Source organism: Peromyscus eremicus, chromosome 22 (assembly GCF_949786415.1).
Source record: "Peromyscus eremicus chromosome 22, PerEre_H2_v1, whole genome shotgun sequence".
Taxonomy (NCBI): Eukaryota; Metazoa; Chordata; class Mammalia; order Rodentia; family Cricetidae; genus Peromyscus; species Peromyscus eremicus.
In genome coordinates this window covers 10,807,196-10,944,793 of record NC_081437.1, presented here as the reverse complement: position 1 = coordinate 10,944,793, position 137,598 = coordinate 10,807,196, and the positions used below count along the sequence as shown (strand labels likewise).

Sequence of the window (137,598 nt, the reverse complement as noted above, 5' to 3'; positions counted from 1 at the left end):
TACTGCAGATGCAACGTGACTCGCTAGCCTAAGCCCCTGCAGTTGTGACCTCCTCTACCACGATGGACCAATGGACCATAACCTTGGGTGATGGTGAGCTGAAGTGAACCCTTGACCCATTAAGGCTCTTTTGTTAGGGCATTCTGTGACAGCGACAGAATAGAAACTAAGACAGTGGCAAATTATGAGAAAAATAAAAGTGGATCATTTCTCAATATGGGATTCAGAGATGGGCTCTAAGTGGGTTGAGAATTCAAATGTCGAGGGGCTGGAGAGACGGTTCAACCGCTAAGAGCAGGGGCTACACTTACAGAGGACCCAGGTTCGGTTCCCAGTACCCACATGGTGACTTATAACTTCAACTACAGTTTCAGAGGATCTGATCTCTTATGACCCCTGGAAGTACCAGGCAACATGTGGTGCACATGTACACTTACTTGCAGGCAAAATCCTCATATACATAAAATACAAAAAAAAATCTCAATTTTTATGAAAGAATTCAAGTGTGAAAAATAATGTGAATTTTTTGTCTGTGCATGTGCATAAGGTTACACAAGTGTGCAGGGGTGTGCCTGCTTATGTGGCATGTGCACATGGAGGCCAGAGGTCAGCCTCAGGCATCATTCCTCAGGTGCCACCCACCTTGATTTTTCAGACAAAGTCTCTCATTGGCCTGGAGCTTGTCAAGATCTGAACTGTCTGGGTAGAAAGCCCCAAGGATACGCCTGTCTCTACCCCCAGCCCAGTGCTGGTATTACAAGTGTGTACCACTGAGCACAGATCTCTTACACAATTCTAGGGATGGAAGTCAGGTCCTCATGCTTGTAAAGCAAGTACTTTACTGACTGACAGATCTCCTCATCCCTAAAAACTGCTTTGAAGCAGTCTGTTTTTTGACTTAATAACTAGAAACTCGTGAGAACTGAGAAGCATTGATATGTAAGTGTTAGGACAGCAGAAGCCGAAGAACAGCTGAATTAAGTAGATTCAAAAAATGCTGAAAATGGAAAGGAAGAATCTTAATACTTGGCCCCGAATTAAAGAGTTATCATATCCACATGAGCAGTAAGGGGAAGAGCTGCTGTGTTCTTAGAAATATAGGGCATGAGAAAACAACAGGATAAATTCTTTTTTTTTTTTTTTTTTTTTTTTGGTTTTTCGAGACAGGGTTTCTCTGTGTAGCTTTGCGCCTTTCCTGGAAATTCTTTTTTTTTTAAGATTTATTTATTATGTACAAAGAAGAGGGTGCCAGATCTCATTACAGATGGTTGTGAGCCACCATGTGGAAGCTGGGAATTGAACTCAGGACCTCTGGAAGAGCACTCGGTGCTCTTAACCTCTGAGCCATCTCTCCAGTCCAGGATAAATTCTTGAATGTGCTATAAGAAAGCAAGTGCCTACCTAAGTACAAACAGTGGAACTACTCAAAAATGTAAGATAGAGTGCAGAAATTTGTTAATAAACATAAGCATAGTACACCTACTGGGCTGGCCAGAACTTACAGAATGATGATGAATCTGAGTGTTTGGAATTTATCCAAAGAATGTGTGGAGGTTTAATGTGACAGAGACACATGCCCATCAGCGTTTCCTGCAGCACTATACATAATAACTGAGTTATGGAACCAACCTATGTGTGCAACAATGGAGGAATGGATGTTAAATGTGTGTGTATACACAATGGACTTTTTCTGTCACCAAGAACAAGGTTACATAGTTTTCTCAGAAAAGGGATGTTTTATAGGAACTCCTATAAAGCAGCTAAGCCAGCCTCAGAAAGACAACATCAAATGATTCTTTTCCTTTGTGGTTCCTAATTTCATAGAGTACATAACCTCACAGATGTAAATATGCCATGAAAGTAGAAATGACTGGAAGAGTTAAGGACACTGTGGGGAGACAGTGAAGGAGAGTGGGGAGGGAGGGGACTGTGCACAGAGTAACAGTACCAGATACAGTAGATACACACAGTGAAATGATGTTTAAATAATGCAGGACTATTTCAAAATAGCACAGTGGTCAATACACTACACCATACTAATAACACAAAGTGGGGGTTGCCATGGTCATGGCAATGGTGCAGAAAAACCAAACATGTACTCATATGTGTTTTTTTTTTTTTAAGACACTCAACAAAGTAGAAATACCTGGGAACTCCCCACAACATAAATTGGGTCCAATGTTATCCCCCAACTTGATATTTTAAATTCCTAACCTGCAAAGTAATGGTATTAGTAGATGGGGTGTTTGGGAGGTAGCTGTGTCATGAGATGGAAAAACTACAAAACAATGTTGTAGAGAGTAAATAGTAAATAAGACATCCTTTGTTCATGATTGGAAGGTTTGATGGTAAAATGACATTACCAACACAATCTATAGATTCTGCAGGGATGCTGTGTAATCCCTACCCAAACCCCAGTGACCTTTTTTGTATAAATGAAAACCCTGTCCTAATAATCCCTATGGAATTACAGAGATCCCTCAGGAGCCAAAACAACCTTGAAAAAGAAGTTAGGGCTGGAGGGATGGCTCAGCGGTTAAGAGCACTGGCTGCTCTTAGAGAGGTCCTGAGTTCTCAGCAACCACATGGTGGCAGGCAGGGATATATGCAGACAGTACATTGTATGTATGATAGATAGATAGATAGATAGATAGATAGATAGATAGATAGATAGATAGATAGATAGATGATAGATAGATAGATAGATAGATAAAAAATAAATAAAAAGAACAGTCAGAAGACCCATACTTTCTGATTTTAAAACTTTTAGAGAGCCAGGTGGTGGTGGTACACACCTTTAATCCCAGCACTCAAAGACTGGTGGATCTCTGTGAGTTTGAGATCAGCCTGGTCTACAGAGTGAGTTCCAGGACAGCCAGGGCTACACAGAGAAACCCTGTTTTGAAAAAACAAAAAGAAAAAGAAAAACGGTGTACAAAACTACAGTACTGTAGTTAGAGTTTTCCTGCCTGGCCCACGGTCAGGGCAAATCTCTCTCACCTGCCAGTCCCACAGACATTCAGACCCGATCAAGTAAACACAGAGACTTATATTAGTTACAAACTGTATGGCCGTGGCAGACTTCTTGCTAACTGTTCTTATATCTTAAATTAATCCATTTCCATTAATCTATACCTTGCCACATGGCTCGTGGCTTACCGGGACCTTCCCACGCGGCTTGTCATGGTGGCGGCTGGCAGTGTCTCTCTGACTCAGCCTTCCACTTCCCAGAATTCTTCTCCTTGTCCCGCCTATACTTCCTGCCTAGCCAATGGCCAATCAGTGATTTATTTACTCACCAATCAGCAACATACTTGACATACAGACCATCCCACAGCACTTCCCCTTTTCTTTTCTTAAAAAGGAAGGTTTTAACCTTTATACATCTCCAAAGTCAGCTTGGTATATTTGGGAATTTGGGCGTAGCTTCTCTTACTACTTCCTGCTGGAGGGGGGCGCTGTATCTTATGGGGACACAAAGAATATTTTAGGATTATGGAGTAGTCCATGAGGGTGTATCGTCTGAGCCAGTTGCCTTGAAACAGTTCTGGATGTTGAATCATCTGGGCCATGGTGTCATCGGAGACCTTTCAGGTGGTCTTGGCTGGTCAAACCTGATGTATCTTAATCTGGAACAAATCCATAGCCTCTGGCTTTCTGTGGAAACAAAAGCAGAGTCTCCTTTCCAAAGCAACATATCCTTACATCCAAATTTTGAAGTCAAGGTACTTTTAAAATATACATTTTGGCATAACTCAACAGCTTTTGTAATCAAATGTTTTTCTTCAGTTACGAATATCAAAGAGAACATAATCCAGATTCTCTGTGTGGTAGCCATCTTTACGTGGCTTATTTTTTTATATTAGCTTGAGCCTATTGCTTTAAACAGTAGCCTTCTAAGCCTGAAACGGCGCTGGCGCTGTGGCTGCTGGCTCCGCCCACCTCAGCTTCCCAACGTGGAGGTGGCACGTTTTCCGCCAGCTCTGGGAGCCATCAACTCTCAGAAATAGTGGGTGTATGCTTCTATCAAAGCAGCATGTAGCCCAGAAACCTCTTTTTTTGTTTTGTTTTGTTTTGTACTAGCAAAGGCTAAATCCACCACACAGCTTAATGTACCACTTGCAGAGGCCTCATTCCCGCCATACTGCAGGTCCAGTATGTACGCCAGGAACCCGCCATAGTAGCTCAAACCCGCAGGCTGCCGCTAGCTTGAAAGAGACAACTAGGAGCTGTTTTTACCTCCGTTTTAGAATCTTTTTACTCAGGTTTTAGGTGGAAACTCTTGCCCCACATTGGGCGCCATTTGTAGTTAGAGTTTTCCTGCCTGGCCCACGGTCAGGGCAAATCTCTCTCACCTGCCAGTCCCACAGACACTCAGACCCGATCAAGTAAACACAGAGACTTATATTAGTTACAAACTGTATGGCCGTGGCAGACTTCTTGCTAACTGTTCTTATATCTTAAATTAATCCATTTCCATTAATCTATACCTTGCCACATGGCTCGTGGCTTACCGGGACCTTCCCACGCGGCTTGTCATGGTGGCGGCTGGCAGTGTCTCTCTGACTCAGCCTTCCACTTCCCAGAATTCTTCTCCTTGTCCCGCCTATACTTCCTGCCTAGCCAATGGCCAATCAGTGATTTATTTACTGACCAATCAGCAACATACTTGACATACAGACCATCCCACAGCACAGTACTCAAAAATAGTTGTGGTACTGGTTTAAGAATAGACATCTAGAGTAGGGTGGTGGTGGTGCACGCCTTTAATCCCAGCACTTGGGAAGCAGAGGCAGGCGGATCTCTGTGAGTTTGAAGACAGCCTGGTCTACAAAGTGAGTTCCAGGACAGCCAGGACTGTTACATAGAGAAACCCTGTCTCTAAAAACAACCAAAAAATTTATTTAAAAAATAGACCTATAGGATCAAAGGAATCTAATATTAAAAGTCAGCTGATTCTCTACATAGGCACTATGACCATTCAATGCAAAAAGAATAAGCTTCAGCCAGTGGTGCTGAGACAACTGGATAACCACATGTAAAGGAATGAAGTTGGGCTTTTTACTTCATATCATATTTAAAAACAAACTGGAGATGGAGTGAAAACCTAAATGTAAGAACTATTTAAGTTATGAAACTCTTTCCAGATAAAAAAGAGGCAAAGAATTAGGCTTGGGGAGATGGTTCAGTGGTTAACAACAGCACATACTGCTCTTGCAGAGGTCCCAAGTTTGATTCCTAGCATCCATATCACACGGCTCACAATCCCCTGTAACTCCAGATCCAGGGGGATCCAGCACCTCTGGCTTCTGCTGGCACCTGTGCTCATGCTCACACTCACAATTACACAAACACACAATTTTATACACACACACACAACACACCTTTTTAAAAATAATAATAAATCTAAGCAAGAGAAAGGAGTGTAATGGTTAATTTATGCCGACTTGGCTAGGCTATGGAGCCCAGTTGTTTGGCCATATATTAGTCTAGAACATTTCTTTGACAGTAATTTTACATATGATTAACATTTAAAATCAGTACACTTTAAAGCAGATTGCCTTCCATACTGTGAGTGGGCATCACCCAATCAGCTGAAGGCTTTAAGAGCAGACAGAGGCCAGAACTCCCTGAAGAGGCAAGAATCCTTCCGCAAGACTCAAGCACACAAAAGTGTACCCATTTTTCTAGCCTGTCCTGTCCTGCAGAGTTTGGCCTTGGGACAATGACATTAACTCTTACCCAAGTTTGTCTATGAATTTCAGAGGAGCTATGAGAGCCTATTTCTTAACCTTAATATATCCTCCTTTGCTGTGTGTGTCTGTGTGTCTGTGTCTGTGTGTGTTTGTGTGTGGTGTGGGTATGTGTGTGCATGTGTTGTGTATGGTATGTATGTATGTGTGTGTGTGTGTGTGTGTGTGTGTGTGTGTGATAAAGAACAACCTGGTCTTTATTCCAGATTCTTAGTACAGAACTCCAAAAACCCTTGCAATTCCATGAATATTGAGGGAGTCTGTTATATTAATGAGATGGAAATTCGGATTTGCTTCTATTTTTAATTGAACAAGCTGGAACAATCATCATTCTAAAATCTAATTAAGACCTGACCAGTCAATATATTTATGCATAGATGCATAAATCTCAAACAAAATATCAGCAAACTGAATCTAATGAATCTAATTAAAGTATGGGGACTAACATTACAAATGTGTTATACATATCTTAGGAATTCACAGCTGGTTTATTATCTTACATTCTCATGCAACTCAGTACATTGATTGCACAAACAAGAAAAAATATATGACCATCTAAATAGAGGCAGGAAATATACTTAATATTTAGCACCCAGTATAAAGAGATTTAATTTAAAATTTTAGATTTTTTTTAAAATTAACACTAATTCTTGCTAAAACTTCCTTAATTTGGAAGAGAATATTTGAAAAACATACATAACTGGTGAATTATTGAAAAATGTCCTTGACTTAATAAAGAGACAGATGCCCACAACACATTGCTACTGAATATTGTACCTGAAGTCATAATCATAAATGAAGGCAAGAAGAACCAAGACATAAGGTTGGAAAAGAGGTAATAAAACTGTTGTTATTTACACATGACATGATTTAGAGTATATTCCTACAAGAGGATAAAGTCAAAGTGATACACTTAGCAGGGTTCTCTAAGCAGCTCAGTATGGAAAGATCTGTTGTATTCTCAGGTTTCAGCATCATTTGTATAAAATGGTATTTACAAGGGGTGGTGGTAGTGCACATCTTTAATTCCAGCACTTGGGAGGCAGAGGCAAGTGGATCTGTGTGAGTTCAAGGCCAGCCTTGTCTGCAAAGTGGATTCCAGGGAAGCCAGGGCTACACAGGAAAACCCTGTCTCAAAAAATAAAAAAGAAATTATAATATTATACCAGGCCTGTGGATGTAGTTCAGTGGTGGACTGCTTGCAGAGAGCACAAGGCTCTGGATTTGATCGTGCACCACGAACTCAAACAATTGTACTCCTTCTGGAAATAAAAATCCTACAACAAAGTGTCACTTGATTTTCTTTGTCTCGTCATATGATAATAAATCTTTCTTTATAAAACAAAGTCACTCTACCGTCTGTCTCCCATCCCGTGTGATGGACAATACCCACAGCACCCTTACCACATTCTTTTTCCCAAAGTTATGTCATATGAATGTGTCACTTCAGCTCGAGCTCCTAGACAGCACTTTCTCAGCATCTAGTACATTCTGCCTCGGTGTCTATTTGATAATAGATCCTAAAGCTACCGTTACTACTACTTCCTTCTTTTCTCCTTCTCCTCCTCCTCTTCCTCTTCCTTCTCCTCCTCCTATTCCTTTTCTCCTCCTCCTCCTCTTCCTCCTCCTCCTCCTTTCTTCTTCCTTCTTCCCTCTTCCTCCTCTTCTTGGTTTTCTGAGACAGACTCTCCCTGTGTAGTCCTGACTGTCCTGGAACACACTATGTAGACCAGGCTGACCTCGAACTCAGAGAGATACTCCTGCACCATGCCCATCCTAACGCTTCTTGAAGTGAATTAAGAGAAAGGCAAGCTGGGCAGTGGTGGCTCATGCCCTTTATCCCAGCACTTGGGAGGTAGAAACAGGCAGATCTCTGTGAGTTCAAGGCCAGCTTGGTGTACAGAGTGAGTCAGGAGAGCCAGGGATACACAGAGGAACCTCGTGTCAGAAAACCAAGACAAGAAACAAAAATAAAAGAGGAAGCCATCTATCAACGCTGTCTCAACCCCCCTCTCCCCTCCATCCAGTTCTTCCTAAGGCCCAGAGGATAGGCATTTAAACAAACCTATAGGGTTCCAGCATGGAGAGAAGTGAGTTTCGAGAGAAAGTGGCTGTCACGTACCTCTGTCTTGGCTGCCACCTTTGTCTGGCTCTGATACCAAGAAAACAACACCCATATTCCATAAACAAAGAAACCGAGTAGCGTAAGGCTGAGATGTGTCGGCAGGGGGAAAGCGAGCCCCCATATTAGGGACATTTCTCAAGCCTATGCCCCTCTCAACTACAGAGTGTCTGTCTCTAGACTGAGATTCCATGACATCACAATAGACAGTACCAGGTAAAGCCAGTGTACACTCAGGTCCCAGCTGATGCCCTTCCCTGTGGCTGACCTTGGCTCTGAGCTCTAAAAGCCAAAGCTCAGGGAAGAATCCATCTATGAATCTTCTAGGGTCCAGGCAGACAAACTCGTCACTAAGGAAGGAGTGGCGAGGTAAAGTTTCAAAGGTCTTCCAAAATGACTTGTTCTGACTCACATTTTCTTTGGAGCCGGTCACTGTCATAAACTGGGATTGGGTCTATGGCCATAAATTTCAAACTGCAGGTTAGAACACAGAGTCAAGTGGAATCTAAGAGAGCTGGGATAGTTGAAGTGGGAACTCTCAGGGACTTTGAGGCACCTGGTTTTCTAAGTTCACAGGTCTCCATATTGCCTAGTTGCTGTTGACCTGACAGACATCACACTAAGCAGTGGCCTTAGAGGATCTACAGTCTTACTGCCAAGTTTAGAGTAGTCATGGATCACCACACCATCTTATCAAGTCAACACAGTGCAAACAATACTGATGTGATCAATTCATGTGATCAAAATTATTCTTTTCATACAGGAACACTAATGAACCACTGACTGGTAGGCATCATTTCAGAAGACAAAGTCTTTTCCCCCCACAGTATATTCTGTCTATAGGGGCAATACAATTAATATTCTTGGGAAACCCACTAAAAAAAGAAATAGTTAAATAAATATAGTGTGTGTGCTTTATGAAGCACTATGCAATTTCTACAAGGATTTTAATTATAAAGAACTCTGACTTGTACATTGAGCACATGCTATGTGGCAGGTATATACCAGCTGTATACCAGCCTGGAGTCCTGGTGACATGCTATTATGATCAGGAATTCTGCTTTTGTTTTGTTTTCTCGAAACAAAGTTTCTCTGCACACCCTGGCCATCTTGGAACTCACTCTGTAGACCAGGCTGACTTTGAACTCAGTGATCCACCTGCCTCTGCATCCCAAGAGCTGGGATTAAAAGCATGCACCACCACTGCCTGGCAGGAATTCTATTTTTTTAATACACTTTTTATTTCGTAGTAATCACAAAAGCTGTAATAGTAGTAACTAAACCCCATTTACCCTTTTTCCTCTATCCTTAGCATCTTTTTTTAAATTTATTTTATGTGTATAGATATTTTGTCTGCATGAATGTCTGTGTACCACATGTGTGCCCAAGAGAGTCAGAAGAGGGCATCAGATCCCCTGGAACTGGAGTTACAGACAGTTATGAGCCACCATGTGGGTGCTGGTACTCAGCCCAGGTCCTCTGCAAGAGCAGCTAGTGATCTTAACCACTGAGCCATCTCCCCAACCCCACTCTTTTGCTTTATTTTTGTTAGTTTGCTTGTTTTGGTTTTTGTTGTAGTTGTTGTTTGAGACAGGGTTTCTTTGTGTAACAGCTCTGGCTGTTCTGGAACTCGATCTGTAGACCAGGCTGGCCTCAAACAGAGATCTGCCTGCCTCTGCATCCCAAGTGCTAGGATTAAAGGCAAGTGCCACCACTGTCCAACCCCAGCTCCACTCTAAACATAAAGTTATAAAACTTTAGTACACTTATCAAGACCATGAGCTAAACCTTGGAGGTGGAGGCAGGAGTATCCAGATTCCAAGGTCATCCTTGGCTACACTGAAAATTCAAAGCCAGCTTGAGCTACATAAACCCTATCTCAAAAAATAAAATAAAAGCATTGGCACATTTACTATTAACTAAACTTCAGCCTTCATTTGGATCTCACTCTTGATTTTGTTGTTGTTGTTTGTGATCGTGTCGTGTATTACACATTTGGCCAGGGGTTTGCAATAAACTCCAGGCTGGCCTCAAATACATAATCCTTTTGCCTTAGCTCCCCAAATTTGGGGATTACAGGGATATACCACCATGCCCAGCTCCAGCTCATTTTTGATTCTGGTTTTTTTCTTTTTTCCTCTTTTGCCACTGAGGATTGAACTTCAGACTTCTCACATTCTACCATTAAGCTGTATCCCTAACCCTTTTTTCTACTTTTCATTTTGAGGCAGGGTCTTACTAAGCTGTCCAGGGCGGCTTTGAATGTGTGATCCTCTTGCCTCAGCCTCCTGAGTAACTGGGACTGCATTCTTCTTTGCTGGCTGATGTGTTTCTCCTGTAGTAAAGTTAGCCTCGTGGTGCCCGTTCACATCCCTCCTGATGTGTTTCTCCTGTAGTAAAGTTAGCCTCGTGGTGCCCGTTCACATCCCTCCTGATGTGTTTCTCCTGTAGTAAAGTTAGCCTCGTGGTGCCCATTCACATCCCTCCTGATGTGTTTCTCCTGTAGTAAAGTTAGCCTCGTGGTGCCCATTCACATCCCTCCTGATGTGTTTCTCCTGTAGTAAAGTTAGCCTCGTGGTGCCCGTTCACATCCCTCCTGATGTGTTTCTCCTGTAGTAAAGTTAGCCTCGTGGTGCCCATTCACATCCCTCCTCTTCCTTTCCCCAGCACCACATGCACACACAAATGCATTATTCATAGGTGCACCAGCATTGTGGTTTGAAAAGAGGCACTTGGTATGACCTCTTTCAGGGCACACTCTCCAAGAGAATGTTTTGATGATGGGGAGATTCTGTGTCTCTTGTAGTCGGTATGGTAGCCACTTTTCATAGTTGGCTATTGAGTACTTGAAATATGGAAATTGTGACTGGAGACTGCATTTTAGATTTAAGTGAAATTAGATTTACATCTATGTTCACATTTTTTAAAAGACTATCTATTTTTATTTTATATGTATGGGTGTATTTCGCCTGTACCAGTGTTCCATGTGCATGCAGTGCATGTGGAGGCCAGAAGAGGGCAGCAGATCACCTGGAAATGAGTTACAGACAGTTGTTAGCAGCCATGTGGGTGCTGGGAATAAAACCTGGGTTCTCTGGAAGGGCAGCCAGTGCTGAGCCATCAATACAGCTCTAGATGAAATTCAATTTAAAAGCCACATGTGGCTAATGGATTTATTGGACATTGCGGATATAAACTGTACTATATTAGGATAGTTTCAACTATTACTTGATTTTTTTTTTCCTTTTTGTTTTTTGTTTTTCCAGACAGGATTTCTCTGTGTAGCTCTAGCTGTCCTTGAACTAACTCTGTAAACCAGGCTAGCCTTGAACTCGTAGGACCTGCCTGCCTCTGGCTCCTGAGGGCTGGGAATTAAAGGTGTGTGCCACCACCTCCTGGCTAAAGGAAAACATTCAGTTGGGGCTGGCTTACAGTTCAGAGGTTTAGTCCATTATTGCCATGGCAGGAATGGCAGCATGCAGGCAGACATGGTGCTGGAGAGGTAGCTGAGAGGTCTACATCCTGATCCATAGGCATCAGGAAGAGAGAGACACTGGGACTGGCTTGGGCTTCTGAAATGTCAAAGCCCCGCACCCAGTGACACACTTCTTCCAACAAGGCCACACCTACTCCATCAAGGCCACACTTCCTAATAGTGCCATTCCCTATGAGCCTAGGGGGGCCATAGAAAGAGAAGAAGCCAAAGTATGTATTTGCCAATTATAAGATCTTATATACAAAATCTCATAAAGATTACACAAAAGCTCTTAGAACTAATTTAATTCAGCAAAGTAACAGTACAAATCTGTCTTAGGGTTTCTATTGCTGTGACGAAATACCATGACCAAAAAGCAAGTTGGTAGGAAAAGGACTTATTAGGCTTTCACTTCAGCATTGCTATTGATCATTGAATGAAGTCAGGACAGGAATTCAAACATGGCAGGAGCCTGGAGGCAGGAGCTGATGCAGAGGCCATGGAGGGGTGCTGCTTACTGACTTGTTTCCCATGGTTTGCTCAACCTGCTTTCTTATAAAACCCAGGACCAGCAGCCCAGGGATGGCAGCACTCATCATGGGCTAGGCCCTCCCCCATTGATCACTAAAAACAAGAAAATAATAGAAATTATGTCTAGCTTTTAAAAATCAAATTCAAATTACACATTAAACTCAAGCTAGTGGCTGATGAATTTTAAGCATACTTTGGACATATCATGGCACTAAAAACTGAAGCCTTTGTGTGGAGTCTGTCCGACCTCTGGAAAGACTTCTTCCCCAAGGCTAGAAGAGAGCTGTCCACTCTCACTGCGGAGGAGAAGGTGGACTGTGAGCTCTGGGGACTGCTGGACTGTCCATCAGACTGCTTTCCTTCTCACGGGGCTGGGGGGAAAACACGGGAAGACAGGTACACTGAGATTCGAAACCAACCATAAGGAACTACAGGACAGCTCTACCAACCCTGACAGCCTGCCTTATCTATCTCATGGTAAGAGAAAAGTGACTCCCTCAAGTCAGCCCCAGACTTGCATGCAGCTCCTCCCCAGACCCCAATAAATCTAATAATTAAAAGAGAGTGCCAGGCGGTGGTGGCGCACGCCTTTAATCCCAGCACTCGGGAGGCAGAGCCAGGCGGATCTCTGTGAGTTCGAGGCCAGCCTGGGCTACCAAGTGAGTTCCGGAAAGGCGCAAAGCTACACAGAGAAACCCTGTCTCGAAAAACCAAAAAAAAAAAAAAAAAAGAGAGAGAGAGAGTAAAATAAAAACACCAAACCATGCCCCCTGGAAACCACAAGTCACAGTCTACAATGCATGGAAGTAAATCTAAGTCATACAGAAGGGAGAAGAAGAGAGTGAGCAGCAGTATTGAAAGGAAGGCAAAGCCGCCAGTGAACCAGAAAGAAGACTTGTTACAGGCAGAAGGGTGAAGTTTGGTCTCCAGCAACTTAGCTCCATGCTGGTGCCTCACCTCAGCCCGGAAAATTCTTCACTCTTCCCAATCCCCCTACTCCTTCCCAGCCCACAGATAGCTGCCACGAGGGAGAGATTTGTGTTGGAAGAAAAGGGATTCTTGGGAAATAGAAACGGTCATTAAAAGTCTCCCAACCGGGCTGGAGAGATGGCTCAGAGGTTAAGAGCACTGACTGCTCTTCCAGAGGTCCTGAGTTCAATTCCCAGCAATCACATGGTGGCTCACAACCATCTATAATGAGGTCTGGTGCCCTCTTCTGGTGTGCAGACATACATACATACAAACAGAACACTGTATACATAGATAAATAAATAAATCTTTGAAAAAAAAAAAACAAAAACAAAAACAAAAACAAAAAGTCTCCCAACCAAAAAAAGCCCAGGACCAGATGGTTTCAGTGCAGAATTCTATCAGATTTTCAAAGAAGAGCTAATTCCAATACTCTTCAAATTGTTCCACACAATAGAAACAGAAGGAACATTATCAAACTCTTTTTTATGAGGCTACAGTTACCCTGATACCCAAACCAAACAAAGATGCAACAAAGAAAGAGAATTACTGACCAATCTCCCTCATGAATATTGATACAAAAATATTTAACAAGCAAACCAAATCCAAGAAAACATCAAAAAAATAATCCACCATGACAAAGTAGGCTTAATCCCAAGGATGCAAGGTTGGTTCAACATACAAAAATCTGTCAATGTAATACACCATATAAACAAACTGAAAGAAAAAAACTACATGATCATCTCATTAGATGCTGAAAAAGCCTTTGACAAAATCCAACACCCCTTCATGATAAAGATTCTGGAGAGATCAGGAATATAAGGAACATATTTAATCATAATAAAGGCAATTTACAGCAAGCCAACAGCCAACATCAAATTAAATGGAGAGAAACCCAAAGCGATTCCACTAAAAACAGGAATAAGACAAGGCAGTCCACTCTCCCCATATTTATTCAATATAGTACTTGAAGTTCTATCTAGAGCAATAAGACAACAAAAGGAGATCAAAGGGATAGAAATTGGAAAGGAAGAAGAAAAACTTTCCCGATTTGCAGACGATATGATAGTATACATAAGTGACCCCAAATATTCTACTAGGAACTCCTACAGCTGATAAACACCTTCAGTAATGTGGCAGGATACAAGATAAAAAAAAAATCAATAGCCCTCCTATATAAAAATGATAAACAGGCTGAGAAAGAAATCAGAGAAATATCACCCCTTACAATAGCCACAAATGATATAAAATACCTTGGGGTAACTCTAACTATACAAGTGAAGGACCTGTATGACAAGAACTTTAAGTCTCTGAAGAAAGAAATTGAAGAAGATACCAGAAAATTGAAAGATCTCCCATGCTCATGGATAAGTAGGACTAACATAGTAAAAATGGCAATATTACCAAAAGCAATCTACAGATTCAATGCAATCCCCATCAAAATCCCAACACAGTTCTCCACAGACAAAAAACCCAGGATAGCTAAAAGAATCCTGTGCAATAAAGCAACCTTTGGAGGCATCACCATCCCTGACTTTAAGCTCTACTATAGAGCTATAGTAATAAAAACAGCTTGGTACTAGCATAAAAACCGACATACAGACCAACGGAATCAAATTGAAGACCCTGACATTAATCCACACACATAGGAACACCTGATTTTTGACAAAGAAGCCAAAATGATACAATGGGAAAACGAAAGTATCTCCTACAAATGGTGCTAGCATAACTGGATGTCAACATGTAGAAGATTGCAAATAGATCCATATCTATCACCATGCATAAAACTCAAGTCCAAAGGAATCAAAGACCTCAACATTAAATCCAGTTACACTGAACTTGATAGAAGAGAAAGTAGGAAGTACTTTTGAGCGCATTGGCACAGGAGGCCACTTCCTAAATATAACACCAGTAGCACAGACACTGAGAACAACAACTAATAAATGGGACCTCTTGAAACTGAGAAGCTTTTGTAGGGCAAAAGACACTGTCAATAAGACAAAAAGACAGCCTACAGAATGGGAAAAGACCTTCACCAACTCCACATCTGACAGAGGGCTGATCTCCAAAGTATATAAAGAACTCAAGAAACTAAACATCAAAATACTGAACAATCCAATTTAAAAAAGGGCTAAAGAGCTAAACAGAATTCTCAAAAGAAGAATCTCAAATGGCTGAAAGACATTTAAGGAATTGGTCAACACCCTTAGTCATCAGGGAAATGCAAAATCAAAACGACTCTGAGATAACCATCTTACACCTGTCAGAATGGCTATGATCAAAAACACGAATGACAGTCTATGTTAGAGAGGATGCAGAGCAAGGGGAACACTCCTCCACGGTAGGTGGGAGTGCAAAGCTGTACATACAGCCACTTTGGAAATCAGTATGGCTATGGCAGTTTTCTCAGAAAATTGGGAATCGATCTACCTCAAGACCCAGCTATACCACTCTTGGGCATATACCCAAGGAATGCTCAATCATATCACAAGGATACATGCTCAACTATGTTCATAGCATTACTCCTAACAGCCAGAATCTGGAAACAATCTTGATGCCTGCCAACTGAAGAATGGATTAAGAAAATGTGGTACATATACACAATGGAGTACTACTCAGCAGAGAAAAACAATGACAGCATAAAATTTGCAGGCAAATGGATAGAACTAGAAAATACCATCCTGAGTGAGGTAACCCAGACTCAGAAAGACAAACATGGTATGTACTCACTCATAAGTGGATGTAAAGCAAAGGACAATCAGACTGCAACCCACAGCTCCAGTGAGACTACCCAGCAGGGAGGACCCTACGAGGGACGCATGATCGCCCAGCGAAGGAGAAATAGATGAGATCTACATGAGCAAACTGGGGGCGAGAAGGGGTAATGGAGGGCAAGGGATGGGGGACGAGAACATAGGGGAACAGGAGGGTTGAACTGGAACAGAAACCAAGTGGGAGAATAAGGAAATAGAGATCATGACAAATGAAGACATCATAGGAATATGCAGAAACAAAGTGCTAGGGAAGTTCCCAGGAATCCACAAAGATGATCCCACCTTAGACTACCGACAATACTCTAGAGGGTGCCTGAACTGGCCTACTCTGGTGATTGCATGGATGAATACCCTAAATGTCATCATAGAGCCCTAATCTAGAGACTGATGAAAACAGATGCAGAGATCCACCACCGGGCACCAGGATAAGCTCCAGAAGCCCAATCGATGAAAGAGAGGAGAGATTCTATGAGCAAGGGGCATCGAGATGATAATGGGAAAATATACAGAGATGGCCAGCCAAACCAGTGGACACGCATAAACTGTGGACCGAAAGCTATAGAACCCCCATGGCACTGGATTAGGACAAAGGGACACATGAGACAGTTGTTTAGCTTGAACTCTTTAGGGGGTCCCCAGGCAATGGGATTGGGATCTGTCCCTGGTGCATGAGCTGGTTTTATGGAGTCCAGTGCCTATGGTGGAACACTTAATGCTGCCTTGATGCAGGGATGTGGGTCTTGGTCCTGACTCAACTGAATGTACCAGGCTCTGCTAACTCCCTATGAGAGACCTTGCCTTGGAAGAGGTGAGACTGGGGGGTAGGTTGGAGGAAAAGGCTGGGGTGTGGGAAGAGGGAGGAGAGGGAGATCTGTGGTTGGTATATAAAGTGAACAGAAAACCTTTTAAATAAATAAATTAAATTTAAAAAATATCAAACCATTATTCAAGTCAAACCATTATTCCATGGTAACTACAGAAGTTATAAATGAAGAAATGTAGGCTTCTTGAATACTTTGTAAAATAAAATCCCTTACATTTCCTCTTACATTATTATCTCCAATGGCAAATATTAAAAAGAATGAAAAGATTTGTAAGACTCAGACCTTTGACTTTGATGGCAGTCCCTAGAATCAGCTTATGGCATTCAATTGAACTATATAATACAAAACAAAGTCTGCGAGGCAGAACCAGGTGGATCTCTTTGAGTTCAAGGCCAGCCTGGGCTACAGAGTGAGTTCCAGGAAAGACGCAAAAGCTACACAGAGACCCTGTCTCAAAAAAAAAAAAAAAAGTCTGTGGCAAAATAAAATAAAAAACAAAGAAGTAACAACAAATACACAAAGTCCATGTAAACATATCCAATGTAAACTAAAGAGTATATATTTTTAGAAAGCCCCATACTTCATTTTTTGCTTTTTATTTTAAAATTTATTTTGTTTTTATGTGTACGAGCGTGTTGTCTACATGTATATTATTGCCCCAACTGTATGCCCATTGTCCACAGGTACCAGAAGATGGAATCCGGTCAGTACATGTTCTTCATGACTGAGCCATTTCTCCAGACCCATCTTCATTATTTTAAATGCCGGCATTGGGAAAGAGTTCACTTTAGGGCTGCATAATGGCTAAGTCCAAAAAGTACTTGTTCCCTAAGTTTGCATAAGGACCTATGTTTGATCCTCAGACACCACATAAAGAGCCAAAATAAGCACAGCACACTTGAAATGCCAGCGCCAAGAAGTGGAGACAGGAAGATTCTTGAGGTTTGCTGGTCAGCCAGTTTAGCCTAAACCACAAGTCCCAGGCCAGTGAGAGACCCTGTCCAAAATGACACAAAAAACAAGACCACCAGAAGATAGATGGTACAGGAAAATGACATGAGGCTATCCTCTGACCTCAACAAGCATGTACACACACGTACCTGCCTACATATACACACAGAGACAGAGTTCACCTTGACCTTGGAAACAACAGATTTATAAGGTTAGTGAATATAGGCTTCCAAATCTCACTCCTGCACTTTTAATCAAGTATACAATAATTTTATATGAAAATATTTCCTATTTATCTTAGAATTTTTGGGGTGTGTTTTTTGTTGTTGTTGTTTTGTTTTTTGAGACTGGGTTTCTCTGTGTAGCCTTGGCTATCCTAGAGCTAGTTCTGTAGACTAGGCTGGCCTTGAAGTCATAAATCTGCTTGCCTCTGCCTCTCAGTGCAGGGATTAAAGGCGTGTGCCACCACCATCCAGTCCTATCCTAAGATTTTTATCAGTTTTGTGGCAGCAGAAAGATTATGCTAGTAAAATAGTAATTTAAAAATAAACAATACAGTATAAAAATTGACAGCATCAAAAGCACAAATATGCTGGTAAAAAGACACTTCCACTGGGAGAGAAGACGAGTCAACTGCCTACCAGGTTTGGCAGGGAGAGGGTCCCCAGCTGCTTTGACAGTCTTGATAGAGAGGTGTTGATTGGAGATGGACATGCTTGGCCTGCATTGCTGCTGCTGCTGCTGCTGCTGCTGCTGCTGTTGTTGCTTCAGGGCCTATAAAGAAAAACTGGTAGTAAGAAACAAGCTGGTTTTCAGTGAGGGACATCTCTTATGGCGAGAACTACTCTGACATCTATTCAACACAAACAAAAGCCTAAATTTAACAAAACTGACACAAGCCTATAGGACCTATGGAATTTGGGTACTTTGGGAGGACAAGATTATTCCATTATATACAGCTGTAAGGAAAAATCATTAGATTTTCTTCAGAACTTAAAAATCAGCAGCAAGGCAAGGGATTTACAATCTTCTAATTGAGAATTACACACTTTTATCATTTCTGAAAACAGAATTCTAAGCATTGATTCTATGGAAAAGAGCAATTATCTGTATTATTTATGCTTCACAGGTGTTACAGTTTAATAAGTATTTGTATTACCTTGAGTAAGAGTGAAGAGACTTGCCCAAATGATAAAGTCTTAGCTACTTACAGCAATGAAATAAACAGAGAGCAAAGGACACAGCAGTGTAGGTTCTAACAACAGCAGTTAGTTCCTTCTGGCCATTTTAGCTCATTTTTATTTCTAAGAGGTTCTTAATTAACAGAGTTAACACGATATTATTTAGAGTGACCATTTAAAAAGAAAGAGGGTCTGGGAGATGGCTCAGTGGGTCAGAGGTGGATCCTTAGGACCCGTACCGTGGAAGAAGAGAAGTGACTCCCAAAAGTTGTTCTCTGACCCCCATGTGGATACATGTGTGTGCAAAGACACACACACACACACACAACACACACACACACACACGCACGCACGCACGCACGCACGCACGCACGCACGCACAGATAAAAAGGGCGGAGGAGATGATTCTTGCAGAGGATGCAGGTTCAGTTCCCAACACCAACATAGCAGCTCTGTGTGTGACACTATGCCTGTCCTACAAACAATTTTCAATAAAACAACTTTTAAATACTTTGAAATTCACATTTTTTAAAATGTTTGTGGACTCGGGGCCAGGAATGGTGGCCCACATCTTTAATCATAGTTTTCAGGAGGCGGAGGCAGAAACTCAAAATCTTTGAGTTTCAGGGCAGCCAACACGATACAATAACAGTCAATCTCAAAAAATTAAAATTATGAGTTCTAATCCTTCAGAAAAAACAAAAAATACATTTTTAAAAATTATTAATTTAAATTCAAAGCCAAATTCTTTTTTGACTATCACTTAAGTTTTAATGTGCAATCCAACTGCACTGGTCAATTTATTTTTACTTATTAAACTTCTTCATACACACTTCTACTAAATATAGCACTACTTTTGTGCATTTTGAGAACAGCACTATTATCTACATACTGTAGTAAAACTTCTCTAAGAATATGCACAGGGGCATGAGTGTAGCAGTCAGAGGCTAACTTGCTGGAGCTGGTGTTCTTCATCATGTGGGTCCAAAGGACAAAACTCAGGTCACTGGGCTTGGCAGTATCTCTATCCAGTGATTTATCTCATTGGCCCTTAGGATTTAAAAGTATTTTTTATCATGTATAGGCATTATACAACTAAGGATATTTTCATGTAAGTATGTACTGTAGATAAAGTGTATTTTACTTCATATCTTTTCTTAGCACCCTGGACAGTTTTGTGTCTGTTCACATGTTATATGTATAACCTTGGTATTATATGTCTATATACAGCCTAAGCACCAAAAAATGAGAGAAAAACTAGTATTTGCTTTTCATGGACTAGATTAATCCATTTATTTATCATCCATGTTTCTGCAAATGCTTTAAGTTTGTTCTTTGTATGGCCAAAAACAAATGACATTGTATATACACTGTTTATCCAGTTGGGACACCTGGGTGGATTCCACAACTTTATTATTGGGAATGCGGCTGCAATCAACACTGGATGCAGGTGTTCCCGCCAGAGTCCTCGGGATCTGTGACATTAACACCGTCAAGGTGACAGCATCTAGTCTCCTCTAGGAGACAAATGCGGGACAAGTCCGTGAGGATTTCTAGACTGGGTTCACTACTTTGAGAAGACCCTCCACAACGTAGGTGAGAGCAGCTGCCTCATGTCTTTGACATCAAGGCAGACCTCTCATGACAGGCATGTAAATGAAAACCAGAACAAACTGTTCCTCCCTTAAGCTGTTCACACAGCGCTTTTTTCCCCCTGGGGGAGAGAGTGTCACAGAACTGATACCAAGCTACTTAGCTGGGTTATAGGTTTATTTTTATTCTATGAGTATGGGTGTTTGGTCTGCATGTGTCTGTGTACTTGTGTCTGTGGAGGCCAGAGAGTGCATTAGATCCCTCTGGAACTGGACTGACAAGCAGTGGTTAGCCAGTTTGGGTTCAGGGGATCGAATCTCAGTCCTCTGCAAGAGTAGCCAGTATTCCTAACTGCTGAATCATCGTTCTAGCCTCCCAATTTAAATCTTTTGAGAAACCTCTACTGATTTCAGAAAGTCCTTGCATATGCCCTGGAACTGTTTCTCCTTGTTCTTCTAAATGTTTCAGGTTTTATATTAGGGTCTTTCCATCCATTGGGAGTTAGTATTTCTGAAAGGGATCTAATTTTGTTCTTCTACACATGGATAAGTAGTTTGCCCAGAATCATCTGTTAAGAGGTTGCCTCTTCTCCGCTGTGGATTTACATTGCATGTCCTCTATTCAGTTGCATTGATCTGTATGTATGTCAGTGTCATGGTTTTGTTACAATGGCTCTGTAGTACAACTTGAAATCGAGTACAGTAATGCTCCCAGCATTCTTATCGCCTAGGATTGCTTTGGCTCTTCATATTCAGGTATTACGTCTCCATATAAATTTTAAAGTTGTTTTCTAGTTCTGTAAGAAGGCACATGAAATTTTTGTGGAGACTGTACCGAACTTATACTGAACATATATATTTATTTCATCTGGTAGCACCATCATTCACAATAGATATCTATCCATTTTCTAGCATCTTCAATTCCTTTTTTAGATGTTGAAGTCTTAATTTTCTTTCTTTTTTTTTTTTTTTTCCCACGAGACAGTTTCTCTGTGTAGCTTTGGAGGCTATCCTGGAATTCACTTACAGAGATCCATCTGCCTCTGCCTCCCAGTGCTAGGATTAAAGGCAGGCACCACCAACGCCCAGCTCTTTCTTACATGTTTTAAGATGTTTACTGGTTTTAAGGTTTTTACAGATTTTACATTTTATTGCTGTTTTAAAAGAGAGTTTAAGTACTATACTAATTAAAGGTAGAGAGGGTAGACATACTTGTATCTGAGTTTAGTGGAAATATTTTGAATTTTTTCACACTTTGTATAATACTAGAGTATATTTATAGTATATAACCATTATTATGTGGAGGCACTTTCCTTCCATTCAGAGCCTCGTGAATTCAACACTATGGAACAAATGTCAAATTTTGTCAGAAGTCCTTTCTACATACATTGGGATGCTTAATTTCTACACTAGGGTGCATTTATGTGATGTATTAGACTTGTTAATTTGTGTATTATGAAGCAACCCTGTAGCTGATGTTTTACACAAATTTTCACGGTCACACAGTCTTATGTATAATAAGCTGGCTATAAGCCTGAGGGTGACTGAACTGCTTCTCCTACCTTCATGTCCTATGTGCGGGGATTACAGGTGTGTGCCACCGTCTTGCAGTTTTAAGTTTTACGAGATGCAATACCAGGCTTCATGTATATTAGGTAAGCACTCTGCCAAGTGAGTTACATCTACAACCCTTGCTATGTTCTTGAATATGGCCTGCGAGTATTTTATTGAAAATGTTTGTATGTATGTTCACCAGGAAGACTGTCTATATAACACCCCCACCAACCCACACATCCTTCTGCGTGTGCATGTATGTTTTTCTGTGTCTGTTTTCAGTATTGGAGTAATATTGATGGATTTACTCTTTCAGGCAAACTGATGTTTTTCCCTGCAGCTTTCAAGACACTTTCTTTGTTCTGTATATTTAATGTTTTGACAGTTAATGATATGGGCAGGTTCTCCTTTGTTTACTGTTCTAAATGCTGCCTGTATCTGAGTGGATATCTCTTTTCACAGATTATTTTCCATTATGATTTTCCTGGAGATATTTTTTATGCCTTTATCATGAATTTCTTCTATACACAGTTCATTGATTCTCTGCTTTCAGAGAGTTACAATCATCTTGAATGCTAGTTTCTTATTAACTTATCCTTGCCAGTGCCTGGATGTTCCAACCGCTTAACTGTATCCTTCAAGTCCTTATATTCTGCCCTCATCTTTGATATATTCTACTGGCTTTCAACAAAGATCAGCCAGTGCTTTGAACCCTTGAGCATCTCTCTAGACCCTAAAACATTTTAAGATTTAATTATTTAATTTTATATGTGTATCTTAAGTATATGCTATGTGTGTGCAGGTGTCTGTAGAGGCAAAAAGGAATCAGACCCCTGGAATTGGAGCTAAACTGTAAGTGATCTGATGTAGGTGTTGGAAACCTAGGTCTTCTGTGAGAAGAAAAAGCACTCTTAATCAATGAGCCATATCTTCAAACCCTTTATTTTTGTTTTTAGTTATAGGTAATGTATGCATTTGTGCACATGACTACAGCACCTATTAAGATCAGAAGAGAACTATGACTTCCCTGGAGCTAAAATGACAAGCAATTGTCAGCCAGTGCAGTTTCTGGGAACTAAAACTGGGTGTTCTGTGAGAGCAGTATATTTTTGGTTATTTCTTCATCTCTTAACTGCATAGCACAACCTTTTACAGCATAAGCTTCTAACCCTCTACAACTGTCCATCTTTCACAAATGTTTATACAGTCCCCGAAATGATTTATCTTAGACACATATGAGTAACAAATATATGCAATATATACAAATTATATGATAAAATTTATGTAAAAGTTAGGCCGTTTGCTATTTCTTACTATTAATAAATTGTTATGCTAATATTTTTCTGTGTATCTTTCTTAACATAAGCACTAAACTGTTTAATCACATGTTCATGAAGCATGAACATTTAAAATTTAATAGATATTATAAAATTTTCTCCAATAGAGCTATAGTGGCTGGGTATATAGCTCAGGGACAGAGTACTTGCCTAGCACGCACAAGGTCCTATATTCAATCATTTCTATTTAATGATTGTTTTTTACTACACTGCATCAGTATATGAGTAGCCATTGTCACCTTACTTGTCAATTCTCGATATAATACAATCTCTTAGTTCATAGCAAATTATGAAACTAAAATTATGTTATTTAATGTTTTCCTAATTACTTGTCAGTTTGTATTTATTGATTCTTCTTGGAAGAAGCTGCTATATAACCCAGGCTGCCTTGAAATTAGAACCCTCCTGTTTCAGCCTCCTGAGTACTGGGATTATGTGACTATGCTACCAGACAAAGCATTTCAAGAATGAAAAATAAAGAAAAAGAAGGGGGGGGGGACAGCCTGGAATACATATTGAGCCAATCCAAACAACACAGCAAGGTGTTATCTCGAAACAAAAACAATCCAAAGCCAGCTCTTTGAAAATTCCAATAAAACAGAAAATTCAACTGGCAATTAACACTGGGAACAAATAAATGAACAAGGACAAATGAAAAACAAAACATTATATATCTTTACAGCAGTACATGCAATAAATCAGGTAAAAACAATATTTACTTCTTTTTTAACATACATTTATGTATTTATTATATTATGGAGTTGGGGGGGACATGTATATGGAAGTAAGAAACAATGCCAAGGAGGTAGTTTTCTTTTCCATCATGTGAGTTCCAGGAATCAACTCAGGGTTTCAGGTTTGGGGGTAAGTGCTTTTACCGGCTGAGCAACTTTACTGGCACAGAAATGGACCATTTTCTAAGAAAAAATCCCCAAAATTGATGCAAAAGGAGACAAATCAATTGACTAATATAATAACAACAAAGAACAGTATAATTCAAGGAAAATGATTCTTACGTACTATTTATTCAACCTAGGGAGTAAAGATAATTTCTACAACTTTCTCCCCAAATCTAGAATAAAATAAACAACTCCACAGTTTATGTTATGCTGTATTTCAAAACTGCACTACAATAGAAGGATACTGCAAGACAGAGTCTTGCTACTTGTACAATCCGTGATGGTTTCAAGCTCTTCCCTCCCGACCTCAGCCTCCAATGTAACAGGATTACAGATGTGTGCTACAAAACACAGCTGACTAGAAACTCAGTTATTATTTATTTATGGTTTTTTCAGACAGGGTCTCTCTGTGTAACAGCCCTAGCTGTCCTGGAATTCACTTTGTAGTCCAGGCTGGCCTCAAATTCACAGAGATGTGCCTGCCCCTGGAGTGTTCTTAAAGGCATGTGCCACCACAGCCGGCTTAAAAACTAAAATTAAAAAAAAAAAATTTGCACAAGCTATGTAAAGAATAAACACATAGGTTCTATTCCATTCTTACAATTAGTGCAATATTAGGAAATCTAGCAATATGATTCTATATATTAGATTAAAAGTAAAAAATCTACCTGATCATTACAATAAGCTCCAAAGCAAACAAACCTGAGGATCGGGAATGTGGCTCAGTGTGAGAAGTATTTGCTCAATGAGTGATGAGTTTCATCCTCAGTACCCCCAAAACAACCAGACACACATAAGAAAATCTCTGAAAATGTAAACACCTATTCATGATTCAGAACACATACCTTAGCAAACTAGGAAAAAATCTGGGTCTTCAAAACCATTTTAAACCCTACATACAATGGGTGATACATACAGAGTACAAAAATTACTAACAGCAAATTAGCAGATTATGGACATTTACCCTGTAAAGACATGAATCTAAAAGCTTTCAATAAATTTTCAGTAATTAACAGAAGATTTGATGAAGTGTTTTATTGAAAAAGGACCTCGATACATCATTGTCTATTACACAACAGAACTAAAGGCGTGAAACACCATGTAGCTCTCATTATTATTATTATTATTATTATTATTATTATTAATTATTTGTTTTGGTTTTTTTTTCTAGACAGGTTTTCTGTGTAGCCCTGGCTGTCCTGGAACTCATTCTGTAGACCAGGCCGGTCTCAAACTCACAGAGATCCACCTGTCTGTCTCCTGAATGCTGAGATTACAGGCATGTGCCACCACAGCCCAGCTTTCCTAATTATTTTTAATTAGATTATTCTTCTGATAAACAGAGACTTAATGCTTACCTGCTTCAATGCCTTTTTGCTGTGCTTCTGTGATGGAGAAATGACTTTACTTGCTGGAATGGTAGGTGATGGGCAGCCTGACTGGGGAGAGGATGGCTGTGACAGTCTAGATGATACTAGGGAAAAATTGACAAGGAAACATTTGTTATCAGAGTTGTTATCAGGCACCACTCCTTCCCCAGATCATATGCTGCTACCTGTTAACAACTGTGACCAAACACTTTAGGAAAGGATCTTCTCTTTGGAGTTGTCCTGCAAACAGTCTCCCTTTTCAGTTTATTTCCTCAGAAAGTTCTAGTGCAGGATGATAGGACGGGGAAGGGGCGAGTATTAGTATAGATTACTTCTCATTGTTAAATATATGAGAAGTGATTAAAGAAGCCGGAAGTCATGTAAATCATGTTATCAAATTAGAACTGTAGTATCTGTGGTCCTACGGTAAACTTGAAAATGAATAACGACAACAACATGGTGGGAAGTTATGAAAAGTTTAAACTGAAGACAATAAGGCCATTTCTACTTGAAAATTCTTGCATTGTTTTCACCCTGTCATTCCTTCCCTCATGCCCCAAGTTTTAGGTTTATCTGTTCAAGAGGGGTTTTGAAGACTTCTCTACTGGAAACAACCACTTCCTATGCCATCCACATCTGCTTTGCATAGCTGGAAACTGACTACACTGAAGTCATGGCAGGCCCATGCTTATGCTCTATAAACTTTAACATTATGTGAGCACATTTAAAATTTTATTTTTTACATCCATGCAATGTCTACTGCCCACAGAGGCCAGAAGAGGGTGTGGCATCACCTGGAAAGAGGTTACAGATAGTTGTGAGGTGCCATGGGGGTGATAGATATTAAACCTGGGTCCTCTGGAAGAGCAGCCAGGACTCTATTGAGCCATCTCTCCAGCCCCATTTTAAAGTAAGGTGTGTGTGTGTGTGTGTGTGTGTGTATGTGTGTGTGTGTGTGTGTGTGTGTGTGTGCATACGCACGCACGCATGATCACAAACACATATGTACACATCTGAGGACATTGCCCATGGAAGCCAAAACAGAGCATCAGATCCTCTAGTGATGGAGTTATAGGCACTGTGAACAGCCCAATTGTGGATGCTGGGAACCAAACTCATGTCTTCTACAAGTTCAATGAATACATCTTATGTTAGTTAAGGAAAAAGACGAAAATTGTTGGTTCAGACATCTCATGTGAGAGCAAGGAAGTTCAATTTAAGAGAGGAAAGAACCTAGAGATGACTCTTGAAGGATACATTTTGCCTAATATTTTCTTTTTAAATACTTGACCTGAAAACATTTATAGCAAAATGGTATTGCATGGTTAAGACCATGAAGATTTAAGACACATTAAGTATGTGCTCCTAGATATCTGACACAAAAATAAGAAATACACATAGTGAAATAAGCAACGCCTAGAGTACAACATACCACTTTACTCTTAAATGTCCTAATAGTAAGACAATTTAACTTTGGTTCTGTATCCTTATCTTCATAAATATCATGTTTATATACATGGGAAGGAACTGATATAACAATCAGCTTTAAAAAAAGCACCTATAATCTACCACAAAAAAAAAAAAAGAGATTGAGCTAAATATAGAGATGGCTCAGAAGTTAAGAATGCTTACTGCTCTGTTTGCCAACACCCACATCAGGTGGCTCACAACTGCCTGTATGGAACCCCAGTTCCAGGTCATCTAATATTTCTTTCTGGCCTATGTAGTATATATATAAACAAATGTAAGCATGTACACATACACATAGAATATGTTTTAAGAAAAATGAGCTAGGTAAATCTTGAAATGACTGAGCAACAGAAGGAAAATGTATTCTCAATGTGTATTAGATGTTGACAAACTATAAAATAAAACATAAAAGTATTTAAGGTCATTTGCCTGTTTAAAGTGTACAATTCATATCTGCAAAACTATGCAACAATTACCACCATCAATTTTCACCATCCCATCCCAAAGAGCACATGTGTTGGCTGGCCACTGTTCTACTCCTCTACTTTGCCCCTAATCCTAGCCAATTACCTACCTACTATTTGTCTCTATGGATCTATCTAAGGTTCTATGTTTGATATGATGGAATAATAAAATGTTCTGTGAGTGAATTTTTTTTCAATAGTGCAATCTTTTGAAGATTCATTTACATTCTGACAGGAATACTCCATTTCATGGTTGAATAACTATCCATTCACATTTTGTTTATATTCATCAACTGTCAAATAAGAACAATATTGAGAACAACACTCTTTCTGTATATATACTTTCAGGTGGGGTTGCCCCTGTCTTTCTTTGTTGTGTTTTTTGAGACAGGGTTTCTCTGTGTAGTTTTGGTGCCTGTCCTGGATCTCGCTCTGTAGACCAGGCTGGCCTCGAACTCACAGAGATCCACCTGCCTCTGCCGCCCAAGTGCTGGGATTAAAGGTGTGTGCCACCACTGCCTGGCGCTCCTGCTTTCTTTGTTTTTTTTCCTTTTTGTTTTTGGTTTTTCGTTTGTTTGTTTTTTGAGAAACAGACCTACAACTATAGCTTAGCTCTCATTCTGTAGTCTAACTCCTGGTAATCTTCTGGGATTGTATGTGTGCACCAACCTGCTTGGTTCAGCTTCTTAAACATTCTTTCTTGCTCTCCCTCCTGCATGACTCCATGTTTTGTTTGTTTGTTTTGCGTGTGTGTGTGTGTGTGTGTGTGTGTGTGTGTGTGTGTGTGTGTTCTGTCTTATTGGGTTTGTTTGTTTGTCTGACCTTTGCTTTTTTTTTGTCTACTCTTGGGTTTTTTTGGGGGGTGGGTAGTGAACATGAAGTAGGGTGGGTAGGTGGGGCAGGAAGATCTAGGAAGAGTTGGGGGATTGGAAAGAATATGATCAAAATGTATGGTATGACAAAAAAAAATTAAAAATCAAACAAACAAAAGCCCTTGGATTTGGGGAACCTAAATTCGTGTTTGCACGCCTCATTATCCACAGCTCTCCAATTTCTTGAGTTCAATCCAAGAAGGAACTGCAGGGTCTTATGGTAACTCTGTGCTTAATTTTCTTGAGAAACTGCTGTGCTGTTCACGAAGTGATAACAATTCTAGCAGGAATGCAAGAGGGTTCCACTTTCTCTATATAACTGACAGCATGTGTTGTTATGTCTTTTTTATTTGGTCAATGATATGACAGAGAACATATGAAAATACAAGGTAAAACTATTAATAATCAACTGTGTTTTTTTTTTCCCAAAGCCTTGTAAAAATTTTGTAATATATATTTTCTTACCTCTAAAAATTGCCTAGTTACAAACAGCAAACATTCAGAACTACCCTACTAAAGAATCTAAGAATCATACTTCATTGTCTTAAAAAGACAATGAAGCTATCTGTAATAAGCAAGACATGCCGGGCGGTGGTGGCGCACGCCTTTATTCCCAGCACTTGGGAGGCAGAGGCAGGTGGATCTCTGTGAGTTCGAGGCCAGCCTGGGCTACAAAGTGAGTTCCAGGAAAGGTGCAAAACTACACAGAGAAACCCTGTCTCAAAAAACCAAAAAAAAAGCAAGACATGTTGACATGTTACTTGGAAGGTTCTTCCTTAAGGTAAATGTCTTTTCTAACAAACAAAAGCACAAAACTATCACTAAGTCAACTCAAATATATGGTGAAAATTATAGGACCCATCAATAAGGGCTTAAATTATGGTAAGTTCTAGTCTCATCATCTATGAAACTTAAAACACTCTTCTTTTCAAATGCTTCAAAGTGCAAACGAGACTTAAACACATGCTGAAAAACCTCTCTTAAAATTCCCTTCTACAATTTAGTAATAGCAAGCAAGTCTTTCTATGTGCGTAAAACTATATTAGGTTTATTTAACAAGATTTTGATCAACTCTTCTATCTTCTAACAAAAGTATAAGTTCTCTTTTCTATTCCAAGCTCCTGAAATTCTATTTCCAGAGATAACTAAATCTAAATAACTAGGTTTGCATCATTACATTCTTTTCTGTGCAAATAAAACAGTACAAAGATACACATTGGCTGCTATGTATGTTCTCATTACCTGTATTTACTTCTCAAAAAAACTGAATCAGCTTGAGAAAAGATACAAAGCTAGTATGGAGCAAAGGCAAGATTTAAATCTTATTTTCAGAACAATGAATAAGTACCTGGAGTAGCTCACAGTGGTGACCACTGAAAACATGTGCTAATGTCCGAATTCTCAGAGCCTGTGAACACTGCTTTATTGGTGAAAGGGCTAAATATCTTATGATTAGATTACCTAGATTATGCCAGTCAGTCTTAACGTATTTTTTACTTTTCAAGACAGGGTCTCAATTTACAGCCCTAGCTGGCCTTGAACTCTGAGAGATCCGCCTGCCTCTGCCTCCCAAGCATTAGTATTAAAGTTGTGTGTTATCACATCCCACACAACAAAGTATTTTTATAAGAGACACAGTGAAGACAGATTTAGAGAAGGTGAAGAAAAAGCCAGGTTAGAATAAAGTGGCCATAATGCAAGTTAGTTGGCCATCACAGGAAGCCAGAAAAGGCAAGGAACAGAAGAGTCTCTCTGAAATCCTCTGGAGGGATAGCATCCTTGCTGACTCTTGGGCTTACAAACTCGTGGCTTTCAGAACTGTGAGAGAACAAATTTGTGTTACTTAAGCCACACAGTTTGTGGTAATTTGCTGCTTCAGGAACAATATAGTAACTAAGTTTTGTTTTGTTTTGTTCTGTTTTTGAGACAGTGTTTCTCTGTGTAACCCTGACTGTAGCTAGAGTTTTCCTGCCTGGCCCACAGTCAGGACAAATCTCTCACCCACCAGCCCCACAGCCGCTCAGACCCGACCAAGTAAACACAGAGACTAATATTGGTTACAAACTGTATGGCCATGGCAGGCTTCTTGCTAACTGTTCTTACAGCTTAAATTAATCCATTTCTATAAATCTATACCTTGCCACATGGCTCGTGGCTTACCGGGATCTTCACATGCGGCTTGTCATTGTGGCGGCTGGCAGTGTCTCCCTCTCAGCCTTCCACTTCCCAGAATTCTTCTCCTTGTCCCGCCTATACTTCCTGCCTAGCCAATGGCCAATCAGTGATTTATTTACTGACCAATCAGCAACACACTTGACATACAGACCATCCCACAGCACCTGGCTGTCCTGGAACTTGCTTTGTAGACCATGCTGGTCTCAAACTCATGGATATCCACCTGCCTCTGCCTCCCAAGTGTTGGGATTAAAGGTGTGCACCATCATCACCACTACCACTGGCATAAGTTTTTAAAGTATTACTATCAACTTACGGACATTTGAAACATACATTTGAAATGTTTAAATAAAAATCAAGCCTGGCCTGGTGGCACAGGCCTTTAATTCTATCACTTGGGAGACAGAAGCTTTTTCCCTTGCTTCTGGTTATCCTTAAAGCCTCAGTCCTAATAGTACGGCCATCTTTAACACAGGCTGCGCCCAAACCTTCACCTCAGCCACTATCAACAAGAACATCTCCCAGAAGTCTTTCAACCTAAGTTAACTTTGTCACAAGTTTCGTTTCTAGGATGCATTTGAAAGAGAACCCAATCTTCCCCATTCACTAACTTAGCACATATAAAAAAAAAATGCCAGAGGGCTGGTGGATTTACCGTATTTTCTAACTCCAGTTAGTAAATTACTGATTTAAAAAAAAAAAAAAAAAGTCTTGAATATATGCTAACAGTCATGTGCTCTGGGAAACAGGGATCCCTTACAATGAAAAGGAGTATTTTACTAACTCATTTTTTTTCCCTTAAAAATAGCAAAAGCAAACCAAATCTCACAACTTTTCCTTATAACAAGATAAAAACTATAACCATGCAGCATCTTAAATCCCAGCACTTGGGAGGCAGAGGCAGGAGGATCTGTCAGTTCAAGGCTAGTCTGGTCTATATAAGTTCCAGGACAGCCACGGTTATATAAAGAGATCCTGTCTCCAAGGAAGAAAACAAAAGAAAACAAAACAATTATCCATGCAGCTGTTTCATATTATAGTATTTATAACATTTGGGGGAAAAACAGAAATTTCCCTTAGCTATGACCATAAAACAATAAGAGAGACAGTTGATTTTTTTGTTTGTTTGTTTTTTGAGACAGGGTTTCTCTGTGTAGCTTTGCGCCTTTCCTGGAACTCACTTGGTAGCCCAGGCAGGCCTCGAACTCACAGAGATCCGCCTGGCTCTGCCTCCCGAGTGCTGGGATTAAAGGCGTGCGCCGCCACCCTGAACGCGCCCGATCTCGTCTGATCTCGGGAGCTAAGCAGGGTCGGGCCTGGTTAGTACTTGGATGAGAAATAGTTGATTTTACTAGTAGTTTTTCTGACATTATTCCACCTTACCTTGACTTGAAATTCCATTAAGCTCTTCTCTGAACATGTTTCCTGTCTGAAAGCTAAAAACCAAAACTACAAACTAGTACTTTCCTCTACTTTACATATAAATCAATAAGCTAGATTCAATACTGGACTGAGTTTCTGAGTTCTAGTCTGTTCCTATTTGGCTGAAAGGTATACATATCAAGAGTTTCTATCAATTTTCAACTAAAAGTATCAGTTTTGCTGTCAGAGCTCTATATTTTTGCACATAAAAAGGAAGTGGGTTTTGATACTATCTCAATGTTCTTCCTGTCTTACAATGCATTTGAAATCATGATGTCAAACTCAGAGTCAAAGCCCCAAATAAGAAAAATGAACAGCCACAATTAGATCGCTGTATTGATAAGTAGGACTGTCTTTTCAATATTTTTATCTGTTTAAAATCTTTTCACAATGTGTCTCACTGCATGGTGCTGGCTGGCCTAGAAATCATACTATGGTCCAGGCTGACCTTGAACTCGCTGCAATCCTCCTGCTTCTGCCTGTCAAATGCTAGGAGCTTGAATGTGTGCTAACTCACTCATCCTAGAACTGCCTTTCTTTATGTGTGTGTAGAAGCATGTCTGTGGAAGTCAGAGGACAGCCTTAGGAAGTCAGTGCTCTCTTTCTACCATGGAGGTTCCAAGGTTCAAACTCAGGTTAGGAAGCTTAGCCACAAGTGTACCTGCTAGTCAATTCTCCAGTCCCTTCATTTTTATTTATTTCTTCCTCCTTGAGACAGAGTCATGTGTGGTAGCCCAGGAAGCATTCCATTTCCAAGTCCTCCTGCCTCAGCTAAGCTTAGAACTGCCTTGTTGAATGATGCAGCTATTCCTATCAGGCTATAGGTCTGCCGCATTCATTTCCACAGGAGTATAAAAACTCACAAATATGTAATACATACCTAACATTTTAAGGATATTATACTATGAATGATCCAAAAATAATAAATCTAGATCCTAAGAGAAACTGTTATTCTGTATTACTGGTAGCTCAGCATTTACCCATTTCTTAAGACTATCCGAGCTGCTCCAGTAAACCTGAGTTACGTGCACACTCCCACTTCCCGTTCAAAACCACTCTCCTCCCAGTTTATAGACTCTCTACAGTTAGGTGATAACTTCAGAGACTGTCTCATCAGAGTATAATTCAAGGAGAAACGGCCGATACTGTCCTCATTTCTAGAAGAGCGATGAATCAAAGGCAGATCAAAAACAATGCTGAATCTGCTATCATCTAGTTGTCAACCTCTGTTACTATGGAGACTGTAGAGTAAGGTCAGACTATTCACATTTACCTAGGGAGCTACTGACAATGGAATTTTATGATTACTATTTAAGATATTTCTGCATTATTTGAACTAACCTTAATTTTTTGGCATGGCCATTAACAGACAAAAGCACTGGCAAGAGCCATTGCTCAAAGGGTTTCTGCACCAGGGGTAGCTTTGTTCAAAAATGTATTTAAAAGAACAAAAAAACCCCATCTTCATTTTACATGAATGGGTGCTTTGCTTCCATGTACACCTGTGCACTGTGTGGTGCCTAGTACCTGCAGAGGCCAGGAAGGGGCATGGGGTCCCCTCATGAACTTACAGATGGTTGTGAGCTGCTATGTGAGTGCTGGGAAAGGAACCAGATCCTCTGCAAGAACAACAAGTGCTCTAACTGCTGAGCCAATCACCCCAGCCCTGCATGTGCGACTCTTAAAAGGTAGGAATGAGCCGGCATGTGGATATCTATTTAGCAAGTTCCAGGCCAGTCTCTACTTAACAAGTTCCAGGCCAGCCACAGCTACACAGTGAGACTTGTCTCAAAAACCAAAAAGTAAAAATAAAGCCAGATGGGGTAATCTGCTTGTCACTCCAGCTCTTGGGAGGTAGAGGCAAGAAAGCTAGGCGTTCACAGCCAGCTCTGGCTAAATAGTCAGTTCCAGACTAGCCTGGGCTATGTGAGGACATGCGAGCACTCCATCCCCAAATAAGGATGTTCCAATGCATGCCAAAGACAATGATTTTTGTTCACAGTTTAGACTGGCCACCTTTAATGTTGATCTTCTTGTTTATGATGCTACCTAGAAAATATGAATCTTGCTAGGTATTTCCCTTGCCTGATGTCTTGGCTTTGTTCTATAATTTTCAAACTTATAGAGAAAAGTCCAAGCTGGAGAGAAGTAGAGAAAAGACAAAGCACCTTTCACCTGTAGCATTAGCCTTCCCAAATCAGAATTCTCAAAAGAAGACTCTCAAATGGCTGAAAGACATTTAAAGAAATGGTCAACATCCTTAGTCATCAGAGAAATGCAAATCAAAACGACTCTGAGATACCACCTTACTCCTGTCAGAATGGCTATGATCAAAAACACGAATGACATTCTATGTTGGAGGGGATGCGGAGCAAAGGGAACACTCCTCCACTGCTGGTGGGAGTGCAAACTTGTACAACCACTGTGGAAATCAGTATGACGGTTTCTCAGAAAATTGGGAATCGATCTACCTCAAGACCCAGCTATACCACTCTTGGGAACATACCCAAGGAATGCTGATTCATACCACAAAGATACATGCTCAACTATGTTCATAGAAGCATTATTCACAATAGCCAGAACCTGGAAACAACCTAGATGCCTATCAACTGAAGAATGCATTAAGAAAATGTGGTACATATACACAATGGAGTTCTACTCAGCAGAGAAAAACAATGACAGCATGAAATTAAATTTGCAGGCAAATGGATGGAACTAGAAAAAATCATCCTGAGTGAGGTAATCCAAACCCAGAAGGACAAACATGGTATGTACTCACTCATAAGTGGATTCTAGATAGAAAGCAAAGAACAATCAGACTGCAACCCACAGAACCAGGGAAGCTACATAGCAGGGGGAACCCTAGGATGACTGTGGCTTATAATAAGTTTTGGTTTTACTCAATCACTGGGCAAGCTTCAGTGAAACATTTCACTATTAGGATAAGAATTTGTACTGTACCAAGCTGATAATAGAAAAAAAAAAAAGAAAAAGAACTGGATAATTTAGGGAGACTGTCTCAAAAACAACAAAATGGTTGGGAGTACAGCTGAGTGGTACAAAGCTTGTGCCAGGCTGCAGGTTTAATATCCAGTATCCAGGAGAGGCAGGGATTTTGAGGTTTATTCCTAGCCCCCTATACATTCATTCTGTATTGTTTACAACAAATACTGTCAGCCGGTGGTGGCACACATCTTTAATCCCACCACTTGGGAAGCAGAGGCAGGCGGATCTCTGTCAGTTCGAGGCTAGCCTGGTCTGCAGAGTGAGTTCCAGGACACCCAAAGTCACACGAAGAAACCACCTCAAAAAAGAAGCCAAACCAAAAATCAAAAACCAAAATCAGTCAACTAACCAACCAACCAAAAACCTTGAGGTAAATGCCATGTTCTGGATTTTTCAAGAGGGTATTACTGACATTATGAATAATGAATAGTCCTTGACCAGACATAGCTGAATCGTTCAACAAATATTTATCGGATGCCTGATACATACAGGCACCGTGCCATGGGCTGAATTCACTGAGGTAAATGACATTTCTTTGATGAGACTAATCACATGTAAAAATGTAACTGTGGCTTCTAGTGGCCTGAAAAAGTCACCCAAGTTTGAGAGGCAAGTCTTGTGAGCTAACAATCTGGTTTTTGGTTTCTCCACATCCTACACGCGAGAGTTTGGTACATCAATCTAACCTATCTCATCTATTGAGATTAATTATAGACGAGAACTGCTTGCTGTACATCTTTAAAAAGCCAAGCTTTGTAAAAACGAACTCAAGGGCACAGTGGTGCATGCCTGTAATTACCAATAATGGGAAAACAGGATCTGGAGTTTAAGATCGGCCTTCCCTCCATGAGCCTGTACCACAATAAAATACAACATGAAGTTTATCGGAACGGTACTTGGCAAGACCCCTTAGGCGAGCGTCGGGCTCTTTAAGTCTCCAGAGTTCCCCCTGGCATACAGGCGGTCAGCAACCGCTCAATCAGCCTTACCCCAGAAGGAGCCAATTCCCTTTCTGCCCGCAGATCTTCGTGGTGGGTGTGGCCGCCCAAACATCCGACCTGCCCCAGACTCTGGAGGGCCCGCCCTCCATCTCAAGCATGCGCCGGAGGCGGGCCCGAGACAGGAAGTGCAGGGGCGTGGCGAAGCCGCTCCAGACAGCCGGACGCTGAGGCGGGGAAGTTGGGAGGGGGGAACTGGGGACGGGGGACCGGAACGCGGAAGTGCGCACTGGTTCGCGCAGCCGGGCTCAGCGGCTGCCGGTACAGTAACGGCTGCCGGTACAGTAACGGCTGCCGGTACAGTAAGAAGCCAATGTGGCCGGGCGGTGGTGGCGCACGCCTTTAATCCCAGCACTCGGGAGGCAGAGGCAGGCGGATCTCTGTGAGTTCGAGGCCAGCCTGGACTACAGAGTGAGTTCCAGGAAAGGCGCAAAGCTACACAGAGAAACCCTGTCTCGAAAAACCAAAAAAAAAAAAAAAAAAAAGACCCCAATATGGCAGCGGCGTTAGCAGTGGCAACAGCAGCAGGACCGGCCGCCCCGTAGACAGCCCTCCACCCCCGCCACTGCGCGCCTCCGCTGAGTTGCTTCTCCGGTCCGACTTCCCCTTTTCTCCCACCTTTCCCCGCCCCGCGGGAAAAGCCGTGCAGGGCGCAGCAGGCAAGGGAAGGCAGCCGGAGCCGGGGCACGGAAGCCTCCCAGTCAGTTCAGGACCCGACATGAGGGAAAAGGGCCGGAGGAAGAAGGGCAGGACCTGGGCGGAGGCCGCCAAGACGGTAAGGAGCGGGGCGCGGAGGGGAAGGCCGGCAGGAGTTGGTTTCCTCGCCGGCTGCCGGTCTCCGTGGAAGGGAGGTCAGTTGGCCCCGCGACCGGGCTGAGGGGCTCGAAAGCGCGCGCAGAGGGCGGCGGTTAGGGTGCCGTTGGCGAGCCCCGAGGAGAGCGGGGCGCCGGCGCGAGGGGGTTGGTGGCGCGGCTGGCTGCCGGTTCTCCCGGGGGCTGCGACCGGACCCTTCGGTGTTCCGAGGTTGCCCTGTCGGGGGTCATGACGCCGTCGCCCCCGCACTGCTAGCCCTTGTTTCGGCACCGTGTGTTGTACTTGCCCAGTAACCGGTTCTTCTCCCTTGTGCGCCTTGGAGAGCCCCGATTGGATGCAGACAGGAGGAGGCTTGTGCGTGCATCCAGCCCGGGAAAGGAGAGGGGAGCGCTGGAGCTCGGCGGCGTTTCCCCGCCGAGGCGGTGGTGCCACCAGACCCGGGGGCCCCTGCTTATCTGGCTCTGGGAGCCAAGGGCAGGTCCCGAGGCTTTTGTGTTTGCCGTCGGAGCTGAAAGTGCAGGAGGTGTTTAGAAACAAAGTAACAGGTGGGACTTGGAGAATGGGTTTTTTTTGTTTGTTTGTTTGTTTTCTGTTTCCGTAGAGACCTACTCTGAATAAGGCAGCAATGCATGGTGGGACGTGTAGTTTACCGGGCCTCCACTTTTCTTTAGCCAAAGGTGGACCAACGAAATTGTGTTTAGTGGGCACACACACACACACACACACCCCCCCCCCGCCCACAATTTTGTTATACGGAATTTAGAAGTCATTTCAGAATGAGTATTAGTGAGGTCTTGTTTTGAAAAAAAAAAGTTTAAAAACGTGTATTTATGAAGAAACGTTACTTTAAGGAGAAATTGAAATTCCATCATTGCATGTGTAACAGAAAAATAACAGGACATTAAACAGAAAAATAACAGGACATTAAACATTAGTAGCATTTCAACCTCTTTTATAAATGGACAACACGTTGGGTCTTAGTAAGTGAACCCTTACAGGTTATAAGGTGTATTTTCTCCTTTAAAAAAGTGTGTGTGGGGGCTGGAGAGATGGCTCAGAGGTTAAGAGCACTGCCTGCTCTTCCAGAGGTCCTGAGTTCAATTCCCAGCAACCACATGGTGGCTCACAACCATCTGTAATGAGATCTGGTGCCTTCTTCTGACATGCAGGCAGAACACTGTATACATAATAAAAAAAAAAAGTGTGTGTGTGTGTGTGTGTGTGTGTGTGTGTGTGTGTTTCTGTGTCTGTCTTAGGGGCGGGGCGTGTGCAGATGGCCATGGAGCACATGCAGAAGTGAGAGTTGATGCAGGTTCTCAGTCTTGCTGGCCAGCACTTTTACTCACTGAGTAACTTTGCTGGTCTTGGTTTATTTGTTAATTTATTTTCTGGTTTCTAGAGACAGGGTTTCTCTGTCTAGTCCCTGCAGACCTTGAACCCACCGTATAACACTGTAGATCACTGTAGATAACTGTTTCCTTTAGAAGATGGACCAGGCTGGCCTCGAACTCAGAGATTCCTCCTGAGTCTGCCTCCCAAGTGCTGGGATTGCACCACACTGCCCGGATCCTGGTTTCTGCTTTTAAATGAGACTTTCAGAATTCAAAAGTAATGTTCATCATGGAGAAAATTGGAAAGTATGAAAAAGAAAAAAACACTCTGTTCACTCCTTTACTACTGCCTAGTCTTGTTTCCCCAAATCTGTGTTATATTGTTTATTCAATCTGCATTTTTTTTTGTTGAATGTTTCCCCATATACATTTATTAACTTATTTTTTGGGGTAGAATCTCACATAGATGATTGTCTCAAGTTCGCAGCAGTCCTCTTGCCTTTGCTCCTTGAGTGCTGGGATTATAGGCAGGCACCACCTTGCCCACTTTTATGGGATGCTCAGGATAGAACCCTGGGCATCATGCATACTAGGCAGATGCTCTTCCAGCCCACTTAGAATTTGTCTTTGTGACAGTATTGGTAGTTTCCCCTAACAAACATCTCTAGAAATAATATTTTGGTGGTGAGGAGTTTCTCTTCCACAGAAGTTTTACTTTCTACTTTAGGGGCACCTCATTGACTGCTTCCTGTTAATAAAAGAGAAGATGCTATTTTAGTTAAAAGTATGCAAATCCCAAAATTAATTAGGTGAATTAATTTTACTTACTTATTAGGCTTTAGTTTTTTGAGACCAGGTTTCACTTTGTAGCCCAGGCAGGCCTTAGCATTGGAAGCAGTAAGATTTCAGGAATCTCAGCAATCTTTATATCTTTTTGTTAACTTTGTTTGTTTGTTTGGTTGGTTGGTTTTTGAGATGGACTCTTCGTAGCTCCGCCTAATTAAGAGCCCATTGTATAGTCCAGGCTGGCCTTAAACTTGAGGTGATCTCTTACCTCAGCCTCCTCAGGGCTGGGATTATAAGCACATACTACCATGTCTGATTCAATCTGTACAGTACCTTGTGAATTATGATCTTTTTGGGTTAAATAGTTTAATGATTGGGAAATTGTGACAACTAGGAAGAATAATTTTGCATCTGTTTCATTTTCTGAAATAATAACTTAGAACATTTACTGATTTTGTGCCCCAGATATCTATGTGAAAAATGATGTTTAAAAGACAGAGAGTAGGCTGGGGAAATGGCTCAGTGTTTAAGAGCACTTGTACACGAATGCACCTTTACAAAATATCTCCTCCCCATCTAAAAAACATTCATGTATTTTACTTTTCTGCTGCCTTTTTGGGGGAGGGATGTCTGTGTATATCTAGATGTGCATGTGGAGGCCGGAGGATGCTATCCAGTGCTTTTCTCAGTTCCTCTCCACTTTTTTTACTGAGACACGGTCTCCCACTAAACCGGAAGCTTGCCAGTTGGTCTGCATGTGTATCTGGCCAGCTTGCCCAGGCCTCCCCCATCTCTACTTTCCAAGTACTAGTATTATTTATATGGGGCCAACATGCACACCTGAATTCAAAGTTTTGTAAATTTATTTCATGTGTATGTATATTCTGTCTGCATGTCTGTGCACCACATGCACACCTGGGGTCAGAAGAGGGTGTCTGGTCCCCTGGAACTGCAGTTACAGATGGTTGTGTTTTGTTCCAGGTTACTGAATATACTAAATTTAAAAACTTTTTAAATATGACTTAAAGGGTATTAATTACACCCTTTAAATCAAATATAGAAGCCCCCATGGTGCCTCATGTCTACAACCCAAGCTCTCAGCAGGATCAGAAATTCAAGGCCAGGTTCAGCTATGTAAAATTTGAGGATAGCCTGGGCTACATGAAACTCCCTCACAAATAAAAGAAAAAAACAATGCTATAAAATTTATATAAACTCATTTAAAAAAAACAGAATTGCGTAATTTCAGATGAGTCTAGTCTACTGAAAAGTGTGCATATTAAAATACTAGAGATGCTCAGTTTGGAGCTGGAGAGATGACTCAGTGTAAGAGCACTTGTTTCTCTTGCGGAGGACCGAGGTTCAGTTCCCAGCACCCACATGGTGGTTCACAACCATCTATATAACTCCAGTTCTAGGGGGCCCAATGCTTTCTGCTGACCCTGGACACCAGGCACACATACATGCAGGCAAAACACTCATACATATAAAATAAGTATTTTAAAAAATGCTCCTTAAGTTAGCCAAGATTGACATTTTGCTAAACATACAAGCAGGTGGAGGGTGTATATTACATAAAGTTCTATAATTTGCTTTATGAATATCATGGATATCTTCTCATGGCAATAACTAAATTGCTGCCACCTTCCAAATTGCTGCCACCTTCCTTTTTTTTGAGACAAAGTCTCATGGTGGCAGGGTTGGAAAGAGTGTGCAAGTGCTAGCAAGCCAGTGCGCAGACACAGAGACAAACTGGGACAACGTAGTGCATGTGCCCTATACCCAAGGACCTACTTTATTGTTGTTTTGTTTTTTCAAGACAGAGTTTCTCTGTAGGTCTAGCTGTCCTGGAATGTGCTCTGTATACCAGGCTGGCCTTGAAGGCGTGAGCCACCAATGCCTGGCTAAGATGGTATCTATCATCTACCCACCCACCCACCCCCCCTATCTATCTGAGACAGGGTCTCTCTACATACCACTGGCTGTCCTGGAACTTGCTCTGTAGACCAGACTGGCCTTGAACTTGAACTCAGAGATCTGTCTTTCTCTGCCTTCTAGTGCTGGGATTAAAGGCATGTGCCACCACTCCCGGCTTACACATATTTCTTAAAACTAGGCTGACCTTGCCGGATGATGGGAGGCAGAGGCAGGTGGATCTCTGTGAGCTGGAGGCCAGCCTGGTCTACAGAGAGAGTTCCAGGACAGCCAAGGCTACATAGAGAAACTCTGTAACCAGGCCCTACCTCTTTAACATTTCTGCTGCGTAATAAATCTGTCAGATTGCAGATCCATCAATGAATTTGCCCTTTGATGAAACCATGCCTTCATGATCCATTCACTACCCTGAATCCCCCCACCTGAATACTGACGCATTAGGAACCAAGTCTTCAACACTTGAGCCTTTTGGGGATACACTTATGTCAGAATTATAATGATATCTGTGTTGTCATGTGCTAAAAATATTCCATTGCCTTTGAGCACCTAAAATGGCCACTGTGATTATGAACTGCATTTAACATTTTATTTAATCTTAATTACTGCTAAAAATCGATATGTGGGCCAGGCGGTGGGTGCACGCCTTTAATCCCAGCACTTGGGAGGCAGAGGCATGCAGATCTCTGTGAGTTCGAGGCCAGCCTGGGCTACAGAGTGAGTTCCAGGACAGGCTCCAAAGCTACACAGAGAAACCCTGTCTCGAAAACAAAACAAACAAACAAACAAAAAATCGGTATATGCCTATTATTGGATAATATAGAATTAAAGTAATTTCCCATGTTTATTGACTATTACTATATTCTTTTTTTTTTTTTAAATAGGGTTTCTCTGTGTTTCTTTGGTGCCTGTTCTGGAACTCTGTAGACCAGGCTGGCCTTGAATTCACAGAGCCTGCCTCTGCCTCCTAAGTCCTGTGATTAAAGGCATGCACCACCACCACCCAGCTGACTATTGTTATATTCAATCCCCAGTACTGGGGATTGAATTTAGGGCCTTGTGTTTGCTAGTCAGGTGCTACATTCATGTACATCCATAGTGTCATGCCTCTGACTCTCATTTTAAGTTTTGAGACAGTCTCACTAAGTTGTCCAGGCTGGACTTGAACTTACTGTGTAGCCCAGGCTGGTCCTGCATCAGTTTCCTGAGTAGCTGAGGTTGTAGATGTATTTCAACTTACAAAAATACAATATTTGTATTTTCTGCCAGTAAACTTTGCTATTCAGATCTTATCTTTTATCTTTTTCTATGTTATTCCTGATCTTTAAAATTTTAGTTTTTATTTATATGAATGTGTTTGTCTCTCTGTGTGTATGCCATGTGTGTGCAGGTTCCTGCAGAGTCTAGAAGAGGGTGTTAGATATCCCAAAGCTGGAGGAGCAGTGAGCTTCCTAGCCCAAACTTGGGTCCTGGAAGAACAAAATATTCTTTGTTTGTTTGTTTTTATTATTATTATTATTTATGTTTTTCTGTCATCAGCTTGATACAGTACAAATTCTTATCCTAACAGTGAAATGTTTCACTGAAGCTTGCCCAGTGATTCAGTGAAAACTTACTATAAGCCACAGTCATCCTAGGGTTCCCCCTGCTATGTAGCTTCCCTGGATCTGTGGGTTGCAGCCTGATTGTTCTTTGCTTCATATCTAGAATCCACTTATGAGTGAGTACACACCATGCTTGTCCTTCTGGGTTTGGGTTACCTCACTCAGGATGATATTTTCTACTTCCATCCATTTGCCTGCAAATTTCATGCTGTCATTGTTTTTCTCTGCTGAGTAGAACTCCATTGTGTATATGTACCACATTTTCTTAATCCATTCTTCAGTTGACGGGCATCTAGGTTGTTTCCAGGTTCTGGCTATTGTGAATAATGCTTCTATGAACATAGTTGAGCATGTATCTTTGTGGTAGGATTGAGCATTCCTTGGGTATATGCCCAAGAGTGGTATAGCTGGATCTTGAGGTAGATCGATTCCCAATTTTCTGAGAAACCGTCATACTGATTTCCACAGTGGTTGTCCAAGTTTGCACTCCCACCAGCAGTGGAGGAGTGTTCCCTTTGCTCCGCATCCCCTCCAACATAGAATGTCATTCGTGTTTTTGATCATAGCCATTCTGACAGGAGTAAGGTGGTATCTCAGAGTTGTTTTGATTTGCATTTCTCTGATGACTAAGGATGTTGAGCATTTTCTTAAGTGTCTTTCAGCCATTTGAGATTCTTCTTTTGAGAATTCTCTGTTTAGCTCTATAGCCCATTTTTTGATTGGATTGTTCAGTATTTTGATGTCTAGTTTCTTGAGTTCTTTATATACTTTGGAGATCAGCCCTCTGTCAGATGTGGGGTTGGTGAAGATCTTTTCCCATTCTGTAGGCTGTAGTTTTGTCTTATTGACAGTGTCTTTTGCCCTACAAAAGCTTCTCAGTTTCAAGAGGTCTCATTTATTAATTGTTGTTCTCAGTGTCTGTGCTACTGGTGTTATATTTAGGAAGTGGCCTCCTGTGCCAATGCGTTCAAGAGTACTTCCTACTTTCTCTTCTATCAAGTTCAGTGTAACTGGATTTATGTTGAGGTCTTTGATCCACTTGGACTTGAGTTTTGTGCATGGTGACAGATATGGATCTCTTTGTAATCTTTTACATGTTGACATCCAGTTATGTATGCCAGCACCATTTGTTGAAGATACTTTCTTTTTTCCATTGTATAGTTTTGGCTTCCTTGTCAAAAATCACGTGTTCATAAGTGTGTGGATTAATGTCAGGGTCTTCAATTCGATTCCATTGGTCCGTATAGAACAAACTATTCTTAACCACTGTGCTCTCTCTCCAGTTCCTATATCCTGGTCTGTCTGTCTATCTTTTTAAAGACATCTACCTCCCTACCTCCCTAGTGTTGGGATTTCCTTCATGTCAATTTCTGAGTGTTTTATATATAAAGGTAATTTGCTATTTTACAGATCTGTTTTCCTGATTTGTCTTTTGAATGGATTCGTGGAAATTTTTCTGTACCAATTTTTTTTGTGTTTGGTGTGTGTATGAAATGAAAGTCAGATGACATCTGCCCTTCATTTGGGGTGTGTGCGCAGAGGACAGCTTTTATGAGTTGGTTTTCTCCTCCTGAGGGTTCCATGGGTTTTGTAGATCAGACTGAGGTGGCCAGGCTTATTTGGCAAAGACACTTACCTACACTGACCCATCTTATTGGCCCCTGTCCTGGGCATGTACTCAAGTGTGCACCCTTATACATATATATTTCAAGATTTACTTTTATTTGTGTGTGTCCATATGGGTGTATATCATGTGTGTGCAGGTGCCCACAGAGGACCTCTTGGAACTGGAGTTAGAGGTGGTTGTGAACCATTTGACATAGGTGTTGGGAACTGAACTTCGGTTCCTCTGCATGAGCAGGAAGTGCTCTTAACTGCTGAGCCATCTCTCTAGCCCCTGCACATATATATTTAATGGTAATGCAATTAAGTTGATCAGTCTTTACCTTTTCTTCTTTCTAGGTTTTGGGAATCTTATGAAGTATTTTTCAAACCATTAAGAGATTATAAATCGTGGGCTGGCGATGTAGCTCAGTCCGAAGATTGCTTGCCTGACAAGAATGAATTGGTTCTATCCCCAGCACTGCATAGTTTCATGGCATAAACTGAGTTGTTGGTATAATCTTGTATGGGCTTAAGAGGTGGAGATAGGAGAATCGAGGGTTCAGAGTTATTCTCTGCTTCATAATGAATTTGAGGCATCTGGGCTTGAGACCCTTGGGAGAGGGTTTTTGGGGAGGGGGAAGGAGTGAGAAATGGGGGTATTAAGTGATTTTATTCATTTAGATTTTGAGACAGGATCTCAGGTAGTTTAGGCTGCCTCAAACTGGCTATATGTTTGAGGATGACCTTGAACTTCTTATCCTCCTGAGTGCTGGGATTTCAGGTGGGCGCCACCATGACAGGTTTATGTGGTACCTGGACTCATGCAGTGCTAGGAATGAAATCCAGGGCTTCCTGTACGCCAGGCAGGCAGTGTGCCAGCCGAGCCACATCCTCAGGCCTCCATCTGGAGTCTAACTCACTGATGTTTGAATTATTCAGTAGCTGGTTTATTGATACTCAATTTCAAATAACACTGTTCCTGTGGACGGTGTTAGTACTTTCTGCTCCCTTTCTTCCTTCTTTGTTTTTTGTTTGGTTTTGAGATAGGGTCTTGTGTGTAACCCAGGTGGGCCTGGCATTTGCCGTGCATCCCAGATTGGTCTCCAAACCGACAGTCAGTATGAGCCACCAGCTTGACTCCAGTGAAATGCATTAACATGCTATGAAGTTTTCCCTACTGTGGATTTTGTCTCCTTATGTCAAAAGCAATGGGTAAAATAGAGAAATAATTTTTATCCTAGAAGGTGTGGGTTAACACCAGAGAGGCTGAGGCCGATTTGCCAGGAGCTTGGAGTCAACGTGGGTTATATAGTAAGTTTTAGGCCGTACTGGACTGTGTTGTGAGACCTTGTCTCAAAAAAAAACAAACAAAAGAAGCAAACAACACAGCCGTGTTGTGGTCTGGTGTGAAAGAGGACAGATGGCAAGCAGCCTTACGAGTTGAGTGAGTATTAGCTAAGTGCCAACAAGGACTAGACAGGGACCACACAGCTCAGCTAAGTTCATACTCTGAAGTGACACTTGGTTTTCACAGCTTGGTCTGATTTTAAGAGGACCAGTTAATCTGCTTGGAACCATGACACATAGAAATTGTGAGATAAATGTATATTGCTGTAACAAAAATTTGATAATAAAATGTATAGTCATGAATAAGAATAAATATGTGTTGAAGCTGTATAGTGGTAAGTTAATAAAATTTGAGTGTTCAAGGCCTCAGTGTTTAAAAATGGTGAGTAAAGGCTGGAGCAGTTTGGCCTAATGGCTAAGAACATGGACTGCTCCTCCTGCCCTCCAGACAGGGTTTCTCTGTGTAGCTTTGGAGCCTGTTCTGGAACTTGCTTTGTAGACCTGGCAGGCCTTGAACTCATAGAGATCCTCCTGCTTCTGACTCCTGAGTACACCTTCCGGCAAGAACATGAAATGCTCTTGTGGAGGACCCGTATTTGATTTCCAGTACCCATGGCTAGCATTTACAACCACCTGTAACTCAGCACTTCAGGGGCGATCCAACTCCCTGAGTCTGCAGATACCTGCATTCACGTGTATAGACACACATATCCCCATACAAAAGTGAAAATCTTAAAGATGATGGATAGAAAATTTACAGATGAGTAATATGTAAGGTCATTGTAAAATGAGGCACACGGTGAGGAGAAGGAAGACTGAAAAATGTCTGCTCTATTGCTAGTTCACCTTTGAGTATTGTGAAGTATTGTATTGGAAGAGAAAGGCTGCAAAGGTAGAAGGTTAAAAAAATGGACGTGACATGTTTTTATTCTGGGAATAGTAGCTTTTTATGCAGGAGCTAGCATGTCTGTTTTAGGTGGTTGGGCCATGTGTGGGGTTTGTTACAGAGGTCTGGAAAGTCTAGTGTGACTGGCTGTGTATTTCTTCCCTTGGCCTTCACACTGTTTTCATTTGACGTTTCTTCTCCCCACATGTATTACACATGGAGTTCCCCAGCTGAACCTTTTTCTCAAATTCTGTTGGTCTCCTGAAGTGTAAGGAGCTTTAGTGTGGTTCTTTCACACAAAAATTGTACCGTTTCTTTATTATTATTTGTTTTTGTTCATTTCGTGAGGTAGAGTCTTGCACTATAGCCTTAACTGGCCTGGAACTTGCTATGTAGGCCAGGCTGTCCCTCAGTGCTGGGATCTTAGTTCTTAGTCATCAGGCCTGGCTTACTTATCTTTAATGGTTTTTATTAGTCCACATTAAGTTATACATAAATAATAACGCATTTCATTACAACATTTTCATCCGTGTACATGAATTTTTATCATTTTACCCACCCTTCTCCTGTCTTGTCTCCTCCTCCTGTTAATGCCCTTCCTCTTCCCCACTTGCCCTTGTACTTCCTTTGCTGTTAACAGTTTGGTGGCCCAGTGAGTTTTCATTTGGGTTGCTTACAGGTGCATGGAGAAGGGGTTATTGACAGGACTGTGGGCACTTCCCAGTGTAGCCACTGAAGAAAATGCCCCTTCCTCCTCCTCTAGCAGCCATCAACTGCCAACATTCCCAGGAAGAGGGTGGCTCATAGGGGCCACTCCCCACTTATTGGTTCTTTGAGATAGGGTCTCTCACTGTGAGAACCAGTCCAGGCTGACATCAAATTCCTGTTAATCTTTCTACCTCCACCTCATAGCCTTGCCTCATGGCCTCAGCTCTTATCGTAGGTGTGAGCCACCACACCTTCTTTCTAAGTTGTCTCATTTTGTGTTTGTCGTCCCCCCACATTGCTCTAGAGAGTAGAGTATACCTACCTTTTAGAATCACTGTTTTACTTATCACCACATAGTTCCCTTTACTAACCTGTATATATTGTCATATATTTCAATGCAGAGTTTCTCTGTGTAACAGCCTTGGCTGTCCTGGAACTCTCTTGGTGGTCCAGGCTGGCTTCGAACTCACAGAGATTCCCTGTCTGCCTCCCAAGTGCTGGGATTAAAGGTGTGAGCCACCACACCTGGCATGGAAAATAATTTTGAAAGTTCAGGAGAATAGCCTATTATACTTATCATATATTTGCTCTTTATTATTATTTTTTAAATGTATTATTTTATGTGTATGGATGTTTTGCCTGTATGTATATTTGTATTCTATGTGCATGTCTGGTGCCCTTGGAGGTCAGAAGAGGGCATTGAATTCCCTGGAACTGAGGTTAAAAATGGTTGTGAGCTGCCGTGTGGGTGCTAGGAATTGAACCAGAGTCTTCTGGAAGAGCAGCCAGTGAGTGCTCTTAACCTCTGAACCATCTCTTCAGCTCCCAACTCTTTTAAACCTGGTAAATGGAAATATAATCTAAATGATCTCAAAGCATAGTTTGGACAAAACCCTGGCAATAAGGGATAAGGCAGTTTTGTCCAAAGCTTAAACATTTTAAATGTTAGGGGGCTAAGTAATGAATTGGTTATATGAAACTTAGCATACTTAGCATGTATATAAATATGATTTTGTATACATTTCAGAATTTGATCATTCATGAGATAATCAAGTTTTAATTTGTATCCTAATAATTATCTCTATTAGCTTATAGCTTTGGTACAACTTATCCTTAACAGTTTACAGTTTAGGTTGGCCAATCAATCAATAAGTTTTATTTCTTAATTACCTTTAATTAAAGTAAACTTTTTTTTTTTTTTTAATTCTCGGGAGAGCGCGAACGCAGTCCCCCACTACCACAAATTATGCAGTCGAGTTTCCCTATTTGGGGAAATCGCAGGGGTCAGCACATCCGGAGTGCAATGGATAAGCCTCGCCCTGGGAAAACCACCTTCGTGATCATGGTATCTCCCCTGCCAGGTAAGTATAAAAGTAAACTTATTCTTAACAATTTATAAGTTAGTTGTCTTTGTAAACTTAGAACTTAGGTTTTATACCTGTCCGGTTAGCCTTAAAATATGAAGCTTGTGGTGAAGTTATTTTAATATAGAAACAGCTCTTATTTAAAAATATGGTATATAAGGAAAATGACAATTTAATAAATCCTTTAAGGTGTATCGTGAAATGAGATAAGCATGGTTAAAAAAAAAAAAAAAAACAACTAAAACGGAGGAGAAATGTTTTGTTGTTGTAGCAGCTGCAGCCGGTTTGTCCAGTCTGTATCAAGCCAGACAGCCACCAGAAATGGAGAGGGGAGGGGAGGGGTGGAGACAGACTGAAGTGAGCTGAGATGCAGAGAGCAGACAGTTAGGTTCAGAGAGAAGAAGGCAGATGCTGATGAATCCATACAGGTCTAAGGGCGTCCCTCACCAGGGCCTGTTTTCTTGCAATGGGTTAACTGAAGTTCTTGTACTTGGCCAAGATTTTTGTAAATTACCAAGAACTTAACAGTCAACCCAAAAGAAGAAAGAGAGAGAGACACTTTTTTTTAAATACAGCAATAGACAAGTTGGGAGTTGCCATTATTATTTTAACTGGTACTATCCGGCATGTGAGGCCTGCATTATTATTTAAATGAGGGCTGCTGGAGCAGAGCTCCTAGTTAGCTACAGGGCAGTTTTGAAGGTTTACAGCTCAAGTTAGCCCTTAGATTCCAGTAGTTTTAGCAAAAAAGGCTGTTTGTAGCAGGACACTGCTGCTACTATGGAGAACATAGTGAACTTCATTAGCTCTAGTTTACACTCTCAGGAGGTCTTGTAGTGTGATGATCTCTTTGTAAGACCCCGAATGAAGTAACAGCAGGTTTCTCCCTAGAAGGGAGGGGTTAGAATCTGTGCCGCTTATCATAGTCTGAAGGTAAGTCAATTTCATAAGGTTGGCAGCTTTTAGGGGTCCCCTAAATCTCTCCTTACGGTTTTTAGGAGGCCTTATGGGATTAAGATAGTCTGTTGTTTCCTTATCTAAGCCTGTAAACTGACTGGAGCTGACTGAAACACCTTCTGTAACTTCTATCAGCACCATCTTGGCAAAAGCTAGAATGTGATTTCGATGTATTTAGATAATTTTATTTTATTTCTCTGTCCCATATTTATCACCATAAGCTACATCATTCTCATTTTAAAGTCTCTTAAGCATCAGGCTTCAAATGTTTATTTAGATTGTCTAATGATGCACCAAATGAACCCCAAATGGACTAAATATACGCCAAGTACTTTGTCTCCCAGAAAACAAGGAACGGGAGAGAATGCTTAGAAAGTTCTGCTGTAGGAATGAAGGGGAACTGAGTGCAGAATTCACGAGCACATTCAAGTAAGGATGAGAATGTAGTTCATAATAGTGACACATTTTAAAATCTTTGTTGTAAGAATAGAATATTCAGTATGTACCAAGTTGTTAGCCAGACATTAAGTCCAAAAAGTGAAGTTCTGCATCCATCCATAAGCCAAAATAAGTTCAGATGGACAAAATATTTAAATTGGAATTCTAAACAGAATGCTACTGTAGGTAAGTGTAGACTTGGGAATTAGGCAACCTGAGTTTGTCCTGCCTCTCTCTGACTCACTAGCCATGTGACCTTGGGCAGGTTAGTTAACCACTTCCTGCCTCAGTTCATAAGACGGGGATGAAACGGCAGCCACCTCCCAGAAGGGACAGTTGTGAGGATCAAATGTGTTAGTACACGTAATGGGTGTGGCCTGGGGCCTGGTGCATGCAAGTGCATTTAAAATAATTGTCACCATCGTCAAACAGGTAAAACCGTAAAAGCATTAAAGAAAAATTTGGTAGATATTTTTATGAGCTTAGGGGTGGGGGAAAAGACATATAATCATGAAATCATAGAAGATGAAGAGATTTATCATTTAAAACTTCTGCACATGGAGAAGTACTTCTGATCAGTGAGTGAAGTGTGAGGTCACCAGCCAAGGGGGGACAGGCTATGAGGGTGACATTGTTTTGTGACTTCCTGCACTGAAGCCAGGCCTGGCCAGGTGAGTGCCTGGGAAGAGCTTATTTGAATGTTTTACACATTGTTTTGGTTCTTCTCAGAGCTGCTGTAACAAATTTCAACAAACTTGGTGTTCTGTGGAAGTTTCTTCTTGTCATTGTAGTTCAGCTCTGGAATCCAGAAGTCCAAAATCAGAGTGTTAAGTTGTCATGTTCCTGGGATTCTGGGGGGAGGTCCTTCTAGTTTCTAGTGGTCCTGGACCTTCCTCTTGTGATACCGAGGCTCCAAACTCAGTCATGTCTGTATTCTCTCCTCTCTGTCTGAGTTCTCTCCTCTTACATGGAAGGAATCAATGACTTCCAGTCCTAGCTACTGGGCTGAGGGAACACCTTGGTCCATATGACCTCATCATCACTAATTATATCTACAAAGACCCTGTTTCCCCCCAAACACTCATATTCTGGGGCCCAGGGTGGACATGAATTTGGGAGAAACTTTATTTCACCACAATGGTATACTCCCTTTCATGGGGAAAACAGCTGTAAGCCTGGCTGTAAGAGTGTGGTGTGGCTCTCGGAAGTCTCCAGAACAGATCCAACACCTCCCTGGAGGCTGGGGGAAATAGCAGAGGGGACGTGAGCAGAGGTACCTTGAGGGGAAGCCGGAGACCCTCAACTAGTCATGCCAGCGGCTTTCCTTTGGACACTGTCAGGGGTTCGGATGCCCAGGAACAACAGGGATATACCAAGAATATAGGAGGGGCTGGGTCTGTAGAAGATGGTGTGTTTGTGTGTGAGGTCCTGAGTGCAGTCGCCGGCACTGGGGAGAAAATCGGAGTTCACAGAAAGATGCTAAACCTCCAAGAGAGACGAGTGGGGCCAGCAAGATGGTTCAATGGGTGAAGGTGCCTGCCAGCAAGGCTGAGGAGCTGAGTTCAACCCCTGGAACCCACAGTGTGGAAGAAGAGAAATGACTCCTCGTTTATGCTGTGGCATATGCGTGTACACCCCCCACACAGACACACGGACGCATGCACACACATACATACACACATACACACACGCACACACACACGCATGCACACACACATATACACACACTCATATTTCAAAGTCAAATAAGAGGCGTGCATCTGCTCGTATGTAACATTAAGAGACAGCACTGGAACACCAAGCCCTAGAGAACAAATCAAAATTTCTAAAGAAATCTCTAGGAGATTATGAAATTAAATACCAAGATAAAAATTGTGTATATGGGTAAATACGTAATTGGAGGATGTTCCAAACTCTCATTAGGTCCGGAAGGGTGTCAAGACCCATGAAGAGTGTCTAGACTGAGGAACTCTTCAGTGTAGACTGTTAGACCAGTCTCAGAGAAAAAAGCTGATGGACCTCCCCTTACAATTGCCAGGGAGTAGATTGGTCCCTTTAATGTATCACAGTACAAACAGGAAAATACCACAGGGCACATTTACTCTTGTTCTAGCTAGCATTGAAAGTTAGCATTGTTTTCCAAGTATGTGTAAGTAATTATATCCGTAGAAACAAACCAAAACCCTTAGCTCCACTCTGCTGCCAACCCCCCTCTGTCCCTTATGGCCAGCTCTTGGTGAGAGGCGGCCACCGGAGGCCCTGGGAACCCATGCCATTTAGTGCCATCTGCTCTCCCTGAGGGGCAGCTGACAGGGTGTGTGGCCATGTCTGCTGATGTCCAGCCTTCAGCCTCATGGAGCTCCACTAACCGCTGGTTCTTCACCTGGTTTTGAAATTTCTTGCTTCTTACCTCACCAGGTGTTTCCTAGCCTCTTTCACACACCCGCTCCCCTTTTCTTCTCTGGGAGAGGGTCCCCAAGTGTGATCCCCTCACTAATCTTCTTCCATGTAGTGAGGCTCCCTAGGGCATCTCATTCCTTCCTTCCATTTCTCTCCTAGCCCCTGAGGTAGACATTTGTGAGCCTGACCCTTTAACTCTTCGTCATTGGGTCAGGTCATCTCATGCTGCGTGCTCTTTTCAGGTGTCCTGGTTTGTTCCTGTTGGCTGTGCTTCCCTCGAAATACTGGCGTCTGACTGATGTGTACTGGTGGGAGAGGCTAACACTAAAATGGAGCTCTTGCTGGAACTGGGCCATGGGGGGGGTGCTCACCCCATCACTCTCCTCCTGCCACTAGTTGGTTCCTCGGGAAGCTCTGACTGCCAGGCGTATACTTTCCCGTGTCCGTCATCTGAACAGTCAGTTTCCCCTAGAATGTGGAAGATCCTGCCTGCCCCCTCCCCTGCAGCGAAGACCCCTGCCCTGAGGTGCTCACATGGTCCCTGGCTCGCACTGAGCTGGCCCTGCTCTGTTGCAGTTGGGCCATGCTGATGGCACGTGGCCCGCAGCAGCAGGTGAAGGAGGAAAGGGCACAGTGCCCTCCCTTTGCAGCCGTCTCTGAACCTTCCCACCTCTCCCCTTCCTCCTGGCCACTTCTGTTCATTGGAGGATCTTCCTGTTAGCTACCTTCTCAGCCCCGCACCTAGATGCTTTTTCAAGTGGTGTTGCAGGCTGGCACTCGGAGGAGCTAGCAACGTGTTAGTTTATAATGAGCAATAAAACTTTCACGTTGGGGGGAAATGAGGTCAATGTACATTAAGAAAAATGTTAATTTCTTGGAAAGGAAGTATATTCAGTTCACAAACATTTGGAAATGTTTAAGGAAATGGTGAGGTTTAATTTCAATGATACCGTTAAAAAATACCTTTTGTAGAACAGTTTTCAGAGATTTTCATCCAGTGATGGTAATACAGAATAAAATGAATATATCCACATACTCCTGGTGGGTGTCTAACCTACTGCCCTTTTATATGGTAAAATGAGTATCTCCATGTACTCCTGGTGGGTGTCTAACCTACTGCCCTTTTATATGGTAAAATGAGTATCTCCATGTACTCCTGGTGGGTGTCTATCCTACTGCCCTTTTATATGGTAAAATGAGTATCTCCATGTACTCCTGGTGGGTGTCTAACCTACTGCCCTTTTATATAGTAAAATGAGTATCTCTATGTACTCCTGGTGGGCATCTCACCTACTGCACCCTTTTGGAGTATATCTAACTCACTGGAGTCCTAAAACGATTATTCCCTTTGACTCCACAATTTTGTTCTTGAGATTTTAACCCACAGGAAGCTTCAGCATGAGAAATCTTCAGGTACAGAGATCTGTCCTTGGTATTATTTATGCTCCTGTCACCAACAGTGACCACACACAGAAATGGCCTGTCTGACTGCATGGGAATGTCCAATAGGCTGTAGTCCACAGGCCCAGGCAAACAGTTTGAATCTGGTAAGAACATATGGAAAAAAGAAAAAGAAAAATTTTGTATCAAATGTCAAGTGGCAGCGGAGAGATAAAATGCCTTACATGGTGTATGGCTCTCACACAGTAAATACTAGAAAGAAACTCAGGCTGACATTTGTAGGCTTATATTCAGTCAATGGACAAATGAGAATTTTGTTTCCTCTTTTTCTTTTATATGAGCGCTAATGTCTTAGGAGAAATTTTTCATTAAAATAACTTAGAAAACAGAAATCTGTCTCTTTGGTAGATTCTAGATTTAGCAAAGAACAGTGAAATGATAAAGGGTTCTAGCTCATTATTTCATAAAAGTGAAAGGTTTCTGAAGAGAAAAGCAGGGAGCTATGCTTTGTTAATTAATATGACCAATGTTTGAGAGCAGGAGTCAGGGCGTGGATTGTGAGTTCAAGTCCACACATATCCCCATGTGTGTGACATTGGAGAGGTTGTTGCAGTTTTTAATCTGCAGAGTGCACCGGGCAGCACACCTTGCTGGCCGGATTGAGTGTGCACATGGTGCTGGCCTGTAGGAGGCGCTCTAGCCACTGTACTGCTCCCCTGTCATCACCTCACCAAAGCTCAGCCCCAGAGCCAGGAGCTACTCAGGGGTAAAGTGCTTGCTCTGCAAGCATGGGGTCCTGAGTTCTGTTCCCAGAACCCACGTGAAAACTAGGCATGGAGGCGTGCATCTGTGACTGTAGTGCTGCGGGGTGGTCTGGAGGTGGACAGGTGCCAAGAGTGCAGTGTAACTGAAGGTGCCAGCTGTGCAGTCTAACTGAAACAGCGGTGGAGACCTAAAAAACAGTTGGGTGTGATGGCAGGCAGATCTCTGTGAGAGTTCAAGGCCAGCCTGGTCTACATAGCAGAGTTCCAGGCCAGTCAGTTACTCTGTCTTTAAGACAAACAACCATAAATAAGTGAAAAAGATAGAGTGCAATTAGAAGAAAATGCCTGAGTTTGACCTCTGACCTTCACATACATACACATGGCTGTGTACTCCCCCACTCCCCAATCAACTTGATAAGTCACTTGCTGGGTGACCTTGACAATTACTTGTGCAAGCCTTGTTTGGCTTTTTCAGTTTTTAGTTTTTAAAGTGGCAGCAGCAAACCACTTGCTTCCAAGTTATTGGGAGAATTGACTGAAGTCGAGCCAGAAGCTTGGTGTCCATAACAAGTGCAGAGATGGAGAGGGGTATGGAGGGCTGATGGGATTGGTTCTGTTTTTACATGGGTTTATTTTGAAGCGTGAAGAAGTAGGGAAGTGAGCAGAGGTGGGAGAGCTGGCTGGAGGTGAGTAAGCCAACACGTGCTGAGGGTTTATTTCTGCCCTGACAGATTTGGGGGAAAGTCTGTGATGTCTACAGCGGCTGTGGGTTCACTCTGCAGTGACTCATTGGAAGTCTGTGATGTCGTTGGTTTGTTTTTCTTATTTATTCTTCTGGGGTGCAGCCACCAATTCCCAAATAATTCACATAGAGGCTTATTCTTTTTTTTTTTTTTCTTCTTAATTACAAATGCTAGGCCTTAGCTTGGCTTGTTTCTAGCCAGCTTTCCTCAACTTAACTGATCCCATCTACCTTTTGCCTCTGGGCTTTTCCTGTTTTCTTTCTTGTGTAAATCTTACTCTGTGGCTTGCTGTGTAGCTGGGTGGCTGGCCCCTGGAGTCCTCCTCCTTCTCTGGCTCCTTCTTTTCTCCTCCCAGACTTCTCCTATATATTCTGCCTGCTATTGGCCATTCAGTTCTTTATTAGACCATCAGGTGTTCTAGACAGGCACAGTACCACAGCTTCACAGAGTTCAATGCAGCATAAACGAAAGTAACAACCTTGAAATCCTATTCTGCAGCAGTGTGATGTAAGTAGAGAACCTGTCCTCATTCCTGCTGCCTGGCCCCTTCCCAGGCTTCCCACATGCCCATGCACGTGACCCCTCCGCTGCTCTAGACCCAGTTGTTCCTGACTGGGGCTGGCCAGTGATGCTTTGCCTGCTAGGAATGCAGATTCTCATTACCCAGGGTGCTGGAGCACTTGCATGTAGGATTTTGTATTTCCAACAAGTTCCCAGCTCATGGCCCACACTGAGTAGCAGGGTTCTAGAGTATTCTCAAGCTGGTTCTTTAGATGGTTCTATGTGCCCCCATTCAAAGAGTGGAAGACTAAGGACACTCTTTGTGCATCTCCAGGGAAGCTGCTTTAAGATGCGTAGCTTAATGTAAATATGGCAAAGGTTTTGTGTTATGATGTAACCTGTTGTAACCTGTTAAATCCACCAACCAGTGTTCAAAATTCCCAGGTACAATCTGAGAACATGGTATTCTAGAAAGTTGCTAAATGGCAGGCTGACTTGGAGTAGTGGGAGGGAGAAGAGATGCTTTTTTGGGGGGAGGGGGATTTGAGACAGGTTTTCTCCATGCAACTTTGGAGCCTGCCCTGGAACTCCCTCACTGTAGACCAGGCTGGACTCGAACTCACAGAGATCCACCTGCCTCTGCCTCCCGAGTGCTGGGATTAAAGGCGTTTGCCACCACCACCCAGCTGAAGAGATGCTTTTTGAGGGTAGCATGTCAGTGTATTGGCAGCTTATCATTTGGCATTTAGGAACCTCTTTTAAGCAGCAGTAGAATGATGTCACCACAGTGCAGGTCAAAGTTCATGAGTCCTTCGCTAAGATAGAGGAGGATGGACATAGGATTCGTAGGGAACTTGGAGTCAAATCTGCTACATGTGGCAGAATATCTATGCTATGATGTTCCAAAGTGCCAACACAAAACATCTTTATCAGAACTGTCTACACAATTTCAAAAATGTCCCCAGAAAACCTCACTTACTTCTTAGCTCCCACGATCCTGGTGCTCCTCTGTGGCTTAAAGGCTGTGGGTCTCGGGGTCTAGCAAATCACAAGCACACGAGTGAGTGCCAGGGACCTTGGAACCTCATCCACAAAGAGATGACTCCCCCTTGTGCCTAGAAGGGAAGCTCTCACGGGCAACTACTTCAAATGGAAGGAAGGTGGGTGACGCTTCTTAGGAAACGTGTGCCATCCTATTTTTCCACAGTGTGAAGGCGGGCTGACAATACCGGAGCTTTCGTCTTTCGTCTTTGCCCATTCTCAAAGCCCTGTCCTAGAGGAAGGATCGAAAAAGGAGACAGGGGAAAAAATAAGAAGAAAAGGAACCGGGAGGCACTGGGGATGCTGAAGGAAGGTAACTAATTACAATCTGTCGAGGAACTGAGTCCGAGGACATGGGGAACAGGTAAAACTAAAAATGGGAGAGAAAGGGGAGCAAGTGGCTCTGATATAAAAGAGTGGGGCCTACGATGTGCTCTGATAAAACCAACTCCGAGTTCGGGACAAAAGCAAGGGCCCTGGTGTTCTCGGCTCGACAGTTCTAGCTCTAAAGTATAATGGTCACACCAAGAAACTCACGGCGGTGACTGCACTGAGTCTGGAAGACATCATTCCCCCTCCACGCCTAACAATTTCACCCAAGGGCTCCGGCCAGACCAACGCCACTTCCGCTCTCCTCGCCTCTCCCGGATGTGGTCTCCTAGGCGACTAGCCCTGTTCTGAACATCTCCTTCCACCTAGCAGCTTCCAAGGGCGCTGGAGCGGGGAAAGTCACATGACGACTCGTCTCCTGATGCTTTTGAGACCCTGCCCTCATGGCGGCAGGAGGATTAGGGAGGCCACTGGGCCTGAGGGTTGGAGCAAGTGGGCGGAGTCTGAAGATTTAAGTGAGGGGTCCTCCTGAACCCCAACCCTTGGGTTCCGGCAGTTTGCACACCTAGTCCCACCCACCCCACAAGTGATCTTATGGATGCAAATAGAGTTCGATTATTGCCCCTTTATTGATCTTAAATTACAGACCCATTCTCACTCCCCTCCAGAAAGCTCTTTCTTTGCTGAGGGTGCAGGCAGTGGCTGAGCAGAAAGGGCAGCTAGGTGAAGATTTGCAGGCTATAATTAATAGAGGCAGGTCTCTCCTTATCTACTAACTTCATGTCTCCAAAATTGTCCAGCTTTTGGATTTTTTGGTGTGGTCCCTAGGAGGCATAAGTCCCTAGGAGTTTATAAGTCTTGAATCTTTATAGCTATGTCCAGGCTTCTCCTTACCCCTGAGCCTCTCCTTGGTACTGTGATGGGGTCCCTCGTTGTGACCTTGCCGGCTCCTCTCAGAATAACTGTGTCTATTCTCAGAGGGACTGTAGTGAGTTCTCTCAGAATGACTGCGGTGGAGTCTGGAAGAAGACCTGTATAGCCTGGACTCTGAGGGAAGGTGGTGGACTCTCCCAGAAGAATTATGCCTTTTCCTGCCAGAGGGACTGAAAGGGGTCCTCTCAGAGAGACTACCATGGCTCCTTTCTGAAGGACTGCACCGTGTCCTCCGGATGGGACTGAGATGGCACCTTTTTGAGGGACTGTGTCCTCTTCTCTCTCGTCCTCTTCTCTCTTGAGGACTAAGAGACCTCCTAGAGGGACTCCTAGGGCGTCTCCCAGGACTGGGTCGGCTCCTCCCTGAAGGAATGCGACCTATCCCCTTAAAGAGACTGTAATGGATCCAGTCAGAGATACTTTGAAGGGTTCTCACAGAGGGACTACTATCCTGTCTCGGGGAGGGACTGCAAAGACTCCTCTCAGAGAGATGTCTAAGGGTTCTGTCAGAGGGACTGCTATGCCTTCTCTGAGAAGGACTGTGGTATCTCTTCTCAGAGAGACTTTCATGAATTCTCTCCCAAAGGATGCGCTTAGTCCTTTCAAAAGGCTTATTATGGAGGGCCTTCTCCCTAAGAAGCCATGTTGTTCTTCCTTGGGTGTGTGTGTCTCTTTAAAGTGACTCTTCAGGGATCTCTTCAAATGGGAGTCAGGTCCCATTCTCTCTTGGGCCTGAAATTTGGCTCCTACATGAGAACAGTTCTTAGACTCCAGATAGGAGATTTCATCACCATAGTTTTTCTTTGCTCTGCCAAAATGCCGTTGACATTTTGAACTACACTCAAATGTTGGAAGTTTGAAAGAGATGGATAGTGGCATCTCTTTCCGAAGCCATGGTCTCCAATTGCCAAGGTCTGGGTTGGAGAGAGCTCACTTGTTTTGGCTGTTGAGTCTGTCTACATTGGTCACCTGTTCCCTGCAATCTGTCCTCTTGCTTAGGCTTCACACCTGCTGACCTTGGCTGGGCAACTGGTGTGCTGGCTTCTTTGCTATCTCCTGCTAAACAATAACCCTTGGCTTTTTGTTTAGGGTGCAAGTATTTGGTTGACCTCAAATTGTCTGGCCTTGTCCTGTCCTCAGGCTTCTGTCCAGTATAAGCCACAATTCTATGTGCTATTTGGAATGCCTGCCTTAGGCCCTGGAAAAGCAGCTGGATGAACTTGGGCTGAGAGGATTTCTTAGGTTGTGTCTTCGAAGAAACAGTGCTTGTTTGAATGGTTTCAATACTCTTGCTTCTTGATGGACACATCATTCTAAAAGGACTCTCTTCCGGGGTTTCACTATTTTTGTAGAGCTTTGTGTTTTGTGTTTTAAGTCCCTTGATGGTTTCCTTCAATGGATAGTTTAAGTCAAAGGTCTTTTTGAGGCTTGATTTCGACCATTTTTCTTCCTGATTACTTTCAAAGCCACTCTCGGATACAGAGTGAACCTGACGGAATTCATGGTGCTCAGAGTCTTTGGCGTCTGTCTGGCGGACCACCCCATGGCTGCCCCGTTGCTTTTTTCTTTTTTTTCTTTTTTTTTTTTTTTTTAAGATTTATTTATTATGTATACAGTGTTCTGTCTGCATGCATGCATGCAGGCCAGAAGAGGGCACCAGATCTCGTTACAGATGGTTGTGAGCCACCATGTGGTTGCTGGGAATTGAACTCAGGACCTCTGGAAGAGCAGCTAGTGCTCTTAACCACTGAGCCATCTCTCCAGCCCCCCGTTGCTTTTTTCTATTGTGCACTTTTTGGGAAGATCGGGCCTGGAAATCTCTTGGAGTAGTTGGACTCTTGGAAGCTGGAGGATAGATTTTAGCTTTCCTTCGTGATGGTGATGTAGTGCTCTTCCATGTATCTGCTCTTTTTCTCCCACGATGCTTTGAGACTTGAGGTCTTTTCCCAGTTCTCAGTCTAAAACCAAGATGCAACCGAATCTCACCGTGGCCTTCAGGGGTGCTTAAAAGGTGGATCTGCCCCAGGCAGAACACCTTAGATTTTATACTTTGAAGGTCTGGAACAGGGTGCGACTCAGACAATTCTACATTTTGTGTTCTGGTGTTGGATGCCATAAAATTTTTACAGTGAATCTGTGGCCCTGCACTCGGGCCACAGGATGCCCTACCTTGCAGTCTAGGCTTATGCTTGAATTTTAGAGACAGCTCATCTGGCAGCTTAGTTTCTGTGAGCCCCTCAAAAGGTATTATCTCTTGCAAATGTGGCCCAGGGTTGCCCTCTAAAGACTGAGGACTTGTTCCCAGGCCCAACTCAGAGGACATCACATCTTGCAACGGTTGCTCTGAATTGAATTCCATAGATTTCAGAATTGTACATAATTCTGATGACTTGATATGCTGCAAATGTGGCTCATCCCTGAACGCTATCTGTTTTATTTTTTGAAGTTGTTGCTTTTGACTTAATTTGTGAGACTTCCGATCTCGCTTCTGGTTTCTGGCATTGAGTTCAGAAGGCACTACTCTATAAACCTTTGAGTCAGGCCTGCTTAGAGAATCCCACAAACTGTGATTCTGAACCATGATTGATCCCTGTATCCTTCATTGTGTAGATATATGTGGGCTCAGATTTCACACCTTTCCACTTTGATGCACAGTTGACTGACTCAGGTTTCATACCTTGAAGGTGTAATTCTGGTGTTAACATAGTTAATTTCCTGTCCTGTAAATGAGCGGTTTCCAACTGCAAAGGTTCCCTGCCTTACCAAATGTCATTTTTAAAGATTTTACATCTTGCCACAGTGGCTGATACACAAAGCCTACGGGTTTCCCTTTTTGAAGTTTGTCCTCTGAAATCACTTCGGAAGACTTCATACCCTGTGAGCATAGGCCAGGACTGACCTCCATAGATCTTCCATATTGAAGCTTTGTCCCCAGAATTGACTGAGAATACTTCTCATCTTGTAACTGAGGGCCTGAGTTTAACTTCCCTGATTCCCCATTTGGGGGCTTGGACTCCACTGTCACACCTTGTAACTTTGGGCCTTGATTAAACTCTACAGACTCCTTAGCTAGGAGCCTTTTCCCTTGAGCCAACTCAGACGGCTTTTTATTTTGTGTCTGTGGTCCAGAATTGAGGTCCACTGCTTTTACACCTCGGGATTTTATCTGTGTTACCACCTCAGAAGATTTTATACTTGTGACATGTTGTCCCATAGAGTTCACACCTTGAAGTTTCATGCCCATGATCATCTCAGGATATTTCAAATCTTGTAAAGGGGGGCCTGAGTCCAGCTCTACAGATTTTGTACCTAAGAACATCTTCCTGGGGTGAAATCATGTTTCTTACCTTGTAACTTTGAACTAGGTTTGATTTCTACAGATTTCATACCATGAACCCTCTTCCCTGTAATGACTTCAGAGGTCATACCTTGTAAGTGTGGTCCAGGACCAAAGCCCACAGACATGTCATCATGGACCTTTATACCCATGATTGTCCTTGAAGATTTCAGATCTTGTAACTGCGGGCCTGGTTCCCAGTCTTCCATTTCCATTTCTTGAGGCTTTGTCCTCAGAAATGAGTTAGATTTTATACCTTGCCACTGTGGCCCAGGTTTACAGCCTAGTTTGACACGTTGAGTTTTGGTACCCGTAGCTAACTCAATACATGGTTTACCTTTCATCTGTGAGCTGCAACTTAAATTAGTACATTTCATATTTGGGGACTCTGTTTCAGGTGTCAAGTCAGAACATTTTGCACGTTGCCACTGGGACCCGGAGCTCTTCTCAGATTTCATACCTCGAGGCTTTGTCTGAAGTGCCAGCTCAGAAGATTTTCCACATTTCAACTCTACTTTGTTTTGTGATTGTGGCCTTTGGCTTATTGCTCCGTATTTCACTTCTGAGGACTGTGACTCTTGTTTAAACACTGAAGGTGTCACAGTTTGAGGCTGTGTTCCTGGGGATGACACTAAGGGATTCACTGCTTGTGGCTGTATTCCAGGGTTTAATCCAGGAGAGCTCCTGTCTTCTAAGCAAAACCTGGGTTTCAATATCAATTTTATATTATTGATTTTGACCTTAAGTTTGGGTCACATGCTTTCGTATTTCTAAACTGTTGCTCAGAGTTAAAATCAATACTTTTGGACCTCTGAGACTGATGTTCCTGGGTTGACCCTGAAGGTTGTTTACCTTGTGACTTCAGCCTCGTAGTCAACTGATCGGATGTCTTCACATCTAGTTGTACTGAGGGTTTTAACTCTTTAGCTGTGACATCCTGAGGTGGTAACCTAAGACTCAGTGTAGAGCTATTAACTTGATAGTCAGACAGTGGTATCCAAAGATCAGATTTTGTATTTTCAAGCTGTGGTCCCTGAAGTAATGGCACACTTTTCACACACTGAGACTGTAGCTCTGAGGTTGATGTGATGTTTTCCCCTTCTTGTAGCTCTGGTCCTGGGGACAACTCAAGGGTCTTCACACACTGTACTTGTGGCTCAAGGTTAAAATCCACGGATTTTTTCCTTGAGGTTTTGGCCCTAGAGCCATCTCTGATGTCTTCCCACCTCTCAGCTGTATGGATGGTTTCCCTTCTGTAGATTCGACACCTGGAGATGGTGACCCACTATTGAATTGTAAAAATGTCACATACATATCAGGTCTTGGTGTCCACTGGATGGATCTTTCTACCTGTGTCTCTTTGTTTAGCTGATCAGTTTTGATCCCTTGAGGCTGTGGCTCAGAAGTTTTGTTCAAAGTTTTAGTTTTCTGCAGCCCTAGTGCTAACGCAGAGGTTTTTACTTGCTGTAACTGTGACTCCTCGTTGTGACCTTGCCGGCTCCTCTCAGAATAACTGTGTCTATTCTCAGAGGGACTGTAGTGAGTTCTCTCAGAATGACTGCGGTGGAGTCTGGAAGAAGACCTGTATAGCCTGGACTCTGAGGGAAGGTGGTGGACTCTCCCAGAAGAATTATGCCTTTTCCTGCCAGAGGGACTGAAAGGGGTTCTCTCAGAGAGACTACCATGGCTCCTTTCTGAAGGACTGCACTGTGTCCTCCGGATGGGACTGAGATGGCACCTTTTTGAGGGACTGTGTCCTCTTCTCTCTCGTCCTCTTCTCTCTCGAGGACTAAGAGACCTCCTAGAGGGACTCCTAGGGCGTCTCCCAGGACTGGGTCGGCTCCTCCCTGAAGGAATGCGACCTATCCCCTTAAAGAGACTGTAATGGATCCAGTCAGAGATACTTTGAAGGGTTCTCACAGAGGGACTACTATCCTGTCTCGGGGAGGGACTGCAATGACTCCTCTCAGAGAGATGTCTAAGGGTTCTGTCAGAGGGACTGCTATGCCTTCTCTGAGAAGGACTGTGGTATCTCTTCTCAGAGAGACTTTCATGAATTCTCTCCCAAAGGATGCGCTTGGTCCTTTCAAAAGGCTTATTATGGAGGGCCCTCTCCCTAAGAAGCCATGTTGTTCTTCCTTGGGTGTGTGTGTCTCTTTAAAGTGACTCTTCAGGGATCTCTTCAAATGGGAGTCAGGTCCCATTCTCTCTTGGGCCTGAAATTTGGCTCCTACATGAGAACAGTTCTTAGACTCCAGATAGGAGATTTCATCACCATAGTTTTTCTTTGCTCTGCCAAAATGCCGTTGACATTTTGAACTACACTCAAATGTTGGAAGTTTGAAAGAGATGGATAGTGGCATCTCTTTCCGAAGCCATGGTCTCCAATTGCCAAGGTCTGGGTTGGAGAGAGCTCACTTGTTTTGGCTGTTGAGTCTGTCTACATTGGTCACCTGTTCCCTGCAATCTGTCCTCTTGCTTAGGCTTCACACCTGCTGACCTTGGCTGGGCAACTGGTGTGCTGGCTTCTTTGCTATCTCCTGCTAAACAATAACCCTTGGCTTTTTGTTTAGGGTGCAAGTATTTGGTTGACCTCAAATTGTCTGGCCTTGTCCTGTCCTCAGGCTTCTGTCCAGTATAAGCCCCAATTCTATGTGCTATTTGGAATGCCTGCCTTAGGCCCTGGAAAAGCAGCTGGATGAACTTGGGCTGAGAGGATTTCTTAGGTTGTGTCTTCGAAGAAACAGTGCTTGTTTGAACGGTTTCAATACTCTTGCTTCTTGATGGACACATCATTCTAAAAGGACTCTCTTCCGGGGTTTCACTATTTTTGTAGAGCTTTGTGTTTTGTGTTTTAAGTCCCTTGATGGTTTCCTTCAATGGATAGTTTAAGTCAAAGGTCTTTTTGAGGCTTGATTTCGACCATTTTTCTTCCTGATTACTTTCAAAGCCACTCTCGGATACAGAGTGAACCTGACGGAATTCATGGTGCTCATAGTCTTTGGCGTCTGTCTGGCGGACCACCCCATGGCTGCCCATGGGGTCAGTCCTTTAGGTTCTAGGAAATGATAACTTGGTTTGGGGGTGGCTTCTAAAGATTTTGTTACATAAAAGTGTGTGCTTGGGATCAGTTCACCAACTTCCATACTCTCCACCAGTGCCTCAGGAATTAGACTCCTACCTTCTACCAATGGAGTCTCTGTATCCTCAAGCAATGGTACAGGGGCTATCTTATCAGAGCTGGTGCTTTGTGAACATGGGGCCAAGTTCACAGATTTTATATCTTCAAGTGATGGTCTTGGAGTCAACTCCACCATTTTTATATCTCCTTGTATGTCCTGTGATAGGGCTGAAAGAGCTTCTTCCATTCCTTGAGACTGATAATCGGGGATCCAATGTACTGATTTATTATTTTGCAAAAAATCTGTGCAGCAGACTTTTTGGTTTGGTTTGGTGTTGTGGTTCAACTGTCAGTTGGCCAGATTTCACATCTCGAAACTGAGACTCAGGGGCCGATGACACAGATGTCTCACTTTGCAGTTGTGGTATGGGGGTTAATTCCTCATATTGTGTATGTGTATGGTGTGATCTGCTGATGCAGTTCTGGGGCCAAATCTATACATACCACTGTTGAGGTTGGTGGTCCGTATTTTTCCATTTCTGGGACTAATCTATGGTTATGTCCACAGATTTCACAGTTTGCAATCTTGGATCTGGGATTAGGTGCTCAGATTTTACATTCTTTAGTTCTGGGGGAAAGTCCATTGAATCCCTCACCTTAGGCTGTGGGATTGTGCTCCCCCCCCCCAAATATTCCATTTCCTGTAGCAGTGGTATGACTGGCACTACTTCAGCTTCTGGAACTTGATGCTTTTGGCCCCTTCCTATAGGTACTGCACCTTGATCTGGTGGTGCTGGGATTGTTTTCCTGGATTCCATTATTTGATGATGTGACTTTGGAGTCAGTGACACACACTCTGTGCCTTGAGGTTGTGGCATAGTCTCCACGGAGTCTTCAACTTGACCCTGTAACCCAGAAGTCAATTGCAGAGACTCTTTGGTTTGAGGCTCTACAATTTGTAGTGGTGTGCTCATACTTCCTGGTCTTATGGCTTGATAGTTATGCAATGTATCCATCTTCACTAATTCCATGACTTGGTATTGTGGCTGTGGGGCTACTCCTACTGGTTCTATGCCATGTGGACTTAATTTGTCAATCATCTCCATGGAATCCGTGACGTGAAACAATGCCACAGGAGTTACCTCCAGGTCATCTGTGACTTGACTCAGTCTTGAGGCCATGCTCTTTAATTCCGTGGTTTGATGCTGAAGATGGGTTACTTTTATTGGTTCAACTACTAGTTTCAATGGCTGAGAAGTTACACTCACTGTTTCTGCTTGATTTGGCGGCTCTGGGGAAAACCCCACAGAGTCTATCAGCTCCGACTGTGATTCTGGGGTTACTGCCATTAAGTCCATAACCTGAAGCAATGCCAATGGAGTGACCTTTATTCTGTCAGTGGCTGAACGTGGTGTCTTGGGTGTCAGCTCCACATTAGTTAATTGGGCCTTATGTGTCTGTACCCTTTTTTTCTGGAAGACCTATGACCCTCTGCTCTATATTCAGCTCTAACACATGCTTTGAATCCTTTTTCACTAAAGCTTGTTCTTCCTGAATTATGTTAACTCCTAAATTTCTGGGAGATGGTGTGCCCGTTGATATAACTAAAGGATTCTATCTAAAGTTCTTGGCGGTCATCCTCGGGTTGTGACTGCCTGTTTGAGGGAAATGGCTGTGAAATGATTGCTTCCGTCCTATGGACTTCAGAATTCACCCCAATGTTCATGTGGAGATGAAATGATGGAGGATCTGGAGATGTGTTGGTATTTTGCTCAACACTCTGAGGGATGAGTGTAGGTAACTGAGTTTTCGGGAGCTCTTCTTCAGGGACTCCTTGTACATCCATGAAATGATTGAGTATGTTCCAGGATTTCTTCACAGGCAGAGGCATCACTTGTTGTCCCAAAGTAGAAACCTTCTGAGACATATGTCCTTCCAGTTCTCCTCTGATCAAAGGAGAGAGCTGGAGTGGAGCCCATACTAGGGGTCCTGGACTCTCATCCAAATCAGAATCTGACCCATGATTTGATTGACAATGAGTCTTTCCCTTATCTTTTGTTTTCTCTTGTTCCCAAGGATCTAAGGAATTTAAAATAGAGCTAATGAAGGAAGTTTGAGCTTGGAAGGGACGAAGAACTGCCAAATTCGGAGAAAGATCTAATTTCTCAGGATCTGTCAGCTGAGAAGTAGGCAGGGATGTGCCAGGGCTCCTGGGCATAGATGCTTCCTTTTGGGAGGAAACAGGTCCACTATCGCTCTGGAATTGCCAAGCTGTCCCTTCAGGAAACATGGGAAGATAAGACAGGCTCGAGCTGTTGTTGGATGATGTAGAGGACATGCTGTAGTCAGTAGAAATCTTTCCCTTTTTACAGTAACAGCTGGGTGGGACAATCTCCTGAACCACAATGTCAGAGACGGAGGAAGAAGTCCCATCTTGGGATTCTGAAACATTCAGCTCCATAAGTGTTGATCTGAGAAACAAAGAGAAATGTTTTCATTTTCTTTAGAATCAGTAGGGGAAGTTAGAGAGAAGGGAGGGAGTGGTTATTTCAAATCCAGAATATTTTCGGTCTAAGGGAGAGATGAAGGAAAAGAGGGGTTGCATCCACAAACATCAATTATTTATGTAAAGAATTCCTCCGCCAAGAGCAAAGTAGATGAGTCCATCAGTAGAGTACATGCTATACAAATAGAGAAGCTGAGTTCCATCCCTAGAACCCACAGGAAAATAAAAGAACACAGTGTCCCAGTGCTGGGCAAGCAGAGACAAGTAGATGCCCTGGGCCTCACTGGACAGCCAAGACTAATCAGTGAGTCCCAGGGAGTGACGCTATCTCACAACACAAGGTGGATGGCTCCCAGAAATGACACCCAAGTTTTACACACCACACACATACACACACATGCACACCTGTGCTTGGTATGACCTGAGTTTGAGCCCTAAGACTCACATGTTGGAAGGAGAGAACTGACTCCTGTGGCTTGTCCTCTGACCACCACATACATCATGTTGCACCCATGTGCACACATGCAAAAAATACAAATGAATAAAATATACACATATATTTACACAGTGAGGCCTAGAGAAATAGCCCAGAGGTTAAGAGCCGTGACTTAGTGACTGCTCTTCCAGGGGACCCAAGTTTGAATCCCAACACACACATGGTAGGCCACAAACATCTGTAACTCCAGTACCAGGGGATCATATACCCTCTTGTGATCTCTCTGGGCACCAGGCATGCATGTGGTACACATACTTACTGCGGGAAAAATATCCAGACACATAAAATATAAAATAAATAAAGCTCACAAAACAGTTCTCCACTGCTTCTCAAACTAACTTTTTTCCTTTACCTCCTTCCTTTACTTTCTTTCCTTCCTTCCTTCTCTTCTTCTTCTTCTTCTTCTTCTTCTTCTTCTTCCTCCTCCTCTTCCTCCTCCTCCTCCTCCTCTCTCTCTCTCTCTCTCTCTCTCTCTCTCTCTCTCTCTCTCTCTCCCCCCCCCCCGCCCCCACTCAGCCCCCTGCCTTGTGACTCTGTTTCCTGACCTTGCATTATCCAGATGTTGGAAGATCTGTCGAAGACTCCTTTCTATTGACCAGTATACATATTCCTGGGTCCAGTCAGTAGGAAGTCCTGAAATACTGGACACAGCAGAGTATGTCAGTGGAACTGAAGTGACATTACAGTAGGAATAGAAAGATAATTTAGGAAGGAGGCAATTGCTTTCAGAGTAAATGAAGTCAGAGTGCCAGGTATTTTACGTACAGCATTCACAACGAAGATAGTGTCACGGGTAGGAATTCTATTGCTGTCATGAACCTCAATGAACATAAACAAGTTGTGGGGACAGGGTTTGTTTCAGCTTACAACACTCAGGTCATACTCCATTGCTGAGGGAAGTCAGGGCAGGAACTCAGGGCAAGATGGATCCAAGAGGCAGGAGCTGATCCAGAGGCCATGGAGCTGCTTACTGGCTTGCTTTCATGGTTTGCTCACCCTGCCTTCTTGTACCCCCTGAGACCACTAGCTCATGCGTGGTACCACTCACAGTGAGCTGGACCTTCCAACATCAATCATCAATTAACAGAATGCAGCCAGGCATGGTGGCTCATGTCTTTAATCCCAGCACTCGGGAGGTAGAGACAGGTGAGTTCAAGGCCAGCCTGGTCTACAGAGCGAGTTCCAGGACAGCCAGGGTTATACATTGAAAAAAAAAAAAAAAAGAAAGAAAGAAAAAAAGAAAAAAAAGAATGATGGTGATATTTTATTTGTATTAAAATGTTATTTGTATGTTAATAAATAAAGTTGCCCGGGAGTCAGAGCTATTAGCAAGCCATAGGAAAGCCAGACAGTGATGGTGTTCGCTTGTAATCCCAGCACTTGGTAGGCAGAGCTAGGTAAGTCTCTTTGTGTTCAGGGATACAGCCAGCATTGGATACACACGCCTTTAATCTCAATACCAACCATAGAAGACCTGGAGGGCTGTACAGACAGGCAGTGACGAGGCAGTCATATGGTTGGGTTTACAACCAATGAGAAGGCAGAGCATAAAGTCTATATAAAGACTTTAACACAGGAAGTAGCTCTCTTTCGGAGAGGTAGGACCACCACAGGAGGACGGGTAAGGTTTTTGCTCTTAGCTCTGACCTCTTGGCTTTCTTCTTTGCATTGGTTCTGTGTTTCTTATTTAATAAGACGGTTGGTTACATCTACAATGTACCACAGGCTTGCCCACAGGGCAATCTGGGGGGGCAATTAAGGTTCCCTCTTCCAAAATGATGGCAGCTTGTATCACGGTGACAGGAAACTAGTCAGCATGGGTATTTGTCACAGGACAGTCTGTAGACAGACTCTGCTTACCGTGTCAGATCAGCTACACTGACGTTCATCTCTGTTTCTTCCAACCGTGAAACTGTAACAGGAGCCAAGAAACTGTTAGCAGAGTGACTGCTGACGTCATCTAACAGAACCCCCTTCATTTAACAATTAGGGGAGCAAAGATAAAGTCACACCCATCGTGAAGCTGATGAGTGGTACAGCACAGCTATCGAGTTTTGTTTTGCTTTTTAAGCATACTATCCTGTCTTCATCATGTACTAGAAGTGACCCAGGAGAAGCCCGGACTGGGAACGCAGCGCTGGGGGAACACAGAGATCCCGATACACCTTCCCCTTCAAAGATGGCTACCCCACATCCACATCCGTGGTAGAGGAATAAAGGTAATGGACCTCCTGCACCACACTCTTGGTAGTTCATCTTTGTCCATCCTCCTCTCCCATACTTTGGGCTCTACATGAAGATGTAGGGACAGAGAAGCCCGGGGAAAGGAAACAATGGAGGATGGAGCTGTCTGCCTGACTTTGGAAGGAAAGATGTCAGAGAGATGGGCGTACTCTCCAGGCACACCCTCTTTTTCAACTTTTTTCCACTTCAAGTGGAAAGAGTCCTAAAGCAGGTCCACAGTTGATCCGTCATCAGCCTTGAGCTGCCCCATAAGGATAGAATCATTCTTACCTCTGAGTTTCCGGATCTGTCTTAGAGATCTGTTTTGTTGCTTGGAAGTCTAGAAACACAGAAAGAGAAACAAAGTCAGGTTTATGTTCTAGTTTGGGGATTTTATTGACAACACATCTCATCTTATCTAGGGGATAGCGATATGTTTTATCAGTTGTCATCTGCAAACATATCATTAGTTACCATCTCATTTATTTAGTTGTGAATAATGGATTACATATCCTAAGGGACCGTCAAGATGGCTCTGTGGGCACAGGTGTTTGACACCGATCCCGATGACATGAGTCCCATCTCTGGAGCCCACATAGTAAAAGGAGAAAAGCAATTTGCACAAGTTGTGCTCACCTCCATGTGCATGCCATTTGTCCATGCATGCACCCACGTGCAAATTAGTAAGTGTTTAAACAAACCTAAGTCCTAGATTATTATGTGTAGTCCTGAGACTCTAGAGGTAAATATGAGTCCTGTGCTCTAGAGACTTGCATTAGTAAGGAAAACAGTCAACTACACAGATAAGATGCCATGTGGGAGCCAGCAAAATGGCTCAGTGGCTGAAGGCACCTGTTGCCAAGCGTTGGCAACCTATGTTCAATCCCTGAGGCCAGTATTGTAGATGAAAAGAACTGACTTGTTTAAAATAACCCTGGACTTGAATTATAACCTGTTTTATGTTCAAGCTATCTGTGTATTATTTCTCCTGCAGTTGTACATAAAATGGTTTTACATTCAAAAACAGGACAAATACTATAGAATTGTATTACATGAAATATATAGAATATACAAATTCATAGAGACAGAGAGATTAGACATTATCTCAAGATGGAGAAGAAAGGAATATAGAGCAATGATTTCCTAAGTACAGAGTCTCTGTTTTGTGTGATGGAAAAGTCCCACAAATGGACAGTAGTATCAGGACATAATATCATGAATGTAATTAATCAATACAATTAATGTAATTAATGAATATCATAAATACAGTTATTGAATGAATACTGCAAATGTAATCAATGAATACCACAAATGTAATTAATATCATGAGTGTAATTAATGAATACCATGAATGTAAATAATAAGTAAATAAATGAAAAGAAAGGTCTGCTAATTGCCAAAAGTAACCACAAACAGAAGTGTAAGGGAGCAATTTACTGGACCAAAAATTAAGACATATCATAAAACAAGTTCATAAGAACAGGAGCAAGCAGGTAGAATTTAAAAACAAAAAAGTTCTGAAATAATCAGTAGGCAGAGGCAGAAGAATTTCTCTGTGTTTGAGGACAGCCTCATCTAAATAGTGAGTTCCAAGACAACCAGGGTTATATAGAGAAACCTGTCTCAAAAGAAACAAACAAAAAACCTTAAACCCAGCTCTGCAATAAATTCACTTACATATGGCAGCTTAATTGAAGAGAGCTCCACATAGTGACAAGAAATGATTCCATAGCTGTGATAAGTGCTGTCAACTTGCTAAAATCTAAAATCATGTGGACCTGTGCCTCCGAGCATGCCCATGGGGAACCGTCTTGATAACCATACCTGGGGCGCCACTGTGGTGGCGCCATTCTCTGACTGGGATCCTAGACTGAGTCAGTGGGGAAAGAGAAGTTTGGACTCATCACTCATCTCCGCTTCTTTACTGCAGATGCAACGTGACTCGCTAGCCTAGGCCCCTGCAGCTGTGACCTCCTCTACCACGATGGACCAATGGACCATAACTTTGGGTGATGGTGAGCTGAAGTGAACCCTTGCCCCGTTAAGGCTCTTTTGTTAGGGCATTCTGTGACAGCGACAGAATAGAAACTAAGACAGTGGCAAACAGTGAGAAAAATAAAAGTGGATCATTTCTCAACATGGGATTCAGAGGTGGGCTTTAAGTGTTTGGGAATTCAAATGTTGAGGGGCTGGAGAGACGGTTCAACTGCTAAGAGCAGGGGCTACACTTACAAAGGACCCAGGTTCGGTTCCCAGCACCCACATGGTGGCTTATAACTTCAACTCCAGTTTCAGAGGATCTGATCTCTTATGACCCCTGGAAGTACCAGGCAACATGTGGTGTACATGTATACTTACTTGCAGGCAAAATCCTCATATACATAAAATACAAAAAAAAAAACAAAACTCAATTTTTATGAAAAAATTCAAGTGTGAAAAATAATGTGAATTTTTTGTTGTTGTTGTTGTTTTTCATTTTTCAAGATAGGAGGGTTTCTCTGTGTAAATCTGACTCCCCTGGAACAACTCTGTAGACCAGGATGGCCTCAAACTCAGACATCTGCCTGCCTCTGCTTCCTGAGTGCTGGGATTAAAGGCGCGCACCACTTCCTCACCACCCCATCCCCCACTCCTGGCTAGTAATGTGAATTTTAAAGTAATCAAATGTGAAAGACTAGAACAAAGAAAATAAATCGATTAAAAAATTCTGGGGTTGGGGATTTAGCTCAGTGGTAAAGCGCTTGACTAGCAAGCGCAAGGCCCTGGGTTCGGTCCTCACCTCTGGGGAAAAAAAATTCCTACCACCTTGGACAATGATCTAATTAAAGAAAACTTTTTAAAAACTCTAATAGCTAAAATAGATCTTAAATTTCTCATCATACACATGAAAAAAGTCTGAAGTGAAAAATGTATTAACTAGCTTGATTTAATTATTATACAATGCAAAAAGCAAAACATATTACGCTTCATAAAGATGTATTTGTTAATAACATTATTTATTTGTATGTATATGAATGTTTACTTGTATGAAAGTGAACCACATGTATGCCTGGTGCCCCTCTGAGTCCAGAAGATGGTGTCAGATCCCCTGGAACTAGAGTTACAACAGATGGTTGTGGCATACCGTGTGGATTCTGGGAATCAAACCTGGGTCCTATGCAAGAGCAGCAAGTGCTCTTAACCACTAAACAATCTCGCCAATTAGTATCATTTTAATCCAGCAGAAGACGCCCCCACATGCTCATTTACAAGTTCTAAGTGACAGATTTAACTCTTATTCCTAGGCCCTGGGGCCTGCCAGCAAACTTGGCTTCACACTGAAAAGTACAAGGCCTGAAGGGGAGTCCCCAGAAACCTTTAGCCACAGGCTGCTTGTGTAGTTCACAGTCTCTATTAGTTACTCCTAATGCTGTCCCAAAAGCAGGCTGAGGAAGGAACGGTTTAATTTGGCTCACAGTCTGAGGGTGCAGAGCATCATGGTGGAGAAGGCAGGTGTTAGCTGGTCACATTCCAGTCACAGTCAGAGAGAGATGACTGGTGGTATTCACTCGGCTCACTTCCTCAATTTCATTCGAGACCACAGCCCATGGAGCCATGCTGCCCACATTCTGACTGGGTCTTCCCACCTTAGTTAACACAGTCTCTAAACTCCCTCACAGACATGCCTGCAAGTTTGTCTCGTAGAAGACTGGAGATAGCATCATGTTCACATGATCTGAGTGGTCCTCCAAACACCCTCAAACCATGAATTTTAAAGTGTTTCTGAATTGATGATGCCATCATTAAAGGCAGATGAAATGCTTTGAGTGAATTCCTAGACTTCCAAACCCACTGTAAAGCCAGGTTGTGGCGGCTCATGCCTGTAAACTCTCCACTCTGGAGGCTGACATAAAAGAATTACCATGAGTTTGAGGCCATCTTAGGATGTCTAGTAAGTTCCCAGCTAGCCTGGGCTACAGAATGAAACCCCACTCCCAAACAAAACATCTGAACTTGGGTGGCAAATGTCTTTAATCCCAGTGATGTATATGAAATGTCTATGAAAGAAAAATCTCTCCTATTCAATTGAAATTTCCGTGTAATGAAGGGTCTGAAGAAGGTACCTATGGTGCAGCAGGGAGAGATAGAATCGAGCCAAGAAACACAGGAGCTACCGTAGAAGAGCCCCAGAAGGCGAGGGCAGGAAGAATGTAGCAAGACATCACTTGAGGATTAACAACACTGAAGAATATAGAAACCCCGGACTCTCAGCTCCATTTTCCAAGAGTCTAAAAACTGCTTTTTTTTAAATGTATGTTTGTGTGTGCATATGCATGTGCACGTGGGTACACAGGTGTGCGGGGGTGTGCCTGCTTATGTGGCATGTGCACGTGGAGGCCAGAGGTCAGCGTCAGGCGTCATTCCTCAGGTGCCGTCCACCTTGATTTTTGAGACAAGGTCTCTCATTGGCCTGGAGCTTGTCAAGATCTGAACTGTCTGGACAGGGAGCCCCAAGGATACGCCTGTCTCTACCCCGACCCCAGTGCTGGTATTACAAGTGTGTACCACTGAGCACAGATCTCTTACACAATTCTAGGGATGGAAGTCAGGTCCTCACGCTTGTAAAGCAAGTACTTTACTGACTGACAGATCTCCTCATCCCTAACAACTCCTTCGAAGCAGTCTGTTCTTTGACTTAATAACTAGAAACTCGTGAGAACTGAGAAGCATTGATATGTAAGTGTTAGGACAGCAGAAGCCGAAGAACAGCTGAATTAAGTAGATTCAAAAATGCTGAAAACGGAAGAGGAAGAATCTTAATACTTGGCCCCGAATAAAAGAGTTAGCATATCCGCATGATCAGTAAGGGGAAGAGCTGCCGTGTTCTTAAAAATATAGGGCATGAGAAAACAACAGGATAAAGTCTTTTTTTTTTTAAGATTTATTTATTATGTACACAGAAGAGGGTGCCAGATCTCATTACAGATGGTTGTGAGCCACCATGTGGATGCTGGGAATTGAACTCAGGACCTCTGGAAGAGCAGTCGGTGCTCTTAACCTCTAAGCTATCTCTCCAGCCCAGGATAAATTCTTGAATGTGCTATAAGAAAGCAAGTGCCTACCTAGACTTGTACTTAGTGGAACTACTCAAAAATGTAAGATAGACTGCAGAAATTTGTTAATAAACATAAACATAGTACACCTACTGGGCTGGCCAGAACTTACAGAATGATGATGAGTCTGAGTGTTTGGAATTTATCCAAAGAATGTGTGGAGGTTTAATGTGACAGAGACACGTGCCCATCAGCGTTTCCTGCAGCACTATACATAATAACTGAGTTATGGAACCAACCTATGTGTGCAACAATGGAGGAATGGATGTTAAATGTGTGTGTATACACAATGGACTTTTTCTGTCACCAAGAACAAGGTTACATAGTTTTCTCAGGAAAAGGGATGCTTTATAGGAACTCCTATAAAGCAGCTAAGCCAGCCTCAGAAAGATAACATCAAATGATTCTTCTCCTTTGTGGTTCCTAATTTCATAGAGTACATAACCTCACAGATGTAAACATGCCATGAAAGTAGAAATGACTAGAAGAGTTAAGGACACTGTGGGGAGACAGTGAAGGAGAGTGGGGAGGGAGGGGACTGTGCGCAGTGTAACAGTACCAGATACAGTAGATACACACAGTGAAATGATGTTTAAATAATGCAGGACTATTTCAACATAGCACAGTGGTCAATACACTACACCATACTAATAACACAAAGTGGGGGTTGCCATGGTCATAGCAATGGTGCAGAAAAACCAAACATGTACTCATGTGTTTTTTTTTTTTTTTAAGACACTCAACAAAGTAGAAATACCTGGGAACTCCCCCCAACATACATTGGGTCCAATGTTATCCCCCAACTTGATATGTTGAAATCCTAACCTGCAAAGTAATGGTATTAGTAGATGGGGTGTTTGGGAGGTGGCTGTGTCATGAGATGGAAAAACTACAAAACACTGTTGTAGAGAGTAAATAGTAAATAAGACATCCTTTGTTCATGATTGGAAGGTTTGATGGTAAAATGACATTACCAACACAATCTGTAGATTCTTTAGGGATGCTGTGTAATCCCTACGCAAACCCCAGCGACCTTTTTTGCATAAATGAAAACCCTGTCCTAAAAATCCCTATGGAATTACAGAGATCCCTCAGGAGCCAAAACAACCTTGAGAAAGAACAGTCAGGGCTGGAGGGATGGCTCAGCGGTTAAGAGCACTGGCTGCTCTTAGAGAGGTCCTGAGTTCTCAGCAACCACATGGTGGCAGGCAGGGATATATGCAGACAGAACATTGTATGCATGATAGATAGATGATAGATAGATAGATAGATAGATAGATAGATAGATAGATAGATAGATAGATAGATAGACAAAAAATAAATAAAAAGAACAGTCAGAAGACCCATACTTTCTGATTTTAAAACTTTGTACAGAGCCAGGTGGTGGTGGTACACACCTTTAATCCCAGCACTCAGAGACTGGTGGATCTCTGTGAGTTTGAGATCAGCCTGGTCTACAGAGTGAGTTCCAGGACAGCCAGGGCTACACAGAGAAACCTTGTTTTGAAAAACCAAAAAGAAAAAGAAATACAGTGTACAAAACCACAGTACTCAAAAATAGTTGGGGTACCGGTTTAAGAATAGACCTCTAGAGTAGGATGGTGGTGGTGCACGCCTTTGATCCCAGCACTCAGGAGGCAGAAGCAGGCGGATCTCTGTGAGTTTTGAGGGCAGCCTGGTCTACAGAGCGAGTTCCAGGAAAGGTACAAAGCTACACAGAGAAACCCTGTCTCGAAAAAAAACAAAACAACAACAACAACCCCTCTTCGCCGGGCGGTGATGGCACATGCCTTTAATCCCAGCACTGAGGAGGCAGAGCCAGGTGGATCTCTGTGAGTTGGAGACCAGCCTGGTCTACAGAGCAAAATCCAAGACAGGTACTAAAACTACACAGAGAAACCCTGTCTCGAGGAAGGAAAAAAAAAGAGAGAGAAATTTGGAGAAAAAAAAGAATAATCTTCAACCAATGGTGCTGAGACAACTGGATAACCACATGTAAAGGAATGAAGTTGGGCCTTTTACTTCATATCATATTTAAAAATGAACTGGAGATAGAGTGAAAACCTAAACGTAAGAACTATTTAAGTTATGAAACTCTTTCCAGATTTAAAAGAGGCGAAGAATTAGGCTTGGGGAGATGGTTCAGTGGTTAACAACAGCACATACTGCTCTTGCAGAGGTCCCAAGTTTGATTCCTAGCATCCATATCACACGGCTCACAATGCCCTGTAACTCCAGATCCAGGGGGATCCAGCACCTCTGGCTTCTGCTGGCACCTGTGCTCATGCTCACACTCACAATTACACAAACACACAATTTTATACACACACATACACACACACCCCTTTTTAAAAATAGTAATAATAAATCTAAGCAAGAGAAAGGAGTGTAATGGTTAATTTATGCCGACTTGGCTAGGCTATGGAGCCCAGTTGTTTGGCCATATATTAGTCTAGAACATTGCTTTGACAGTAATTTTACATATGATTAACATTTAAAATCAGTACACTTTAAAGCAGATTGCCTTCCATACTGTGAGTGGGCATCACCCAATCAGCTGAAGGCTTTAAGAGCAGAGGCCAGAACTCCCTGAAGAGGAAAGAATCCTTCCACAAGACTCAAGTACACAAAAGTGTACCCATTTTTCTAGCCTGTCCTGTCCTGCAGAGTTTGGGCTTGGGACAATGACATTAACTCTTACCCAAGTTTGTCTATGAATTTCAGAGGAGCTATGAGAGCCTATTTCTTAACCTTAGTATATCCTCCTTTGGTGTGTGTGTCTGTGTGTCTGTGTCTGTGTGTGTGTTTGTGTGTGGTGTGGGTATGTGTGTGCATGTGTTGTGTATGGTATGTATGTGTGTGTGTGTGTGTGTGTGTGTGTGTGTGTGTGTGTGTGATAAAGAACAACCTGGTCTTTATTCCAGATTCTTAGTACAGAACTCCAAAAACCCTTGCAATTCCCTGAGTATTGAGGGTGTCTGTTACATTAATGAGATGGAAATTCAGATTTGCTTCTATTTTCTATTGAGGAAGCTGGAATAATCATCATTCTAAAATCTAATTAAGACTTGACCAGTCAATATATATATGCATAGATGTATAAATCACAAACAAAATATCAGCAAACTGAATCTAATGAATCTAATTAAAGTATTGGGACCAACATTACAAATGTGTTATATGTATCCTAGGAATTCACAGCTGGTTTATTATCTTACATTCTCATGCAACTCAGTACATTGATTGAACAAACAAGAAAAAATATATGACCATCTAAATAGAGGCAGGAAATATACTTAATATTTAGCACCCAGGATAAAGAGATTTAATTTAAAATTTTAGAAGATTTTTTTTGTTTTGTTTTGTTTTTTTTGCTTTTCGAGACAGGGTTTCTCTGTGTAGCTTTGCGCCTTTCCTGGAACTCACTTTGGAGACCAGGCTGGCCTTGAACTCACAGAGATCCGCCTGGCTCTGCCTCCCGAGTGCTGGGATTAAAGGCGTGCGCCACCACCGCCCGGCGATTTTTTTTTTTAATTAACACCAATTCTTGCTAAAACTTCCTTGATTTGGATGAGAATATTTGAAAAACCACAGAAAACATTATATATAACTGGTGAATTATTGAAATTTTTCCTTGACTTAAAAAAGAGACAGATGCCCACAACACATTGCTACTGAATATTGTACCGGAAGTCATAATAATAAATGAAGGCAAGGAGAACCAAAACATAAGGTTGGAAAAGAGGTAATAAAACTGTTGTTAGCCAGGCGGTGGTGGCGCACGCCTTTAATCCCAGCACTTGGGAGGCAGAGCCAGGCAGATTTTTGTGAGTTCGAGGCCAGCCTGGGCTACCAAGTGAGTTCCAGGAAAGGCACAAAGCTACACAGGGAAACCCTGTCTCGAAAAACCAAAAAAAAAAAAAAAAAAAAAAAAAAAAAAAAAAAACCTTAAAAAAAAAAACTGTTGTTATTTACACATGACATGATTTAGAGAATATTCCTACAGGAGGATAAAGTCAAAGTGATACACTTAGCAGGGCTCTCTAAGCAGCTCAGTATGGAAAGATCTGTTGTGTTCTCAGGTTTCGGCATCATTTGTATAAAATGATAATTACAAGGGGTGGTGGTAGTGCACATCTTTAATCCCAGCACTTGGAAGGCAGAGGCAAGTGGATCTCTGTGAGTTCAAGGCCAATCTCGTCTGCAAAGTGGGTTCCAGGGCAGCCAGGGCTACACAGGAAAACCCTATCTTGAAAAACAAAAAGTAATAAAAAAGAAAGAAAACAGTATTTATAATGTTATTTACAATATTATACCAAGCTTGAAGATGTAGTTCAGTGGTGGACTGATTGCCGAGAGCACAAGACCCTGGATTTGATCCCTAGCATTAAAAATAAGTAAGAAGATAGATATAGATGATAGATAGACAATAGACAGAAAGAGATGATGATGATGATAGATAGATAGATAGATAGATAGATAGATAGATAGATAGATAGACAGACATAGATGATGATGATGATGTTGATAGATAGATAGATAGATAGATAGATAGATAGATAGATAGATTAGATAGATAGATAGATAAAAATAAAATGCCATGCCAAATCACACATTATGTGCCCTCTGATGATTATCATTACCTATGAACTATGTCACCTCTCCCTACCAGAAAACAAATTCTGATAAATCTTAGAACCAACTTCCTCATGGTTCTAGTTCATGTTGAGTTACTGAAATAGAATACTTGTGATCAGCTCATTTATGAAGGAGAGAGGTTTAGTTGGCTTCATGGTTCTGGATGTCTAAGAGCCTAGTGCTAGCATGTCCTTAGCTTCGCGTGAGGTCTTTGTGTAGCTTCAACTCACAGCAGACAGGGCCAGAGGAGCAAGTGGATGTGTGTGGAAGACAAAAGGGGTCCCGTCTCCTGTGGCAGCTAACCCAGTCCTCAGAGAGTGAGGAGCCATGCCTGTGAGACCTTAGTCTGGAAAGAATGCATTAAACCCGCTTGAAGGTCACACTTTCCAACCCTGCTCCCCTGGCAAATGCATTTCTACATGAGTTCCGGATAAATCTCAACTCACTCACATGAAGTACGAGAGGCACCAGTTGTCAACTGACAACATGGAGGGGCATTATCATTTACCTGATTTCAGAATATTTTATACATGTGTACAATAAAATATAATCATACCCACCCCTCCCCACTCCAACTTCCCCCATACATACCCCACAATATATCCACCTCCCAACTTCATGCTTTCTTTTTTTATAACCCACTAAGTCCAATCAGTGTTGCCTAGATGTGTATGGCTATACCGCATGGGTATTTGATCAACAAAATGTTGATTGTGAAATCGAGAGAAATGACCCTTTTATCCAATACATAAATGAATAAAATAAAAGAGAGACTCTGTAGATTAGAATACAGAAACATATTGTTCAATCTCAACATTCAATATTGAGTTGGGCTAAATAATAATTTATGCCATTAAGTTTCTGCGTGACTATTGGAATTTAAATGCTGGCGGATATTTGAGGTATTAAGGAATTACTGAGATTTTATTGTTACATTTTTAGGTGTAATAATGATATTGTGATTAACCTGTTTTTCTTTTCTTTTTTTTTCTGTGTGGAGTGGGGCAGGATCTCAAAATAAACATACTAAAACATTTACCATGAAATTATTTCTGATTTGCTTCAAAAGGATGTAGCAAGGGTTAAGTGAAGTCTATGAAGATTTATCAGACCACCTTTTATTTTTTTCTCATACTACGGATTGAATGTGTGGCCTTGTTCAGACTAGGTAGGCTCATTTACCAATTCTGTGTGCCTTTGATTTGCCTTAATTATCCTTAATAAATTATCCTTAATAAAAATCACGGAAAGCCGGGCCAGTGGTGGCAAACACCTTCAATCCCAGCACTTGGGAGGGAGAAACGGGGATTTTTGTGAGTTCGAGGCCAGCCTGGTCTACAGGTAGAGTTCCAGGACATCCAGGATTACAGAAACAAACTGTGTCTTGAAAAATGGAACGGAAAAAAAAAACTAAAACAAACAAACAAAAAAAATCAAGGAAAAAATGGACAAGAGATGTCGCTCAGTGGTAGAGTGCTTTGCCTAGCATAAATAGTGACCTGAACTTGATCCTTACTAACACACACCTAACACACACACACACACACACACACACACACACACATACACACACAATGCACAAATGACTTGAATAGGCAGTTTACAAGAGAGAATTTCCAAATGACTAATAAACCTGAGACATTGCTCAGTGTTTAGTTATGGGGGTTGCACAGGAAATCACAATGCGATACCAACCACTCACTTGAATCACTAAAATAAGGTGGGTGTGCCAAGTCTGGGCAAGATGGCAGGACTGTGGGGGAGCCAGTCACTCATGGTCTGCTCACATGATCGAAAACTCAGAAGAGGCATGACCTACTAATGTTAAACACGTGCACCACGAACTCAAACAATTGTACTCCTGCTGGAAATAAAAATCCCACAGCAAAGTGTCACTTGATATTCTTTGTCTCGTCATATGATAATAAATCTTTCTTTATAAAACAAAGTCACTCTACCGTCTGTCTCCCATCCCGTGTGATGGACAATACCCACAGCACCCTTACCACATTCTTTTTCCCAAAGTTATGTCATATGAATGTGTCAATTCAACTCGAGCTCCTAGACAGCACTTTCTCAGCATCTAGTACATTCTGCCTCGGTGTCTATTTGATAATAGATCCTAAAGCTACCGTTACTAATACTTCCTTCTTTTCTCCTCCTCCTCCTCCTCCTCCTCCTCCTCTTCTTCCTTCTCCTCCTCCTCCTCTTCATTCTTCTCCTCCTTTCTTCTTCCCTCTTGCTCCTCTTGGTTTTTTTGAGACAGACTCTCCCTGTATAGTCCTGGCTGTCCTAGAACACACTATGTAGACCAGGCTGGCCTTGGACTCAGAGAGATCCTCCTGCCTCTCCCTCCCTAGTGTTGGTATTAAAGGTGTGCACCACCATGCCCATCCAAAGACAGAGGCAGGTAGATCTCTGTGAGTTCGAGGCCAGCCTGGTCTACAAAGCCAGTTCCAGGAAAGACGCAAAGCTACATGGAGAAACCTTATGTCAAAAAACCAGAGAGAGAGAGAGAGAGAGAGAGAGAGAGAGAGAGAGAGAGAGAGAGAGAGAGAGAAGCTGGGCAGTGTTGGCTCATGCCCTTAATCCCAGCACTTGGAAGGCAGAGGCAGGCAGATCTCTGTGAATTCAAGGCCAGCTTGGTATACAGAGTGAGTCAGGAGAGCCAGGGATACACAGAGGAACCTTGTCTTGGAAAACCAAAATAAGGAAGGAAAAAAATAAAAGAGGGAGCTCTCAATCAATGCTGTCTCAACCCCCCTCTCCCCTCCATCCAGTTCTTCCTAAGGCCCAGAGGATAGGCATTTAGACAAACCTATAGGGTTCCAGCATGGAGAGAGGTGAGTTTCGAGAGAAAGTGGCTATCACGTACCTCTTTCTTGGCTGCCACCTTTGTCTGGCTCTGATACCAAGAAAACAGCACCCATATTCCATAAACAAAGAAACCGAGTAGCGTAAGGCTGAGATCTGTCGGCAGGGGGAAAGCGAGCCCCCATATTAGGGACATTTCTCAAGCCTATGCCCCTCTCAACTACTGAGTGTCTGTCTCTAGACTGAGATTCCATGACATCACAATAGACAGTATCAGGTAAAGCCAGTGTACACTCAGGTCCCAGCTGATGCCCTTCCCTGTGGCTGACCTTGACCTTGGCTCTGAGCTCTAATAGCCAAAGCTCAGGGAAGAATCCATCTATGAATCTTCTAGGGTCCAGGCAGACAAACTCGTCACTAAGGAAGGAGTGGCGAGGTAAAGTTTCAAAGGTCTTCCAAAATGACTTGTTCTGACTCACATTTTCTTTGGAGCCGGTCACTGTCATAAACTGGGATTGGGTCTATGGCCATAAATTTCAAACTGCAGGTTAGAACACAGAGTCAAGTGGAATCTAAGAGAGCTGGGATAGTTGAAGTGGGAACTCTCAGGGACTTTGAGGCACCTGGTTTTCTAAGTTCACAGGTCTCCATATTGCCTAGTTGCTGTTGACCTGACAGACATCACACTAAGCAGTGGCCTTAGAGGATCTACAGTCTCACTGCCAAGTTTAGAGTATCATGGATCACCACACCATCTTATCAAGTCAACACAGTGCAAACAATACTGATGTGATCAATTCATGTGATCAAAATTATTCTTTTCATATAGGAACACTAATGAACCACTGACTGGTAGGCACCATTTCAGAAGACAAAGTCTCTCCCCCTCCACACACATAGTATTTTCTGTCTATAGGGTCAATGCAATTAATATTCTTGGGAAGCCCACTAAAAAAGAAATAGTTAAATAAATACGGTGTGCGTGCTTGATGAAGCACTGTGCAATTTCTACAAGGATTTTAATTATAAAGAACTCTGACTTGTACATTGAGCACATGCTATGTGGCAGGTGCTAGCTGTATACCAGCCTGGAGTCCTGGTGAAGAATTAGGAATGAGATATCCCTTCGGTTTCTTAAAACATTTATGTGCACTTTAACACGAACCTTTCAAGATTTGTTTTCATTGCTATTTTAAATATTGTGTATGTGTGTATGAGTGCAGGTTCCACAGTGGGGGGGCTAGAGGAGATCTGCAGTTTACAGATGTTTGTGAACCACACAATATGGGTGCTGGGTACTGAACTCAGTACCTCACCATTGTGCTGCCTCCAGCCCTGACAAGGACCTTTATAGGCCCTGTCATTTAGATATAATGTGTGTCCCTTAAGGGTTCATGGGTGAAATTTCATCCCATGGTGAAGCATCAGGAGAGTAGGAATTTAATTCAACTACAATGTTTATCATTTTATTTATTTCATATTTTCGAGGCAGGTCTCATGTAGCCCAGTCTGGTCTTCCATTTGCTATGTGGCCAAAGCTGGTCTTAAACTTCTTAATCCTATTGCCTCCATCATCCAAATGCTGGGAGGGCACATGAGCACCACTAGCCTGACTTCAACTGTGGTGTTTAAAAGTGGGGCCTTTCAGGGGCGATTAGGCAGAAAATTATGCAAGTGGAGCTCCCATGGTTGAAGACTGATAGCCTTAGAAGGGGGAAGAGGTAAAAAATGGATATCCATACACATAAACTCCCTGTCTTCTTGCCAGGTGACATCCTCCCTGTTCCACATCTGGACTCTACCAGCAAAGGGTCTGTCACCAGATGTGACCTGTCAACACTGCTTCAACTCAGAGCCAAAATAAAGTTCTTTTCTTGATCAAGTGGCCTAGTATGTCCGGAAAAGATATTCTTTGTGTCTTAAATATTTAACCACCTTGCTAGGGATGCACAGTGTTCTGCCCGAGTCATGAGCCCCCCAGAGACCATCAGGAGTCTGAGTTCATATGCAAAAGCAAAGAGCCTTTATTGCAAGCTCGAGCTTGGGTTTCCCATACATTCCAACGCAGTGGTTGGATCAGGGAGAGGATTGAGCTCCTTTATGGCAGGATTTTTAAGGAGCAAAGGATGGTGTAGGGGAATTCCAGATTAGGATGGGGGTGTAGTGTAGGAGAATTCTGGATTAGGATATAGGTTGGCCATGAGTGAGGTAACAAGTTTTGTCAAACAGTGATTGGTACTGGTGTTACTGCAAGGAAATCAGCAATCAATATACAAGTGATGTAAGCTATCCTTTATGTTCTAGAGCATTTAGTACTTGTTTGTCTTAATTCTGACTGGTCCCCGCAGGGTACAGTTCGTGGTTTTTCCTGCTTATTGTGATGGTGAGCCCTGCCCCAGTATTGTTAGTCTGCAGCCTGTCATGGCTCACTAATGTTAAATTAGGCCTCTTCACACTGCTCATCGGTAGTGCAAGTCTCTAGCATGCATGCAGTTGAGTTTAATTCATAGCATTACATAGAAAAGTTAGAATAGTTAAAACAGTCTGCATGTGCTCCAAAACAAGACATACTGTACAAGTGATATAAATACAGTTTCCATATGTCCATTTGGTCCACTTGCCTAGTGTCTATGGTTGCTTTCATGTCACTGTGTCACAATTAAGTGGCCGTGCTGGAGGAATAGATGGCAGCATAGTAAACCATATATATGCCTTTAGTAAATAGCTTTTCCCCCAGTGCTGAGAGTGTCAAGCCCAGGGCCTCACACATGGTGGTCAAGCGTCCTACTATTTAGCTACACCTACTAAATGCCTTTCTACAAATTACATTTATTATTTGTCTGGTTTTTCTTAAGATTTATTTATTGAATATGTATACAGTGTTCTACCTGCAGGCCAGAAGAGGGCACCAGATCTCATTACAGATGGTTGTGAGCCACCATGTGGTTGCTGGGATTTGAACTCGGGACCTCTGGAAGAACTGCCAGTGCTCTTAACCTCTGAGCCATCTCTCTAGCCTTGTTTGTCTGTTTCTTGTATGTGTGTGATGTGATGTGAGTGAGTGTGTGTGTGTGTGTGTGTGTGTGTGTGTGTGTACTTGCACTGTGGCCTACATATGGAGGTCAGAGGACAACTTGATAGTCAGCTCTCTTCTCTTCAAGTATATTTTTTTAGATTTAGATCTTTTTATGTGTACAAGTGTTTTGTCTGCATGTATGTGTGTGTACCACACGCCTGCCTGGTGCCAAAGGAGGTCAGAACAGGGCATCGGATCCCTGGAACTGGAGTTAGAGATGGTGAGCTGCCATGTGGGTGCTGGGAACTGAACCTGGGTCCTCTGCAAGAACAACAAGAGCTCTTAACCACGGAGCCAGCTCTCCATGCCTGTGCTCTCTCCCGAGATTCAAACTCAGGTCACCAGGCTTGGCAGCAAGCGCCTTTACCTGCTGAGCTATCTCACCAGCCCTGGGTGTCTTCTACAATGCACTATACACACTGATCAGTGTTAGATCAATCAAACATGTATTCTCTTACGCATAATCCAGGGCCCTTAGAATATTTAAATTCATTTAGCCTTCCCACACATGACATGCTATTATAATCAGCAATTCTGCTTTTGTTTTGTTTTGTTTGTTTGTTTGTTTTTTTGAAACAAAGTTTCTCTACATAGCCCTGGCCATACTGGAACTTACTCTGTAGACCAAGCTGACTATTCAAACTCAGTGATCCACCTGCCTCTGCATCCCAAGAGCTGGGATTAAAAGCATGCACCACCACTGGCTGGCAGGAATTCTATTTTTTTAATACACTTTTTATTTCGTAGTAATCACAAAAGCTGTAATAGTAGTAACTAAACCCCATTTACCCTTTCTCCTCTATCCTTAGCATCTTTTTTAAAATTTATTTTATGTGTATAGATATTTTGTCTGCATGAATGTCTGTGTACCACATGTGTGCCCAAGAGAGTCAGAAGAGGGCTTCAGATCCCCTGGAACTGGAGTTACAGACAGTTATGAGCCACCATGTGGGTGCTGGTACTCAGCCCAGGTCCTCTGCAAGAGCAGCTAGTGATCTTAACCACTGAGCCATCTCCCCAACCCCACTCTTTTGTTTTATTTTTGTTAGTTTGCTTGTTTTGGTTTTTGTTGTAGTTGTTGTTTGAGACAGGGTTTCTTTGTGTAACAGCTCTGGCTGTTCTGGGACTCGATCTGTAGACCAGGCTGGCCTCAAACAGAGATCTGCCTGCCTCTGCATCCCAAGTGCTAGGATTAAAGGCAAGTGCCACCACTGTCCAACCCCAGCTCCACTCTAAACATAAAGTTATAAAACTTTAGTACACTTATCAAGACCATGAGCTAAACCTTGGAGGTGGAGGCAGGAGTATCCAGATTCCAAGGTCATCCTTGGCTACACTGAAAATTCAAAGCCAGCTTGAGCTACATAAACCCTATCTCAAAAAATAAAAGCATTGGCACATTTACTATTAACTAAACTTCAGCCTTCATTTGGATCTCATATTATCCCACCAATGTTCAGGATCTAATCCATAGTACCATGTTGCTGAAGACTAAACCCAGAGTTCTCTAGTGCTCTACCACGAAGAAGAAGGAGGGGGGAGGAGGAGGAGGAAGAAGAAGAAGAAAAAAAAGGAGGAGGAAGAAGGAAAAAGAAGAAAGAAGGAAGAAGAGGAGGAGGAGGAAGAAGGAAGAAGAAAGAAGGAAGAAGAAGAGGAGGTGGAGGAAGAAGGACGAAGGAAGGAGGAGGAAGAAAGGAGAGGAAGGAAAAAGGAAGGAGGAAGAAAAGGAAGGAGGAGGAGGAAGAAGGAGGAAGAAGAAAGGAGGAAAAAGAAAGAAGGAAGGAGGAGGAAGAAGGAAGGAGGAGGAGGGGGAGGAAGGAAGAAGGAGGAGGAGAAGAAAGGAGAAGAGGAGGAGGAGAAGAAGAAATCTTTGAAGTTGAGTCTCTGTGATGTTCTCTTTATGCTTAGACTGAAATTATGTGTGTATGATGTGGTTGGAATGGAGAATACACAGCAGTGGCATGCTCTCCCTATTCTAGCATACCAAGAGGGATCTGTTATCAGTATGTCCTGCTAGCTAGTCTCAAATACTTTGTAGGGGAGTGCATGCCACATTTCTCTACTGGAAGTTATTTTCTTTTGTTCATACTTTGCTTCTAGAAGTGGCCAATCTATAAGTCTAACTCCTATCGGAGGTATGGGGCTGGCATGATTAAGTCCCATCTCCTGGAGGAATACTGTAACACAACACATATTTGAAATTCTTGAGTAAGAAAGATTTGTCTCCCTCTCCCCACATTCTATTTGTTCACTTATATTTACTGGTATAGATGCGTGTATATTTCTTTTGTACTTTGTGTTACGGCTCAATACTGTTGTCATTCATTTTGTTGCTCAAATTTTCCAGCTTTTGCTGTGAGACCCCTGGCTTTGTTAGTGGCAGCTGCAGTCTAGACCAGTGTTTCCAGGTTCTTGGCCTCTTATTCACCAGACTGAAATAAGGGGCTCACACAGATTTGCAAAGAAACACAAACTTTATTCAAGGCAAACTGATGGGACAGATTAGAAAGGAATATACAGTCAGGGTTGACAATAAGCGACAGAAATGAAGGTCTTCAAAGGCTCCAGTCACTGTTTGGGACTTCTTTTATAGGGTTCAAGAGAAGGGGGAGTTTGGTTGCTAAGGGGGATAGTTTGGATGGCTCTACTTTGATTGACAGATTAAGTTATATAACTATTTCTCTAGTGTGCATGCCCCATCCCATAATACATTTGATTTTAATCATATCCAAGCCCAATTATAAATATGTGTAGGGTGGCAAATAGATTTCCCTAAAAGTTCACTTTGAAGACAAAGTTTACCTTATTGTGCATCTACCCTAAACCAGTTCAGGCATATGTACTGAGAATACTTTTGAATAGACTCTGTCTATGTTTGATGATTGTTAAGGGGAGGAGAAACTTATTCCATAGTTCAGAGAGGGTGTGCATGCATCTCAGTGCAGGATAGGTGCATTATTTGGAGAGGAGCTGACACTTGTATTGTATGTGTGGGTAAATGTCTCCGATTTCAAGCACATTGTTAGCAGAGGGGTGTGTGTATAGCCCAAACCAAGTGGAGTCCCAGGTTGCTAAACTACCAATTATGCTTGCCTGCTTCATTCAGCAGTCTGGGGAACTCTGGGTTCTGAGAAGTGGGGTGAGGTAAGAATTATATATCATTAAAAAAAATTAGAGCCAGTTAATTAATTAAAAAGAAGCATTGAATTCCTCCTGACATTCCCCAATACTCCCCCCCCCCCCCACACACACACAGTGGTTATTTCTTCCAAGGCTATCTTGTGGTTAACTGCTGGCCTGAGCTGCCTCCTGGGTCTGGAATGGCACTTCCCACTTCAGGTGTCAGGCCGCAGGGGCCATGCCCAGTCCTAGTCCTTGCTCCTGCAGCTTCCTTTTTCTCCCAGCAGTAAAAGAGGAAGGACAACATCTGCCATGTTGTCAGTTCATCAATTCACAGAAACATGAACGGACATCAAAGGAAAGTGGTCCTGGAACAGTGGGAGTCAGCAATGCTGCACACGACACTTTGGGAGATGTTGTTTACTGTATCGGCTGCCTCAAGGTGGGACAAAAAAACAAAGAGCTGAGTTTGGTGCTTTGGAATGGGGGAAGGCTGCGAACCAAGTTCACTATCCTGTTAGGAGAGGTGACGGACGCCAATGAAATGCTCCAAGAAAATCCGGGGCTTGTCCAAAGATCTTGTCATGAAGATGATTGGCTAGTAAAGATGAGTGACCCTTTAGAGTTGGACGAATTAACAGTGAAGAGGCATATGAGAAATATGTGAAGTCCATGAGGAGTGAACATGGCACCTTCTACTTCCATCCCCAAATAAAAGTGGGAAGTCACCTGCAATAGCATGGGTGTCTTAAATTAGAGAAGTCCTGAAATAATTTTTAGCAATACCAATGGATAAGATACTATTCTCAACAGTGCTACTGAAGAAAGTCCCCAACTCCCCAGTGGATGCAGATAAACATAATGTACATATTTCTGTAAGACCCTAGACTAGAGGCTAAGCCCTGGTGTGTAGAATTCATGAGATTATCTACGGTTAAAAGTTATGAGGTAGGCTGGAGAGATGGCTCAGTGGTTAAGAGCACTGGCTGCTCTTCCAGAGGTCCTGAGTTCAACTTCCAGCAACCACATGGAGGCTCACAACCATCTGTAGTGGGATCCGATGCCCTCTTCTGAAATAAAGGTGTACTCATATACATAAAATAAATAAATTTAAAAAAATGCCAGGCAGTCGTGTCGCACTCCTTTAATCCCGGCATTAGGGAGGCAGAGGCAGGGGGATCTCTGTGAGTTCAACGCCAGCCTGTGCTACAGAGTGAGTTCCAGGAAAGGCGCAAAGCTACCCAGAGAAACCCTGTCTTGAAAAACGGGGAAAAAAAAAAAAAAAGGTATGAGGCTGGGTTTGATGAGGAACCATCCTTTAATCCCAACATTCCAACAGGCAGATCTCTGTTACTTTGAGGCTAGCCTTGTCTACATAGCAAATTCCAGGCCAGCAAGAGTTATGTGGTGAGACCCTACCAAAAAAATGGTGACTTATTTCAGGATAACAATGTTGTCTCATATAATAACTCACCCAGATCTATCCCTGAATCTTTTTTGTTTTACTGTTTTGTCGAGACAGGGTTTCTCTTTGTAGCCCTGGATGTCCTCAAACTCACTCTGTAGACCAGCCTGGCTTCGAACTCACAAGAGATCTGCCTGCCTCTGCCTTCCAAGTGCTGAGATGAGTGTGCCACCACCGCCTAGCTACTCTTGGATCTTGGTCAAAAGACTTAATGTTTCTTCTCGTTAGAAATGCCTGGGAGCACAGGGAAGTGTTGTACAATGTCAGATGAAGGACAGTACTGTCTTCATTTCACCTTGAGCTGCATTGGCTGCTGTTGTTTTTCCACAGTGAATCTTTGCAGCTTTGTGAAAAACAAACAAAACATTAATGAGAGAGAGAGAGAGAGAGAGAGAGAGAGAGAGAGAGAGAGAGAGAGAGAGAGAGCGCCAGCCAGCAAACTCTGCTCAGCGGCTGCCACACTGTCAGGAGGATATATTTCTTTCCCTTTTCCCACTTCACCAAAGTGTTCTGGGTTCTAGAGACTGGCCTGCAAAAATTTCCAGGTCCTTGACCTCTGCCAGGTTTACGTGATGGCCTCCCGCTTCTTAAAGAAATGGTTTATCTTATGCGTGTAAATGTTTGCCGGCAGGTGTGGATGTACCACTTGCATGCCTGGTGCCTACAAGTCCAGAGGAGGACAACCGACCGTCTGGAGTGACAGGTGGTGCTGAGCCACCTGATGTGGGTGCCGCGAACAGAACTTTGTCCTCGGTTGAGCCATCTCTCCAGGCGACCTGCCACTGCCCCCTTTGAGATAGGGGAACACTCTTGGAGGAGGCCAGTTTGGAACTCACAGTGCAGCTCAGGCTGGCCTCGAAACTGCAGCGATCCTTCTGCCTCAGTCTCCTCAGTGCTGCGAGGACACTTCCGGCTCGGTTTTCTTGCACTTTCAGTCATCCGAAGGATAGCCTACGCTGAGGCGGCTCGAGCCTGGGGCTCATGGGCTCCACTTACGGGGTCAGGAACCTCTAGGGCCTACGCCTATCTGCTTGGAGAAAAGGTTCTGCGTGTTCACCTCCAAGGACTTGCTTCTGCCTCAGACAGTCGAGTGTTTGCACGCAGAACCTGCTTCCATCCTCGGTCTCCCCTAGAGACACCTCCTAGTCACCAGGACCGAGGCCGACCCATCTCCACCTATCCCCAAGCCCCTGATGATGCCAGCCGCGATCCAATCCTCTGCGCATGCTCACACCTGAGTCTCCGATTGGTCGCTTAGGAGCGTGGGGATGTTTTCCCAGGATGCTCTGCGCTGCTGTCATGGCTGCTCCCGTGTACCTGTATCCTCACAGGGGACGCTAGTCCTGTGGGTGTCTTGACGGTACCCGTGGCCACCAGACGCCGGCGACCTTTGGTCCCTGCTCCTTTCGCTTCCTCCTCCCCCGAGGGGCCCTCGCGGGACCCCGAATTGGGTCCAGTGATGCCGGGGGTGACGTGGACTCCGGAGCGGGCACTTCTGAGGGGCTTCTCCACGAAGGCGGAGCGGCTGTTGTGCAAGCAGGAGGGGCGCTGTGGCTCAGGTGGGAGAGAGCTGTGAGGACAGGGATGCCAGCCCTGGGTACAGAGGAGGGGTCAGCAGGGGGGAAGTTTTGTTCGATGGTCTGAGATCTGGTGCTCTGGGAAAGTTCCCTAGAGACAGACTTGAGCTGATTTTCTTCATTTAGGACTGACATGTAAAAGAAAGTTCGTCAGGGGGAAAAAATATCGCGGTTGTAAAAGTATTGAGGCAGGTATGAGCTGGGGAATATGAGGGAATCATGAGAGCACCTGTGTGTTTGGATTGGCCTCCTGGGAGAGAATATTGAAGGTAGGACCTCGGCAAGGGAAACTTCTGTGTCGGTTGGAATCTTTGTGAATTTCACAAAGAAGGGTACTACACCTATTATTACTATTACTATGATTATTATTATTATTTCTGTGTGACCTCCACTTTGCTGCTCATAGTCATTGTAGGTATCCTACATTTCTAGGAGGGGTGGTGTTGGTAGAGTGAGAAGGATTTGCTCAAGACTTAGCGATTCCTGTATAGCCAGCATTCTGTTTATACCGTTTTGTATATTAAAATATTTATGTAATGGATTATCATTTACACTTAAATTCTGTTGGCTTGCTAGCCTGACTTTATATATATATTACAGATATTGGAGTTTTCTTAGACTTGCTGTTGGAAGGGAGCTATGAAGCCATGTTCTTACATTCATTGACACGAAATATATTCAACTTCACAATGATGGCTGGAGAAAAGATTGACAGCTACCTGGAGAAGCAGATAGTAAATTTCCTGGATTGCTCTACGGATTTGGAGGAAATTGAAAGGTAGAATTAAATATTTGAAATTTCCACAGAGAAACACTCTTGTGCAGAGGGCTGGAGAGATGGTTCAGTGATTAAGAATACTTACTACTGTTTCAGAGGACTCAGGTCCATTTCCCAGAACCTGCATGGTGGCTCACAACTGTGCAACTCCAATTCCTTAATACCTCAAATACTCCCCAGCATTTAAATTCCAATAGTCATGCAGAAACTTAATGGCATAAATTATTATTTAGCCCAACTCAATATTGAATGTTGAGATTGAACAATATGTTTCTGTATTCTAATCTACAGAGTCTCTCTTTTATTAGTTTCATTCATGTATTGGATATAAGGGTCATTTCTCTCGATTTCACAATCAGCATTTTGTTGATCAAATACCCATGCTGTGTAGCCATACACATCTAGGCAACACTAATTGGACTTAGTGGGTTATAAAAAAGAAAGCATGAAGTTGGGAGGTGGGTATATTGTGGGGTATGTATGGGGGAAGTTGGAGTGGGGAGGGGTGGGTATGATTATATTTTATTGTACACATGTATAAAATATTCTGAAGTCAGGAAAAATCATAATGCCCCTCCATGTTGTCAGTTGACAACTGGTGCCTCTCATACTTCATGTGAGTGAGTTGAGATTTATCCAGAACTCATGTAGAAATGCATTTGCCAGGGGAGCAGGGTTGGAAAGTGTGACCTTCAAGCGGGTTTAATGCATTCTTTCTAAACTAAGGTCTCACAGGCATGGCTCCTCACTCTCTGAGGACTGGGTTAGCTGCCACAGGAGACGGGACCCCTTTTGTCTTCCACACACATCTACTTGCTCCTCTGCCTCTGTTGTGAGTTGAAGCTATGCAAAGACCTCATGCGAAGCTAAGGACATGCTAGCACTAGGCTCTTAGACATCCTCATGTGAAGGGAAGGACATGCTAGCTCTAGGTTCTTAGACATCCTCACATGAAGCTAAGGACATGCTAGCACTAGGCTCTTAGACATCCTCACATGAAGCTAAGGACATGGTAGCACTAGGCTCTTAGACATCCTCACATGAAGCTAAGGACATAGTAGCACTAGGCTCTTAGACATCCTCATGTGAAGAGAAGGACATGCTAGCACTAGGCTCTTAGACATCCTCATGTGAAGGGAAGGACATGCTAGCTCTAGGCTCTTAGACATCCTCATGTGAAGGGTAGGACATGCTAGCTCTAGGCTCTTAGATATCCGGAACCATGAAGCCAATAAACCTTTCTCCTTCATTAGTGAGCTGATCACAAGTATTCTATTTCAGCAGCTCAACATGAACTAGAACCATGAGGAAGTTGGTTCTAAGATTTCTCGGAATTTGTTTTCTGGTAGGGAGAGGTGACATAGTTCATAGGTAATTATAATCATCAGGAGGTACATAATGTGTGATTTGGCTAGGCATTTTATTTTTATCTATCTGTATCTATCATCTATCATTTATTTATTTACTTATTTTTAGTGCTAAGGATCAAATCCAGGGTCTTGTGCTCTTGGCAAGCAGTCCACCACCGAACTACATCCCCAGGCCTGGTATGATATTGTAAATAATATACTGTTTTCTTTCTTTCTTTCTTTCTTTCTTTCTTTCTTTCTTTCTTTCTTTCTTTTTCTTTCTTTCTTTCTTTCTTTTCTCTCTCTCTCTCTCTCTCTCTCTTTCTTTCTTTCCTTTTTTGAGGCAGGGTTTCCCTGTGTAGCCCTGGATGCCCTGGAAACCACTTTGTAAACGAGGCTGGCCTTGCACTCACAGAGATCCACTTGCCTCTGCCAAATACTAGGATTAAAGATGTGCACCACCACCACCCTTTGTGAATACCATTTTATAAATGATGCTGAAACCTGAAAAATGCCGAAACCTGAAAATACAACAGATCTTTCCGTATTGAACTGCTTAGAGAACCCTGCTAAGTGTATCACTTTGAAAGTATTCTCCTGTAGGAATATTCTCTAAATCATGTCATGTGTAAATAACACAGTTTTATTACCTCTTTTCCAATCCTTATGTCTTGGTTCTCCTTTTTTCATTTATGATTATGACTTCAAGTACAATATTCAGTAGCAAAGTGTTGTGGGCATCTGTCTTTCTATTTAAAGTCAAGGAAATTTTTCAATAATTCACCAATTATGTATAACATTTTCTGTGGTTTTTCAAATATTCCTTTCCAAATTAAGGAAGTTTTAGCAAGAATTGGTGTTAATTAAAAAAAAATCTTCTAAAATTTTAAGTTAAATCTCTTTATACTGAATGCTAAATATTAAGTATATTTCCTGCCTCTATTTAGATGTCATATATTTTTTCTTGTTCATTCAATCAATGTACTGAGTTGCATAAGAATGTAAGATAATAAGCCAACTATGAATTCCTAGGATACGTATAACACATTTGTAATGTTGGTCCCAATACTTTAATTAGATTCATTAGATTCAGTTTGCTGATATTTTGTTTGGGATTTATGCATCTATGCATAAATATATTGACTGGTCAGGTTTTAATTAGATTTTAGAATGATGATTGTTCTAGATTTCTCAATTAAAAATAGAAGCAAATTCAAATTTCCATCTCATTAATGTAACAGATGCCTTCAACACTCATGGAGTTACAAGGGTTTTTGGAGTTCTATACTAAGAATCTGGAACAAAGACCAGATTGTTCTTTGTCACACATACATACCCCACACACATAACACATGCACTCACATACCCCCCCCACATACCCACACCACACACACTGACACACAGACACACACACACAGACACACACACACACAGACACACACACACACACACACACACCTCTCCAAAGGAGGAGATACTAAGGTTAAGAAATAGGCTCTTATAGCTCCTCTGAAATTCATAGACAAACTTGGGTAAGAGTTAATGTCATTGTCCCGAGCCTAAAATCTTCAGGACAGGACAGGCTAGAAAAATGGGTACACTTTTGTGTGCTTCAGTCTTGTGGAAGTTCTGGTCTCTGCTTTTAAAGCCTTCAGCTGATTGGGTGATGCCCACTTCCACAGTATGGAAGGCAATCTGCTTTAAAGTGTATTGATTTTGAATGTTAATCAAAAGTAAAATTACTGTCAAAGAAATGTTCTAGACTAATATATGACCAAAGAACTGGGCTCCATAGCCTAGCCAAGTTGGCATAAAATTAACCATTACACTCTTTTCTCTTGCTTAGATTTATTATTATTATTTTTAAAAAGTTGTGTGTATATATAAAATTGTGTTTGTGTAATTGTGAGTGTGATGTGTGTGTATAAAACTGTGTGTTTGTGTAATTGTGAGTGTGAGCATGAGCACAGGTGCCAGCAGAAGCCAGAGGTGCTGGATCCCCCTGGAGCTGGAGTTACAGGGGATTGTGAGCCGTGTGATATGGATGCTAGGAATCAAACTTGGGACCTCTGCAAGAGTAGTATGTGCTGTTGTTAACTGCTGAACCATCTCCCCAAGCCTAATTCTTCACCTCTTTTTTATCTGGAAAGAGTTTTATAACTTAAATAGTTCTTACATTTAGGTTTTTGCTCCATCATGCATGTAGGTGCATGCATGTACAAATGGCATGCAAGTGGAGGTGAGCACAACTTGTGGAAAATGCTTTTTACCTTTTCCTTTGTGGACTCCAGAGATGGGACTCATGTCATCGGAATTGGTGTCAAACACTTGTGCCCACAGAGCCATCTTGCTGATCCCTTAGGATATGTAATCCATTATTCACAAATAAACAAATGAGATGGTAATTAATGATATGGTTGCGGACCACAACAGTGTTGATACCTGATATAAACCATATCGATATCCCCTAGGTAGGATGAGATGTGTTGTCAATAAATTGCTCAAACTAGAACATAAACCTGACTTGGTTTCTTTTTGTTTGTTTCTCTAGGCTTCCAAGCAACAAAATCTAAAACAGATCCAGAAACTCACAGGTCAGAATGATTCTCTCCTTATCGGTCAGCTCAAGGCTGATGACGGATCAACTGTGGACCTGCTTTAGGACTCTTTCCACTTGAAGTGGAAGAAAGTTGAAAAAGAGGGTGTGCCTGGAGAGTACACCCATTTCTCCGACATCTTTACTTCCAAAGTCAGTCAGACAGCTGCATCCTCCATTGTTTCCTTTCCCCGGGCTTCTCTGTCCCTACATCTTCATGTAGAGCCCAAAGTATGGGAGAGGAGGATGGACACAGCCACAGACAGCATAAAGGTCACTCCACTGGCATTGCTTCAGGTTATGGACTCAGTGGGAATAATCCCAGAGTCACAGTCGGAGCTGATAGACTCTGTGGGCTTTTCCCCACAGCCGCCAAATCAAGCAGAAACAGTGAGTGTAACTCCTCAGCCATCGAGTCAAGTAATTGAACCAATGAAAGTAACCGGTCCTCAGCATCAAACGACGAAATTAAAGAGCATGGCCTCAAGACTGAGTCAAGTCACAGATGACATGAAGGTAACTCCTGTAGATTGTTTCCCGCCATGGATTCCATGGGGATGATTGACAAATTAAGTCCACATGGCATAGGACCAGGAGGAATAGCCCTAAAGCCACAATACCAAGTCATGCAATCAGTGAAGACAGATACACCGCATAACTATCAAGCCATAAGACCAGGAAGTATGAGTCAGGGGCCAGAGCAGACAGTTGTGGAAGCTGTGGAAATGATTTCCCAGTCTCAGCATAAGGACATGGGAACACTGACCATGACCTTGGGGTCACAGAATCAAGCCACAAAACACACCAGGATTACTCCCAGTCCAGTACATCAAAATGCAATGGAAATTAGCTCAAGTGCACTGCCTGAAGCCATTGATGATACAAAAGTGTCTCCAGTGGCAAAACAAGCCATGGATGTCATGCAGATATTTCCACTAGGACAGCCACATATTACTAAATCTAGGGCTTTGATCCGAGGCTCACAGCCTCCAGCTGAAAATTTGACCCCAGTGTCAGCTCAACCAGATGTTCCAACTACTACTGTCCCAGCAGGAACTGTAGAATCTAGAAGCGTACCTCCACAGCCACCATCTAAAGTCCTGGAACTGTCAGGAATGATTGATGACCTACTACCATCAGGTTAATCCCTGCATGCTCTAAAGGTGACCGCACTAGTCCAGGCATCTCCGACGGGAATGATCACACCACTACAAATTGTAGAGCCTCAAATCAAAGAGTCTCTGCAATTGCCTTCTCGGTTACAGGGTCAATGTGAAGACTCTGTGGGGACTACGCCACAACCTCAAGGCACAGGGTGTGTGTCATTGACTCCAGGATTGTCTCATCAGGTCATGGACCCTTCAGAGTTTACCCCATGGCACCAAGACTTAAACTATTCGGAGGTAAGCCCAAGGCAAAGTCACAACATGACAGAAACTATGGGGTTGAACTGGCCACAAGTGAAGGATCCTATAGAGACGCCACAGTCACATTATCAAATAATGGAATCTGTGAGAACAATCCCAGCACCACCAGATCAAGGTGCAGTACCTATAGGAAGGGGCCAAAAGCATCACGTTCCAGAAGCTGAAGTAGTGTCAGTCATACCACTGCTTCAGGAAATGGAATATTTCGGGGGGAGCACAATCCCACAGCCTAAGGTGAGGGATTCAATGGACTTTCCCCCAGAACTAAAGAATGTAAAATCTGAACACCTAATCCCCGATCCAAGATTGCAAAGTATGAAATCTGTAGCCATAACCACAGATTTAGTCCCAGAAATGGAAAAATATGGACCACCAACCTCAACAGTGTATCTACAGATTTGGCCCCAGAACTGCATCAGCAGAATATGCATTCTGAGGAATTAACCCCCATTCCACAACTGCAAAGTGAGACATCTGTGTCATCGGCCCCTGATGTGAAATCTGGCCAACTGACAGATGATCAACAACTCCAAAACATAAAGTCTTCTGGGTAGGCCCCAGGTCCACAGTTGTAAAGTAATAAATCAGTACATTTCATCGATGGTTCCCAGTCTCAAGGTATGGAAGACTTTCAGCCCTATAACAGGAGTTACAAGTGTAACAGTAACGCCTGCATTATTGTTACCCATTCACCAGGTCCGAGCGAGGGGCTGTGGATTAAAAAATAAGAGACAAGAGACAGCGAGTCATTTGCCAGGGCTGAATGCCGAATGTCATTTATTGAAAGAGGGAGGAAACCTTAAATACAGGCTTACAGCACAATGGCGGATCCCCGGAGGGCAGAAGTTCCCTACATTTTTGCATCTAAGCTGTTTACACCAAATGCAGGATACAGGAACAAAGAACCTCTGGTTGATCAGTTAGGTGAGAAGGAAACCGGCAGAGAATCTGAATAGGGAGGACATCTGGTCAAGGTCGACAAGCAAGGCAACGGCTTTACTGAATATGGGAGGAGACCAGGGCCCTACAACAAGGAGATATAAAAATGGTGGAGTTGACTCTAAACCATCACTTGAAGGTAGAAAATCTGTGAACTTGGTCCCAGAACCATGTTCACAAAGCACTGGCTCTGACAAGATAGCCCCTGTACCATTGCTTGAGGATACAAAGACCCCATTGGTAGAAGGTAGGAGTCTAATTCCTGAGGCACTGGTGGAGAGTATGGAAGTTGAACTGATCCCAAGCACACACTTTTATGTAACAAAATCTTTAGAAGCGACCCCCAAACCAAGTTATCATTTCCTAGAACCTGAAGGACTGACCCTGCAGCATCCAGCCTCAGAAGCAAGGGTGACCTCATCCTTGCCATCAGATGGACGAGTCTGCTCTGCTGACACAATCATCATTAAGGATGACTCCAGCACCATTGAGCCAGACCTCAGAATCTGTGGAGATGAGCTCACCACCACTCCAAAATACTCTTGAACCTGAGACCCAAGTTGTAAAAGAGATGGAAGAGACTCCAGAATCAGGAAGTGCAATTAAAGATACTCTGGATTTGCTACTAGATTCAGAAGTGCAAACTATGACCTCAGGAGTGATGGCCCCAGAGCCACAGCCCACAGATGTGAAGTTTGTTCATGTGACTCTAGAACCGTGTTCAGAAGTTACTAACCCATCGGAAATAACTCTGAGACAAGAATATGAAGACACAGAGACCTTCAGATTAACATTGTCTAAAGTCAATGATACCCAGGGGACCATTGTAGACCCATATTCAGAGATGGGATCTCTAGAGTTGAGTCTAGAACCAGGAGTGCAAGGTGTGAAGTCAGAGTCCCTGGCCCAAAATTTGAAATCTGCAGAAGTAATTGTTGAACATCCTGTACTAGTTGTAGAACCTACAGAGCTAACTATAGGACCCAAAACACATATTAAAGATGTGATCCCAGGGCTACAGCTCCACGAAGTAATGTCTAGGCAAATGGATAGAGAATCACAGTTGCAAAATAAGAAATCTGTAAATGTAATGCAACAGTCACCTATAGGAGAGGTAGGTCCTGAAAAGACAAAACGAGAGCCAAAGGAGCTGATTTAGGGGACACAGCCCCCAAATGTGAAATCTGTGGATTTAAATCTAGACCCACAGCAGCTAAATATCAAATCGGAATTGATCCTAGGGCCACAACTGCAAAGTGTCCAGTTTCCAAAGTTATATCAAGGGCTACTTCTTCAAGGGGAAAACCCAGTAAATTTCATCTCAGGCCCCCCACATTATGGTGTGAAATCTGATGATGAAACATCACGTTCCCCAGGGCCAGAAATCAGATCATCAGAATTTCTCTTGGGGCCAAAGCCTTCAGAACAACAGCCACAGCCATAAGCACAACCTGTGAAGTTGGTGCTCGCAAACGTAAGACCATGATTGCAACATGTGAGATTCTCTCATCCCATCCCAGAGCCCAAGCACCAAGTTTGCAAATGTGTACAATTTATGCCAGGTATTCAGCTTTAAGATAGGAGGCCTCAGGGATTGATGCCAGAATCGTTTTTGCCATTAAGCCAAGAGACACAGGTTGAAGATAAGAAGCTCGTGCTGCCTCTGGAAGTATCAGAGTTTTGCAGCATGAAACGCCCAATCCCAGACTCTGAACTACAATATCCAAGCGTGATAGCTAAGCAGGTCAATCCAGGACTGTGGCACCAAGATACCAAATTTTCTGAGTTGGCTTCTAGAATGAAACATCAAGGGGTAAAATTTGGGAAGCAAATTTTGTCTCATGGTATGAGTCCTATGGCTCCAGAGTTAGGGATACATGATCCCAAATCAGCAAAGGCGACTCCAGGGCTACAAGATACAAGGCAGGTGAGTTTTAACTCGGGGCCATGGCTGCAGGATGTCAAATGTTTCGATGTAATTCCAGGAACTCAACCTCAAGGTGTGAAGACTTCAGAGTTAAACTCAGGGCCACAGTTAGAGTGTGTAAAAATATTTGAGTTGACCACACAGCCAGAGAGGCAAGGGATGAAGCCAGAGTTAATAGCACAAGAGCCACTCTTTCAAGATATAAAATATGTCACAGGGAATCAAATACCAAGCTTTGAAGAAAAAGTGTCTTATAAACTAGCATCTGAGCCACACATACCGAATGCAGAATCAATGAAATTGACTCCTGGGAAACACTTAGCAGGTGCAGATCATTCTGAGTTGATCAGAAGACCACAGGCACAAGGTGTAGAATCTTCTGAATTGATCCACAACATTTGTGACGTATAACCTGTGAAGAAGATCACAGCCTCAAAGCAAGAAGAGTTAACGCCAGGGCTACATTTGGAAGACATGAAATATATGGAGTTAAGGTCAAAGTCAGAGCTGGGGAAAGTCAAATCTATGCTGTCAACTCTGGGGATATAAGCAGAAGATAAGGAACTTGAGGAACTGCCTCTGGGTTCCTGCTGTGGGATGTTCTGTATGGCAAATGTGTTGCTAATTAGTCAATAAATAAAACACTGATTGGCCATTGGCTAGGCAAGAAGTATAGGCGGGACAAGAAAGAGAATAAAGCTGGGAAGTGGAAGGCTGAGTCAGAGAGACACTGCCAGCCGCCAAGATGACAAACAGCATATGAAGATGTCGGTAAGCCACGAGCCATGTGGCAAGGTACAGATTAATGGAAATGGATTAATTTAAGCTGTAAGAACAGTTAGCAAGAAGCATGCCACGGCCATACAGTTTGTAACCAATATAAGTCTCTGTGTTTACTTGGTCGGGTCTGAGCGGCTGTGGGACTGGCAGGTGAGAGAGATTTGCCCTGACTGTGGGCCAGGCAGGAAAACTTAAGCTACAGGTTCCAACTCGAAAGGTTTAAAATCTGAGTTACCACCTTCAGGATCACAGTTAGAAGACAGGAAATCTGCATTCTTAACTCTACAACAGTGTCTAGAGGGGATAAAATCTACATTGATATCCCCAAGAAGTTCCCAGTCAGATGGTATGAAATCTGTGAAGTTGAACTTAGGTTCAAGAATGCAAGATTTCAAAACTGTGGTTGGCCCGTGATGCACATGTTCAAAATGTAAATGTCTTGGGCATAAAACTTGAACCAAAGAAGCAAGGGGAGAGTCCCATGACTTTTGTACCAGGAATGCTGTTTCAAGATAAGCCTATGGAGGTGTTGCAAGAGCCTCATCTACAAGATGTAAAACCCAAGGAACTGACTTCATAGCTACAAATGCAAGAGAGCAAACATGTGATTATCTCATTTCTGAAGCAGCAAAGTCTAAAACTTCCGAATATAGCATATTCATATAACATAAGGGATCCAAAGGGTAAAATTTGTGGATGTAGTTTCAACACAACAGTGTCAGGGGATGGCACCCATGGATTTAACTCTTGAGTCTGGACAGGATCACCAGATAAGCTCAGCAGAGTGGACAGGTGGGCTGTTCGACCGGCTGAACAGTTTGAGTTGGAAGATATGTTGTCTATGGGGTCAGATCCAGAACCCAAACCTGAGGATAGAAAACCCATAGAGCTCATCTCTAAACTACAATATAAAGATGCACCCTCATTTGAATTGGCTTCTGAAGCAGTTTTTCATAATGTAAAAGCTCAGGAGGTCAATGTGAGCCACAGGTGCCAAGTATGATTCCTTGCCCATTGACTCCAGGATCACAGGTGTACCAAGTGAAAGCCTTCAAGCCAATGTTAGAGCCACTGCTTCAAGATGGGAAAACTGTGGCACTAAATACTGAACCACAAATTGGAGGTACAAAATCTGTGCAGTGGATTCCAGTATCTGAGTTTCAAAGGGAGAAATGTATAGGGTCAAACTTTAGGTTACAGTCTCAGAGTGCCAGCCCTACAGAATTGAAGCCGTCTACACAACGGAGAGGTGTGAGGTCATCTGAGTTGACTGTCAGGTCAAAAATTCAAGGAGAAAACTCCAGAGAGTTTCATCTTGAGTCACAGTTACAGCAAGTAAAAACCTCTCCGTTAGCACTAGGGCTACACAAAACAAAAACTTTGAACTTCTGAGCCACAGCCTCAAGGGATCAAAATGGTGTGAAATTTTTAGGATTAAATCGTGAGCCACCATCTCCAAGTGTCAAATCTACAGAACGGAAACCATCCATACAGCTGGGAGGTGTGAAGACATCAGATATGACTCTGGGGCCAAAACCTCAGGGAAAAAAATTCATGGATTTTAACCTTGTGCCACAGTACAGTGTGTGAAGACCTCTGAGTTGTCCCCAGGACCAGAGCTACAATCAGAGGAAAATATCGCATCAACCTCAGAGGTACAGCCTCATTATGTGAAAAGTGAGGCATTACACCACAGACCACAGCTTGAAAATACAAAATCTGTTGACTGGATACCACTGGCTGGCTGGCAAGTTAAGGAATCTACACTATATCTTAGGTTGCCATCTCAAGATGTCACAGCTAAAGAGTTAAAACCCTTGGTACAACTAAGAGAAGTGAAGACATCTGATGAGTTGACTATGATGCCGAAGTTACAGGGTAAACAACCTTCAGGGTCAACCTAGGAACATCAGTCTCAGAGTTCCAAAACTATTGATTTCAAATCTGAGCAACTGTTCAGAGTATGAAAGCATGTGACCCAACCTTAAGGTCAAAGATCAATAATACAAAATGGACATTCAAACCTAGGTTTTGCTTACAAGACAGGAGCTCTCCTAGATTGAACCCTGGAATACAGCCACAAGAAAGGAAGCCCTTAGGGTCATCCCCAGGAATATAGACTCGAGCTGTGACACCTTCAGTGTTTAAACAAGAGTCACAGTCTCAGAACTAAATATGGAGCTTTAAGCCAAAGACCACAATCACAAAACAATGTAGATTTGAAATGTAGAAAATCTTTTGAGTTACCACTTCAGACAAAGACTCAAGTTATGAAATCTGAGAACAGCTCTGGGCCCCAGTGGCAACATGCAAAATGTTCTGACTTGACACCTAAAACAGAGTCCCAAAATGAAATGTCCTAAGTTAAGTCCCAGCTCACAGTTGAAAGGTAAACCAGTTACTGAGTTAGCTATGGGAACGAAAACTTGATGTGTCAAACTAGGCTGTAAACCTGGGCCACAGTGGCAAGGTATAAAATCCAACTCATTTCTGAGGACATAGCTTCAAGAAATGGAAATGGAAGAGTGTGAATCAGGCCTGCAGTTACAAGATCTGAAATCTTCAAGAACAATCATGGGTATAAAGGTCCATGACGTCATGACTGTGGACATCAGTCCTGGACCACACTTACAAAGTATGACATCTTTTTTTTTTTTTTTTTGGTTTTTCAAGACAAAGTATGACATCTGAAGTCACTACAGGGAAGAGGGCTCAATGTATGAAATGCGAAGAAATCAAACCTAGTTCAAAGTTACAAGGTAAGAAACGTGATTTCACCCTGAGGAAGATGTTTTTAGGTTCAAAAATCTGTAGAGCTGGACTCAGGCTCCCCATTACAAGATCTGAAATATCCTGAGCTGATCATGGGTATGAAACTTCAAGGTGTGAACTCTATGGGACAACACATTACAAGTATAAAATCTTCTGAGGCAGTAACACAGATAAAATCCCAAGGTGTGACATCGGTGGACCTCAATTCTGGACCACAGACACAAAATAAAAAGCTGTATGAGTTGGGTCAAGGGCAAAGGCTTCTAGCTAAGGAGTCTGTAGAGTTTAATTAAGGCCCAAAGTTACAGCGTGTGACAGTGGAGTCCAAGCCCCCAAATGGGGAATCAGGGAAGTTAAACTCAGGCCCTCAGTTACAAGATGAGAAGTATTCTCAGTCAATTCTGGGGACAAAGCTTCAATATGGAAGATCTATGGAGGTCAGTTCTGGCCTATGCTTACAGGGTATGAAGTATTCCGAAGTGATTTCAGAGGACAAACTTCAAAAAGAGAAACCCGTAGGCTTTGTGTATCAGCCGCTGTGGCAAGATGTAAAATCTTTAAAAATGACATTTGGTAAGGCACTCGACAGGGAACCTTTGCAGTTGGAGACCACTCAGTTACAGAATAGGAAATTACCTGTGTTAACACCAGAATTACATCTTCAAGGTATGAAACCTGAGGTAGTCAACTGTGGATCAAAGTTGAAAGGTATGAAGTCTGAGCCCACATATGTCCAGACAGTGAAGGATACAGGGATCAGTCATGGTGCAGAATCACAGTTTGTGGGATTCTCTAAGCAGGCCTCGGACTCAACAGTTTATAGCGTGGTGCCTTCTGAATTCAATGCCAAAAATCAGAAGCAAGATCCGAAGTCTCACAAATTAAGTCAAAAGCAACTACTTCAAAATATAAAACTGATAGCGTTCAGGGATGAGCCACATTTGCAGCATATCAAGTCATCAGAATTATGTACAAAGCTTCAAGACCTGAAATCTATGGAATTCAATTCAGAGCAACCATTGCAAGATGTGATGTCCTCTGAGTTGGGCCTGGGAACAAGTCCTCAGTCTTTAGAGTTCAACCCTGGGCCACAGTTGCAAGAGCTAAAACCTTCTGAGGTGTGCACAGAAACCAAGCTGCCAGATGAGCCATCTCTGGAATTTAAGCATGAGCCTAGACTGCAAGGTAGGGCATCCTGTGACCCGAGTGCAGTGCCACAGATGCACTGTAAAAATGTTATGGCATCCAACACCAGAACACAAAATGTAGAATTGTCTGAGTTGCACCCTGGTCCAGACCTTCAAGGTATAAAGTCTAAGGTGTTCTGCCTTGGGACACACTCAGAAGATGTGAATTCTGCATGCACTCCCAATGCAAATACTCAATATATAAATACCAGTGGGTGTAAACCTGGGCCATATTTTTAAGATATAAATTCCTCTGCATTCATTCCAAAGCCAGACCCTCAATGTATAAAGTCTGTGTGCAACCCTGGGCCACATTTGCATGGAATGAATTCTGTATGCATTTTAGGACCCAAATTGCAATGTGCAGATTCTACTGGGTGCATCCATGAGCCAAACTGGCAAGATGTAAATTCTTCTGTATGGACCCTAAGACCAAGTCCTCAGTGTGTGAATTCTTCTGTATGCACCCCAGGGCCAAGTCCTCTGTGTGTAAATTCCACTGCTTGCCATCCTGAAGCACATTTGAAAGATGTGAATCAATGGTCATCAATTCTAGGACCACACGTTCAGTGTGTAGATCCTACTGGGTGCAATCCTAAATCACATTATCAAGGTGTGAATCCTCCCTCACATACTCCAGGGCAAAACCCTCAGTGTGAACATTCTAATAGGTATAGTCTTGAGCCACTTCTTGGTAGGAATCATGGTAGAACATTTCCAGCACCACAAATTATGTGTGTAAGTTCTGTCTGGTGCAATACCAAAACACATTTGCAAGATGTGCATTCTTCTGCCACATTTACAAGCTCTTAAACTTCAAGGTATGAAGTGTTCTTAGTTGAACCCAGAGACAGCAATTCTAAGAGAGATGCCTATAATAGTTAACCAAGGACAACACGTGCAAGACCTGAAGCTTGAATTAACTCCAGAGTCAAATATTATAGATGTAGCACCTGTAGAGTACAACCCTGGCCAGAGGTACAATGTGTGAATTTTTCTGAATTGAATCCAGGATTAAAATTACAATGCATTAATCCAGTGAAGCTTAGTTCAGGGCCACAGTTGCAAAATGTGAAGTCCTTTGAGTTGACCCCGGGTCAGAATCTCAATGTCCAAAATCTATTCTGTTGAAATCTGGACCACCTTTTCAAGGTATGATGTCTTCTCACTTAATGGTAGGGGCAGAATTTCAAGAGATCCCATTTTTGAAGAACCAACTTGGGTTGTGGCAGCAAACCACACAACCCATGTTTACTTTGAGGCCTCCGTCAAATGGTGTGAAATCTGTGGGAGTTTCAACAACCCACTGCCTGAAGACAGAATGTCTCCAGAGATGAGCAAAAAGCCATTGCTTTGTTTGACAAATTCTGTAAAAGTGACACCTGGCTGCGGTCTGCAGGACGTAAGAAGTAAGAATTTTCACCAGAACCTTGTTTTCAAAAAGTTACATCTGTGAAGTTGAAGCCAGGGTCACCGACTCCAAGTGTGAACCCTTTAGAGTTCGCTCCATGCCACTGTTCTCAACGTGCTAAGTCTTGATTTGCCCGGAAGCCATGTTTTCAAGATATAAAGCCTATGCAGCTGAGACTGGGCTCCCTGCAGCAAAGCGTAGATCGCCAACAGTTTCCTTTAAATGAGAAACCAGTGGTATTGACCCCAGAGTTCACCGGGAACTTCTTAGCAGCAGCAGCACTGTCTAGTGTCAAATTTTCAAATTTGATTCCAGAATTACAGCAACAATGCATGAAAACGACAGAATTACTTCTGAGCCAAAGTGGCAAAGTATAAACCATGTGAAATTGTCATCGGTGTCTCTGCCACAAACTGGAACTTCTGTGAGGTTATCACTAAGACCATTCCTTCAAAATATGACATCTGAGAACCAAAATCCCCAGACATGTGATTAAATCATAGATATATAGACCTGGGCACCAGTTGGAGGACTATGCTGAAAAGATGAGGTGCTAAGTCTCTAAACTGGAGGTTTTTATTTCACTACCAGATTACCAAGATACAGGATCTTCAAAATGATGAAAGGGTTGGGACATAAAAGCCCAGAAACAATAGAGAAATCTATGAAGTTGACCCCCAAACCAACAGATAAAGTCATACAATCATTAGAGATGCCTCAGCAGCTAGATCTTCAAGGACCAGAATTTGTTGATCTGACTCCAACACTAAGTGATCAAGATTTGAAATCCTCAGAACTAACCCCACAGAAAAGCTACTAGAGCCCAGAAACTCTGTGGATTTGCTTTCTTGTTTGTGGCCTCAATTTAAAGATTTCAAGGAGTTACCAACAAAATAAGCCACAGGATCTGATAGCATGACCCTTGACCTCAAGAATCATGTTGCAGAAGTAAGGATGATAACTTGTGAGGTAAGACCAGGGAAAGAATTTCTTAGAGTGACTTCAAATCGAGTAAATAGAGAATGGACATGTAGAAAAATCTCCTAGGCCATGTCCTCAAGACTTAGGACCTGTGGTGGTAAGGTCTTAGAAAATTTCCCAAAGGGAATCTGTATTATTGCCACCAAGGCCATCCTATCGTGTTCCAGATTCTGTTTCAGGGATAACACCAGGGCAAGGACCTCAGATTCCTGAATCTGTAAGTTTGACCTCTAAGCTATGGCTGCAAATAGAAGAATCCTTAGATTTGTCAACCCAGCAAACCAGTCAAGATGTGGGAGATGTAGACTCTAAGGAGGTCACTTTTGAGTCATGGGAGCCAAGGGAGGTAGCAGGTAGACTAACAAAGCCCCAGGATGTAAGCATGGGAACTTTAAACATTAACTCCAATAGAATCACTGGATCAAATGATAAACTTTATAATGGTCAGTCCAAAGCCACTAGGTCAAGTGACAGAATCCGCAAAGACACCACTTCAAGTTCCTCAGTCAGTTCTCTCCCCAATGTTTCCAAATCTGTGGAAGTTATCTTTGGACTGCCACTTCAAGTTATAGAGTCTGTGATGATACTGGAGCCAACCTCTCAAGGGTCAAAACATGCTGATTTGACTCCCAAACTCCATGGAGTGATATTGTCAGAATTTGCTTCAAGTCTTTGGCTACAAAATGTGCAATCTAAGAAATTGATCGTAGTGTCAACACATGAAATTTTAGAAACAACAGAGTTGTTGTGCTTTCAGTTTATAAAGACTATATTGGTTCCCAAACCCCTGCTTCTGATTGTAAAATCTGAAGAGCTGGCTCCAGGACCAAGTCCCCAAGCTCTAGAACCAATAGGAGTTGCCACAAAATCAAGTAGTAAAGTAAAACTAAAGAATGGTTTGAATTTACTCCCAAGACCACATCATCAATACATGGTAAAACCTACGGAATGAACTCCAAGGGCATATATTCAAGAGAATTTTGCAGAATTAATCTTACAGCAAAAACTTGAGAAACCTCCAGTATTATCTCATGAGCAAAGACTTTAGGCTGAAAAATGTCTAGGCATCAAAACAGAATCTTCTAAAGTAATGGAAATTGAGGGTTTCAATCACAGATGGGTGTGTGACGATAAGAGACTCAGAAATGATAACATCAGAAAAGTCACAAGCAGAGAATTCTCTAGGTTCATACACAGCCCTTCAATTCCATTTATTTCAAGTTTTGTCAAAACAACTGAGTTAGGGCCCCTTCAGGGTTCTGGAATGCCAGGGATATCAAGAGCCTTGGCTATGAAGAACTTTGCTGTTGGTATTTTACCATCTCCAGAGTCCTATACAGACACCGTTATATTTTGTTCATCAGCCCTTCCCTTGGTTCTTCCCTCTGATACTTCCTTCGGGAACACTGTGGGAACCCTATATCCTGACATCTGGGAAGTGGATGTCCTATCCAAGGAAGCAACTGAAAAGAAGCAAATGGAGGAATTTGGGGATTCACTCCAGGACTACTCTCCATATCCACTGAGATTAGTACCCTCAGAGTTTCAGGCAGGACTAGAGGCTCGAAGACATCCTGTCTGTTCTTTCCTGGGTAGACAACAGAGTGTCTGCCAAAATCATGTCCATAGGCAGTGACTCCCTAGGAAGTATCTCTCCAATATGCTGATGCTGGGAAATGTCCTGGGAACCACTATGGAAAGGAAGCTTTGTTCTCAGCCGTTTTTAACAGAAGGAGCCGTGATGGATATCTGTCAGTCTATTCAGATTTTACTTGGGGTTCCAGCTGAACTAATGGCATTTTCCCAGAGAGGGGTCCAAGGATGATTTCACAGACTTCAGTGGTCAGAAACTATATTCAAAGACATATTTTATGCCATGGTCACAAGAAAAGAATGCCCTTAAAGATGTGGACACGTGGATCCATATCTTCCATAATACAGCGTACTAGATTGGAAATAAAGAAAATAAACTCAAAACTTGGTGATATATTCCAGGAAGTCACTCAGCTTGTGTCTATCTCGTGCACAAGGGCCCAGTTTCCTGCCTTAGTGAAGCCAGAGTCTTCTCTTGAGATGCTTTACAATAGGGAAGATCCTGTTTCTAGGGACCAGAGTAAAGACTCACAGAGTGATTCACTGACAAGAACTTTTCACTCTGACCACTCCCTCAAGGCAAGTTGTCTTTCTCAGGCCAAGAGGGATATCTCAGAACAGCTCCATCTGCTAAAAGATCTACAGCTGAAAATAGCAGCAAAACTCTTAGAGAGTCAAGTACCCCACAATGTCCCTCCACCTTTCTCATCAGGACTTGTCTTGAAATATCCCATGTGCTTGCAATGTGGCTGATGTTCAGGATTTAATTGCTGACGTAAGTTACAGTCTGCTTTTGGTCCATATCTTCTTGTGTACCCATAGCTCCACCTTTTAAGCATCCCTGAAGGCCATGGTGAGATTTGGTTGCATCTTGGTTTTAGATTGAGAACTGGGTAAAGACCTCAGGTCTCAAAGTATCATGGAAGAAACAGCAGATACATGGAAGAGCACTACATCACCATCACGAAGGAAAGCTAAAATCTGTCCTCCAGCTTACTCCAAGAGATTTCCAGTCCCGATCTTCCCAGGCTCCGTCTTCTGTACAGCTGCACATTAGAAAAAAGCAACGGGAAGTCATGGTGTGGTTCCCCAAGACAGACACCAAAGACTCTGAGCACCATGAATTCCGTCAGGTTCACTCTGTATCCAAGAGTGGCTTTGAAAGTAATCAGGATGAAAAATGGGCAAAATCAAGCCTCAAAAAGACCTTTGGCTTCAAATATCCAATGAAGAAAACCACCAAGGGACTTAAAACACAAAACACAAAGCTCTACAAAAATAGTGGAACCCCAGAAGAGAGTCCTTTTAGAATGATGTGTCCATCAAGAAGCAAGAGTATTGAAACCGTTCAAACAAGCACTGTTTCTTCAAAGACACAACCTAAGAAATCCTCTCAGCCCAAGTTCTACCAGCTGCTTTTCCAGGGCCTAAGGCAGGCATTCCAAATAACACATAGAAATGTAGCTTTTACTGGACAGAAGCCTGAGGACAGGACAAGGCCAGGCAATTTGTGGTCAAGAAAATACTTGCACCCCAAACAAAAAGCCAAGGGTTATTGTTTAGCAGGAGATAGCAAACGAGTCAGCACACCAGTTGCCCAGCCAAGGTCAGCAGGTGTGAAGCCTAAGCAAAAGGACAGATTGCAAGGAACAGGTGACCAATGTAGACAGACTCAACAGCCAAAACAAGTGAGCTCTCTCCAACCCAGACCTTGGCAATTAAAGACCGTAACTTCTGAAAGAGATGCCACTATCCAAGTTACTTCAACATCCAACCTTTGAGTATAGTTCAAAATGTCAACAGCAGAGCAAAGAAAAACTACAGTGATGAAATCTCCTGTCTGGAGTCTAAGAACTGTTCTCATGTAGGAGCCAGATTTCAGGCCCAAGAGAGAATGGAACCTGACTCTCCTTTGAAGAGAACCCTGCAAAGTCACTTTAAAGAGACACATAGCCAAGGAAGAACAACATGGCTTCTTCAGGGAGAAGAAGCTTATTATCCTTCGTAATAAACCTTTTGAAAGGACCAAGCGCATCCTTTGTGAGAGAACTCATGGAAGTCTCTCTGAGAAGAGATACCACAGTCCTTCTCAGAGAAGGCATAGCAGTCCCTCTGACAGAACCCTTAGACATCTCTCTGAGAGGAGTCATTGCAGTCCCTCCCCGAGACAGGAGAGCAGTCCCTCTGTGAGAACCCTTCAAAGTCTCTCTGACTGAAGCCATCCCAATCTCTTTAAGGGGAGAGGTCTCAGCCCCTCAGTGAGGAACCAACACAGTCCTGAGAGATGCCCTCAAATTCCCTCAAGGAGATCTCTGTGGGGTGGCTACCCACCAACCCCACATTTCCCCAGAGTTTTTTGGGTGGTAGCAGCAGGAAATACTAGATAGAAGGATTTAGAGTGGGGATATAAACAGAAAATACAGGACAGCCTCGGGAGGGCCTGGAACCTATTCCAAGGGTCCCTGACTGTCTCTGCCCCAGGGTTTTTATAGAGACGCCAAGGGGTGGAGCAAAAGACCTCCCCCCAGCACAGCCAAGTGCAGACCATCTCAGACACCTGCACTCAGGTCCGTGGTCCTATCATCCTCTATGCAGACCTGCTGGGTAAAGCCACGAGGAACTTGAAAATGGGCTCCCACAGGTTCCCCTTTCTTAATATATAAAAAATTACTCATTAAGGGTTCACAGCAATCTTCATAGCTGTTAGACCTTCCAGAGGATGATAAAGATGGTATTTTCTTTTTGGATTGGTTCCAAGGTTCCTACAGCAGTATTTAGCTGCATCCAGCCCTTTCTAATCCAAATATTTTTAACGTAATTGCAAAGTTCAAGAATCCCTTATTTCATTCATTACCATTAAGAGGTTAACATGAATATTGCTATACATAGTTACAATTCTCTTAATCTTACATCTCAAAGAAAACTCTTAACAGAACCATTTGAATTAACATAAATGGTGTTTATATAGTTAAAATTTTCTCAGTCTTACAACTTTAACTCTTAATAGAACAATTTGAATTTTCTTGCTAACAGAACGTAGGAAAAACTGATGTTTTCACATCATACTTAAATATTTCCTTAACTTCAAACCAGGGTGCATTAATATCAATAGGTTAACATAATTTTTGCAAACATACATTCAACCTTAATTCACTCATAACTCCTCCTTTTCTTTTTTTTTCTTTTTTCTTTTTTTTCTTTTTTCTTTTTTTTCTTTTTTTTTTCTTTTTTCTTTTTTTTTTTCTTTTTTCTTTTTTTTCTTTTTTCTTTTTTTTTTTTCTTTTTTCTTTTTTTTTCTTTTTTTTTTTTTTGGTTTTTCGAGACAGGGTTTCTCTGTGTAACTTTGCGCCTTTCCTGGAACTCACTTGGTAGCCCAGGCCGGCCTCGAACTCACAGAGATCCACCTGGCTCTGCCTCCCGAGTGCTGGGATTAAAGGCGTGGGCCACCACCACCCGGCCTCCTTTTCTTTATAATTTTTTAAACAAAATCTCAAACCTAGTTTGAAAAACTCAAACTTACACAATTCTTACAAACCCATATTGAAAAGCAATATTCTCAATCTAACCATTAACACTTTGAAAACTTTTAGCAAAACATCCAAAAGCAGTTTCTTAATAAAACTCTTTATACTTTAAAGTAATCTTAGTATAGCCATTTGCATTTCTTACTAACAAAACATGACATTAATCCACTCAAATAACAAGAAAAAGTTTTAATTAAATAGACTAAGGAATATTACTTCTCCCTTTACTTATAATTTTTTTAAACAAAATCTCAAACCTAGTTAGAAAACTCATACTTTTCCATTTAAACAGTTCCATTTGTAACACAAAACCAGTTCCATAAGTAATTCCATTTTTAACACACAACAATTCGTGAATCATCAGTTAATAAAGCATATATGCATACACAAAACTGCATTTTGACTCTAGGTAGAAACAATAAATTTCTTCATTTAAACAGTTCCATTTTTAACACAAATAATTCCAGAAAACAGTTCCTAGATCATCACTATAAGTAAATTCAAAATTGTCCCATTGCAATGAAATCACTATTGTTCATTTCATTTCTTAAGTCCCAAAATTCAAGTAATAAATTCAGTATCAGTCTTTCAAATATGAAGAAATCCATAACAAAAACCTTTTTGTTGTTTTATCTCATTTTAAGTTTAAAAAATTAAAAAAAAAGTAAATTCTGGTATCAGACTTTCACTTCCAAATATAAAGAGATGTTTTACAACCAAAACTTTTTGCAGTTAATTTTAGTTCAAACAAGCATCTCTGCAGCTTTCATTCTCAAGCCAGAGACATATTTAGTTACAGTAACATTTTAAACTGTACTGTTTTTGCTGCTAGCTCAGGTTTTTCTGTGTTGCATTGACTTTCCAATGGGTCTTAGCTGCGGATGCCTTGTTTTGCTAGTTCTGGCGTCCACCATTCTTAGCTTCTTAGCAGCTTCTGGAGCTTTTGAAACCACTCAGACTGATAGATTGCAGTTTGCTAGGACTTCTGCATATCAGTTTCTTTCATCATATACATTAAGCATAGACTCACACTCAACATTTACACTTTTTCACAAACTCACATATGACATGCTTAAGCATAAACTCACACTCAGCATTTACACTTTTTACAAACTCACATATATCAATATATACTTATTAATACTTCTTAAGGAAACTCTATAAAACTACTTTAGCAAATATATTTCTTATTTACTTCTTATATTTTATATTCTTATTTAAACTTACATTTACAACTAGCATCTTTACTTTTACAAGCTTATAACTGCATGTCTTAGGACTAGCTGAGATACTTCTTACAAGCTTATATTATTAAAGAAATTCTATAGATCTATTTTACAAACTTATATACTGCTTATTGAAACTTCATCTTTACTTCTTACAAGCTTATTATAGGAGTACCTTAGATCTTCTTATAAGCTTATATTCTTTAGTATATAATCTAACTTAGCAAACACCTAAAGATTTCTTAGCATCTACATTATCTTCCAACAAGACAGAGTAATTTTCTACATCTTACTCTTAATTATTACCACCATCTCTCTATTAGAAAGATTCTCTTAACTAAGCAGGAAGTATGCTAAAGTTCAGAGCTTATAATCAACTTTGATAGTTCTTTGAGTTCTTTTGAAATGAGGATCTATTTCTTTAATGGCTTAACTCTGGGAGTTAGTGAGTTCTGTTGCTAAACAGTACTTTATGCATTCCAAATTATAAGTAAATTTGTTGCAACTCTGTGGGTTTGGTCCACAGAGTGTGAGTTTTGCAACTCTGGGGAGAGATGTCCTGACTACCTGGGAGTCAGGCAACAACTTGAGCTGTTTAGGACAGCTCTGACGGCTGGAGCTGCCAAGAGTCAGCCCAACCCTGGAGGGCATGGTATCCCAGATACCTCAAGCTGCTCAGAGCAGCTCTGCCCTGGAGGTGTCCCAGATACCTGGAGCTGCTTAAGACAGCTCTGACAGCTGAAGCTGCAAAGAAACAGCCCAACCCTTAAAGGGAAATTTTTTGACTGCTCAGTAGAGTCACGCCTTGAACTGCTTCAGCAGAGAAGGTTATCCTGTCTCTTTGGGAAAGTCAGGCCTGGAGCTGCCAGGATCTCTGCCAGGGAAGGGTATCCTGACTGTTTGGGAGTTGGGCTATTCCTGGTGTGATGGGGGATGATCTCCCTGTAGGATATAGCAATCCTGATCCTCTCCTGGAGAGCCACTACAGCTGAGCTTTGCTCACCCCGGGGGGCTTCCTAGCAGAGCTCTGCTTCTCCGACCTAAGAAATTGCAAAAATGTAGCAATCTCCTTGACTCAGGAAGAAAGTGTTACTTTTTCAGCTCTTTCAGCTCCTCCTTGCTCTGTCCACTGAGGGACATCCCAGCAAGGGTCTTCTGTTCATCTCTTCCTTGCTCTGTCCACTGAGGGACATCTCAGCAAGGGTCTTCTGTTCAGTTTCTCCTTGCTCTATCCACTGAGGGATGTCTCAGCAAGGGTCTTCTCTACGCCAGTGCATGAAGATCTTCACACTCAAAACTCTTTTTAGAAAGATTTATTTAGGAAGAAGGAGTCCAGGAGAGTAGCTGCCTCTACCAGGGTAGAGAGAACAGCTCACAACTGATGAGGCAGGGCAGTTTATATAGGATGTCTTGGGGGCAGAGTCAACCAGTTTTTTCTGCCCAGGGATTGTGGGCTAGCACAGAGGTGGCACTGATTTCAGGGCCAAACTGTGCTGCTTTCACTGGCCTTTCTTGGCCTTTTGACACTACCTCTAAGGCCAGGGCACATTTCTTTCACTGACTCTGATTATAGGGACCAAGAGTGTTATTTTGGCACTAGTTTTAGAGTCAGGGCATGTTTCCTTGGTTCTGGGTTTGGGGATAAAATGTTCATTTCTCTGGCTCAGGTCCCAAACCCAGTCTGTGTTTCTTTCCCTGGTCCTGGGCCCCAGGGCCAGGATTCTACTGTTCTGCTCTGTGATTGGTTGGTTTCATAAGTCAGCTGGCCGGGGGCAGAGATGGCTCTGATTTGAGCCAAACTGTGTTTCTTTCACTGGCCTTACTTAGCTTTTTGACACTTATTCTAAGGCCAGGGCACATTTATTTCACTGGCTCTGATTCTAGGGACCAAGAGTGTTTCTTTGGTATTGGTTTTAGAGTCAGGGCATGTTTCCTTGGTTCTGGGTTTAGGGATAAAGTGTTACTTTCTCTAGCTCAGGTCCCAAACCCAGGCTATGTTTCTTTCCCTGGTCCTGGGCCCCAGGGCCAGGATTCTACTGTTCTGCTCTGTGATTGGTTGGTTTCACAAGTCACTTGGCCAGTGGCAGGGATGGCTCTGATTTGAGCCTAACTATGTTTCTTTCACTGGCCTTATCAGAGCCATCTTTCCCCAGTTCTGGGCTCCAGGGTCAGGGTGGGTTTCTTTAGCCAGCCCCTTTTCCCTACACAGATCTTCTATAAAAACTCTATTAAGAGCTATCTCAGTTTACAGCAAACCCAAAAAGAAAGAAAAAAGAAAAACTTTTGTAAGGAATATCCTGTTTCTGATTGCTTAGCTGGCAACTCAACAGCCAATTTCCCAACAGGAGAAGATAGTTGTCTAAATTGGAGTTGGGTTCCAGACCTGCAGCTTTCAGCAGGTCTGAAGACATTGCTGAAACTTAGTTACAATTGTCTCAAACTCCTCAGCAGTCTGGAGGCCTCTTTATTCTCCTACTATCCCCAGACTGTAAGACGGAACCTCAATATCAGGAAAATTGATTTAGCTGCATTTCACACTCATAGTTTTTTATTAGCCCAATATTTCTTAGCAAGATTCAAGAACATAAGATGTTCTTTCATGAAACATATCCTTCATTAGCTTACTCTGAGGAAGAGTATTTTCATGATTTAGTATTTTCATTTCATTAGCTTTAATCCCTGGTGTTATTATTTAGCATTGATTTCTTATAAGGAACTTTCAGGTGAAGCACTTGTATTTTTTAAGACAGCTAGATTTTCTGAAGTTTGTTTCCCATCTATAAAGCAGTTTTTTGAATGCCTGTTTCCTTGTTCCCTTAATTAGATTTGCAAAGGAATCATTCATTGCAGGCTGTTTGTTCAAGAGGGAAAGAACTTGAATTTCTCATACGTTTCTTCTAGAACAATGTTCAGTGTATGGACTGCTTTCCCTTGCTTTCTTAAGAGGTTTTTAAGTGGCTTGTTGACAAATGATATTAGCGTTTTAAATCATCTCCTGAGAGGCAAGCTTTTTGTCTGATCTGAGTTTGCAAGATTAAACTTTCTTTGCTTTGAAAAGAAACTTCATTCTGTGCTGAAAAAACAGTTTTTGGACAGTATCACCATCTTCAGCTGAAAAACCACCTTTCCCAGAATGCATTTCTCTTCATCAGCTCATTGTTACTAACTAGCTTATGGACTTCATTTCCCATAGTTCTTTTTGGGTCTGGGAGTCAACTTCTAGTTCTCTTTTACTGGGCTTGCTTTCAAAGTTTTTGAAACTGGGAGGTTTGAACCAAGCTTTTGCGTTTTCAACTACGGGAGATTGGGAGATTTCTGCTCTCTTTTACCGGGCTTGCTTTCAAAGTTTTCACCTGGGAGGCTTGAACCAAGTCGTCTATGTTTTCAGTTACAGGACATTGGGAGATTTCTGTTCTCCCAGAGCTGGCCTTAACAGGTGCTTCTCCTTCATCTGACACCGGCCCCGGATCAGAACTGCACCTGTCTTGTTAACAAGCATTGAGGCGGGCATTCCTTTTACCAACTTTCCTCTGGGCTTGTGTTTTTTCATAGCCAGTCAGTAAAAAACAAAAGCATTTACAACAGAGCTTTTCCATAGCTCCTTCAGAGAGAATTTCTCCCACTGATAGATCTTATTCTCATTTTGCTTGTTCCTCACCCCCCCCCCCCCCAGATGCAGAGCTTCTGTGGCTCTGTTCCTCTGCTACGTGCCTCTGGAGATAGGGGCTCCCCCCCCCAAATCTGCAGTAAACTGTTTGCATGGGTAAAGCAAAAAAGCCAAGCCTTTTAGCGGTAGCTGAGCTGAAGCATCAGAAGCTTTGTTTAGATCCCCAAAGTTAGACTGAAGAGTTTTTCTGTCTGGTTGCCTAACTTATCTTAAATAATTATTTTTCACAGATAGAAATTGAGAAAGAGATAGAAGATAGAAATCTTTATAGAGGAGATTTTTGCACTGCAACATCGGACATTCTCCCAGTCCGTTTTTCCTTTTCTCTCGAGGATAAAACCCCCTGCCCTATTTATTATTTTTTTAAAAGATTTATTTATTATGTATACAGTATTCTATCTGCATGTGTCCTTGCCAGCCAGAAGAGGGTACCAGATCTCATTATAGGTGGTTGTGAGCCACCATGGTTGCTGGGAATTGAACTCAGGATCTCTGGAAGAGCAGTCAGTGCTCTTAACCACTGATCCATCTCTCCAGCCCCCCCCCCATTTAATATTTATATTTCATTTCAACACTGGTTATGACCCTTTTCTACTGGCAGGACCTAACTCAACACTTTCACCAAAACCAGAATAAATCTTAATATTACTATTATTTTCCTTTGTCTTTAGCCCCTGTTCCTTTGTCTGTTCATGGTGCCATTCTGCAGGGTGGCTACCCATCAACCCCACAGTTCCCCAGAGTTTTCTTGAGTGAGCAGCAGGAAATATTACATAGAAGGATTTAGAGTGGGGATATAAACAGAAAATACAGGATAGCCTCGGGAGGGCCTGGAACCTATTCCAGTGGGTCCTGACTATCTCTGCCCTAGGGTATTTATAGAAACGCCAATGGGTAGAGCAAAATACCTCCCCCAAGCACAGCCAAGTGCAGACCATCTCAGACACCAGCACTCAGGCCTGTGGTCCTAGTCATCCTCTCTATGCAGACAAGTTGGGTAAAGCCACGAGGAGCCTGAAAATGGGCTCCCACAAACTACATAAGCCTAACACAAAAGAGGACATGAAGTCTAAGTAAACATGAAGGCTGTGTGCCAGTAAAACGGTCCACAAATTCAGGCAGCTGGCCACACAGACTGCCGGCATAGCTTGTTGACCCCTGGACTAGTCCATCTTGGCTGTTGATGAATCAATACACAGTTATTCTGAGATGGAATTGCCCCCCCTCTTCATATCCATGAAAAAATAGATCAAAGTTGGTGAAAATTAAAATTCCTTATGTAAGTTTTCTCTTTCCTAGCACCCAGCTCATCAATCTACCTTCCATGCCATTCTAGTCCCACCCCCTTCATCCCCTTCGTCTTGTCAAATGGCCCCATCAGCCTGCCCTGACACTTACTGAGAGTCCCACAGAAATGCCTATGACAATCACTCTCTTCTTCCCAGCAGCCACCTGGAATGGAGGAGGTGTGAGTTAGGGTGCCCAGGAGCAGGGCGGTCTCCTGGAGGAGGTGTGAGTTAGGGTGTCCGGGAGCAGGGTGGTCTCCTGGAGGAGGTGTGAGTTAGGGTGTCCGGGAGCAGGGTGGTCTCCTGGAGGAGGACTGAGTTAGGGTGCCTGGGAGCAGGGCGGTCTCATGGAGGAGGTGTGAGTTAGGGTGTCGGGGAGCAGGGTGGTCTGCTGGAGGAGGACTGAGTTAGGGTGCCTGGGAACAGGGTGGTCTCCTGGAGGGGGACTGAGTTAGGGTGCTAGGGAGGTCACCAGGGTATAAATCTACCATGTGAGAAAATCAGGGCCAGAGGAGGGGCCAGGCCTTGGCTGGGGTTGGCGCTTTTCTAGCCCTATGAAAAGGGACCTATGAGTGTCTCTAGTTGAATAGTATCGGAAAACACAGACCTTCCTCAGCTCCTGGATCCCGTGAAGGGTGCTATCTTCTGTTCGTTCCCAAGAGGCCATGACAGACCTAAGGGTGTACACTCAATTAGGTTGGTGGCACTAGCTAAGAAGCAGAAACCTATAATTTATTAGGAAAGGGCACACTGAAAGAACGGAATGGAGGGAAGCTGTCACTGAATGGGCACCTCCTGTTTAGCGGGGACCAAGATAGATACACCACAGAGTTTTTTTAAAAAAATTCAAATACCTACAAGGCCAGGTAGGCGATAAAAGTCTGAACGGCCAGATAGAAGGCAATTCGGAATGGTGGAGACTGAGGTTCAATACAATCTTTGACTAAAGTCATTCAAATTCAGTTTCAAAAAAACGTTCGGGCCACATGCACAGGTCAAGGTAACTTACCTGTCACCTCCTGCAATGAGGTATGTGGAAAGAGGCTTTTGTCCTAGACCTTTCATCAACTGGTTAAAAGAGACCTGTCCAGGAGGAGAGGATATGAAGAGGGAATGATAAAGAGGACGTAACATGGATTCTCAGCTTCTAGAGGACCGAGGATGCAGAATGGTCTTTTAGACCAATAGTTAACCCTAACTTATTTGTAATCTCCCACTTAAAGATGCAACTTGGGGATGATCGGTTAGCGATGCGTGAGATGTGGGGAGGGTAACAAGAGGGAGGTGGCGCTTTAATGAAGTCAGAGAAATCAGACTCTCTCCTGGGCTCCAGCTTTTGGAAAGGAGGTGGGGAGAGAATGTGTCTATTGAGCTTTGTGTATCTGGCGAGCTTTGTGGTTCAGGGTGACATCCCCAGAAGGAAGGGAGAAAAACGGAATTAGCATACTCACAGACGTGAGGAATGCCATCTGGCCAGAGGTTCCTCCCCCACTCAGCACGACCAGGCCTCTATCGGGCTCTTGAGGAAGGAGAAAAGCCCAGGTCACCAGGGCCCAGCTCAAGGGAGAAGCATTCCCTCCCCCCACCCCACCCCCGCTTTGTCAGTAATGAAGACTTAGAACTAATTATTCTCCCCCTCATCATAAAATTGAGCAGAACCTTGGCCGTGTGAGGTAGCAAAAAAACGATTTGGAGAAGGAAATCCTCCTGGCTCTCCTCCCTGACTAAGCTATTCATTAAAATTCTTACTTATTCCAGCAGGGACTTGGGAGCAGCCTTGTCAGTTAAATAAAAACAAATACTCAAAGCAGAAGCATCCAGCAATTATTAGCTGGGTACATTCAAGCAAGCTACTGGGATCCCCATTTCTTTGTTTTCTGGTCTGGAAAGAGAAAATTAAAAAACAAAAGAAAAAACAAAAACAAGAATACCAACTTCACAGGTTTTTGTGAAGGTACCGAGTGTGGAAGTGCATGGCTGGGCCCGGAGAGGTGGCTCAGCGATTAAGACACTAGCTGCCCTTCCAGAGGAGCCAGGTTTGATTGTCTATACCCACACGGCAGCTCACAACCATCTGCAACTCCAGTTCCCGGATGATCCAACACCTTTTTCTGCTCTCCGTGGACATCAGGTACTCATGTAGTACACATACATGCAGGCAAAACAACCATGCACGTTAAAAATAATAAATTTTTTAAAGAAAATGTATGCTGGGCAGTGGTGGTTCGTGCCTTTAATCTGAGCACTTGGGAGGCAGAGGCAGGCAGATCTCTGTGAGTTCGAGGCCAGTTTGGTCTACAGAATGAGTTCTAGGACAGCCAGGGCTACACAGAGAAACCCTGTCTTGAAAAACCAAAAAACAAAATTAGAAAATGTACTACTGATGATAATGTATTACTCATCTAGTAATTATAACTATTATGATGACCAAGATAATAAATATCCAAAGGGAAGACCAAGATAATAGGGAGTTGAGATTTTAAAATGAGAAATAGAGACCCAAGAAAGAGGACATTATAGGGAACAAGTGTTTGGATGAGAAGCAGGTGGAGAGGAGCAGCTTCAAGACTTCCTGGACTTTCCCAGTCACTTGCAACATGGCGGTCAGAACGGCCTCGCTGTACAGTCGCTGTAGAGCATGGACAGGAATGGCAGGAAGAAACGGAGGAGAGGAGGGAGGCAGTGAGAGGGCTCAGTGGGTAAGGGGATTGCTGCTAAGCCTGATGATCTGAGTTCGATCCCTGGGACTCACATGATGAAAGGACAGACTGTTTCCCAAAAGTTGTCCTCTGACCTCCACACATTTCCCCATGGAATAAATCCCTCCACCATATACATAAATACATGAAAAAGGGGGGGAAATGAGGGGGAAAGGGAACTTAGTCTTCATGTGATACTCTAAGTCTATTAGGGACAGAAGATCACAAGGGAAGACAAGGAAAAGGATGCCTATGATGAGTGTGTGCCTTCAATCCCAGCATTTGCAAAGTGGCAGCAGGGGGATCAGGAGTTCAAGGCTTTCCTCAAATAGGTAGCAAGTTTGAGGCCAGCCTGGGCTAGACCCTGTCTCAAAAGCCAAAAAAAGAGGAGGAGGAAGAAGCAAGGAGCAGAAGCCTAGGGCTGAGGCCAGTCCAAATTTAAAACTATACTAGGAATCAAGGTAGAAGGCTGAAATTGAGAAAGGGCCTCACTGCCCATTCGCCAGGCTCAGGGGTCTCAATCACATGCTGATATCATTTTGTGCCTGGCATGGTCCCACACTGTGGACACTCTGTCCTGCCTGCCTCTGCAGTCACACAAACTCCTCTGGTGACAATAACTTTACTTCCAGCTGGCAGGGTCTTATCTGAGAGCCATGGAGATGATTAACCCTGTGTCTCTAAGCTCCACCCACTACACCCCTCTCTTCCCCACCCTTTCCTGTCCCTAGCTTCTCAGCCCTCCACGGGCGCTCCTGAGGGTCCTCTTTGCATAGCCTATGTCTCCACAGCCTCTGCTTTGCTCTTGAAGAAGAGGAGAGGAGGGTCATTGCTCTTGCCCTTAAGAAACAGTGCCCTCTGGAAGGCTGGGAGCCTGGACGTGCAGAACAACACCCAGGCCAGAAAGAATCCCTGATCAAGAGAGCTCCGGGGCCCAAATGCCTCTGGGGTCAGCAGAGTCAGAGGACCTGGGCCATGGCTTGATCACGTGTCAGCCTGCAGTCTTCCCCTGCCCCGCTGGCCCATTTTATCCTCTCCTCTCAGAAAGAAGAGCATCAGAAGCTGTTGGGCCCCAGGTGTACACACACTGAACTTGGTATCACCGAGGAAAAGTCACAGAAACAAAAATACCATCAGAAGAATGAGGACCGAAGAAGAACCTGCCCTAAATACAGCCAGTGTCTTTCTCCTGACGCAGGCACTTTCCCCATAGATGGTAGGTGTCACTGGATCCCCGGACACTTAGACGTCATTGTTGACAGCCTTGCTTTTAGATGAGGAAACAGGCTCAGAGAAGTGGTCTGTTATTTAGTGTCACACAGATTTCATACTCAGCTAAAATATGAAACCATTTAAGGACTTCCATGTTCCCTGAATGAATTTCCCAACAACCAACAAGTTGGTGCAAATTAATAACACTCTGCATACAGTAGCGGAAGGTTTCTAAAGAGCCTTGTCCAGTGTGTCCATTTGATAGTCTAACAACTGTTGGAGGTTTCTATGCTTTACAGGTGGGAAACCTGAGGCGCAGGTTAATGGACCTCTCTAAAATGAATGAGTTTTACACACACACACACACACACACACACACACACACACACACACACACACGAGAGAGAGAGACAGAGACAGAGACAGAGACAGAGACAGAGACACTGTGCCTGGCTTGAGCATCTAAGACCACAAAGCCCACCCTCAGTGACACACTTCTTCCAACAAGGCCACACCTCCTAATAGTGTCACTCCCTATGGACCTATAAGGGCCATTTTCATTCAAACCACCACAGGCCCATGTTCCTTCATTTCACATCTCCTCCATTCTGTAATCTGCTCACGCCTACGTGAAACTTCCCTAGAACACGAGCCTTGGACTCTCCATCTGTCTCTTAAGAAAACAAAAGAGTCATTTACTCACATGGTGTTGTGGCGGGGGGTGGGAGGGTGGGGGGGGTGGGGAGGGGTGTCAGGAACCATGTGGGTAGAGCTCTTAGACACCAACCAACACAAGAGCACTAGAAAGACTTCAAGATGGTTCGCCCTGTTACAGGTGGCTACGGCATCTTTTCATTTTCTTTTAAGAAAATTAGCATTTCTTTAAGTGGCCCGTTCTTTTTTAAATTTATTTTATTTATATGACCATATGTGTGTCTCTGTTCTATATGCTACATGTATGTGAGTATACATGGATGCCAGAAGAGAGCATCAGTTCCTCTCTAGCTGGAGTTACAAGGGATTGTGAGTTCCCCAACATAGGGGCTGGTAACTGAACTTGGGTCTTCTGGAAGAGAGCAAATGCTCTTAACCTTCGAGCCATCCCTCCAGTTTCAAGAAACAGTAATATTTAAAGAATGCTTAAAAGCCAGATGCTGGGGTGTATGTCTGTAATCCCAGCACTTGGGAGGCAGGGGGACCAGGAGTTTAAGACCAACCGCTACTACACAGTGAGTTTGAGGCCAGCCTGGACAACATAAGACCCTATCTCAAGAAAGCAACCAACCAACTAACCAACAAAAACCAAAACCCTAAAGTATTTTGAAGACCTTCCAATTATGACAGAATCCATTTGGAAGCTCCTGGATGCTTGTGACCAGTACCCATAGCAGCACCCAGACCCAAACACCAGCTGCTCTGGGGCTCCTCGTTTAGGATTTGGCTTCTGTACAGCAACATTTATGTTTAATACATAACCATAATGCAACACCAGCTAAAAATAAGAAATACAAAAAGTTTGATGAAATACAGCAAATGAACACCGTCAAATGGTAGTTCCATGAATTTGAATCCAGATGATCTTCATTCACCAGACTCGCAAATTACATTCTGTTAATCAAAATGTTTGTGTGGCTCATCACAATGCCTCTTGTATAGCAGAAATCAAAGCCATGAAGAGGAAATAGAGTGGCCATCACATACTGCTTGACCTTTCTTTGTCTGGAATAAAGACAGTCATAGCCTGCTCTTGCAATTTGCAGGATGGCACATGCATGCAGCAATTGGAAACCTTTTAGTTCATCTCATCATCTATACACAAAAACATGGAAGTAAAAAATTTTTTTTTCAATGCAAAAGGCATAAATTCCAAACATTCATTTAGGAGACAGTTTTTGTCTATTTCTTTTTTTTTTTTTTTTTTTTTTTTTTCGAGACAGGGTTTCTCTGTAGTTTTGCGCCTTTCCTGGAACTCACTTTGTAGACCAGGCTGGCCTCGAACTCACAGAGATCCGCCTGCCTCTGCCTCCCGAGTGCTGGGATTAAAGGCGTGCGCCACCACCGCCCGGCGTTTTTGTCTATTTCTGATGCTACTGAGTCATTGCATTTCATACATTTTAATGTACAGTACATTCATCCCTATGCCAAGATAAAATGTTATTTTAAAACTTATGTGTTAGCACAGCAAGCCTTCCCTTCCCTTACATAATTAAACATTTTGTTATTCAGTATATGGGAAAGATTGAGACTTTCTACATTACAGGCCTCACAGGCTTTAACTACCCATGCACCTAGAGAAAATTTTATTATTTCATTCTAAAAAATCACTGCTTTATTACACAACTTACATAATGACTCAGATGACTTCAAGGTAGTGAGGTTGGTGGCATAGGGTAGTAGAACCTGCACTCTGAAGGCAGAGGCGGGAGGATCCAGGGTGTATGGCCAGCCCGGGTTATGTGGTGAGACCATGTCTTAGAAAGTTAACATCAGTGTGCTGGGAAGAGTTATGTGGAGAAAATATTCTCCAGTCAAGATTCCTGGATTTAGAGATGAGGCAGGTGCAAGAGACGTGAGCCCCCTTAAGATGTATAAAGACCAGTGACATCTATGGGTGAGACTCCTCATTCCCTGCTCTCTGGAGGCAGCCTGAGGAGGGCAGGCAGTCTGCAGGGTCCAGAAGGTTTCTCCTGTGGTCCTGGCTCCCTCTCTCCTTCTCCCATCTCAGTAGCACCCCTTCTAGGCTCCTCCCTGAGAGTCTTAGTTTCTTTGGGACCCAAGCTATTCCTGTTCCCTTCATGAGGTACCTACCATTTTCCCCTGTACACAGTGGGGGTCCCCACTCTCTGTACACACATGTATACACACTGGCTGAACCCCACTATCAGCTGAGCTAATAAAACAGCAGGTAGACAACGGGGACTGGGGGACCAAAAGGAAGCTGGATTCTCAGCAGTGATTCTACCGCTCATGATTTACCAGGTGGCTCTGCCTGAGACTCAGGGTGTCTCAGTCAGTGTTCTATTGCTGTGAAGAGACACCATGCCCAAGGAAGTTCTTATAAAAGAAAGCATTTAATTGGGGGCTGGCTTACAGTTTCAGAGGTTTAGTCCATTATCATCATGGGGGAGAGGGAACATGGTGGTGTGCAAGCAGGTCCTGAAGCAGTAGCCGAGAGCTACATCATGATCCGTAGCAGAGAAAGACTCTGAGTTTGGTATGGGCTTTTGAGACCTCAAAGCCTACCTGCAGTGACATACTTCTCCCAACAAGGCCACACCTACTCCAATAAAGCCACACCTCCTAATCCTTCTCAAGTAGTGCCACACTCTGATTACTAAGCATTCAAACAAAATAGATAAGCCAATGGGGGCCATTCTTATTCAAACCACCACACAGGGGCAGATTCCCCAAATGTTAGTTGACATGGGAAGATGTTGTAAGCACTTTCACAACTTTTACCAGGAACTATGCACCTTTTACAGCATCGAGAAACAAATCATTCCTACCCTACATGCATTTACTTTCTCACCCATTTCCAACTTTCTTCAGAGTTGAAGCTGTCCTCATTTTACCCTGGACTTCCCCACCCTTCCTCCCAGGAGCCCAGATGCTGGCACGCTGCAATATGTTTCACATCTTACATGCTTGAGGCCTGATGGGTCTGCAGGGTGCTGGCCATCCCCGTCTGGTGTATGTCTCCTGAATTTTAAAGCCATCTGGGGAGGCTCATCTGGCTCTTTTCTCTGTAGACAATCCAGTCCGCACATGGACACAGGCATTCCACTGTTTTTTGTTCATTTGTTGTTTGTTTTGAGACAGGGTTTCTCTGTGTAGCCCTGGCTGTCTTAGATCAGGCTGGCCTCGAACTCAGAGATTCACCTCTCTCTGTCTCTGGAATGCTCAGATTAAAGGCGCGTGTCACCACAACCAGCTTTTTAAAAATTTTGTTTTGCTTTGAAACATGGTTTCACGCTGCAGCTCAAGCCAGCATGGAGCAGTGGTGCAGCTGACCTTGAATTCACATCAATCCTCCTGCCTCACCTGAGTGCCAACCACATCCCACTGGCCTTTCAGCTTTCTGAGAACACCTTCATCAGTCCTGTCTTGTGAAGAATCTGATTACGTCCACATTGTCAACCTGGCCGCCAATACCTCTTCCTCTCAAATGCCAAGGCCTTGAGTTGGGTACCAAGCTACTGTTTAACATGTCACCCCAAACCTGTGACCACCCAGATGGCCACAGTAACAGCCTTAACTCTACCCCATCACTTGCTCATGTGTCCACACACGAACACACGCACACACACACCCTCCATCACATCTAGTGTCCTGATCCATCTCTGTTTGCTCTTCTGGCTTTCTCTATCTTGTGAGAGTAGAGATCACCAGAGTGACCAACACGTCGGCAGGAGTTTAGGTGGCAACGTGAGTGAAAGTCTGACCCAGGATGGGAGTGAAGGGGGTAGACTTTGGAAAGGATTGCTAACCCTCTGGGGAATACTCCACGATTATTAGGTGAGGTATGCAAAATGCCTGGGTCAAACAAAAAACCCTCAACTATTTTTTTTCATGCAAGAAAGAGGAAAAAATGAATCAACAGGAATACAACGAAATATAATAGACGCAGTACAGGTTCTATTCATTGTTACTCCATTTCTGTAGTTTAAAAATGTTTTTTACACTTTATTAGCATCTACTCATTGTCTGAAGTGATGGGTATCATGACACCGATTAAAGCCTATCAGGTACTTTGCATACTTAACTCTCCTTTACCCTCTTTCCTTCCCAAGTAGCCTTCCTGCTATTTTTTTTTTTTCCTCCTTTTCAAATATTTAATTTTTCAACTAAGTGTAGGTGTGCGTTTGGAACTGGGAGTTAAGGAGGGGGTGCGAGCCGCGGGTTGTGTGTGGGTGGCGGGAACCGAACCCGTCTTCTCTGCAAGAGCACTCCTCTTCACCTCCGAGCGAGCGGTACTTTCATAAAGCACGGTGTCTTTAAAAATCTGTAAGGAGGAAAGGGGACTCACAGAGTGCCCTTGGCCTGTAAGTCATCATCAGGGCTGGGCCCAGTGTTCCGATTCTCTGATTTCCAGAAAGAAACGGACATTCCTAGATTCCTAGCTCTTTTGGTTTTTAAACGCTGGAATCTTCGTTGTAAGACGATACAGGAAAGCAGACACCTGCAGCTTGCACCCCGAGGCCCCTCGGGCTGAGCCGCCGGGTTAGTCCCTGCTGGTCCGCTCGCCCTCGCGCCATCGGAAGGGCGGGTCGGGGATCCGGGTTCGCTTCCCGGGGACGGCAGCCGCGGGGTCGCTCGGCCGGCCCTTGCCAGCTGGCTCTGCGCGAGCTCGGGGGCTGGGCCGCCGGGAGCGAAGCCCCGCGGAGGACGCCGCCGCCGCTCCCCGCCGCAGGCTCGGCCGTGCCAACCCGTCCCCGCGGCCCCTAGGGGGACACTCACCGAGTCTCCCCCGGACCCTTCGGTCCCCAGACGCCGGCTCGGAGCCGTTGGGTCCCGGCCCGAAGTTGGAGGAAGCTGGCATCCCGAGCGGCGCCCGTGGGCGGCGGCTGCGCATGCTCCGTCGACGCCTCCCTGGGCCTGATAGAGCCTTCGCGAGGCCGGCACAGCGGAGCTCCAGTGGCGCAATCGGTTAGCGCGCGGTACTTATATGGCAGTACATGCAGAGCGATGCCGAGGTTGTGAGTTCGAGCCTCACCTGGAGCACGACCCTTTTGGAGCTAAGCTTGGCGGTTAATTTTGTACGAGGAGGAGGAGGAGGAGGAGGAGGAGGAGGAGGAGGAGGAGGAGGAGGAGGAGGAGGAGGAGGAGGAGGAGGAGGAGGAGGAGGAGGAGGAGGAGGAGGAGGAGGAGGAAGGGCTCCCCCTTTAGTCTCCTCGCTTCCTGGCTCAGCCTGAGCGGAAAACAGCTCGCGGAGGAGCCGTGCCTCAGTTTTCGGAGCTGCTTTGCAGCCACCGAGTAGTATCCAACCAGCGATGGAACTCTCTCGGCCGCCGACTACCCTTCCCGGTCTTTAGGCGGGTGTGTGAGCTGCATCCAAGACCAGGACGCTCCTGATGCCCGGCGGCTTCCTGCGGGCGCGGGGGAGGCGCTGCCCTCGCCCGAGCCCGGATCCAGTCCACTGCTTCCGGGTGGCTCTCCAGGACCACATGGACCACGAGCGTGGGACCTGGGTGAGGGACCTGCCCCATCCCCTGGCATTAGACACCCTGCCTGCAGACCTCCCCCAAGGCCCCCGATTCAAGGCACCCCACCCTCCCCTTTTTACATTTACAGTTGAGGGACAAGTGAGTGGGAAATTTGCATTCCCCCCTTCCTGACGCCCTGCTATCACTCACGAATGGTGACCACCAGAGGAGGCCTCCTGTCTTCTCAGCTAGCAGCCACCCTCGCCCGGGATCCTGCATACAGGATCGTGCTCAGTGCCACACCCTCCCATACCATCGGCTCACGGACTCTTGTTCAGCAGGATGGAGGCTTCGCTTTAGAAATCCGGCCCGAGCCTGGAAACAAATATATCTGTGAAAAGTAAAATAAAAAGTTTGCTTATTTAAACAAACAACCGGGCTGGAGAAATAAATGACTCAGTGGTTAAAAGTGGGCCCTGCTCTTGCAGAGAACCGGGAGTCCAGTTCTCAGCAGCCATATGTAACTCAGCTTTAGGGGGACCTGCTGCTTGGACACCAGGACACCAGAGCAAGGAAACACACACATACACACACACACACAATTAGAAGTGCATATTTAAAAACAACAACAACATAAACCTGAGATCCGTGCCACCAACCGCACCTGGGGGTTAGATGACCTCTTGGGACAGTCAGTTCCACGTTTATGTGGGTTCTGAGCGTGAAACTCAGCTCCTCGGGTTTGCATGGAAATGCTTTTACCAGCTAAGCCATCTCACAGGCCTCCAAGCCCTCACTGTGTTTCTTTGATTAGTAAACAATATCCCATTGTACAGATTATCTTCATCGCCAAAAAAGCGGTTTAAAAAACAAAAGCAAGCCGGGCAGTGGTGGTGATGAGGCCTTGAATCCCAGCACTTGGGAGGCAGAGGCAGGCGGATCTCTGTGAGTTCGAGGCCAGCCTGGTCTACAAAGTGAGTGCCAGGAAAGGCACCAAAACTACACAAAGAAACCCTGTCTCGAAAAAACAAACAAACAAACAAACAAACAAAAACCCAACCCAACCAAAACAAACAAAAACCAGCATTTCCAAAACAAAATTTGCTGGAAAAATCTCTTTTCAAAAGAGAATTGATTTTAAAACATGCAGGCTATTGAAAGTGATCAGATTTGCCAAGTGTAAGTTTCTAACCCTCAGCAATTACTCACTGGCATGGCTTGGTTTTAAACCAACTCCCCAAAGCCACGTGCAAACTGATGGGATTTGGAGGAAGTGACTGGGTGAGGAGGTCGCAGACCTCTTACTCCGTTGGTGGGTTCCTCATTGGACTATTGGGAAGCAGGGGAGATGTTAGCTGGTGAGACCCAGCTGAGGAAATGGATCATTGGTGGTGTGCCCCTCTGGACTTACCTTGTCCCCATGCTTTCCCCTCTGTTTCCCAGCCACCATGAGCTAAGCACCCCCCTCTATCACATGCTTCCACCTGAAGATATTTTGACTTGCCACCTTCGGAAAGCAAAGCACCCAGCCAGTCATGAGCAGAAACCTTTGAAACCATGAGCCGAAATAGGCATTTCCTCCAGCGGGCTGGTTTTCACTTGTATTTTGTCACAGTGGCAGAAGATGTCTATGAACAAACACAAGCCATTGGAAGATTCCTTTGTCCAGCTGCACGGAAGAAGTCCCATAGGAAACCCCAGCTCTGATTCGTAAGCCCTAGAACTTTTCTTTTAAGGCGACATTCCATTTTTACAACAACTCTTGGGACCAGAACTGTGTGAGACTTTCCCTGGGGAGGTAAGAATGGGTCTGCTCCCCCTTCTGGCACTAACAGACGAAACAATTCCACCAAAATCGAACAACAGCCCCAAAACAGGTTTACCCAGTTACTCACAGGAGTGTAGGTGAGGGAGTATGGATCTGTATCATGGAAAAGCCCGCCTCAGCCTGAAGGAAGCTTCGCTCCGAAGAGCTGTAGCTCCGGACTCTGTAAGACCTTCAGGGAGCTCGCTGAGCCAATCCCCTCCCCTCAACAGTTGTTACTGCTCATGTTATCTTGGAGAGGGCCTTGGGAATCTTATAGGTTCTGGAAGCTTCCTGAGCCTTTCTCAGTTTTGTTCACTTCCTGGGTCTCTCACGCCTCCCTCCTCCCTCCAGGAAGGGACATTTCAATGCTGAGGAATATTTGCTTCACAACAAATATTCTTAAATATGCTTCTGTACCTCCTCCTCCCTGCTTACAGTTGATCTGGCCAGTGGCTTTGCAGACTATTTTCTGGTCAGATAGGAAGTGAAATTAGTGTAATGTAGAATCCAAACTAGGAAATTATTGTTGGGCAAACAAAGAAAAAAAACGCCTCAACAGATTGGAAAATGTGTAGTCCAACTAATGTTACAGTGGTGTTAATAGAGGTTTCAGGGCTGGGCAAGCAATGAAATCAGGTGAGGGCAGGTAAGGTGGTTCAGTGAGGAGAAACCCTTGGCACTCGAGTCTGATAACCCGAGTTTGATCCCTGAATCTGAGGCCCAACTCCCCAAAGTCTCCCTCTAACGTCCGTATGAGCACTGTGACACATACATGCACATGCGCACACCCCCATACGCATAATGTACCCCTCCCATACGCATAATATTTTTAACTAAATAAAAATTATCGCCGGGTGGTGGTGGTGGCACACGCCTTTAATCCCAGCACTTGGGAGGCAGAGGCAGGCGGATCTCTGTGAGTTCGAGGCCAGCCTGGTCTACAGAACGAGATCCAGGACAGGCACCAAAACTACACAGAGAAACCCTGTCTTGAAAAAAAAAAAAAAAAATCTATGAGAAAAAGCTTTAAAAACCACAAAATACCCTAGCACAGTTATCACCAGACCCAGTGGACAATGAACGGTGACGTCATGGAGGAAGGTGGCTGAATCTGAGGTACACAAACTGTAAGGGAGGGGACATCGTACCTGAACCACTCCCAGCAGGAGAGAAACCCGACGTGCCCCAGGCTGACACCAGCTTTGTGGATGTCTTGGCTGAAGACAGGCTCATCAGGGCTGTGAGTGACACCCCACAGGAGTGCAGTTTGGTAGAATCCGGAGACAGAGTATTATAGTCACTCTAGGGACACGTGTTCCTGACAAATGACAAAAGTTGAGCTTTAGTGGAGATTGTCGAATGCCTGCCCCCAGTTCGGATGCTCCGCGTGTGTGGTTGCCTGGCTCCGCTGCTGATTCTGTGTAGATCACAGAATTTCGGCTGTGCGGGACCTCACCTGTGACAGCAGCTGCTAAGAACGTCAGTTACTGATGGTCACCACCGCGTGGTGTAATGTCAGGGGGCCGCACGGCAACCTGTAGAGCAAATCTAGCCTAGAGACAGGCTTCATTTGGCTTGCTGGAGCCTGCTTACAAAATGTTTACATTTTAAAAGACGATTTACGTCCATGTTGGGCAAAATTCACAGAAATGGACGATCTTCCCGAAAGACCCTGCATTCTAACTTTTAATGAAAAATTGGAAAGCCACGTGGAGTCCTATGTCCTCCATGACTGAATTGGCTCTCTCTCTCTCTCTCTCTCTCTCTCTTTCTCTCTCTCTCTCTCTCTCTCTCTCTCTCTCTCTCTCTCTCTCTCTCTCTCTCTTAGGATGTCTCTGCAGCCTTTGGTGCCAACCTTCCCCCCTGACATGTCTTAGTCTCCACGCAGAGCTGGAGGCTAGCTGCCATAGACCTCACTGACTCGGTTTACTCCTTTGGCTCCCTCTGGCCCCTGAGCAAGTGGCCTGTGTTTGGTGGAGGGATGGGATGCTCCAATGAACTCTCAGTAGGGTCAAAATACAGCCAGAGGGCTGCCATCTGTGCGGACAAGCCCACCTAAAAGCAACAGCATAAAACCAAAGCCCGAGTCTCTGCCTCAGGAAGATTTAAACTTGCTCCAAAGTAGAGAAATGGCACAGTTAACCTCCGTGTGTCCACGGCTGTCTGCAGCATCGTTACAGTAACCTCTCTTTCCCACCACGGGAGCATGTTCATGGAAACCCAAACTCTGCTGTAATTAAACGACAGGCCCACTTTGTGTAGTTTTGGTGCCTGTCCTGGATCTCGCTCTGTAGACCAGGCTGGCCTCGAACTCACAGAGATCCGCCTGGCTCTGCCTCCCGAGTGCTGGGATTAAAGGCGTGTGCCACCACCGCCCGGCAGAAGACAACTTTTAGGAATTGGTTCTCCCCTTCCACTGTGTGAGTCCTGGGGATCCAAACTCAGACCATCAGGCTTGGTGATACTCACTGAGCCATCTCACCAGGTTCCATCCATCTCCACCCCCTTGTTCGAGGCCTTTTTTGAGACAGGGTCTCACTACGTAGACAAGGCCGTCTGCAAACTCGTAGAGATCCACCTAACTCTGCCTCCCGGATGCTGGGTTAAGGGCCTGTGCTTTCTTAGTGAGAATTCCCTTCTGGCTAAACTGAACATTGCCACCATCCTTGATGGTTAAACTGGCCTGAGGTTAAACACCATGGCTTTGCATTCATCAAGAGCTCACCTACTGTCTCCACTGAGGGGAGTGGGGGACTCAGAGGCAGCCTCTCCAGATCTGTCCTAGTATGTTCCTATCAGAAAAGGTCCTTCACCCACGTGGCTGGGTTGTGTCTGAGAAGTTTAGGAGCTCTGGCCATATCTGTACTCCTCTTCTGCCTCGCATCCATCATCAAGTCCTGTGTGTCTCTCTGATGGCAGTCCTCCCTCGTCACACTGGGATTTCTTGGATGCCCACAGTAGGCTCTCTGTTTTGAGGCAAGGTCTCACCATGTACCTCTGGTTGTCCTGGAACTCACTGTGTAGACTATACTAGTCTTGAAGTCAAAGAGATTCACTTGCCTCTACCTCTGGAGTGCTGGCATTAAAGGTGTGTGCCATCACGCCTGGCCAGACTCCTTTTTTTTTTTTTTCTTTCTTTTCTTTTTTTTTGTAGTTTTGCTGCCTGTCCTGGATCTCTGTAGACCAAGCTGGCCTCGAACTCACAGAGACCCGCCTGGCTCTGCTTCCTGAGTGCTGGGATTAAAGGTGTGCACCACCACCGCCTCTCAGCTTAGACTCTTACTTAATTCATATCTCATATCTTACTTTTTTTGTTGTTTATTTAGTGTGTTGTGTGCGCACGCCTCTGTGTGTGTGTGTGTGTGTGTGTGTGTACATGCCATGGCACACATGTAGAGGTCAGAGAATCACTTTTGGGAGCATGTTCCCTCCTACCATGTGAGTCCCAGGGGTTGAACTCGAGTTGTCCTTCTTGGTGCTGAATGCTTTACCCACCATCTTGCATCTTGACAGTCCTTGACGTTGACTCTTTTTTTTGTTTGTTTGTTTTTTCGAGACAGGATGGCAGGCTGGTGTCTCCTGATTCAGCCTTCCTCTCCCAGAATTCTCCTTGTCTGCTTAACACGCCTGTACTTCCTGCCTGGCTACTGGCTAACCAGCATTTTATTTATCAGCCAATCAGAGCAACACATTCACAGCACACAGAGCAACATCACCCATCACAAGTACACAACACACAATGAATGACCGAAAGGAGAATATAGAAACAACCCATGGACACAAACTCTAAAGCTAAGTGAGGAACTAATGCCCAGTTCTCATGTTCAGGAGTCTTCCCAGGGTCTCAGCACCGGGGTGTGCTGGGCCTCCAACCACGGGCCTTACTGTCTACTTGAAGCGTATGGCTTACACTGGGCTCCAGGGAAGATCGCCACTGAGGAGGACCATGTGGTGCTTCACAAACTGCAGGGACACATGAAACCTGCCTGGGGAGTGGGGGGGGGGGGCACGCAGGTCCCCAGGCTGCTAGAGATTGTCACCTAGACTCAGGAAGCCCAGGAGCTAGACTTGGAGGAGAGGTAAGGACTGGGTGACGGGTTCTGAGAAATCCCCCGAGCCCTGCAGACCAGGTTGGCCTGCCGTTCTAAGCTGAAGGGGTTCCGGGGAGAACTAGCAAAATGTTTTTCTGTGGGAGCCGAGGTAGGGGAGTCTCTCATCCTAGGCTTTGGATTTGGGCTTCTCTCAGGCCTGCCTTTGCGCACTCTTAGATTTCCTAGACCAGCCCAGAAGGAGGGAGGGGAAACTCCAGTTCCTTTTTTTTTTTTTTTTAATTATTTTTATTTGTGCATCTGCGTGTGTGTGTGTGTGTGTGTGTGTGTGTGTGTGTGTGTGTGTGTGTGTGTGTAGGGGGATGCCTGTGCCTGTGAGTGTGTGGAGACCAGAAGAGGGCCTTAGATCCCTTTGGGGATGAATTAGAAGTTTGTGTAGACTGTGAGCTTGTTATGGGGATGCTGGGATCTGACCTCCGGTCGTCATGATTGTGCAGCAGGCACCATCCCCAGCCACCTCTCCTTGAACAACGGCACACAGCCAACCACTACTACCATCAATCAGTCTCTTTTAATTCTTTTGCTATCCCCATTCTAGAGAAAGCACATCAAGGCTCCATAAGGTTGTAGAGCTGCCCGTGCTCACACATCTAAGAGGGGAGCTGGGAGTGACGAAGTCTGCCTGGCACAGAACACTAGGCTTTAGTCGGGTAGGTGTTCTTCATCACTTTCCTGGCATCTAGGGAGCCTTCCAATGGGTCCACAGAGAACTAGTAAGTTCCGTCGGGCCTTTGGAAAAGCGGTGCCTGGCTGGACAGACGGTCTTCTACCACACGGTGGCACTGCGTCCCTGCCCCAGAAGGCTTTCTTTACAATGGCGCTTGGTCACCAGCTAATTATTGATTAGGGTTTCATCCTCAGCCTGCAGGGCCACCTGGGCTCCCTCGGTAGCTTTAACGTGGACTCAGACCATCTCCCAGCATTCCCCAAAACAACACCAGGAAAAGCAGAGAGTTGCTCCCACAGACTATGTTAGCCAGTCAAAGGCTTGGGAAAGAAGACCCGGATTTGTACAGGAGAGTCCCAAGTTCTGAGGACCCAATTAGCAAATAAGACGACGCCCAGATTTTCTTCCCGTGTCTCCATCTGCCGACCACAGGATATCTCCGTGGGCCACTTGAAATGGTCCCCGTGTGTGTTCTCACTGCACCTATCATTTGGGGAAATACCCATTTATTTTACCATCTGTTTTATATCTGATGACCATGGACCAAGGCTGGGACTTAGCCTTTCTAGAGTCTCATCAAAACTAACTTCCCGTCAACGAAGCATGAAGCCTTTTTCACAGCCCATACTACATCTTCTAGCGAGCTTTAGCGACTTCCCGATACACTTGGTCTATGATCTGAAGTCAGAATACAAAGTTGGGTAGGAAGCTTAGAGGTAGAGCACAGAGTGCTGTATGCAAGGCCCTAGGTTTGCGTGCCTGGTGCTGGAGGATGGACATGTAGGCCTAGGTATATCTGAAGGCAAAAGCCACCGCTTTGTTCCTAGAACAGGACACCCCCCACCTCCACCCCCCCCAACCCCCCCAACCCCCGCCCATGGCATCCTCGGCCTTTAGCCTGGAAGAGGGTATCAAAGCTCCCTGGAGAGCAAGTGGTGATGGGAAAGAGAGATGAAGAACAGGACAGGGGACTTTAGGAAGGGTGGCAGTGTGGGCAGGCACCGCTAAGGACATTTACTCGATTTTATGGTTCTGCCTTTCTCTAAGTCTCTAGACTGAGCGCTGACATAAAAAGTCCCCTTTGGACACTTTTGCCCCTCCCCCCATATGGAATTTTCATTCTATATCCGGGCTTGGTGGTGGCTCATACCCGTAATCTCAGGACTTGGGGTGCTGAGAGGGCGAGACCCTGTTGCAAAAAAGCAAAAGTAAATAAATAAGAAATATTTTTAATTCACCAACTGGTCGCATAAAAATCAATTTAAATATTTTGATTTTCATATTTAAAATGCCATTTAAAAAAGATGTGGTTATTTTCGTGTGTGTGTGAATGTTTGGGTTGCATGTATGTATGTGTACCATGTGTGTACAGTGCCTGCAGAAGTCAGAGAAGAGAGTGTCGGGTCCCCTGGAACTGGAGTCACAGATGGTTGTGAGCCGCCATGTGGGTGTTGGAAACTGAACTGCAAGAGCAGCCAGTGCCCTTAACTTCTGGACCATCTCTCCAGTGCCTTAAAATGTAACTTTTCATTCAGTAGGCAACGCAATGACAGATTCAAAATTCAGTGTTTAAAATAGGTATCTTTGGTGCGGTTTGTTCTTGTGTTTGCATTTAATACATAAACGCATAGGATGTAGTTGAGTTGGTAGAGTTCTTTGATGGCCAGCACCACATAGAACTGGGCATGGTGGTGTGCACTTGTAATCTCACTTGTACTCAGATGGAGGCAGAAAGATCAGAAGTTCAAGGTCAGGGGCCGGAGAGATGGCTCAGCAGGTAAAGGTGCCTGCTGCCAAGACTGAGTTTGATCCCAGGGGCCCACGTGGTGAAAGAAGAGAACTGAGGCTGGAGAGATGGCTCAGAGGTTAAGATCAGTGACTGCTCTTCCAGAGGTCCTGAGTTCAATTCCCAGCAACCACATGGTGGCTCACAACCATCTAACATGAGATCTGATGCCCTCGTCTGATGTGCAGACAGAACACTGTATACATAATAAATAATAAAAATCTTAGAAGAAGAAGAAGAGAACTGACTCCCGAAGGTTGTCCTCTGACCTTCACGAGTGTGTTGCGGTATGTTTGCATCCCTCCCCTCAAAAAAGTAAATACATATCTTAAAAGTTCAAGGCCAACCAGGAGCACTGGTGCACACCTTTAATCCCAGCACTCCAGAGGCAGAAGCACACACACACACACACACACACACACACACACACACTAAACATTTTATAAATGGTGACAAGAAAAAGAACAATTCTGCTATCAGCGTAACTGTCCAGTGCATTTCTGAATACACCTATGCAGGGGACCCTGCCTTCCAAAGGGTTCTGTAGATTCGTTGTGGAGACCCCAAGGTGATCATTGATACCAGAATTATCAAAGGTGCCTAGACCCAAGGAATAAAGAACATCCCATGCCATATCCACATG

The 137,598-nt window shown here is 43.4% G+C and overlaps 4 protein-coding genes, 3 long non-coding RNA genes and 2 other non-coding genes across 11 annotated transcripts; 4 read left to right on the top strand and 5 right to left on the bottom strand.

Moving 5' to 3' along the window:
- Positions 1-16,924: 16,924 nt before the first annotated feature.
- LOC131897739 (probable serine/threonine-protein kinase samkC) lies at positions 16,925-63,999 on the bottom strand. Its single transcript, XM_059248728.1, has 4 exons — positions 63,903-63,999; positions 36,493-36,768; positions 25,321-25,436; positions 16,925-18,173 (listed from the first exon to the last, which is right to left on the bottom strand). The coding sequence occupies exons 1-4, from the start codon at positions 63,997-63,999 to the stop codon at positions 17,895-17,897; spliced, it is 768 nt and encodes a 255-aa protein (XP_059104711.1). The 3' UTR covers positions 16,925-17,894.
- Positions 47,958-48,120, bottom strand: LOC131897751 (U1 spliceosomal RNA). The gene has a single exon (XR_009375774.1). It is a non-coding gene; the product is annotated as a U1 spliceosomal RNA (small nuclear RNA).
- LOC131897413 (uncharacterized) lies at positions 52,826-82,599 on the bottom strand. Its single transcript, XM_059248329.1, has 7 exons — positions 81,913-82,599; positions 69,598-69,646; positions 68,944-68,995; positions 67,629-67,724; positions 57,585-66,552; positions 56,299-56,592; positions 52,826-53,454 (listed from the first exon to the last, which is right to left on the bottom strand). Exons 1-5 carry the CDS (start codon positions 82,045-82,047, stop codon positions 65,700-65,702), a joined length of 1,185 nt encoding a protein of 394 aa, XP_059104312.1. The 5' UTR covers positions 82,048-82,599; the 3' UTR covers positions 52,826-53,454; positions 56,299-56,592; positions 57,585-65,699.
- LOC131897415 (uncharacterized) lies at positions 68,550-71,443 on the top strand. The gene is made up of 2 exons (XR_009375674.1): positions 68,550-69,302; positions 71,237-71,443. It is a non-coding gene; the product is annotated as an uncharacterized LOC131897415 (long non-coding RNA).
- On the top strand, positions 81,910-83,733 carry LOC131897414 (uncharacterized). The gene is made up of 2 exons (XR_009375673.1): positions 81,910-82,287; positions 83,620-83,733. It is a non-coding gene; the product is annotated as an uncharacterized LOC131897414 (long non-coding RNA).
- Positions 83,734-87,382: 3,649 nt separating this feature from the next.
- On the bottom strand, positions 87,383-90,338 carry LOC131897600 (uncharacterized). The gene is made up of 2 exons (XR_009375736.1): positions 89,522-90,338; positions 87,383-88,776 (listed from the first exon to the last, which is right to left on the bottom strand). It is a non-coding gene; the product is annotated as an uncharacterized LOC131897600 (long non-coding RNA).
- Positions 90,339-90,788: 450 nt separating this feature from the next.
- LOC131897598 (tetratricopeptide repeat protein 27-like) lies at positions 90,789-91,871 on the top strand. Its single transcript, XM_059248541.1, has 2 exons — positions 90,789-91,071; positions 91,690-91,871. The coding sequence occupies exons 1-2, from the start codon at positions 90,972-90,974 to the stop codon at positions 91,869-91,871; spliced, it is 282 nt and encodes a 93-aa protein (XP_059104524.1). The 5' UTR covers positions 90,789-90,971.
- A 25,720-nt stretch (positions 91,872-117,591) lies between these two features.
- On the bottom strand, positions 117,592-128,215 carry LOC131897521 (glucokinase regulatory protein-like). 3 transcript variants are annotated; one of them, XM_059248447.1, is made up of 5 exons: positions 127,901-128,215; positions 119,984-120,051; positions 119,542-119,615; positions 119,140-119,206; positions 117,592-118,698 (listed from the first exon to the last, which is right to left on the bottom strand). In XM_059248447.1, exons 1-5 carry the CDS (start codon positions 128,013-128,015, stop codon positions 118,624-118,626), a joined length of 399 nt encoding a protein of 132 aa, XP_059104430.1. In that variant the 5' UTR covers positions 128,016-128,215; the 3' UTR covers positions 117,592-118,623. The 3 variants fall into 3 exon arrangements, 2 of the variants coding, with proteins under 2 accessions (XP_059104430.1, XP_059104429.1); XM_059248446.1 differs by having other exon boundaries at positions 117,592-119,206; XR_009375714.1 differs by lacking the exons at positions 117,592-118,698; positions 119,140-119,206; positions 119,542-119,615; positions 119,984-120,051 and adding an exon at positions 126,479-127,445.
- Trnai-uau (transfer RNA isoleucine (anticodon UAU)) lies at positions 128,072-128,164 on the top strand. The gene is given in 2 exon segments: positions 128,072-128,109; positions 128,129-128,164. It is a non-coding gene; the product is annotated as a tRNA-Ile (tRNA).
- Positions 128,216-137,598: the final 9,383 nt, after the last annotated feature.

Coding starts and splice junctions, on each gene's coding strand:
- LOC131897413 (XM_059248329.1), bottom strand. CDS start 82,047: ATGTCCCTAATATGGGGGCTCGCTTTCCCCCTGCCGACAGATCTCAGC. Junction 69,647..81,912: donor AGGTGGCAGCCAAGAAAGAG/GTACGTGATAGC, acceptor CTGTGTTTCTAG/ACTTCCAAGCAACAAAACAG. Junction 68,996..69,597: donor ACAGATCCGGAAACTCAGAG/GTAAGAATGATT, acceptor CTCCTGTTACAG/TTTCACGGTTGGAAGAAACA.
- LOC131897521 (XM_059248446.1), bottom strand. CDS start 128,015: ATGCGCAGCCGCCGCCCACGGGCGCCGCTCGGGATGCCAGCTTCCTCC. Junction 120,052..127,900: donor AAGGGTCCGGGGGAGACTCG/GTGAGTGTCCCC, acceptor TCCTTCCTCAAG/AGCCCGATAGAGGCCTGGTC. Junction 119,616..119,983: donor AGATGGCATTCCTCACGTCT/GTGAGTATGCTA, acceptor CCTCCTGGACAG/GTCTCTTTTAACCAGTTGAT.
- LOC131897598 (XM_059248541.1), top strand. CDS start 90,972: ATGCCGGGGGTGACGTGGACTCCGGAGCGGGCACTTCTGAGGGGCTTC. Junction 91,072..91,689: donor GGAGGGGCGCTGTGGCTCAG/GTGGGAGAGAGC, acceptor TATATATTACAG/ATATTGGAGTTTTCTTAGAC.
- LOC131897739 (XM_059248728.1), bottom strand. CDS start 63,999: ATGGGCAGCCATGGGGTGGTCCGCCAGACAGACGCCAAAGACTATGAG. Junction 36,769..63,902: donor ATCCGAGAGTGGCTTTGAAA/GTAATCAGGAAG, acceptor GACCCCCGACAG/GGCAACCTCGGAACACCGAA. Junction 25,437..36,492: donor TCTTGGCGGCCTCCGCCCAG/GTCCTGCCCTTC, acceptor ATTTTTCCCTAG/TATCATCTAGACTGTCACAG.